Raw genomic sequence first — 144,179 nt, 5'->3', positions numbered from 1 at the left:
CGGTGTCCTGCTGCAAGAACAGCATGCACTTTACACTAATTCCATTTATCACTCAGCTTTGGTGCCTAATTGTAAATAATAGCAATACAACAGAGGCTGGTTGCTTTTAATTGCAAGAGGGCTTAATCACCTCCTAGAGGGAGCTGCATTCCTTCTGTATTTCACAGTCTAATTTAACTCCTTTTGGAATGGGAGAGGAAAGGAGGCATGCCAAGAACCATAATAGCAAAGATGAAATGCCATCCTAAATCAATCTGCACCCTTGTTCCAAATATATTAACCAGCTTTTCATTTAGCTAACATGGAATTTGCATTGTGTCCAATAATGGCTGGAGTGACTAACAGTGTGTGAGAGAGATGGGTGGGGGGAACCATCAATTGTGGAAGCAATTTATATGGCACCCTAATAAAATTGTCCATTGTTTTCACACTGTGTGTGTGTGTGTGTGTGTGTAAACACGAATAAAGTAAAATCCCATTGATACAACTCTGCCCACAATCAGCTTATTAACATAATGATTCCAATGAAAATGTACCACTGAATTATTTGTACATGTTTATGCTGCATATTTCATTTTTATGACATTGGCATCCTATTCTCTCCCCCCCCCATTGGTTTCAGTTTCTGTTACCCATAGAAACAGTTATATCATCTATATCTATCTCTGTCACTATCTCTATTTCTCTTATTTAATTTCATTTATGGATCACTTCCCATGACCCCCCCCCCAAAGAATTTACAATATAATAAAAGCAAACATAAAAACGGTTAAATTAGTTGCACACATGTGTGCGTGCACACACACGTTTGAAATAACAATGGCACACACATGAAGTCAATTCAAATCCAATACAGAAGCCAAATGGGATAAAAGATATCCATTCAGAAGGCTTGTGTTCTCTCTCATCATGACTTCTCCAAACAAAACTACTAACGTGGTTGAGAAGCAGGGAGAGGAGGCAAAGATAAGGGATCTATCTAAACAGAACATGCCTTTCTCCTGCAAGCATACAAGGAGTCAGAGCACACAAGAGTAATGTGGTTTGAAGAAGAGTGATGTGTGTCTGGAGGTGCTCATAGATCCATCTCTGTCATTGGAGTCCAAGTATTTTATCTAGCTGGGGCTGCCTTTTGCCAGTTCAGGCTGATGCAACTTCTGCAGACACTCCTGGAATAGGGTAGCAAAACTAAAGTGGTTCAGGCATTGGTAGCCTCAAGATTGCGTTACCACAATCTGCTGTCCAGAAGCTGCAGCTACTGCAGAAAGAATTTTTACCTTATTTTATGTAAACTTTATGCCATTTGAAAAATAGTTAATTTCTTTACATTCCCAGTCAAACAATTTGGCAATATTCAGGAGAGCACATGTAGGTGGTGGATTCTTTGCTTTTTAAAATGACTACAGTGGCGGCACTCGCAAAACAACCCCCCCCCCAAAAAAAAACCATTGCTAGATATTCTGAAACCTGGGATTCCTGCCAGAATTAAAATGAAGCAGAACCCAAGGGGTATGGAAATGTCAGGACAATAACAGAGCTGAACTGAAGGAAAGCTTTCATCCCTAGTTTTATGGCTGCTTGGGGGCTTTACAATAGGTTTTAAAATGAAGGCACTTTGTTGACCTGCTTCATTTGCCTGCCTTTCTTTGTCAGCTGCATTGCAAGTATTTACCAAGACAGCATCCCATCTCAAAATGCACACCTAAATCTATGCTGCCTAACTTGGGACAGATGGCAACCCAGATTCATTTCATCCGGTAATTTAGTTTTCCTCAAGTCTGGGTTGCTCAAGTTTCTGGAATTTAGTCACAAAGTTCCAGCCCCAACTGCAGACCAATTTACAAAAGAGAGAAGAGACACAAGCAATGGGACGTAACTTAACCACCCGACAAAAGTCTTACAGTTCTGAAGCGGAGGAAGAAAAATAGCTCAGTGACAGTGATTCACATGATGTTCTTCTTTCCAGATTTATTGATAGTGTTCTGAGTTAAGAGCCCCCCGCTGCCGCCATTTCTACCTGATCAGGATCTTTTCTTTCTTAAATAGTGTTGTGCCAACTCCTTTCCCCTCTGTTATTTGTCATCACTTAATGAGAAAGGAAATTACACAGAAAGATTACATTTTAGTGACATTTTCATGGGTCAGGTGCATGGTTTTTCTCAGGCTTACCTGACTTTTGAAGTGGCTAAAGGGGTGTCTGCCAGGGCCTGGGTTTTGTTTCGTTTTCAGTCTTAAGTGCTCAGTGAGTGAAGAATAAGACTCTGAATCTCACGATCGGGGGTTCTAGTCCCACACTGGGGAAGAGATTGCTACACTGCAGGAATTGTGATCCCTACAATTCCATGATTAAAAAGTGGTCACAAGATAAGTTCTACTATCTCGGCAGTGATCTGCACTCTTCAGCCTTACAGGTGCCCACACTTAAATTAAAATTCAGAGGAAGATGTAGGGCAATGAGGTTGGGGTTGCAAAGTGCTGAATAACTGTTTATGGTACAAACAGACCCACACACCCCCTCCAATAATGATGTAAGTTCAAATCCCCATACCCAGAAAAAATATTTTAAAAAGTCAAATGTCTCCTGAAAATGAGCCAGAAAAATGGAAACCTCTTTTACGGGGGGGGGGGGGATATTGAGGAAGTTGGAAAGTAATTTTAGCATACTGCTAACATGAAAAAATGTAAAGGTAAAGGACCCCTGGATGGTTAAGTCCAGTCAAAGGTGACTATGGGATTGCGGCACTCATCTTGCTTTTAGGCCGAGGGAGGCAGCGTTTGTCCACAGGCAGGTTTCCAGGTCATGTGGCCAGCATGACTAAACCGCTACTGGCACACGGAGGACCGAGACGAGTGCCAGAGCACATGGAAACCTGTTTACCTTCCCATCACAGTGGTACTATTCAGCTTGAAAACATGCGTAATTTCTTCCAGGATTTCTTTCTTTGCATGTTAAAAAAAAGTTTCCCTGCTCCGCCCCCCTTTAACTTAAGATTTTATAACTGATTAAGCAGAACCCCCCCCCCCATATATTGAATTTCCAGGTTCCCATACATAGGTATTTCTTGGTGGGCTTCCCAAAAGCATCTGGTTGGCCACTCTGATAACAGGATGCTGGATTAGATGGGCTCTGGAAGGACCCTTCTTATATTCTTATGCTCTGAGAATTGAGGAAAGTTAGTAATCAAAATGGGACCCACCACAAGTGCTTACAGCCAGTGATCAGTTTCAAGTTTGATTTGTACAGTGTCTGATCATGGAGTTTTATCAGACCCATCTAGAAGATTCCCAACCACTTGTTTATCAGCACATGACAACTGACAAACAATGATGAAAGAATCAGGAATTTGCTGCTGAAAACAAACCTGTGTGGGGTTTCCCTTCCTTTGCCCATAAAATGTATTTATGGAAATGTGGTGTGTGACATCACCATGTTGTATTTCTCATTGACAACCAATGGTGTGGAAAAGGGGGCGAGGAAGAAACACTATGAAGTGATGCCAAAACCCATGTTTCCATAACTAAATATTATGGCCACAAATGGAAAAGAAATTGGGTTCAGGGATGCCTGTTTTGAAGACAACCATGATTGTTTTCTCACACCAGGTTCCCAAAATAAAATTTTATTAAACCCACTCTTAGGCCTCGTGTGCATTTTACATTAAAGCAGTATCATGCCACTTAAAAGACCTGTGGCTTCTGATGGAGAAAAGCAAATACCTTTCCTGAAAGCAACTCCTGCAGCCAAGCTTGTCCAAATGTATTGCTCTGCTTTCCTTGGGACCACATCAGCAAGGCCAAGAGTGGGGTCTCGTATGGGAAGCCCAGGACCTCCATACACACTGCACAGACTTGCACCCCAGAGAGGTCACTTCGGTGTTGCTAATGCAGCAAAAACAACCTGGGAGGCAGCAGTTATGAGTTACCAGTCTCAGCAGGCACTGTGATACTTCAGTGGTTTGACTTCACTCCTGGAGGTGCCGACAATATTGCTTTAATTACATAATGCAGATAGGGCCTTAAACACAACCTAAGTATTAAATCTGCATTTTCTTAAGCTCACTGAAGTCCTGGAGCTGGTTCACACACAAGCCCACTGCATATAATTCAAACACATTATGACAGTGCCCCTTTTATTTATGTGTCCATATGTCTGTATGGGTCATTTCAGGTAATGTGCTTAGTGATAGCACATTACTGGAAAAGCAGCCTTTTGTTGGCCCGTCCATTAATCTGCACCTCATTTACAATATTTTAATAACCACTCTGAAACAAATTAATGGGCTGCACTTAGATGGGTAGGAAAAATAATAATAATTAAATGCATCTTTCTGCTGAGTGCTTATGGCTGCAGTCATTTCAAAACTCAAGCTTTGTTGAAATTAGCCAGTGGTTCACTAGATGCTTTGATCATCACATATCCACAGTATCGAGCTATTTAGAGATGAAATTGCCCTTGTGAAAAACTTCAGCCTAAATAGGCTCTCTCTCTCTCTCTCTCTCTCTCTCTCTCTCTCTCTCTCTCTCTGTGTGTGTGTGTGTGTGTGTCTCTGTGTGTGTGTGTGTGTGTGTAGAACATGCCAAAGACTCCTAGACAACTCTTCAGTTATGTGACTTCACCCAAGTAGCATTTTAACATAAGAAAAGCAGATGGCTTACAATACCATGTTTTCATTTCTATGGATTGGGGTGGGGGGAGAAAAGACCAAAGTGTGCATTCCTTTGCTTTAACAAAAATCAATGTCCAAGACGGTTCTGCTTTATTTGTTGTCTCCCCATGAGTTTCTCTGTGTTCCTCCCCCCTATTGTGCCGCTTTCCCCAACACGTAATTTCTGACTCCCCCTCCCCCCCCACAACTCCTAGTGATTTATTTATTTATAAAAGAAACCATCTTTTCTCTCTGTCATTTTAATGCCATTTTTCTTAGGGTGGCTTGTTATGACAGGCTTTCTATTGTTGCATTTATTTTTATTTGTTTTTTTCCTTGCTTTCATTATTCTCCAGATGAGACACTGTGCCAAGTCAAATCCCATTTCTGCTCCCCCCCCCCCCCCTTCTTGCCTTGCTTTGAATAAAAGATGAGCCACTCTGGAACTACTCCAGATTCAGCCGCCGAAGTGCACTGGTCCAGCACATTTCTCTCTTAGTTCTGTGCCAGGATGTTCCAGGTTACTCGCCTACTGCAGTTTTTCCAGGAACTCGGTACATTGCACCATAGGTTGCTTTTCTATTAGGACTGATAAGGTCTGCTGGAGTTCAGACTGTTGAGCTTTGAAATCAAAGCTTAAAACTGTGCAGAGACAAAAGGAGGCTGGTTATATTCAGTAACTGCTGCCAAACACGTGCCACTTTTAAATATCCAGTGATATTTGCGGCCAACTGTTAGGTATTACTATCCCTTTTGTCACTGGACACTAGAACAAAGAGACAGGAGGAAGTTAGCTGAGAAACACATTTTTTATGCTTGAGGAGGAGCAATCCACTAGCAGTGAAAAGGAAAAAAAATAAGTTGTAGCCCTTGTTAGATTCTCCATTAGAGTCAAAGTGGGAGAAACAGAGAGAGAGTGTGGTATGGTTTTCTTTCTTTTTTCACAGAAAAGAATGGTAGGGAATGAAGCAAACCTCCCCAATAGTCTTAATGCCAATTGTGATGGATAGCCTAGGTAAAGCAGAGGTTGATGGTGCACTACAGGCAAAATTCCACCAGAGTGATATAGCTCTCAGTATCCTGAGTCAGAAGGCAGTGGAGGCTGCAGCTTGAGAAGGAAAGGGAAAGGGAAATTCTGAGCCATGTAAAATCTGACCTGAGGGAATTACAGCCAGAAAAGCAGTCTCTGGGCTGGCAGTTAGCTTGAAAGACAGTGGTCATTGCCTTTCAAGGGAATACCGGCACATGAACCTTTAGAAATCTCACACCCGAGGTTCTTCTAGACTATCAGAACAGGGGATCAGAGAACACTCCCCTTTTAACTGGTTTAGGATTCTTCTTCAATAATAATAATGATGATGATGATGATGATGATGATGATGATGATGATGAAGAATTAATTATACCCCGCCCACCTGGCTGGGTTCCCCAGCTACTCTGGGTGACTCCCAACCAAATATTAAAAACACAACACAGCATTAAACATTAGAAACTTAAACCTAAAAAGGGCTGCCTTCAGATATCTTTTAAAAGTAAGATAGTTGCTTATTTCCTTGACATCTGATGGGAGGACGTTCCACAGGGCAGGCGCCACTACCGAGAAGGCCCTCTGTCTGGTTCCCTGCAACTTCGGTTTTTGCAGCGAGGGAACTGCCACTGGGCCTCAGTGTCCGGGCTGAACAATGGGGGTGGAGACGCTCCTTCAGGTATACAGGACCGAGGACATTTAGGGCTTTAAATCTCCTCATGAGAAGATAAATCCCCTTCCTGCTCTCACAGCCAAAACTTGGAAGGATGACCCATATGTTTACTTCAGTATCCCACCCCCCAAATCACTGTGATTAGAGCATATAGGGGAAATAATTCACTATGATTAAAAGCTAGACCTAGCCCTCAAAACAAAATATTCCTGCTCCCACCTCTTCCATTTCCTCTACATCGCCTTCCCCCTCCCTTTTTTTTTTTTTTTGTTTTGCTGTGGACAGTTCCCCAATCAGCTTGCATTTACCTCTATGGAAAAAGTGAAGTGACAAAGCTACTCCCTGGTCTACTATGAGATGCCTTGTTAATGGACTTATGTGAACTGACTTAGTATAATAAAAGACTACCCTGAATCATCCAGATTCAGCTTATTATTTGAGTTATACACACAACTGATGCAAACCCCTACAAATTCTGTCTTCAGCTGGGGTGATGGGTTGTGGAGGTGGGAACTCCGACTGCATCACAGTGTTGGATGGTGGTAAGTAGGAATTTCCAAGAATTCCAGAACTCACATGGTGCAAATCTTGCTAGACTATAGCATTTGAAGAAAATTCAAGTGTGTGATCCCCAAAGTAAAATCTCAGGTGATATATAATAGAATATAAAAGCAAACAAATGTGCACCTTGTGATTCTGCTGATTGTGTAGCTTAGCTGCATGTACTTCTGCAAATAATTCCAGTCCCAAATGATGCCATGAATTATGTTACTAAATACTAATGGCAAATATGGGCACCTCCTGATCGATACCAAGTATCATCTATCAAACAGTGAATATACCAAAGAGAATATATAAAATAACAAGTGGCATATTATGCAGAGATTATCAAATGCTACTGGCTATTAAATATAGACTTTCCTATATTGGAAGTTATCTGTTCAATACCCATGGTCTAATTAGCTATCACATACAATAAGCATTCAACAACATTAAGACAAGGCTACAGTCCTATGCAGGATGAACTAGTTGGGACTCACTTCCAGGTGCATTGCATGTCTCATAGCTGTGAGGCATTTGTGAGCTTTTTTTGCGGAGAAAATCTTGCTGTTCTGCCGTGACCTCCCTGCCAATTTGGATACAGTAACAGAACTGGAGGCCCCTCAACTGTCCTCGGGTCCAGTATTGGACCACTTCGATTGGATACTCCTGGCCGATGTGGACAGATTCCTCCGAGCTGGAAGGCCCACCATTTGCCTCCTGGACCTGTGCTCATCCTGGCTGATTAGAGCATTTCCAGACGAGGTGCGGGCCGCCCTGAGTGGGATCATTAATTTATCCCTCGGCATGGGGACATTCCCAGGGGAGTTGAAGGAAGCAGTGGTGCATCCGCTCTTAAAGAAAACATCATTAGATCCTTTTGATCTATCCATCCATCATTAGATCCTTTTGATCTATCCATTTGATCTGTCCTATACAGGGTCAGGTTTAAGGTGCTGGTTTTGACCATTAAAACCCTATGCGGCGTAGGACCCTTGTACCTATGGGACCGCCTCTCCTGGTATGCCCTGCGGAGGACCTTAAGGTTCATAAATAACAACAGTTTGGAAGTCCCGAACTCCACGGAGGTTAGACTGGCCTCAACCAGGGCCCAGGGCCTTTTCAGCTCTGGCCTCGGCCTGGTAGATCGCCCTACCACAGGAGATCAGGGCCCTGCGGGATTTGACATCTTTCTGCAGGGCCTGCAAGATGGAGCTGTTCCACCTGGCCTTTGGGTTGGACTCAGTCTAAACCTCCCCCCCCCCCATTTATTTATTTATTTATTTATTGTGGAACCCCTTATCTGGGATTTGTATATAAATTTTCCCTCGGCTCTTTTTTGCTGGCCCATGTAAGACCAGCATGGATAGTTGGCCCCAGTGAATATTTGATGTTTTCTCCCCTCATGGCTTTGATCTATAGGCTACCACTAAAACGAGGCTGCATTTTAAGCTGCATTTTAAACTGTATTCTAATTTATATTTTTGTTTTGTTTTGTTTTTAAATGTTTTTACTGTATTTATATTTAGTGTTAGCCGCCCTGAACCCGGTCTTGGCCAGGGAGGATGGAGTATAAATAAAAATTTATTGTTGTTGTTGTTGTTGTTGTTATTTCAAGTAATCATCACTATTCTTTTATATTACAGATTTGGCAGTGTCCAAGATCAACACATTGAATACTCATACACATTTGAGTTGTAGATCCTGATATCTAGCTAATTATTGGCAGATTTCCTACTGTGACTCCTGATAAACTGTGCTGTGCACATCATTAGAGAATATATAATCACCTTTATCTATTGAATACACTAATAGAGTACGCCAACCGATTCAAACCCAGGCTGGGAAGAAGGGAGTCAAGTTTGAAGGTTTAACTCCCTGCAAAAGCCTTGCCAAGCAGCAGATATCAGGAATTGATTTGCTCTGGCTGCAATCCATGAGACTAAGATGTCCCCTAGTACAGTTTGTTATTTAATTAACGAACAAATCTGAATAGTACCTGGACATGCTGGCATGCATCAATTTAAGGATCCTGCATCTCAGTCTGCAGCGAGGGATATAAAATTATATCCCTTAAAGGGCCTTGGGAAAACAGAAGAAGACTTCAGGGAATTACAGTGGTTGAAGGCTAGTGTGATGTGCACCCCAGATCCTATAAGAATTTAGTCAGGTGCTCAGCTCACCAAACCATAAAATCATAGAACTGTGGAGTTGGAAGGGTCCCTGAGTCTGCAATGCAGGAATATGCAGCTGTCCCGTATGTGGATCTAACTTGCATCCATGGTGTTATCAACACCACACTCTAACCAACAATGTAGTGGCTCCCCAATGCCACTGCATGCGCGGGGCACTCCCTGGGTCGTTTCCCGCATGCGGTGGCATTAGGGGAGGTTGTGCTTCTGCCAACCAAATGGCTGGCGGGAGCGCAATTTTATATGTGCACTTTTCCCCAATACCTCTGCTCACAAGAAATAATCTAGGGAGTGCTCCCTGCCCGCAGCTGCATGAGGGGAGAGGCTCAACAACTTTGGGCCATCTCCCCTCATTTTCTTAAAATTGAGTCCCCCAAAAGTGGGGGGGGGTCCTTATACATGGGGGCGCCTTATGGACAGAAAAAGACAGTATGTTGGAAGTTCAATCAGGGTGTGTGCCTGTGAGTTATGTGCAAATTTACTCACAAATGTGAGAGGTTCCTCAGTCAACATATTATTCAATAGGGGGAAGCAGCCCTTTCAGGGTGCTAGGGTCTACAGTTCTCAAGCCACCCAAAGAGTCCCAGGGGCCCCTACAGGCCAGGCAGGGAGTCACAAGTAATAGTTGTTTTCCCCTTACCTATTCACCTATTAAATTAACTCTCCTAAAAAAAAACCCTCTTGGACTTGTACCCCAATCAAATAGCAGCTAAATACATTTAGGAGGGCTTCACCCAAGGTTTCAGGATTCTCAGTAGGGCTGACTTTAGAAAGTGTTTGGAAACTCCAGTTAGTTGAAGATGCAGCAAGCTGAATCTTGCTCGAGTGCGTTTATCAGATCGTGTAAGACCTTTTATGTACCAATTCCAATGGTTTTTAATTTGTTTCTAGGCCCAATTCAAGATGAGAACCAGCACTTGGAACTGGGATGCAGAAGCAAATTGGAAGCTCCTGAATATATTCCAGATTTATCACACTCTTATCAGCTTTTTTCCTCACCCATAATTAACATCAAACCCCATAGAAAATGTAACCTTAAATTCACACAATCATATACAGTGGTACCCCGCAAGACGAATGCCTCGCAAGACGGAAAACCCGCAAGACGAAAGGGTTTTCTGTTTTGGATGCGCTTCGCAAGACGAATTTCCCTATGGGCTTGCATCGCAAGATGAAAGCCCATAGGGAAATGCTGGCGGTCGGGAGCAAAGACTTTCGCCCACAGCCGGCCTTCAGAAGAGGACCTCTTCTGAAGGCCGGCGGGGGGCAAAAGTCTTTGCTCCCCCCCCCCCGCCTGCCTTCCCCCCGCCTGCCCCGGGCGATCTTAAAATGCTGGCGGGCGGGAGCGAAGCGTTCGCTGCCGACCCCCAGCATTTTAAAATCTCCCCGTGTCCCGGGGAGGTTTTAAAATGCTGGGGGTCGGGAGCGAAGCGCTGCCGACCCCCAGCATTTTAAAATCTCCCCGTGTCCCGGGAAGGTTTTAAAATGCTGGGGGTCGGGAGCGAAGCGCTGCCGACCCCCAGCATTTTAAAATCTCCCCGTGTCCCGGGAAGATTTTAAAATGCTGTTCCGAAGCGGGGCGGGGGGCGGGAACACCTTCTGAAGGCGGGCAGGGGGCGAAAGTCTTTGTCCCCCCTGCCTGCCTTCCCAGGGGCTTTTAAATCGCCCCGGACAGCGGAGAAGTCCTCCGCTGTCCGGGGCGATTTTAAAATGCCGCCCGCCAGCATTTTAAGATCGCCCCGGACAGCGGAGAAGTCCTCCGCTGTCCCAGGGTTTTTTAAAATGCTGGGGGTGGGAAGAAAAGCCCTTGTCCCCCCCCCAGCCTTCAGAAGAGGTCCGGGGACAGACTGTCCCCGGACCTGGTCTGAAGGCGGTTTCCCTAGGAACGCATTAATTGATTTTCAATGCATTCCTATGGGAAACCGTGCATCGCAAGACGAAAAAACTGCAAGACGAAGAGACTTGCGGAACGAATTAATTTCGTCTTGCGAGGCACCACTGTATTTCATAATCAAAATTGCATGGGAGGCAATATATTAACGCAAACATTTCCCTTCAATGTCCTTCCTCTATATGCACATGCGCACATATTGTACACACATAGCTCTTTCCCATATCAGGTAAATATGCAGTTGCAGAAGAGCACACATAATTTTTGGTGGGGGAGTGTTCTTGCTTAGACATAAACAGGCACTTGATGTAAGAAGTGGTCCAATGCAGGCATAGGTGCTGGGGCCCAGGGCCCCAGGGTGCCGTGGCTCCCACAACATTTTAAAAGTGAGGGTTGGGCACCCACAAAGTGGCCGAGATCACTTTGTATGTCGTGGGGCAAGCTTGTGCTACGTCATCATCATGCCCCCCGGTGTGCATGCACTACGTCAGCATGCTGGCAGGGCCTGATGACGTAGCATGCACACGCCAGGGGCAGGATGTCATAGTGTGTGCATGTCCCACAGTGTGTTGATATAGCATGCATGCCCCATGGCTTGAGCGCAGTTGCAAGGGACGGAACCAATGAATTCTGTTTATAAATTGATTTCACACAGATTCCTCCTGCATCCCTGTTCTCCAGTAAAGTCTCACTGGATCTCTGCGCTTCCTGAAATGAAAAGGCTCCAAGGGAAGAGATACTTCCCCTGGGTTTTAACTGAAACATAAGCATCCTGGAAGGGTGCAGAGTGCAGACCACCAGAGAGATGATTTTATACAATTAAAGAAAGGATACTTGCAACTACTCCTCAGAAACCTAAAAGGTAAGGAAACTGCAGCAAATCCCTATACACTTCCCATAAGAATTCCATTGCTATTTTCTCTTCTTTCTGATAATTTTCAAATTCATTTTTTTCCTTATTAATTCCTGGAGAAAAGTGTGGGTTAGAGAGTGAGAAAGTGTGTGAGAGAGAGACTGACAGACGGACACAATTTTTCAGCATAGCATTAGCACCATCTCTTTAATGTGGAATGCAGAAGGAGCTCCAAACTGAAAGAGAATGCCATATATCATGGTGAAGGAGCAATGTGGCTTGAACTACCAGTCTCCATACATGCTGTAAAAATTCTTTCTTTCTTTCTTTCTTTCTTTCTTTCTTTCTTTCTTTCTTTCTTTCTTTCTTTCTTGTTCTCCGAAGTTGAACAACTCCTCAAAAGCCAATGGTCAAAAACACATACAGGGACCATTTGTTATTATTCAAACACTGGCAATAAATCACTGAGCTGGAATTTATCACTGCCCATAATGTATCCCCTGGAGACCCTGGTGGATGCAAGACAGCAGCAGAAGCAGAAACTGTTTGCTTGACATTTCTTTCTTCTTATTTTAATAAATAATAGGGTAGTTGACATGCATTGCACTGGTTCTGGAGACATGTGGAAGGATACCAGAAATTACACTTATACTGGCCCATATATAGCACTGGAAAAGCCAACTGCCTCATGTTCGATCATCTAATCTCATCCAGTCTGGGTTGTATCCAATGTAACACTAAATTAAAATCACTTAGTAGTATAATTGTTCCATTAACAGAGTGTAGTTGTGCAAAAGAATGCATAAGCAGGTTGTTGGCTGCTTTTATGCATGGTGCATTCTACAATCTGTTGTGCAGCAAATTTCCACTAGCACAACTATCCACTAGCGTTGGATTCCTCTGTTGCTCTAGTAGTGCAAGAGCCCCTGGGCTGGTGGACAGAGAACATTTAATACAGCCCTCAAAGAGGTCCAAATCATGTTCTCCTTCATCTCTGCTCCCAGGTCCTGTACAAGCTGCTCAATCTCATCTTTAATTCTCTTTATTTCCATGCTTAATGCTAATAGTTATCCCAATTAGAGATTTTCTTTATTTTCTTTATTAAATTTCTACACTGTCCTTCATCTGAAGATCACAGGGCAGTTCACAACATAAAAATACAAAATGAGAACACAAAATACATAATAAAAACAAACCATTAACCTCCCCTCCTACAAATACATTTAAAAGACTGTGGACTGTTTAATAAGCAAAAGCCTGGTTATAGAGAAACAGTTTCACCTGGTGCCTAAAGATATGTAATGAAGATGCCAGGTGAGTCTCCCTGGGGAGAGCATTGCACACATAAGGAGCTGCTAAAGAAAAGGCCTGTTCTCGTGTTGCTGCTCTCTGGACCTCTTGTGGAGGAGGCAAACACAAAAGGCCCCCAGATGATGGTCACAGAGTCCATGTCAGTTCATATGGGGAGAGGCTGTCCTTGAGTTATTGTAGTCCTTTAAGATTTTACAGGTCAAAAGCAGCACTTTGATTTGGGCCAGGAAACTGATTGGCAGCCAGTGCAGTCAAACCAGAATCAGTTTAATATGCTCTAACCACCTATCCCAGGTGAACAACCTGGCCACCGAATTCTACACTAGCTAAAGCTTCCAAACCATCTTCAGAGGCAGCCCCACATATATTGTGCTGTAGTAATCTAACCTAGAGCTTACTAGAGCTTAGACAAGAGAAGTTATAGACTATCCCTGTCTGGATGGGGTGCAGCTGGGTCACCAGATGAATGAATCAATCTGGTTCTAGTCTGCTTCAGTTTTTTGTATGTTCATTTATGTCCTGTTTCTGCATTAATCTGCCTTTAAAAATAAATAAATTGTGTATAAAAGATACTATGTCATCACAAAATATTTATTTTAATAAATACATGCATTTGCTAAATACAGTTTATCCAAAAATATCATTTTATTCCATTTTATTCAATGCATTCCATGCATTTTGAGTTGTTGGGGTTTTTTTGAGCTGGGATTGGAAACACAAAATGCAAAGGATTTTGCAAAGGATAAGTGCATTCTGATCTGTGTGTTAATCCAGAAGATTCAAGTCATGATGCTGGTTCCTTTCAAATTGTGGAATGAATGGATTTATCTTCCATTCCAAATCCCACCCACACTCTTCTACATGACCTTCACTGAATGCCCAGGGCCTTCATCAACCAGCTTTCAGCCCCTTGCCTCCTGTTCTACTCTGGGGCCTTGGGAGGTCATGCAGACTAGTACTGTATTTAGGGAAAATAGTGCCTTCTGGTCTGCTATTCCAGTTAAAAGAGAGCCAGCTGATTGATTGGCTGACTGGTCAAGCCAATTGGAACACCTCAGATCCTGTTCTTGCAGGATCAGTCTAGAATGCAAATATGCTACACACCCTCCTGTTTCTTGTTCCTGACTGCAGCCATTAGGTTGTGACTCTTGCCTGTTGCATTTTCCCACTCCACCAACTCTCTATTTCAGTTTTTAAACTCAGTCTGGCTTTGAAATTGCATCCCCCTCACAGACACACCTGTCAATTTAGATCTCTCTCAATTACTCACTTTTATTGTCCACATCAGTCCATATATATATGAATTTGTGCTCGTCTCCTAATATGCAAATGTTATGAATATTACTTATTTGTGTAGCTGAAGCCATTGCAAAAACAAAACAAAAACAAAAACCAAGATACATAAAACAGAATTGCACAGTTAGAACAATTATTAGGGCCAGGCTTTCAGTCAGACAACAGTTTGCTCCCCTGAATAATGTAACTTATCCCCACAAACTTTTATACTTAAAATTGCCATTCTAAAAGCAAAACAGGCTACTTTTTCAGAAATGTGATAGGACCCATCACCTAATAAAAAATTAATCAGATACCCAATCACTTGCTCAATTGAGAGATTTAAATATTTGAACAAGACCTCGTAGATTGGGCAAACCAGTAAGTAGTGTGGTAGATCTTTAGGCCCCTTGTTTCCACACGGGCAAACTCTTTTTTCACAAGGAATCCAGTGATAGCATCCTTAAATTATTCCAGAATGCATAGACTGGAACCACAGAACCATAAAGGTTTTTCTCCATTCAGCATTTGTGATGCTCGTTACATATTAAGCATGAGGGGCCTGAATTGGCATGCCAAGGGACACATTTGGACAGAAAGGCAGAAGGGTGATCAGTACAAACACCATAATTTAAAATATGAGATTTCATGTGGTGATGCCATCTCAGTGCCTAACGAACTCAGAATGCCCAAAGAGAGACCGCACATGTCAATAACTTCATGATTCCAAGATAGAATCACTCCATTGTTAGACTCAACATCTCCTTGAATGCAGAAAGTGCTAAAATTGGTCCTATCACCTAAAGGCTCCAGAGCACTAGTGTAGTATTTTGGGGTGGGTCTATTTGCTTTCTTACGCTATCTTTTTTTTTAGATGTAACCCATCTTGGGACCTTAAGTTGAAAGGCAGGTAAACAAAAATAATGAGTGAATGACTAATGTCCCATTAGTGCATATATTTATGCTTACACAACAGATCCCCCCCCCCTTCTCTTGTATGTGCCAGGCACCATCCTCAGAACTACTTCAGAGAGTTGGGAGAAGCTCTAGAACATATTTAGGGCCACATAGATATAGGGAAGGGGAAGAACACTGTGCAAGCATAAATCACTGTGCTAAGTAAAAAGCTACTTAGCAGTGTGTTGGAAGAACAATAACAATATAATGGAGTTGCATCCTGCTAAGACCTACTCAAATAGACACATTGAAATTAATGTAACCCAGTTAATCATGTTCTTAAATTTCAGTAGGGCTAACACTGGATACAGCATATCATCCCCAAAATTCTTGCATGGATTTTCACATATTAAGATGTCCCATATGGCACAATCAAGATACTGTATTGTGTGCCCACCAATTCTTCATTTCACCCGAAGAGAGGAGTCATTATTGAGGACCCATGGGGGTCATTATTATGTTGTGACATTTCCAAGAAGAAGGCAGAGGAGATGATCATATATATAGAGAGAGATATTAGCTTTCATAATTGGGGGCAAGTCTCTCAGCTTCTTCTTGTACATTAAAGCTGCAGGCAGGTAGCAAACATTTCTTTTAAAAAAAAATCAAGGCCAAAGCATTTAAGACAAATAATTAAAAATCAATAATGATGGATTTTATGTTCATCTTCCAACCTGTTCTGATGATTTGGAAAACAACACCACCAATAACCAATTCAGGTGCTCGACCACAGTCGCTTGACCTTTCATAAGAATGTCTCTCTCAGAACACTAAGAGAAGACCATTCTTGAAAACAATGGAGAAAATATTCTCTTTTTAATCCCAGCAGTACTGAAACATGGAACCAGCTCAAATTCCTTGGCTTGAAATATCATTGTTTTTTAAACATCACATTCGGTTACATCACTCAGGTGCCGCTATGCTAATTTATTGTGATGAGTCCCAGAAAAACTGTAGCAAGCCAACAAAACTCGTTGAGCTGCGTAGGGAATGACAAGCTTAATGGATGACGATGCAAGGCCAGTTCTCCAAATGCATTGCCCAGTGTGGCCATGAATGGCAAGCTTTTTCTGGAGTCTGAGAAGATCAGAAGGGGTGGGGTGGGGGAGGATTCGGGCCAGCTGGTTATCAGAAAGCCCTCCTGAAATGCGCCAACAATGTACCAACCTCCTCACCACTAGGGATGGGGAAGGGGAGAGAGAATTTGGTTTGGTTAGGGTTTTACTGCAAACCTACCTAACAATGAGATGGAACAGAAGGATTACCAAGCACATTTGAAAGTGACATGGAACAGGAATAGATGGAATTGTGTTTTCCAAATCACACAGTCTCCTTTCCTGGTAGAAGAAGAGTCCCAGTCAAACTGTTGGGATTTGACAGAAGAGAGAAGGAACGTGCAAGTGTGACCTAGTAGACGAAAGAGTGCACTTAGCTCCAGCAACTGAAATTTCACCTCAATGTCTGGGCACATTTAAAAAGGATAGCAAAGAAAACTCCACATCAAGGACACAGATCAAAGAGCAATATAATCCTTAGAACTGCACAGAGGAGACCATTTGCTGTGACCATGAGTACCTCCACAATGGTCATGGATAATATCACTAACTTGTGCTCTAAAACCCTTCTCCTACTCTCCTTTCACTACCATTTCATTCAACAGCTATGTCTTGTCTAACTTATCTATTCCAAAGGAATTACAGTAGTGAATCATTTTGCATTTGAAATAATATAAATAAATAAATAAATAAATAAATAAATAAATAAAGTGCTCTTCCAAAGAAGGCTTATACTTTTAGCTAAGGCTCAACAAATTACTAGTCAATACCCAGTTTCAGTCTAAAGTCATAAATGTTTAATATAAACTTTTAAATGTGTGTGTGGATTTGAATGTGTGTTTGCAAACCATACAGTGCCTGCAGGTTGCCTAAGTGTACCAATGTAACCAGTTGTCAGTAAATTCATGCACCATTCATAAATGTAGCTGATTTTTTCTGACTGCTGTTCATCTGGGCATAAACACATTCAATCTAATGGTTGCTAGCGTTTGATATATTTTATTTTTAGGGTTTCTTTTAAAAGCAATATATCTAATTATGTATAGCATCTATCCACTTTTTAATGAATGTCTTGGTGGAGAGTCAATCTGTCTTAAACTATGCAGCTGCTCTCTCCACTTCCCAAATTCTAATCAGGAAAAAAGAAATTATGTGATAGGTGGGTTTCTTTGGAACTGACATTATGCTGAGGCTGGGAAGGGAAGGGAAGTGACCTGCTCTTGATAGGGTTGCAATCCCTCAGAAGGAGCAGGTACACAGCTTGGGGGTACTTCTGCATCCATTACTGTCACTTCAGGCTCAGGTGGCCTTGGTGGCACCGAGTTTACTATCTACATGAGTGAGGTCATTCAGAGTTTGGGAGCATGTTGTCAGCAATATGCTCTACTTTCCATCCTTTGCATCTTCAGGTGTGGCAGGAGATAAGCAGGGCTGTTGTCTTGCCTCAGTAATGGAATGGATGAGAGTCAACAAACTGAAGCTCAATCCAGATAAGACTGAAGCACTGCTAGTGGGCGGTTCTATAGACTGCTTGCATGGGAGATGGCCTGCTCTTGATGCGGTTTCATGCCCTCTGAAAGAGCAGGTATGTCGCTCAGGGATGCTTCTAGATCCATTGCTGTCACTTATCTGCTTGTCACTCAGGTGGCATTGGTGGCATGGATTGCCTGGTGGCCCAGCCGGGGCCCTTTCTGGATATGGATAGCCACCCATGCTTTGGTAACCTCTAGGTTAGATTACTGCAAAATACTATTTGTGGGGCTGCCTCTGAAGATGGTTTGGAAACTTCAACTGGTGCAGAATTCTGGTGCAGAATTCAGTAGCCAGGTTGATCACTGGGGCTAGATGGTTTGAGTGTATAATGTTAATCCTGCCCTGACTGCACTGGCTGCCAATTAATTTCTGGGCCCAATTCAAAGTACTGGTTTTGATCCACAAAGCCTTAAATGTCTCAGGACCTCAATATCTTAAGGGCTGTCTCTTTCCACGTAAACCTATCTAGACCCTGCTATAATCATGTGAACCTTTTATTTGTGTGCCTCCTCCATTAGAGGCCAAGGAGTTGGCAACACGAGAATATGCTTCTTTCTGTGGTGGCTCCATGCTTTTTCCCAGGCAGGCTATGTCACAATTGGTAAGTAACCAATGAGATTTCCCTACCAAAAGCAGCAAAGCCGATTGACAGTAAGGGCAGTAATCCCTAGCCAATCAGGGATCAAACAGTGAACAAGACATGAGTAAAATACTGTGTAGTTTTGGCCACATGATGATTCAGAGAGCAATGGCATTCTTACAAACAGTACCAAAACCTTTAAGACAGGTGGCCCTTTTCCAGCACTGCTGAAAATGTTTGTGAAAAGCTGTGAAGACTTATGCCCTAGAGATTCAGGTGGGTCCCTGTAATCTTGCCATGCTTTTATCACCAAGCCTGTGATGAATCTAACCTGCCACTGGATGTCACTTTTCCATGACAGTTGAAAGACCACTGACACTGAAGAGAATATTTTAAAGCAAATTTCTGCCATAGAAAAATCTTTCTCTCCCCCCCCCACCCATAGATTAAAAGCGAACCATTTCCCTCCCTCCCTTCTTTTCATGTTCATTGCTTCATAAGCCTGCATTTAAAACCACTTTCACAAAAGAGGAAGCATACTATTGCTCTCTCAGAAGACTTCCTCAGGTACTTCACACAGATTATTCCACTTAGAAAAAGAGGGAGCACAGAAAAGGGCAACAGTGTTTGCCATTACTACATAATGAATACCTTTGCAGTGACTCAATAGGCTGACATGATAAGGAAAGCAGAGATGAGTTCAATTTAGGATTTAACACTTCATTTAACTACAGATACTTGGTAGAATCTCTGAACTGGCCAAGGCTCACAGCTATAGAGAATGCTGCATTATCAGGGCGTGTGGCAGGGTAAGCTTTGGATATGATTGACAACAAGGGGGAAATTTCCTGTAGTGGTATTCAGAAATTCAGTGAGAATTGGTAGCAACACCTTATTTTACCTCCCTTAAAATTTCCATGGATGCTCTGGCAATGCAGTAAGATATTAATAGCAAGCATGGCAAAATGGTTAGGACTACAACTAAACATTATGGTAAGAAACTGGTATAGTATACAAATTTAAATAACAACAGCAACAAACAACACATTCCCTTCTAAGCAACCTTTTTCAGCTCAAATGCTAACAGTGAGCAAAGTGACAAGCAAAAGTGGCCAGAGCAATGAATGCATACCCTCCAAAATTCTTCAGATGAAAATAGGGACATTTCTCACTCCCTGCACCAACTGATCCTCCTTAACCCCCATTTTTTGCCCCCCTCCGCCATGTAAAGCATTTCTATCACCACAGCGCCAATGGGACACAGCACATGTTATGGCTTGGTCTCTCCCACAAATGTGAGACGACTCTGGCTGTTAATTATTTCATATTTTTTTTATAAAATATTTATTGGAATTTTTTAAACAACAAGAATAACATCAAACACATAAGAAACAAAAAAAAGTCAAAGTAAGATTATAAGAAAAAGTAAGAATATAGAAAGAAAATACAGATAAAATAAAAATATTCATAAATCATATTGAAACTTTGGACTTCCTCACATCACCCTTCCCTGCATTCCCAACCATGTAGTTATATGCAGCAATTTGTTACCTTACTTCCATTCTTATTTTATAAATCTCAAATATTCAATTTCAGCTTTAGAATATATTGGTCTTAAATTAAACTGCTTATATTGAACAAAGTATTGCTTCAAATTTCAGCATTACCTTAGACGTCACATATTCTCATATATCTTACAATAATTTTACTGCTGCCATGTTTCTTTCAATCGTGCATTCTCCTAGCATTCATACAATTTGTAGTGTTTTTGTAAGTAATCTTTAAATTTTTTCCAATCCTCTTCCACCGTCTCTTCTCCCAGGTCTCGAATTCTGCCAGTCATTTCAGCCAGTTCCATGTAGTCTATCAGTTGCATCTGCCATTCTTCCAGAGTGGGCAAATCCTGTGTCTTCCAGTGCTTTGCGATGAGTATTCTTGCTGCTGTTGTTGCGTACATAAAGAAAGTTCTATCCCTCTTTAGCACCCCTTGGCCGACAATGCCCAGAAGGAAGGCCTCTGGTTTCTTAAGGAAGGTATACTTAAATACCTTTTTTAATTCATTATAAATCATTTCCCAGAAAGCCTTAACCTTTGGGCACATCCACCAAAGGTGAAAGAATGTTCCTTCAGCTTCTTTACATTTCCAACATTTGTTATCAGGCAGGTGATATATTTTTGCCAGCTTGACTGGGGTCATGTACCACCTATATATCATTTTCATAATGTTTTCTTTCAAGGCATTACATGCCGTGAACCTCACTCCGGTGGTCCACAACTTTTCCCAGTCAGCAAACATAATATTATACCCAATGTCCTGTGCCCATTTTATCATAGCTGATTTGACAGTTTCATCCTGCGTATTCCATTTCATGGCTGTTAATTATTTCAGATTTATTGCTAAAACAACAAACAAGAATGGAGCTCCTCTACTCATCGTCCTCCCCAGAAGATGGAGTTGCCCAGACTGAGCTCCTCCCCCTTCCCCAGCAGGGAAGCCCCCACCTTCTTTTCCGGTATTTTGAGAGCCTACGAGATTTGGGAGAGAATGCTTCCTGCATTCCAACATCTGACTTACTATTGGAGCTCTCACACAGCCGCCTGTCACTCTGGCCCTGTCTTTTGTCTCCCCTTTGTTCAGAGCTCAGATTACAGTGGCTCGCCCACTCTTCTCTGCCTTCCACTGTTAACTGTTCTCTCTCTATGCCTGCTTCTTCTTCTCCTCCTGTCAGCACCTGAGCTTCACTGACAACCAGTGGCGTAGCGTGGGGGGTGCAGGGGGGGCGGCCGCACCGGGCGCAACATCTGGGGTTAGGGCAAATCCACAGGTTAGGGGGCGCAAATCCACGGGTTAGGGGGCGCAAATCCATGGGTTAGGGGGCGCAAATTACTTGCCTTGCCCTGGGTGCTGACAACCCACGCTACACCACTGCTGACAACCCTCCACTTTCCTAAGAAAACCCCTTAATTCCAATTTTATCTTATTCTTTTCTATGGTAGATTTACAAAAAGAGAAACCCACACCAATAAATATTGTAGAAAGGGGGCAAAGTTAGACATGGATGCACAAAGCATTAAAAAAAAAAAAAAGACCACCAAGACAGCTTGTGCTCCATTTTGCTCCACCTATCTTCCCATCATGGGCAGCCCTGCCCACTGCCTGCACCTCAGAGCTGGCACATCACACAAGCCTCTTCAACTCTTGGCGATTCTCCAACAACTGTTGTGAGCTGCCCAAGGGAGGAGGCTGGCAGTGGTGGCTATGGAGAGGCAACAGAAAGGCAATGGGATGCTCTCTGACAGCCACAGCCGCCATCACTCAGGAACCACACTGGCCTATCCTCCTCCTAAAGCTCAGCAGCAGTGCCATGGCAGGAGAAATAGGGACATTCTGGGATCAAATCAGAAGCTGGGATGGCTTTCGCAATTCCAGGACTATCCCTGGAAAATAGGGACACTTGGAGGGTTTGTGAATGTTATTGTTACCTTTGTACAGATTTGTTTCTACATACAAAAACATGGACATTCCTCCAACAACATCTGGAAGGCACCAGTTTGGAGAAGACTGTTGTACACAATGCTGTTGATTGAGAATTCTAATGGAGCTATTGTTTGCTTCTGCCTAAAGGTAGACTGAAAAAATCACTTCCAACTTTTGTGGATCCATCTACAAAAGTGTGTGTGTGTGTGATTTTCTGTCATGAATGAGGGTAGGTAAAAATCAGGGGATTGGAGTGTGGCTGCAATGTTCACTCTTCTTGCTTAGTTCCTGTTTGCACTGACTTGGCCTCTCCTATATTGAACACCACTCACTTAAAGATGCCTATGCCTCATTGACTTCCAGAAAGAGTTGTCCACAGATTTATCCATTGCAGACCTACTCGCAGTGACCCCTGCCCCAAGGAGAAAAGGCTTAGACAATGTTAGGCCCCTCCACATCATATGGCCTGAGCAGTACCTTAGCCTTGGTGTTGAATATACAAATTTCAAACAGACAATTCCAGAGTTGGGGAAGAAATTACCTAGCTTGTTTCCTCATTGCATGTTTCCCTTTACCTATGCTGTTTCATAATAGCTACATTTCCTCCTGTTGCCTCCCCATACTTGCTTAATTTGTTTTATGTTTAACTGGAGCAAATAGGCTGCTTGGACGCAGGGAACACATTGTTACTTCCCTTGAACAGTAGTGTGTTAATTCTGCATGCTGTATAAATAGTAAATAATAACAATAATTCCATCTTATTATTTGGCTCAGGTCCTGCTTAGAGTTTATTATTATAGCCTCTGGATTCTGCAAGCTTAACAAAGAACCAGATCCAGCATGTTTCAAAGATACAGTGTTAGTCATGTAATTATACTTCGGGGCATGCTAAAAAGTATTATGGAGATCAGGAAGAAGCCTAAAATGAGCTTAAATGAGCACAGATTTTGAGGCTTCGCTGCCTGCCTTGTCAGGCAACACATGAGTGCCAGGGAGAGGGTGAACTGCAGGTGAAACTCGTAGAGAGATGGGTGTTATAATAGCTCTGTCTCAATAAGAATGTGCCTGAGATGCTTCTCTGCATTAGTGATGCACTGGCCCATTTGCTGCTTCAAAGGTGGCTCTGCTTTGCCCCCCCAGTTAGAGTCAGTAATGCTTCTGAATTCCAGTTGCTGAAAACCACAGAAAGGAAGAGTGCTTGTATCCTGCTTGCAGGTTTCCCACAGGCATCTGATTGGAAAAAGGCTGCTGAACTCAGAGCCAGCCCACCAAGGAAGCAAGGTGAGGCGACTGCCTTGAGTGGCAGAATCTATAGAGGGCCTGAAATCTAGCCTTCAAGGAATGCATCACCCACTGCTGCTGCTGTGGAGGCCCAGGATGCCTCGGGGACTATCTTCCCCTGTATGTCTTGAAGCACTTTTAGTGAACCAGAAGCATGACTGATAGCTATGAGGAGTTACGACTTCAGTGTAAGGGGCCTAAATCCCTCCCACTGTCTCTGCTACCTTTTAGATGCCTGGTTAAAGTGGTTTTATTTCAGGAGGACTTTGCACCATGGTTTAAGTTTTGTACATGGTTTAAGTTTTATAATATAACTTGTTTGAGACCCAGATGTGGTGAAAAGGGGGTTAGAATTTCTTTAAATTCACAATTTTAAAGAGAAAATTGGATAAGGAGTACCTTGGAGCTGAGCCTTAGCCTATTAAATCTGGTTTCACTTGTTATGTAGGCACTGCACTTTTCTGAAAAGCAAGCAGTTTAAAAATTGGGACAGGCAAAGTTCGTTGCTCACAATATGGATGTTATTTCAGCACACCAATGAGACTGTTGTGTTGCTCTGTTATCTGATTCTATTGCAACAATAATCCATTTTAAACATTGTCACAAGAAAGTAATATATTACACTGACAGCTACATTAAACTACCATGGTTCCTTGTGTGGTGCTCTTGACTTTACAAAACAGTGTTAAGATGTTTTTAAACCAATTTCCAAGATGAAAATAACATGGTGTCAAAATATTTCTTCCCCTCCTAACTGATCAACAGGACTGAAAGCATCATAAGCTTGGAGTTGCTATGACAACTCATCCCAGATGCTGAAAGATTGATCCAAGCTATCCAACAGAGAATGTTCCAATATGAGGAATTATAATTAAAACAACTACTAAACAGTATGCCACCACCTCAATAGGCATTTACAGTACTAATTCTAGACATGACTCTAAGTTTTGCCTGAAGTGAAACTTTGAGACAAAGTCAAAGAGCTGGTATAACATCTGGAAGCTCCCAGTATAACAGGTTCGAGAGTCCATTTACTGGCCACAACTTTCCAGGGTATTCAAACCAAATTTTTCTTGTCACCTGCTGCCAGGGATGGATGTCAATTTCAGTTTCTCTCATTTACTCATTTATTCCAGTTTGAAGTTCAGTTCACCTTAGACAGTATCCAACTTTCTAGTCTTGTCAGCACAAACACGAGCTTCATTAAAATTAGCGGCACCTGTTGCACAACTGAATCCAGAACTGGAGATCAGAATTTCTCTTGCAGACTAACTTGAGGACAAGATAACACAAAATTATGAAGACTTTTCCATGTAAGCTTAGAAAGGTGGGAAAGTATCAATGTTCTGGAACAATGTGAGACCAGAGGTTTCATGGGTACTCTCTTGGGAAGCATGGGAGGAGCATCATTAACTAGTTTCCCATGTGAACCACACAAGGATATAAAGCAGCAACAACAACTGTGTAACGATTTGTTTTATTTATTTCAGAAAATGTATGCACCACTTGATTATAATCAACCACCCCACAAGATGAAACAATTATACCATACAAAAGTTAAAATACTAAAACAGTTTAGAATTCCTACAACTTTGTAAGGGTCATCTAAACATGAATGTTTTTAGCAGGATCTCAAAAGAGTACAGTGAAGCCACCTGCTTGATCTTAAGAGGTAGGGAATTCCAAAGTGCAGTGCTGCCACACTAACCGTGTTCTTATAAATGCAGAATGGGTATTATGTGGCACTTTTAGTAGTGCCAATTCGACCAATCAAAACAGTTACAACCAGGTACTTGAGTCCCTCCACTACACTGGGAGTCAGTAACCTCTGGGCAATCCGAACTAACTATGTCAGACAGCTACTAGAGGATGCAATGAGACCTGCAAAATAAGCCTTGTTTTTCACAGACTGCATTGCCACATGGTATGCACAATTAAATGTTCTTATCAGTGTTTGGTGAGCTTCAGAGCAAGATTTAATGTGACTTACACTCCAGTCTTTGTCTAGTATGTTTCATCATCCGGAGCTCCTCAGAGAATGAAGGAGCTGCTTTGGCTCAAAAAGTGCTGGAGAGGATTGTGCAAAAAAGAAAGAAAGAAAAAAGATTGTACACACACACACACCTTCCTTGCATAGAAGAAGGGATTTTTTTTAAAAAAAAAGAAGAAGAAGAATGAAAGTGTGTTAAATTTGAGTTCACAATTTAAAGATGTTATATAATGACTGATTTAATTTGATTTTAGTAAGCACATGCAAACATTGTATGGACATGATTTCTTTCTTTGGCTCTAGGAGCAGACACGTTTGTGCTAAAGCAGTAGTAGATGTAGGTAGTATATGATTTTCAATAGGTTGCAAATTAAATTTGGGATAAGATTGTAAGATATCAGTAGGCTATCGAACTGAATAATTTTTTTTTTTATGGTATCCCATTTTTAAATATGCAAATTCTAAAAATCAAACCACGGCAAAAGCCCATGCAGAACTAAGGAATGGCTTTTGTCCCCTTATGCTTACAGGAGAAATTAAGATGTTGCTGGCCAGTCTGATCACATGAGTTATCCTCACTTTGTTCTTCCACTTTGTTCCTATCCTTTGATCTCTTAATTTCCCTTTATCCTTTCATCCACACTTCTATAGCAACATTTCCCCACTTATGCTTTTTAATAGGAAGTCCTAATTTTTTTTATTTAAAAAAAAAATTCACACATGTACACACAAAAAGGAACAGAGAGCTCCATTGCCCTCTATCAGTGAATATGTGATCTCATAATTGGAGAGTGAAGGTGACAGGAAAAAGAACCAAGGGCCCCTTCAGGTATTTCCACAATGTGGCCTTTCCTAATCCTAGGTTAGATTACTACAATAGGTTATATGTGGGGTTGCCTCTGAAGATGGTTCACAGACTTCAGCTGGTGCAGAATTTGGAGGCAAGGTTTTTCACTGGGGCAAGGTGGTTTGAACCTATAATGCTAATATTGGCAGGACTGCACTGGCTGCCAGTTAGTTTCCAGGCCCAGTTAAAAGTGTTGGTTTTGACCTATAAAGACTTAAACAACACAGGACCCCAATACCTCAAGGACCACCTCTCCCCATATGAACTGACCTGCAACCTGAAATCATCATGTGAGGCTCTTTTTTACATGCCTCCACAAGAGGAGGAAACATGAGGCAAGTCTTTTCTGCGGTGGCTCTGCATTTTGTGGAATGCTCTCCCCAAGGAGGCTCACCTGTTACCTTTGTTACATATCTTTAGGCACTTGGCAAAAGGATTCCTCTTCTCCCAGACCTTTGGCTGATTAAACAATCTATGGTCTTTCAACATAGGGGTTGGTCATTGTTTTTGTTTGTTACTGTGTTTTGTATGTTTGTGTTTTATTATTGCAAACTGCCCTGTGATCCTCAGATGAAAGGCAGTAATGTGTGTGTGTGTGTGTGTGTGTGTGCATATGTATATATGTGTACATGTATATATGTATAGTGGTACCCCGGTTTCAAACGTAATCTGTTCCAGAAGACCGAGTTCTGAAACATTTGAAAACCGAAAACTCAATACAGAAAACTCAATATGGAAGCTGCGTGACATGTTCGACTTTCGAAGCGTGTTCGAAAACCTATTATTTAAGATTGAACTGGATTAAAAATCACCTCAATGTCCACCACAAAAGGAATTTAATTCACATTCAGGTCACCCAGAAATTATAATTATACTACTTCCACATGTACTTACAGAGATTTGCTTCCAGATATTTTTTTTTAATTAATTCAGTTAATTAGTTTATCTGAAATAGTTCATTTCAAGCACTGGCCACACCCCACCATTGCATTCCTCTGCTCAGTTCAGTTATTCTCAATGTTTTGGAAGCATTACTTCAACAGCAGAGATACCCATTTAGCCTCACCTCTTGATTTTGAATCCTGAGCATATAGGTTTCAGATTGCCTCTGTGACATGCAGAGGGCTGATCAAACAATCTATGGTCTTTTAAATGTGTTTCTGGGAAGAGGTTGTTTGGTGTTGTTCTTGTTATGATATGTATTTTGTCTTTTCATTTTGTGTAAATTTAATACATAAATAAATAGATCCAGAGTGACAGGAATGTGACAGAGGGTGCAAGGCAACAAGGGGTTTTTAATCTCTCAAATACCCACCCCAGTTCTAATCACGAGTTGTATCCATTCTGACTCAGAATGGACCGATTGAAGTGAATGGACATGACTAAATTAGGTCCATTAATTTTAATGGGTCATGCCTGAGTAGGGCTATTGTTGCCGTCAACCTGGGGTGGTGTAACTTAAGCCTGAATTAACCAACTGGTACTGATAAACTGACTTACATATGAGTAATGCAGTAAGTATTTCAACAATTTGCAGATAAAATTGTCAGCGTATACAACTTCTATCGCAAAAGAAAAAGACCCATGATTCAACCTGCTTGTCTTTTCCATCCACTTTAAATGACCAATTTAAGAAAATAAAGTTGAGTAAACAGAAACTCTTCCATGATCATGGGATCCCCTCTCCTACAGACTTCCATTTTCTTAATATGTGCCTTATTTCCTATTGTTCTGCAAAGCCATTATTTAGCATCTATTTTAGGAAAGTCGTAGTTCATGAAGCTCTAGAAAAGAAAGCAGGATGTCGGCGAGTCCTCCCATGTGACTGCAGCTTTCTTATATGACTGTAGCAGTGCAGGAATAAGAGCTTCTTTGCCACCCCATCAAAAGAGATCCATAATGCATCCATATATTGAATTAAACATTTTTTTACCAGCAAGGAAGATGGGGAAATAATCAGTTACTCTATTACATTGTAAGCAAAGGCAGATAAAAATGCAGATTGGATGAGTCAGGAGTTCTGTAATGAGTCATAATGAGATACAGTAGTGCAGGGACAGAGAACCTGTGCACTTCCAGATATTGCTGTTGGCCCTCAGCTCAGATCACCAATGATCTTTGGTCATCCTGAATTGGAATGATGGGAGTTGGTGTCCAACCACATCTAGAAGACAACAGATTCCACCAAACTTGTGAATGATATTAACTAGGACCTTTTGTGTTCTGGAGCACTGCACGGAAGGAAAGGTTCCACATATTGTTTTGTATGAACCAAAGTTTAGTTTCAGGAAGCCATGCTGATCAATAGTCCTGGGCTGAAGGCTGGAAGAGCAGAAAAGATGCTGGCTTAGTGTCTTTGAACGCATGGATCATTCTTTCTATCATACAGTTTTGAGGTAAATGAGCACTATATCTTCTTTTCAAGATTGGTATCTTGACAGTTTCCACTTCTCTGATGGCAGTACCAAAAGAACCCCTGGATGAACGAATTCTGGTTGCTCCCTATTCCAATTAAAAAAGAGAAAAGAGAGAGCATTTATCTCTGTGACCCATCTGAGCCCTGCTGAAACAACACAAAATTATATCAACTCATTATCTCACATGTGTAGGCCATAGCCATATTTGAACCTCAAAGCTTTGTGATTCCATTGCCATGGATATTGGGCAAAGGCCATTCCAAACAATGGCCCAGAAGACAGTAATAACACATTACTGGTGTGTTATTGTTGAACACATTAGTTTTGCTTCATTATTAATAATTTTCTCAGAACCTCTGCAATCCTCCCACAGCTACATTGTTAAACTATGCATTGCAAAAAATAAAATAAAAAAGTGTTTGGTGCAACAGAAAGTAGAATCAGCCAAGTGTGAAATGGATTTGTATTTTTATAGGGCTAATAATGACACATAGCATATAGTTCTCTCTAGCCCAGCATATGGGTTGCTGAGAAACTTGACTTTGATGTCATTGATGAATGGAAACATGGTACCAGTAAGAATTTGAAGCCTAATTGCTGACGGATGGTCAAAAATTTCAGTGTTACTGCAAGATGCATATCAACTCAGAAATTGAATGCAGATGACAAAATGGTCACCCGTCGCACCACTCAAAATCTATTGAGATCTTTTGTCATGTCTGTCATTTGTGTGACCTTCTCAAAGAAGGTTAAAGCAATCAATAGGTTTCAGTATTTATGTGTATGTAGGACACATAAAGCTTACGTGATCTGGATCCTTCAAAGGAAGGCAGACAGACAGACAGTGACTTTGGCACTCTTTTCAAAACTATACATGAACTTTCAGCACTTGTTTCTGGATTTTGTTTGTAAACTTAACTTAAGAAAACTTAGGTGGCCAGGCCAAATGGGCTGTATCCAACATTAGTCTTACTCAGAACAGACCCATTGAAATTAATGGACATGAGGTAACTGATGAGTCTAAAACCCTTGGTGAGTTAGGGACTTAAATTTGAATCCTGATTAAGGCTCTGGTGAATCGAATGGACAAGACCAACAGTGAATCCAACAGTCAAGAAGGCCGTTTCTGCACGTGCTGTAGTGAGGGGTTTTTGCAAATGAGAGGCAGATGGTGCTCGTCAACCTGGGAAGGCAGCCCATCTGGGAGCTCAAACCTCTGCTGCCTTGTGGAATATCTTCTGGAGAATAAAAGGCTAAGGAGTAAACTGTACACAAATTTGAAGTGGAGTCCCTGAGACAGTTGAATGGCACCTTGTATGCCTCCTTTTGGCAACTCCTGCAGCCAAACTGGTGCTAAACGTCTTCCTCTGTTTCTCAGGACTGCCATACACAGGACTGCCCAGGCTTGCACCCCAGGGGAAGTCACTTTGGTGTTCCTAATGCAGCCATTTGACTTCATCCCCACAGGCATACTCCATTGTCTCTGGAAACAGATGGATACAAACAATTTCAATGTGCCTCCTCTATTTTGAAAGAGACTTTTTCAAAGACTTCTGTCACATGGGCTGAATTTTAAAGTCTTATTCCTTTTTCTCTCACACGCTTTAAAATTCTCTCTGCTTTCAGCATTGCAACGTTACACAAAATCTTGAAACTTCATTTGAAGCAGTTTTTCAGGGTCAATGTGCCCAGAGAATTGTGTCATCTTCCATTCCATGTTTGGCCCACTTCATCACTCAAAGTTGGGGTTAGTTAAAACCCAAACGCAATTCATACAAAACACTTAATATTAATGCCGCTACAACCCTCACACTATAAAGAATGTATCCAGGGAACTTTTATTTATTATAACTTCAGTCAGTGCTTTTTTTTCTTAAAAAAAATGTTTAGGGGCACTCTCATTTTCCTACTCATATTTAAATACTGCCCCTCAATGAGGACAAACTTAGATTCACAAAATGTTTAGGGGTATGCGTACCCCTGTGTATCCCAGAAAAAAAGCACTGACTCCAGTTATCCCTGAAATTTATCTGTGCTGGCTAGAACAGGTGGGAATCTGAGGACATATATGGAGGACTGGACATTCCTCAATCATGGGTAGAGCTTTCGCCCATTATGAAATGAATTTAATCAAAGTATCAGACAGTCACCAATTTTGCACATAGTACTGTTCAAAACCAAATGATGACTTGCATGTGTGAAGCAGGATCTCAGATCACCTATATACACAGCACAGCACAGTACAGCACAGCACAGCACAGCACAGAGTCATTCTTCAATTATGACAATTCTCACATTCATAGGTGAGTTACTACTGAGTTGTAATCCACTGGTTGATGTACGTACTTATGCATGTGGATTGGCTCAGAAAACCCCTTTCTGTGCCCTCAGTTCAATCCTGGAGGCTTGTATGGAATAACCAAGAGGTCTGCCCCAGATAGTCTGCTAGATAGTGGCTAGAGGTTAGCCTAATTCAGGCAATTGGAATTTCTGGGGGGCGAGGGACACATGAAAATAGTCATTTGGGTAAACTGAATTGCACAGCAGTAGTGACACATGTGGTGGGGTAGAACTGTGCAGCCCCCATCCTAACAGCAGCACCACTGCTGCTATTCCTAAATGGGGCTGAGGTGGGGTAGTAGCAAGGCTGGGGGCCTGCAGTTCTATAGTGGGGCTACTACCACTACCAATTTGGTGTAGCCTTGCTGCTGCTCTACTCTGTTCCATCTGAATAAGTAGCAGTGATGCCAGTGTTAGGATCAGCTGCTGCTATAGTCACATAGGAGGCGGTGTGTTGCACTGGTTAGAGTGCTCAATTTGGACATGGGAGACATAAGTTCAAATCCTGATTAAGTCATGAAGCGCATCAGGTGCCCTTGGTCCAGTAACTATCTCATGGATTCATTGAGAGGATAGAAAGAGTTGAGAGGGTAAAACCTTTCATTTCCTCACCCCAAGAGCAACTTGTGCTGAATGTCGGGTATATGGGACGTGGGTAGCGCTGTGGTCTAAACCACTGAGCCTCTTGGGGTTGCTGATCAGTAGGTTGGTGGTTCAAATCTGATTGACAGGGTGATCTCCCATTGCTCTGTCCCAGCTCCTGCCAACCTAGCACTTCGAAAGCACGCTAGTGCAAGTAGAAAACTAGGTACTGCTGCAGCAGGAAGGTAAATGGCATTTCTGTGTGCTTTGGCTTCTGTCACGGTGTTCCTTTGCACCAGAAGCGGTTTAGTCATGCTGGCCACATGACCTGGAAACCTGTCTGTGGACAAACACCAGCTCCCTCAGCCTGAAAGTGAGATGAGCGCCACAACCCCATAGTCACCTTTGACTGGACTAAACCATCCAGGGGTCCTTTACCTTTTACCTTTTTATATGAGATATAATTCGCTTGTGTAAATATTAACTTCACTTTACATAGCACAGAAACACAATGCATGTATCACTCTATCCCCCCAATTAAATCAATACTGGAATAAAAACTCGGTACATTATTGTTCCTCTAAATATAATATATAAGAACTGCAAAAAAGGAAGTCATTGTTATAATTGATTTTGTTGATTATCTTTTTATTGATATTTTAATTGTTAATTACTTCAGGGAGGTTCATGGGAAATGATTTATAAATGAAATTAAATGAAATGCAATAAGAAAATAAATAATGGAAGGCACGTGAAATACAAGTAAAGTAGTGATGGGTGAACACGAGTGGATTGCCTAACACACATACACCAATTTCCTTTAGTGTGTTCTGAAGAAACCAAATCACCCCTCTTCTGCTGCATGTAAGCGGGTCTGACTCTGGTCAGTGCCTAGTGGGAGATCACCAGAGAATCACATGTATGGCTGCATTTAGACAACTTTGAGAACATTAGTTAAAATAAAACCCACAATTATTGGCCTCCACTCAGCTACAGATTTGATAGGGGCAGGTGGGGCTTTCCTGTATTATTTCCTTTGGCTGCTGGAATTGGTGGGAGCAGGGAGCAGCCATTCAAAATTCCCCAAATGCCCTTGACTGACACTAGTAAGGTGTGCCTGCCTCTATCATTGTTAACTTTCAGGAAGAATTTGAAAACATTCCTTATTATCTATGCATTTGGTGGCTGAAGAATACTGCTCCTGGCAACCCTGAGATCATTGGGTGGAAGAATGCTTTTAATAGTAATAGCTTTTGGAATGTTTTAAACTATAATTGCTTTTAGATGTTTTCAATTGTAATTGTATTTAGAATGTCCTAATCTGTTTTAGAATGTTTTTGCTTTGTAAATTATGTTTGCAAATTGCATATTTGTTTGCTGCCCTGGGCTCCCTAGGGAGAAAGGGTAGGTAATAATAGTAGTATTAGTAGTAGTAGTAGTAATTATACACCAGGTGAACTGAGAAAATCAAAACGATGACATGCAGACTCAGGAAAGGTATCAGAGGTTCCTACTTGGAATCTGGCCCCAGAAGCTGCCCAAGGGTTTTGGCACTGGTCTTCCCTCTACCTTACCTGGGGGTGTTTATTTATTTATTTATTTATTGAAAAGTTTGGCATTTTATTCAAATGTTCCATTTCCCCCTATTGAATGCACTGTCATATCCAAACAGACAAATGCATTTCTTTTTTCCTAAAAGAATTGCCTTTTTCTATTCTTTTTTTGGCTTGGTGGACATTGCTGGACCAAAGATAATAATCAAACAGGGAGCATAATTCAGTTTGATGAGTTTTCAAGTATGAAAAATAAATGTTTTTGAGCATTGATTCCGGCACATCTTGCCACAATCTTTCCAAGTTTCCCTGATTGATTGACCCTTGGAGCACACATTTATCTGAATGAAGTACTCATGCCATCAAATCAATATACTGTTGTGTTCTTGCATTAAATACTTTCTTTGGATGAGGGATAGAGAAGCAGTGGGTGGGTGAGGGTATGAATCACTGAAACTCCTCTGAAAACAGATGTCACAAATTTACCTCCAGTCTGGATTGTATATAAACAGTGAAATTCCAAGAATAAAATCTTGTTTTATAAGGTTGATGTCAGGACTGAGATACGTTAACTAGCAACTAGATTGAACACATCAGGTGAGAGAGCTTTAGGAGTTGACTCATTTCTCTAGCTAGCAATTCTCTTCATGTGGTAGAAGAGGAAATGCATGCACGCAAAGACCCCAGATTCACACCTTCCTTCTGATAACTTTTTAATGTTGTCAAGACTTGGGTTGAGCACAAAATGGCTTCGAAAAATTCTGCTTGTGAGTGGTGGAATGTGGGGTATTCATAGAGGGGAGAAAAACACCTTCAAAGGGATTTCCCCCTCGAAAAATTGTTTTCTAAGAATGTTGTTTTAGTTCGCATTGGATGAAGGGAGCAATGGGAACTAAGCGAAGAAGACTAAAATGAACAGGGCTTAAGTGCTTTCCTTCCTTCAACAACATTAAAATAATATTGAACAAAAGTATATCCATGGTTGGGTTCAAAATGCATGGATGGGGGATCATTTCTTTGAATATGCTCTGGTAGGGATGAAATGCTTCAACAATTCAGGAGGAGCTTCAAAAAGAAAGAAATAATTCAAAAAATAGTGAGAAATTGTTATTCGTATTAACTTTTTTGGGGGAGGGGAATTCCTGAGATTTGTTGAAGTTCAGACACTTTAAAATTACACCTCTGCAATGTGAGGAGTATCAGATGGACAACAAAAGCAGAGCCCTTATGGCTGCAAAGGGACTTCAAGGTAGGACAGAAATACTCATCATCTGTTACTCAATGGTCTAAAAGTCTTATTGCCCTTTCTACATTTAAAAATATATCCTATAAATTGTGATCCTGTGTGTGTGTGTGTGTGTGTGTGTGTGTGTGTGTAACATATGGACTACTTACATTAATCCATATGTTTACATTTGGATTTATGGTATAAATTAGGTTTGAATGATTATTTTTATTGCTAATGTGAGCTGGCATGTCTTTATTTTTTCTTCTGTTATATATTTAAGATAATTCTTTTCTGAGAAAATTCAGCTCAGCACAAGTTTTAAGAAGAGTTGGCCAGTGTGTTTCCCCCAAATATAAGCCTTGTTGTGTTCAGCACTGACCAATTTATATACTGTGCTCAAAAGGCTCATAATAATTGAAACAGCTTGTTTTTTTCAAGGTAGTGTAATAACATCATGTTAATTTTGACCCCATTAGCACTAAGCTTTCCAGACCCATGCATTCCTAGAGCCAACACAGTCTTGCTGCACCATTCAGATACCAATTCCTGCCCTCTCCTCTCCTCATACACTGCTTTACCTTGTTGCATGGTAGGGCCAGTTTCCTCATTGATTCCTGCTGCTCTTTGCTATCTATTGATCTTTTCCAACCAGCATCTACCTTTTTTGTAAGCAGCCGGTCAGCTTGCTGCTTGTAGCCCTTGATTCAAGGTTCTGTGATCTGTCTCTTCTGTTTGTCTTCTTCCTCCTGACTGCTTCCTTCAATTCAGCTTCTCTGAAGGCCCTGTTGCCTTCACTGATTTGGGAGACAGCCCAATTCCCTCCATACTTTTGGTCCACTTCCTCAGAACTAATAAAAGTGCTTTGAGGATATGCATGAAAGTAACTAGCCAGCATCAAATACAAAGACTATGCCAAACAGCCATGTGGAGCACCAGCTTGGGAGTCTGCTTCGAATTAATACTTTGTCCTTAATTGAAGGTAATTTGGTGGACTGTATGAAAACAAGCATACTTTGCCCAGATGATTGATGGCTGACTTTTGCCCCGCAGAACTCATGTCAATAATAATTTTGCTCAACTCCTGTTGCTAACTGAGATCTGTCTGCTAAAATATACACTATGGGGAATTGATTTACCATGGAACTATTAAAATTGATATACAGATGCTAGCAAGTTAATATGAAGAATTGGTAAGGAGAGGCAAGGTTCAGTGACCTGTTAGATATCAATATAGTCTAAATAATATCATTACAAGGCTACAAAACAGAAAAATTAAAATGAAACAGAAAAGTAAAACATGGCAATCAATCAATGGGAGTGTGAACAAAATCCATCTACAAATCCTTTCTAGAAAATCAGCATAGAGGTTAGGAATATATTCCAGTCTGGCCAACCATTTGGGAGACACATGCCAGTAGTGGACAAGACCAGAGGCAAAAGTGAGCATAGCAAGAGACGTATTTTTACCATTGTGCAGTAGGATAGCTGCTACAATCAACAATCCAGGCAATCGAGAGGCATTATCAGAGTTCAAGACTTCTAGCCAGGCAAGAAGAATAAATATGTATAGCATGGCCAGTTAGGGATGTGGAGAGAATTCTGGTGGCCAGAATTGGAGGGCTTCCTTGGACCCTGTGCCTGAGGTTGCCACTCCTGGTTTTGCAAACAATTCTGGGAATAAGCCATCAGAAGGTTATCCTGTTTAAACAGATGGGAAGTGCATTAGATTGTGCCTCTCACCCCTAACTGTCCCTACAAAAAGGTGGAAGGAATCATGTGACATCAAGTCACTGCCAATCAGTGCAGATCATACACTAGATGGACCATGGGTCTGACTTGGTACAGAGGTGGATTTAGGGAAGCATGACTGGTTCAGCAGCACCGGGCATAGAACCTTGAGGGCGCCACAGGCTGCTCTGCAACTATGACGTACAATGGAAGGCAAGAGGTAGGGAGTGCTGAATTTTGGCTTTGCACAGTGTGCCACTGAAATTTGAAAGCCCAAGGTCCTCCACTGCTCAGTATGAGGCTACTTCCTATGTACCTGTGGCATTAACTGAGTTCCTGTTCCCTAAATTTCATTGTTTTTCTGGAAACAAACTCCTTCCAGCTTTCTATGGATTTGCTTTTAGTCTTGTTGTGGTCTTCATTAAATCCTTGGAGTTTGATTTCTACTTTAAAAACAACAACAAAAACAAACCATACTTAGTTCTGCCCAAGTCTGACCAAAAGGCATCTTCAGGAACCAAGGCTGAACAGTATCGTCCTCTACTAAATATGTAACCAATCATGCTATGCCTCTACATTCTTATTCTTCTCCTTAATATTTTGTTATGACCTTGTCAGAAATAAGCTTATAGAACTTGGAGGAAGAGTCAGGAGTCAGATATATCCTTCCTCCTCCTCCTCCTCCTCCTCCTCTTCTTCTTCCTCTGAAACTTCTCAGGAAATTGCTGGATCATGCTAAAAATCTAGTCTAGCATCCTGTTCTCACAGTGCCTGACCAGCTGCCTGTGGGAAAACCACAAGAAGGGCATGAGTGCAACAACAATGTGCCCAATGATTCCCTTGCAACTGATATATTGCTGAACTCCAACTCCAGTCAGCCCCAGCCAGCATTGCCAATGGTCAGGGATGATGGGGTTTTTAGTTCAACCTCATCTAGAGGGCCAAGCCCTCCCGCCCCCCCCCCCCCCGGGCTAGATAGTTGCTTGAATGGATGGTCTGGTTTGTTTCAGCAAAGTGTATTGCTGGATATGGAAGAAGAAAGGTATACAAAATTTTGCACATGTAAATGTTTTTGCTGGTAGATGGCTAATATAAAAATCATTCTAATACTGAAGAACTCGAAGAAATCATTGCTGATTACTAATTTTTAGAAGTTTTTGGCAGAAGGGTGGATATTTGCATTTATACATTTCTTTAATGCAGGTACAGAAATGACATCTTGTTTTCAAAATTCTAAACTGATGTTTGCCAAAACTTGGAGAGAAGAGTAAAAATAAGTAAAGGGTTATTGTTCATGCTTAGGATTTGCATTGCTACCTAAAAACTTTAAATTGTAAACCTAGCAAAAAAGGGCAGAGGGAAGTTTTACAAAATCACTGTCTTAAAGTGATGCTAATTACTGTAATTACTTTTGATATTTCCTATACACAGAAGCCTTGATTAAAGGTGTCCAGTAATTGTTGAGTTTTCTATTTTTGAGACACTGTTTTGGAAGTCGATGAAATAAATTCTGGGATTTGTTCCAAATGTTGAGTTCTTTGTTCCAGTGGAATCTGGAAGTGTCCAAAGAAGCATCTGAATTTTGTTGCCTGATCATAAGCGGTGAAGATGAGATCCATGCCAGGGACAAGGTTGGGGCCAATGTGTTTTTGGCATTGAAGAAGATACTGTAAGAAACCTGGAGTATGTAAAAGAGCATTGAAAGTACCCTCCCCAGAGATACAAAATGAACTTTTATCAAGATCTGTTGGATCCTTGCTAGCTGAAGATACTTAATGATATTTGATGGCTGGAGGCCATTAGCTGTTAGACACACCATACATCCTTGGACAAGGGCTGAGGTTAGCCTCTTGAGTATAGCTGAAAATAGAGATAAAAGGCAGTCCTATGCCTGCTTACTCAGAACTAAGTCCTGCTGTGTGATTTATTCAATGGGACTTACTTCATAGTCTGTGTGTATTGGATTGCACCTTGAATTTTACAGCTGGTTGGCAAAATTTTGGGACCCCTGAAGATTGAACTGCTATGGGGGCCCCTTCACAACCAACAATGAGGTTTGGGTAACTGCTGCTATCATCTTCAGTGAGGTTGTTCCATGACAGATCCCCACACTTGTACAATGTCTCTGCTACTGACTCTCAAACTTTGGCATTGTTGAAATGTATACAAAAATATAAATAAATGCATTTGAGTTGTGCAACTCATATTGTGTCTAGTAGACCCAATTTTTTAAGTAATGTGGACTAAAGTCACTTCTGGGGCCCTTCCAGATTAGGGGACCTGAAGTTTAAGATTCATTAGTTTCATAGCTCCTCCCCCAGCAAGAAGCAGATTTAAAGGGATGTTACTTCAAAAGTATACTGTTTGCTTTGGGGATAATTTATACTGCTTTAAATACTGGTATCATTGCTTGTGTATGGATCTTTCTGCTTTCAGTTGCTTAACTTGGGCATTACAAACCATCCTGCTGCAAACGAAAGGGAAACTTTCGCAGGTGGGTGTGGCCACCTACATACAATATTCTGATATCATGATGACATCACATGTCTGTTTCAAAGGGTTTGCTGTCAACTGTGCTGATCAGCTGCTAGCTGCTAGGAGTGAGCCCTGCTTTGTACCTTTGGAAGTGTGGTTTGGATAAGGCATTTTGCAATGTCTGAATGTACTGCAAATATACATGTTGCACATAAGTGGAGGCAGACAGTTTAAGCCTGTGGGCTCAATGCTTCTGATACTTCCCTACTCACCTCACTGTCCCCTTGGTCATGAGGTGCTTCACCCTTTGAAATAGAGCTGAAGGAGAAAGTTGGAAGAACGGTGCTTTTTCCATTTCCCTTTCAGCTCTATGTGCTTTTCAAGGCTCAGATTAATTCTACTGGATCAGACTTCTAACCAGATCTCTGGGAAAAGCAAAGTATCTATGTGAAGTTTTTCTCCTGTTCTGACTCCCAGAGGGGTGGCGGGTGGGGAATGATCTGAGGGAGGGGAAGAAATGTGACCAGAGTGGGTAGTGCCCCATAGCACTTGCTTAACAATACAAATGTTTCCACAGGCCTACAAATGTTGACTACCCTTGGCTTGAACATCAAATCCACTGCCCCACATTTTCCATAGCTCAAACTTAGCCCTCTGCTGTTTCCTTAACACCATTCAAAAATCTTAGTCTCTATTGTTTCCCTCAGACACACTTGGGTTGCTCCTTTCCATCTGGTTTTTTTTTTTCTGGGGGGGGGGGGAGGGGAGTTAGGATGAGAGGATGTCCAACTACCTCACCTGGAGATTTACCTGCGATTTCCCTAACAAAACATGTGCCCATTAACTTGATTTATTAACCCTTAAGGAACTTTACACAATCATTATCAACCCATTAACATCTTCTGTCCAAACTCCAGACTCTTTTGCTGCAGCAATCATATAGCAATCTCATAGCATTATTTTAGATACAAGCGCAGGAAGCACAGCTATCTAAAATTGCCAGGTTGTTACTGACTTCTTGTTTCCTAACAACCACCCCCACTCCCCATCCTCCTTTCAAAATGTCATTCAATTTGCAAGCATTGGCCTGTATAAGATGGGCACCTTTATAGGAATCAGGTAGCAGCAGCCTCCAATCTACTGCAGTTCCTTGCAGGTTCCTTGCAGGTTTAGTTTGCCTCTCTGAAATTCCTTTATTTGGCAAGAGCTGTGTGCTGGTGTTCAGACTGAATTCCTCCCTTGCAACTCTTAGGCCTCTGGTTTGAGACATGCTACTGGCTTAAATGTAGGGACGCGGGTGGCGCTGTGGGTAAAAGCCTCAGCGCCTAGGGCTTGTCGATCGAAAGGTCGGCGGTTCGAATCCCTGCGGCGGGGTGCGCTCCCGTTGTTTGGTCCCAGCGCCTGCCAACCTAGCAGTTCAAAAGCACTCCCGGGTGCAAGTAGATAAATAGGGACCGCTTACTAGCGGGAAGGTAAACGGCGTTTCCGTGTGCGGCTCTGGCTCGCCAGAGCAGCGATGTCACGCTGGCCACGTGACCCGGAAGTGTCTCCGGACAGCGCTGGCCCCCGGCCTCTAGAGTGAGATGGGCGCACAACCCTAGAGTCTATCAAGACTGGCCCGTACGGGCAGGGGTACCTTTACCTTTACCTTTACTGGCTTAAATCTGGATAATACTTGGGACGCGGGTGGCGCTGTGGGTAAAACCTCAGCGCCTAGGACTTGCCCATCGTATGGTCGGCGGTTCGAATCCCCACGGCGGGGTGCGCTCCCGTCGTTCGGTCCCAGCGCCTGCCAACCTAGCAGTTCGAAAGCACCCCCGGGTGCAAGTAGATAAATAGGGACCGCTTACTAGCGGGAAGGTAAACGGCGTTTCCGTGGGCGGCTCTGGCTCGCCAGAGCAGCGATGTCACGCTGGCCACGTGACCCGGAAGTGTCTGCGGACAGCGCTGGCTCCCGGCCTATAGAGTGAGATGAGCGCACAACCCTAGAGTCTGGCAAGACTGGCCCGTACGGGCAGGGGTACCTTTACCTTTACCTTTACCTTTACCTTACTGGCTTAAATCTGGATAATACTGAGGAATAAGCCTACTATTAGTCAAAGAGAAGTGGCTGCTTAAGGTAACAGAATTAGTGGTGAGGCGTTGAAAGACAATGATGTAAGCCCTGCACCAAATAAACTACCCTGCTAGCCTGTGAAAGAGGATACCATCTCATTGCTAGTGTTAAGTAAGTCTCAGCTGGTGGTCCTGTTAGTTTCTGTAAAAAGGGGGTAGGATCTCTATTGTCTTTCTCCTCATATCTTGAGCCACTTATCTCCCTGCCCCCCACCCCATAAAAATCAGCCTTGAGGGGCATTTGAGCTCTGCCCAAGTCTACCATCCTGTTTCTTAAAAGTTTTCTTCCTCTGCCAAATATGATTCCTCCCCGCCCTCCTTGGAATTTCCCTACAGGAAAAGAGGATAAAAATGCCAGTTTCAAAGTGCAGTCTCTGCTGACAGGAACCTTGAGCTGCCTCTTAACCCTCATCATTCTTGAATGAGTTGCCATCCCTCATCAGAGGTGCTTTTCAAAACTCAGGGCTTCTCCACACTTACATTTCCTCCATGCTTCCTAGGTACAGTTCATGCTTTGAAGTGCTCCAGAGCATACCCCACAAAAACCCACTCTTTAAAGCTGAACCAGAGCAACTGGCAATTCATCGAAAACCTGAATTGTTGTTTCTTGCACTTCTGCTTTAAAGAGGGGTTTTTCACAGGGATAGCTCTGAGACAAAAAGATTGGTCAGACACGGAGCTTTAAAGTGCATACCGTGCCTGGAAAGAGTGGGGCAGATGTAAGTGTGGATAAGCCCCTTGATGAAAGCTTGAATTGGTGTCACTAAAGGGAGATTGTGCCCCTCTTGAATATATGTTGCACTGTTAAAGCATGGTCATGGTGGCTGGGAGTTCAAAACATCTGGAGGGTACCAGTTTAGGTGCAAACTGGCAAATCTCCCCTCCCCAAGGGTGTCTCTCTCCCCCTTTCCCTCTCTCATTAATAGAAGTCTGAATATTTTCGTCTTCTCTGCATCTAGACAAATTTCCCACTCTAAACACCACTCACTCTTCTTCACAATAAGTTTTTCACACCTTTTTTGGGGTTAATGCTAGTTTCTAACCACCAGAAACCTGAAATGTAAATCACAAATTTGAAAGAAGTTGTCAAGAATATTAGAACCCAGAGCCAGGAACAATATTTTGACAGGCAATCACATTTAGCAAAGGTTGTTCTCCCACGATAGTTCACTGCATTACTTCCAAATTACTTAATGTTCTATTTCAGGAGTTCTATAACTGGATCTGTTGCATATGCTTTGCTTAATGTTTCTGTCTTGAGTGGCGAGCTCATCCAACTTTAGAATGTAAGAGCAGAAGAAAAGCCCTGCAGTATCTAGCTAAGGGCCTCTCTGTTTCAACAGCACATTTCCCACAGTGGCCACCCAGAAAGTGTTGGATCCACACATTTTCCCAAAGGGGACAAATATCTGTACTGCACCACCAACCCCCTGCCCTCCACTGTAACCACCAAGATAAGGAGGTTTGCCCTGCGGGCCCTCAGCAGCCAGGTGTGACTCCAAGCTTGATCTCAATCAGGTGGTCCTGGGAGCAGAATCCTGCCCTCCCAACACTTTGAAAACACTGAGAAGTGGTGTCTCACTCTGCCCTAGGGAATGACATGCAAGGGTGGAGGTGGGGGTAGCAGCAGAGACCCTGATGGGCAGCAATCAGTGGCTGGCCGGCTGGCTGGGAGGCTGATTCAGTCAATACTCTCAGCAGCAAATCTCTGTCTCTACCCCCAGTTCCTTGTAAAGCAGAACCTTACTGTTCTCCCCAACAGGATAGGTCCAGCTCATCCTTGCTCCTCCCAAATCAGGTGGAGGGCCCTCAGGAGCACAACAATTTGTGTGATGTCCCCACCCCCTCATGCATGCCCCACCCACAGCCACAGAGAACACCAGGCCAGTGCTGTAACCTGATCCCCCTGCTTGTCCTCACCTGGCTTGGCTTGGCTTTGCAGGTTGCTCCAATTCCCAAAGCCCGGCAGCCTCCCTATTCCCCACTGCCACCAAGGTGAAGACCAGCTGCAGTGGCTCCCAACACCTGACCTCTGGTCTAAGCTGCAACGACACTGCCACCAGGCAGCCTTTGAGCACTCGTCTCCAGTCCACTGCTAGAGATCAGCACTACCCCAGAGGGTTATGGAAAGATCTGCACACACGTTTACAGCCCCCAGCACTCCAAGAAACTGGAGGAGGATGAGTCCTATGGAAGGGTGAGGTGAGGTTTGCAATAGGAGGAACAGGGCCTTTGGAAGAAATTCCATGGCTGGCAAGGACAAAGTCTTTCTCTCCTTCGTGCCCCATCTCACCACTGCAGCTTCTAGTGGGCTGGGCCTTTCAATGGCCACATGCCTCTGTTTTTCCTCCCCACCTAACCTGCTGTCAGGGTAACATGATCACAAGAAGAGGGCGGATCCTAAAAACACATCTCTCAACTGTCAAAGGCCAAAGTAAAGGTGTGTGTTTTGAGCACATCATAGATGCAGCCCTGTGGTGAAGGCTGACATAGAAAATGCCCTCTCTTGTGCCACTTACAACTAGAGCTTCTGAGGGCACTGGAATTATCAGGAGGGCCCCCTCAACACTCAACACTCAAGAGGATCTGTAGGGAAGGAAGCAGCCATATATATATTTGGGGCCTAAGTCGAGAAAACAAGTAAAATAATAAAACACTAGCATGAGCACCTTGAATTGGGCCTCAAAACAAGCTGGCAAGCAAAACAACCAACCCTTGCTGTAAAACAAGGGTTATGTGAGATCTAAATGGAACTGCAGCCAGTACAGTGGTACCCTGGGTTACAGACACTTCGGGTTACACTTTTTCAGGTTGCGTACCGCGGGAAACCCGGAAGTACCGGAAAGGGTTACTTCCGGGTTTCACTGCTTGTGCATGTGCAGAAGCACCAAATTGCGTCACGCGCATGTGCAGATGTGGCACTGCAAGTTACGAATGCTGCGGGTTGCAGATGTGCCTCCGTCACAGATTACGTCTGCAACCCGAGGTTCCACTGTAATCTCGCTGTTGCGAAATTTCTAAATTAGACTACATTACATTAATCCAGTCTGGAAGTTATTAGAGTACAGAGTCTGTCAAAATATGGCCATTGCTTGCAAAAGGAACTCCTAGCTAGAGAGGCTGCCGTGGCTCCAGTGTCATTTTTGAATCCAGGAGTATTCCCATGGAACCAGTTCCTTCCAGGGGAGTGCAAACCAGTCCAGAGCAGGCCACCTTCGCACACCCTAGATTTGAGAACTTTGGACAAAGAGCACCTCTGTTGTTTTAGGATTCAGCTTCAATTTATTGGTCCACATCCAGACCATCTCTGCCTCTCAGTAGTTGTCTGCTTGTGGGCTACCCAAAGGCACATGGCTGACCAATGTGGTAGCAGAATACTGCACTAAATAGGTCATTCATCAGATCCAGCAAGGACCTTCTTATGAACTTGAGCTTCCTAGGTATAGAGTGATAGTTCCAGCAACCAAGTCTGATACATTTATTCTTACATATAATGAAGTAATGGGGTCTTCCTGTCTTTATTTTTTATTTTTTAATGATCCCGTGGAAGTCACAAGGAGAAAGGAAAATGAGGCTTTGCAGGCAACAAACACCGTAATCTCCCTACTTTAAGCTCCTAGCCATTTTTGTGACACTTCAGCAGCTGTGTTTGCAGTTTCCAAATCATTTCAAAGTATTTTGTAAAGATATTCTAATCTTTGCCAAGACATACTTTTTTTTTACAGATTGGAAGATTGGGAAACTGTAGGGAATAAATTCTTTTTAAAAATACTTCTTCATTCCAAAGAGATTTTGGAGCTGTGCAAAAGGAAATTGAAAGTATTTGATAGTTATTTGTAAAGTATTACATCCAGACTCATGAAAGATTTTAATAGCATGCTACAGTGTAGATAAACTATTTCTTTAGTACAGGTGTTTCTATATAATCTCCCAAGGATTCCTCAACAATCTCAAAAGTAATTGAAAGGATTATGAAAGTATTTCAGTATGACAATGGAAACCAGCTAAAAGCATACATTTGTGAGCAGATAAGGTTCTTTTTTCAACAAACTTATTCCTCTAACAAAGTTTTTTTTTTTTAACTGCTCCATTGCAAACTGCAGCTTGATATGGCGAGAGCACTTATTTCTAAATCAGATATTTACTGGTTATTCATAAAATGTAAAAGAGAAAATGGAAAAGGTTACAAAGTTCAAAGGAAATTACTCCCTGCTTGCAGTTTGACATAGCTATGATCAGTGGAGGCTGGGTGAACAGGGCACTGTTCCACCAACCTCAGTCTGCCCTTAGCCAGCCCCTACCTGCCTCTCTCCTTGCTTACATCTGCTCCAGAGGTTAGCACAGCCTGTCAGTTTCCTCCTCCTCAGTGCTGCCTTTGTAGAATTCGGCAGGGAGAAGGATGAGGACACAATTTGAGTTAGTTGACTCTGCCTGTCATTGGCTCAAGCTCCACCACCTCCTCCTTGTCTTCTGCCCTATTACCAGCTACCAGGGCTTGCCCAAAACATTTATGCAGCTGATGAAAACCAGGGAAGAAGTGGGCAGTGAAGACCTACATCAGAAACAAGGGGGAGTAAAGATCTACACTGGGAACAATAAAATCAACGTTACCCAATGATTGAAGTGGGACTCAAAGGTCACTGCAGGGGGGGCCTCTGAATTATGGGTGGGTACAGACCCCAGAAGACCCCAGAGGGCAGCCCCCACCATTTCCTTCCTGGGGGTGGGAGGAGACCAGCAGACCTTCTATTTGCCAAGAGAGTGCAGTAGAGGTGGCATGGTAGGGAGCTGCTGAGGAGGTGGAAGATCTAGCCTCAAAAGAGTGTGAAACAGCAGCAGCAGGCATTGCATTCCTTTGAGGCTGGATCTGCTGCCTTTCTGGATATCCTGCTACCTGAGGTGGGCACCTCACCTTGCTTCATGGTTGGGCCAGCCCTGCCAGACACCACAGGATAACATACTGTACAGATGAACAGTTGCAAGAAAACTTATTTGGCAGACAGAAGTAATAGTTGGGGCCAGTGAACGTTTAGTGTAGACACAACAGGTATGTTCACCACTCATTGGTTGCAACATCAAGTGGTGGACTTCAATCTTTGTACGGCAAGTCAGATGTATGACAGAACTTTCATCTCACCCCAAACACAGTTTTGTCAATGGATTGAGTTCATATTTCCAGTGATCCTTTTTTAGATGTTAAGGGACCACATCTAGGGGAGGAGGGGAGGAGAACCAAGACTACAAACATTGTCCCAACTACAGTACATGTTCTTCCATAAATATCAGTAGAATCTATACAAATACAAGTGATACATGCATAGCCTCTCTCTCCATGATTGGAACCACTGCAAAAAGCAGGATATCTAATTGCACACATAGACCTATGAATGCACATATAAAGATCTCCCTCTTCTTTGACCCAAAGGAAGGAAGGAGCAGTTAAAGCCTGAGTATCTTGAAAGCCCCAATCCTACTTCTTACAACAAAGGAGGATTGATGAATCTCTTGCTCCTATATTAGGAGGGCCAGGACTCTGCTGATTCTTGGGCTCTCATTTCTGTATATCTAATTCCTGCACAACTTTCATTTCCACTGTTTCTTTATATTCTCCCCCACTCTGTGGAGTGCCAGTTCTGGGTTGCTGATTTTCCTGGCTCACCACTGGGTTATTTTACCCAGAAAGGAAGTGCCTGCTGAAATCCCTGAAATCTGCTATATTGCCTCCTACACTGTGGCAATGATAAGGATGGAACTATTCCTTGGATATGCTGCCACTACTCTTTCAGCTGTCTTTCTCCATAAATTGGAACCAGTGTGGGTCAGTAGGGGTGTAAGAAGGTATAGTTTTCCATTCTACCCTGTTCTCATCACATGCAGCACTGTTTCCATTTTACTATAGTTCCTCTTCCAACAAAAACTACATTATTTCTTTTGTAACTTACATAATTTACATATTTAATCTTCCCCCGTCTTCCGCAGCCCTAATGTGGAGAGGATGAGGCTTGAAGATTGAGAGAAATCATGTGTTTTAAATGGTCATTTCATGTGCTTCAAATATATGGTGTGGATGTGACCAAAGTTGTGTTTAAGAAAGAAAGAAGGTGAGCAAGACTAAGAAGCTGAGAAGTGGGAAGGGAAACAAGTAGGGCTGTGGAACCCACATTCCCTCATGAGGAATCTCCTGAAGACAACATACTACTGATCAGTGTAACTGGAGGAAAAATAGTAAAGGTAAAGGTAAAGGTACCCCTGCCCGTACGGGCCAGTCTTGACAGACTCTGGGGTTGTGCGCCCATCTCACTCTATAGGCCGGGAGCCAGCGCTGTCCGCAGACACTTCCGGGTCACATGGCCAGCGTGACAAGCTGCATCTGGCGAGCCAGAGCAGCACACGGAACGCCGTTTACCTTCCCGCTGGTAAGCGGTCCCTATTTATCTACTTGCACCTGAAGGTGCTTTCGAACTGCTAGGTTGGCAGGCGCTGGGACTGAGCAACGGGAGCGCACCCCACTGCGGGGATTCAAACCTCCGACCTTTCGATCGGCAAGTCCTAGGCGCTGAGGCTTTAACCCACAGCACCACCCGTGTCCCTGGAGGAAAAATAGATGTGACCAAAGACAAAAGTGGGCAGTCCAATAATTGTTGCCCTGGCTCCGTTATGGAAACAGTATTTAGACTCTCAGCAAAATTATTTGCAAAAGCTTTCTTCCAGAATTCACCACAACACACAAACACAGATCAGGTTATAAGGTACACACACCAGTGGTTAAAACAGAGCTCTAAAGTTCTTGGCTAGGCATAAGCTAAGTCATTGCCCCAACACTTGACACTCACTCTGAGCTCCCCTTTTTGAAAAGCCGGGCAGACACACTTAATTGTGTGGGTTTTGTCCCCAAACCAGAGGCCTAGGCAGGCAAGTGAGAACTTCTACAGGTGGGCTGGGTCTGCTTATCCGACCCAAGTCACATCCTATCCCTGGAGACAGAGGCAGGATCAACAGTGTCTGTATAATATTCGGTTCAGGCTCCTATGCCTCTCTGAGGGTGGGAATCGCTTCACTGGCAGGAGACAGAGCAGAGTCTAAGTCAGGCAACACTCCCTTGAGGCTCAAGATGTCCAATGGTACTGAAGCAGGGTTTTCTTCCAACAACCTGATTAGCCTCTCCCAGGATCAGGCACTACACTGTCTTCCCATTCCTCCTGACCCTCTCACCAGTCTGCCAACATGTCTCCAGAGGCCTGACAACAGATGTGCTACTTTTCTTTGTACATTTCAGCCACACATTCCTGCACACTCTTCCCATCTTTCACCCACTTCAAAGAGAGAGTCAAAAATCCCACAGGGTGCTTAAAAGCTTTTGGGCTATTAGGAGCCCTTGGGCATGCCTGAAGTAATACCTTGCACACAATCATAAAAATAAATTAATCCAATAGCTCTTTTTCCGCAACAAAAACTTCACTTGGAGTCCTTGTTCTTTACATTGACTATTATTAAGGCAGGAAATACCTAAACACACACACACACACACACACACACACACACACTCTCTTACAACACTTTTTCATGTTTGGAAGCTGCTCACTACATCAAAGCACATCCTATTTTATCAATCGTAAGCATCTTTGGCAGCAAATTTCTCCAAAAGCGCTCCTTCCCGTAGAACCAAAAGCGAGTTTATTTAATATACAACATTGCAAAATATCATTTTACTTCTGCTATTTGCCCAAAGGCGGTTAATTTCAAATATGAGATTCTGACACAAAATTTACAGCTCATGTATCACAACTTTTATTAAAGTGAGTAAGGGATGATGTCGGGGGATTTAAGAGAGAGAATTAGCAATAACTACTGCCAATTTAGCCCGATTTGGCAGCTTATTGAAAAACCAAATATGAAGTTAGAAAAAGAGAAGTTAATCCAGTTGCACTGGGTGGAGGAGGGATGAAAATATAAAATGTGTACACTGAAGTTTACTAACACTGCTGTGCTGCAGTGTTAAGATGTCTGGATTTTAATGTATTGTTTCTTCCCAAGAATGCAAAAACAATTAAGATAATTACACTGTATAGATAATATTTTCATTACAGCTAAACTGAAGCTGCAATGTGTTCTGCAAGTCTTTTTTAGCAATGCCAGACACACCTCCCCTTCTTTTCTTAATTTTTAGGGTAATCATTGAAAATGGCTTGCTTGTTTATTTAAATTGCCCTCACCCTCAATTGCCCTCAGTGATGTCACCCTGCAACAAAGTATCACAATGTCACCCATTCACTGTGAGATATTCTACTATCTATATATAATAACAATAAACATGAAAGAAATGCAATGTGACATGCTAGTATATTGGTCAAAGAGCCTCAGTTCCATAGCACTACAGGTACTGAAGAGTGAAAGGAACATTAGCGAAAACAGGACAGCACTAGTATTATAATCAGGAAAGCTAGCACAATATTCCCCACATCGGAATGCACCCCAGGATGAGATTATATGTTTGTCATGTGATTGCCTCTCCAGGACATCTAAATGCAAACCCAGTCCAATCCAGCTGAGCAAAGCTGACAGACAATACATGTGATGGGGTATTCACTCTCCCTTTATATAGGTGTGTGTGTGTCAAACAATATGGAAATAAAAAGAAAAACAGAAAAATGATTTAAAAAACAACAACAGAATAGATATGATTTTTCCTCTTCCCCTATGTTCTATAGTCCATACACCTGATAAATTAGAGAGGTTTGGTGGTAACACAAGGGTGTTTGGTGATATATTTGTCTCAGATCATGCATCATATTCTGACATTTTCAAATGATAGATCAATACAGAGAGAGGGGGGGGAGAGGGAGAGGGAGAGGGAGAGGGAGAGAGAGAGAGAGAGAGAGAGACCCTGTAGTATTTTATAAATAATGAGAGGTTAGCAAAAAGTGCAGGCAACAAAGAACAAATCATATTTCTACCTGAGGAATTTTTAAGATCATGCCTCAAATGTGATAAATGTGGCGCATGAGAGTTCTAGTAAAGCTATTAATATGCTGGTTAATATAAAGAGTTTCAGAAATCAGAGTGTTTGTGAACACAAAACAAACTAAAACATCATAAGAAAAGTTCTGCTGCATCAAACCAAGGATCCATCTCATCCAATAGTCTATCTTCAACTCTGGACAGTAAGATGCCCTAAGAAGCATGCAAGCAGGTGATTAAGACAATGGCCTGGCTCAAATTCCAAGTTAAGCTATTCTTAAACCATTATTTATTTAGGTGAAGAGTGGGGAAACTGCTCTAGCCAGTGGGCGGCATTGCTATCTCTCCTATCCCTCTGAGCTGCATTTGGGAAGTAGGTTGTGCCACTCACCTGTCAATCCCCTGACAGCGCAATGGCACCAGGTCATGATCCTTGGGACTTCAACACACCACACAGTGTAAAGATTTCTACAGGTGCTTTGAAGTGCCACCGACCCACATGTTTGAAATCACTATCCATCAACTGATGGATGGTGATTTCTATAGCCTCCAACATTCCTCAGATGAAAATAGGTCATTTCTCACTCTCCCCCAACTGACCGCCCTTAACCCCCTGATCCCCTCCCCAGCATTTCCTATAAGAAGGGTGAGTGCCACCTTAGGACCGGTTTTATTATTATTTATTTACAAAAAGAAAAGGGCACACCAATAAATAATTTTTAGAAAGGGGCAATATTAGATGTGGATGCACAAAGTGTTGTTGCTTTTGTTTTTTAAACAAGACTCCTTGTGCTTCGCACCTCCTTTCTTCCTGCCCCACACCTGACACATACATTGAATCTCATTTTCAATCTTGTTACCTGTTCCAGCTTGTCTAGAGAGATCCTACTGAAGTGGTTCACTATCTGATTAGGTGTTCATCCAGAAAAAATGCATATATAACAGGGAAAGTGTGCATAAAAATGTGTTATATTTGTGAAAATAAATAAAAATGTCCATTGTCATAGGGAGTATAAAAATGTATATTGTGAGGATTTGAACTAAAATTCTGACATATTTTCATGGGGATTTTTTTAAAAAATAAAAATTACAAACCCTGCCAAATTATAGATAGTAAATGAATTTAGAGTTGGAATATTGAGAACCCAAGAGAAACTGAAATTGACACATTCATCTATCTCTTTTCATAATTCCACATTTGGAACACTATACAAAGTTTTGGTAACTGCTCAAAAAACCTTGTACAAAAGCAACGAAAATTATTTTGAGCCAAAACACTTGTCTTATGAAGAAAAACTAAACCATTTTATGCTTCTTTGTGGGGAGGGAATGACTAAGAGTCCATCCACACTTCTGTTTGTAACATGGTTTTTCTTTGGCCCTGCCATTTCCCCCAGGAAAACCCACTCTTTACTGCTGAATCAGAATAAATGTCAATCTGCAGAAAACCTGATTGATGTTTGTTCTGATTCAGCAGTAGACAGCAGGTTTTCCCCGCACCTCTTGTACCAGTGACTTGAATTCATGGGACAAATGAAAGTGTGGATGGACCCTAAGATATATTGGAGCTTTATTAATGGTATGGAAAAATACAATAGAAATTGATTTTTCTCTCTTTGTCTTATAATAGAACTAAAAGAAACTGAATGACCCAAAGAAGCTGATCAGCAGTAGGATGAAACTGACAATAGAAAATGTGAATGTCGGGAAAACTCTGCTATAGAATGTGGTACACAGGCCACTATGTTGGATGTTTCTGTTTGGCTGTTTTAAATTAAATGAATGTATGGTGGACAGGTATACCACAACTAGTCCCAATATCTGCATGGAATCAACATGTGCAGAGTTGATATATATAGTGGTGGAAACATAAAGCAGGGGAGAGCTGGTGACTTCATGCTCTGTCTGTACACTTCCCAGAAACATCTGGCTGACCACTGCTAAAATATTGCGTGAGCACTGTTGGTGTGATATTGGATTAGAGGAGTCATCATCAATGCCTGCTACATAGGGCAGCAGAGGAAGGGCTCTGCTTTGCTTTCGGTTCCCTTCCCTGGAGGGCCTTCCTCGTTGCCTCCAAAAGAGGGAGAAAAATCAATGCCTGCTACATTTGGAGCTGATGGGAGATGTAGTCCAAAACATCTGGAGGGCACTAGGTTGCCAAAGGATAGACTAGAAGTACCCTCACTCAGATCCAGCCGAGCTCTTCCTATGCTCTGATTTTAGCTCTCACCACTATTCTACGTCTAAAAATCATAAATGGTCTTTAAATTTATTGGCTTTTATTGCAACCTCAGATGAGGCTAAGTGCTTTCCAGATATATATCAAAACGAACAGAGACTCTCTTAGGTAAATTAACCTCAATCTCCAGCAATAACTTAAAAACTAACTGTATGACTTTGGGGTTGGTCTGATCTATCTGTTATCTGCCAGCTATAAAAATCACTTAATGAGCCTGCAAAAAGGAAACCTAATGCTTCCCCCCAATTTTGAAAACTTTGTTCAAACTAAAGCAGAGGCTGAATATCCATTCATATGTACGTACAAACCATTGGGGAATCTGGCAATGTTATGACATACTACTTTGTGACTAATTTTAGACAGGTAGTTGTGCTAATCACAGCAAAGCAAACAGAGGCTCATTCCAACAACTTGACCCAAAATGATTATTTTGGGAGGGGCCTTTACATATACTGCCAGATATGAGTAAGGAATGAGTAGGGAATGCTCTGGCACATGTAGAAAGGGTTGGGGTCAGGACCAGGCAAAGCCATTTTGGCACCTGAAGCGGACCTCAAAATGGTTCTCCTCTCCCTGCCAAGGAAGAAAGGGTGAGAGAATATCTATATCAGGAACAGGGGAGCAGGAAAGATCTATATTGGGATCTGCTGCCCCAGTGAATCCTGCCATCAGAGGCAGTTGCCTCACTTTGCCTCATGGGTGGAACTGCCTTGGAATGGACAGGCAGAGTGTTTTAAGCCTCCACTGCCCCCCGAGGGATCTCTTTTTGACATTTCATCAGATCTTGCCCATCCTCCATATGGTATCTCTGTAGAATTAGCTGTTTGCATTTGGTCCTTGAAGAAATGCTAAGTAGCATGGCTTTAGGAAACTGGTTTTTCACTGACTCTGCCCTGATCACTTAAGCATGTTCAGTTCTGAGTGCCTGGCTGGGTGTTTGTGTGTCTATTAGATCCGTTCATCAGCTCTGTGTATACCATGAATAATGAGACAAATCATGGAGATTCAGGTCATGAGTTCACATTGCCAAGTCAGATTGTGCCATTAACAAGGCACCTCAAGGTAGATAAGAAAACTCTTAAGCTTCAGAGTCATTCTGTTGCCTCCATTTTTTAACAACAACAACAACAACAACATCAACAACAACAACAACGAGGTTACATACACAATCTCTCACTTCTTTCTTTTCTTTTCTGATAAACAAAATCCAGTTAACTGGGTAAATGACCAGGGCTCCAGATGGGAGGGAGTGGTGAGGGAGGGTTAGGAAAACCTGCCTTTTTGACAGACAGGTCAAGCTTTCAGTCATAATGAATTGTTTTCTGCAGTCCTTCCAATCAGAGAGATTTGGAGGCAGGGATGTGGAGTTGTTATTTACATGGGTCAGTCATCATTCTTCAAATTATGTCTGTGAGAGCAGGGGATAAGCACAAGAGTTAGACTGTTGGGGTGACCTGCTTCTTTTCTGATTCAACTACCTACCCACCCACCCACCCAAATAACAACCAAACGTTTTAAAACCACAGCTCTCTTTTTTTCTGAAGTGTACTTTCAGGAAGGGGGATGAAGAAAGAATGTGATTTTCTACTTTTATAAATAAATGTAAAATCACTTAGCACAATGGGTCCCTAGATCTGTTATTCTCTAAACTTTGGCAGGTATCTTACCCAGGGACCTATATATATGTTGGAAGCCACCCAGAGTTGCTGGGGCAACACAGATGGGGTATTATTATTAATTATTATTATTATTATTATTATTATTATTATTGATGTCCCTGTTTTCATCAGATAAATGTTAGAGGGTATGACAGAGGCCTTGTTGAGGTTGTTCAGCTGTATAGGCTAAGTTTGAATCTGCAACATTCTACATGCCAAGCACGCCAGTGAACAACACAACATTTTTTAACTAAGTATTTTATATAATGAATAAATTCAGCTGAGTACAGAACAGAACGGAAATTCTGTTGCTCTAGCTTCATGACTTAAAGGGCAGGGAGGTGGGGGAGGTGGGCTGTTTGCACTCTGCTTTGCAAGTCTAAAGATCTATTTCCAGTATTTAGAGGGGCCTCAAACTTGTTTATTTTGTACCATCTACTCTTCCCCACTTAAATGTTTTGAACACATTAATCAGAGTGCATTTCTTTTGCACTCAACCCCGGAAGAAATATTTATTAGGGCCTAAATGGAATATTTTCTCTACAAGATGTCATCTTTATGTATGCATTTGTTTTTATTTTGTACTCCTGGTGTACATTGCATAAAATTCATTCATCTGAAGCTTTTGGACACCCTTTTAAGTTGATGAAAACAGCAGTAGAACTGGGGGAAAGACACATACCAAAGTAGCAAAGCTTTTTTTTTATATAAAAAAAAAGCTTCTGTAAAACCACAATTTAAACTCAATCCAGACCACAGTATATATTACCCATCAAAATTTCATACTCCATAAACAATCACTTCAGCTCCAATATATCTTCTGCCAATGTCCAAGCAAAAGAGCTTGCCATCCAGCATGATCTGAAAGTCAACAATCCATTATTGCTTACTATGACAGAAATGCACTGTGCAGTTAAAGACCCTTCGCTGAAAATATAGCCACCATTTCTTCTTTATTAAATGAAGGTGACTCCAATGTCAAGTGCCTCTATTTGTCGAAAGTGCAGCAGGAGAAAGAAGACAGTCCATTAGGCCAAGACATGTAGAGTTTAAATCATTACTAAAATAAATATGAACTAACAATCTGCCCCTGCTGCTCATTATTCACTGCTGTCTGCATTTCTAGATTTAAATTTGAATCATCAGGATACATATATACATGCATGCCCACACCTACATACACTTTCACTCTCACATACATCATAACTGTCAGGACTCATGCCCATGATTGACTTTCTACCTGGATGTGTTAGACAGCGATTTGTCCAAGAATCTAGGGATCATCCATAACAGCCAAGAAAATCTGCTTTCACAAACTGGTAAAATGGTTCACATTGTGGTTCCTGGTCCACTACAAAAGCTTTCAGGACAGGCTTGTTTGCTAGCATGTAAAATAGGGGACTCTGATCTTGCTGCTCTTTATGCCAGCTACAGACTGTCATTAGCCTTGTCCTCAACTTGACAGAAGAAATATGCTTTGGAATCTATATGTGCAGTATTCTCATACAAAGGGAAGCCATGTGGAGTGAGGTACGAGCCAAACCTGATCGTGATCTTGCCAGCAGCATCACTATCATCACTATAAATCAGTGGCAGGTACTATTATGCATATATTACTTTAACACAAATGGATTCAAATCTGCTTACAAGCAGACATGAAGAGGGAGGGTCGAGTGAACAACCTAATGATAATAGGGGCCACAGCTTTACCGAAGCTTTATGGGTATTGAACTGGTCAGCAAGCTGGATGGGGGAACCATCGGATATGCCTTATAAGAACTGGATATGCAGTATAAACAAGTACTAAACAAACACAAAGGGGGGGGGGAGGAATGCAAAGTAATTCACCAGGGAAGCATTGCATAAAGAGATGAGATAAGGGTCAGCGTTGTTGCCAAATTCAACAATGATGCAAAGCTTGGCAGTATATTTTGGAGTCCAGACAACTGGAATATGCCATGGAATTATCAAAAGGGATAATTTTTTGGATCTCTCATAATGCCAAGCAACAAAGAACAACTCCAGGACCTCTAGAATGTGTCGTGAACTAAATATATCAATTCCACACACCATGGTTTAAGGCCTTTTGTCAAGAGCCTGACAGAACAAATCACTCTCCAAAACAATGCATCAGATATCCTAATGTTATCCACACACAAAAATGTACATCTAGAACAATGTCAGCAAACCTGATTGGCTCATATGCAACAAAGAGGGGAATTCTTGGATCCTATGACTCAGTAAAGAGAGAGGCTATTGGTTCAACTGAGAAGGATAAGCCTCAATATATTGAGGCAAACAAAGAATGCTCCATTTTTTTCAACCTTGGTCTGAACTAATGCTTTGAGATATCATGTAATCCAAAGGAGGCCCTCCCTGGAGCTGTGAAGGAAGAAATCAAGGCCAGGGGGTCGATTGGTGGACAGGCTTCACTACTTGACCAGCTGGAAGCTATCCAACAAGAAACCCATGCTGAGGATTCCTGGGGTCCCCACCCCCTTTAACAACTAACTAACATGAAATTAGGCCACAACTTCCTACAAATCCTCAAACAAATATACTCCCAAGCCTCAGCAAAATGCAAAACTAACAGTATGGACTCTAATAGCAATCCAAAGAGGCATGAAACAACGATGCCCACTGTCTCCCTTCTTATTTATCCTGGCTCTGGAACCCTTAGCAATCCGAATCGGAGCAGCCACAGACATCAAGGGAGTGGAAATAAAAGGCGGAACCTATAAATTGGGGCTCTTTGCAGATGACCTAATGGTCACAACACCAGACCCCATAAGCACAGCAACCTCCCTAATCAGAGAACTCAACACATTTGCAATGGTGTCGGGCCTACAGGTAAATTTTGCAAAGTCAGAAGCTATGTCCTTCAACACCCCTCCTCACACCCAAAAAGAACTCACTAATGTCACCAAAATAAATCTTTGCCACTCCAAGTTCAGATACCTAGGGGTAAAAATAACCAGAAACCTCAATAAATTGTACCTTCACAACTACAAGCCCCTGTGGCAACAAATTAACAGACCTAAAAACATGGAACAACATGAATTTTACTCTCTCAGACAAAATAGCCATGAACAAAATGATCACCCTCCCAAAACTAACCTACCTATTCCAAACCCTCCCAATCTGGATTCCCCCAACCCAACTCTGCAGATGGTAGAGAAAACTACTGTATTTTTTTGCTCTATAAGACTCACTTTTTCCCTCCTAAAAAGTAAGGGGAAATGTGTGTGTGTCCTGTGGAGTGCATGCAGGCTGCGGAGCTATCCCAGAAGCCAGAACTCCTGGCATTACTTAGGTCAGCTCAAAAGTAAGAAGAAACCAACTTTTAGTTAGGTTCTGGTCATGAATGCAGAACACATTCAGGACTATCAACACTATTCATAGTCCGCTCCGTTTCCCTGTTACTCATCAGAGGACACATATGTGGGATTGGGTTCTAGAACCAATCCATATAAAACAACAACAACAACAAGCATTAGTTCAATCCAAGCCTTGAATAGCAAGAAGCATGTGAGATTCATTTATTTAAGGAGAGAGTACAATAAAAGGAAAAAAAGAAAATTTCCTCCACCTGTACATTTTCCCTTAGGGAAACACTCTGGAATGTTTGTGATGTGGGGGGGATCTTTTTACCCATTTTTTGTGTTTGGTGTGTGCATATATATATATATATATATAATTGGAAATTCTTATCATTGTTGTTAAATCTTTTTGCAGGAGAAAGTGCCTTTTATTATTCATTTCATCAGACCAAAGAATCTGCGGGCCTGAACAAGAGCAATCAAAAGGGGAGAGAGGAAATTAAACAAAGTGGTTATGTGTTTGGAGAAGCAGGATGATTGAAATTCCATTATTCTTTTGTGAAGAAATACCGCTGTGTTTGCAAAGCCTTTGGGCTCTCTGGGTTGTGGGGAGGGGGTAGAACTAGAAGAAACTTTGCTAAGGGATCACATATCCCCCAAAGGCTGTTTTGCTACCTGTCTGTTGCAGCTGAGTCCAGAACAAAAGCCCTCTTCATCCAGCTTATTTGTCAGGAATGATATGCACAGCTGGTCTTGAATTTGGAGTTCCTGGAATGGCTGGATAAGGACTTCCTTTCTGTTGCACATGTCAAAGGTGTCAGATGCCAACCTTACAACATACTCTGACTAGCCAATGAGTTTCCTGATGTGATCTAGACTGTAGAGCAGTGTTTCCCAACCTTTTTTGGGCAAAGGCACACTTGTTTGATGAAAAAAATCTTGAGGCACAACACCATTACAGCCCCGTGACGTCAGCGCGCAGCATCACGCCGGGAGGGACACACGAAAGTGTAACTTTCAATTTTTTCCCCTCCCCCTTGCCGGGGAACCTCCAAGCTTTGGGGGTGGGGGGGGAGGAGGCAGCAAAGCGAGAGACTGAGGGACTCCTCCAACAACAAGGGTTGGGGAAGAAGAGAAAGGGCTATTCCGCTCCAGTCACGGGAGGGGAATATGTACTGGCCCAACTGGTGTGCGGTCTTCGGAAAGCGGGGTGCGGGAAGGAAGCCTAGGCTCGGGGTCCACCGACCTCGGCGGAGAAAGGCAACAACCGGAGCCGATGACGAGCCGGCGCGTGCGTGCAGCGGCTGGCCTCGAGCTCGGGAAGCTGCGCACGGCGATGTTGACGCGGGGCGTGCGAGAGCTTGGGGGCGGGGCGGGAGAGAGAGAGAAAGAGTTGGCAGCACCAGGCGCTGTTACTTATTGCGCTGCGGACGCTGCCAGCAACTGCGGTGGTTGTGCGGCGGCCGCCGCCGCAGAACGTCCTCGTCAGTCAGCTGAGCTGCCTGGCGGCGTAGGGAGCCGAGGGGCGGGGCTTCCTTTCTGAAGGAGCTGAGGGTGGGGGTCCTCCGGCGCCTTCGGCGAAACGGCGCCGGCCCAGAGCGCTTCTAGGAGGCTGCCTTTGTGCGCGACGTAAAGCCCTCTTTCCCTCCCTCCAGCCCCGTGTCACATGTAGAAAAGGGGGCTGGATCCAGTGATGCAACTCGGAAAACTGTTAGGGAAGCCAGAGCAGGAAAGTGAGTGGGAGGCGGCGGCGCCGCTTTAACCCACGTTTCCTTTTTGAAAGAGAAACCAGTGTTTCCCAACCTTTTTTGGACTCGCTCGCGGCACACCAGGCAACATCTCGTGGCACACTAGTGTGCCGCGGAACACCGGTTGGGAAACACTGCTGTAGAGTCTGAATGGATAAAATATACCTGCACATCCAGCTTTCTTTACACAGTTCCATAGCTGGAACGTAGTACTTTATCTGCTTCCAGCCACTTGCTTATGTGTGTGTGTTGTAAGTACATCTCTAAACTGTATCATGGGTATGAGGATCATTCTCCTCCCCACCAGCCCAATAGCCCCATTCCCTGAAAAGCAGCTTTTTAGGGGCCACATGCCATTTGCGGGTGGGGCCAGAGCCTAATGTGGGCACAGCTATGGATGTCCCCCCCGCTTTTTTTTTACAGATTTTACTATCACTGCTGATGCCATGACAATCCTCTGTTCTCAACAGAGCCAAGAAACAGCATTACATTTTCTGAAGGGTGACAATGAGTTTTTAAAAGTGACTTTAATGTCTAAGGACATCATAGAATTCTGAACAAAATAGAAACAAAAGCAGAAATTGCCAATGTTCATTTATTCATCCCATGTCCAGAATGGCAATCGATCTAGCGAATACCAATCCATGTTCCCTGCTGTTATTTTCACCCCACAAACAATAAGTAATTGGTGACTCCCCGCTCCCATTTAAATTGTTTTGCCTTTGTGTGGCCTTTACATTGAAATTAATGGTGTGGAAAGAATTATGTGAGTAATTATGTCAAATTTGTGAATTGTGAAAATAAGTCTGCAAAGTGTGTTAAATAGCAGACAGCAAGACAAAGAACATTGAATTTGTCAGTAAAAGAACTGCACCAGATTAAAAAACAACAACAACCAAGCAATTCTAAGGGTTGTGGGTTGTCCTGCATTCGTTTTTCCAGTTATCATGCTAGGACTTATGTTCTAGTTTCCAATATTCCTTTTACACTGCACTATTTCTTGCATTATAGAACTGTAGCTTTTTTATTCATGCTAAATTTCGCTCACATCAGTGGGTGTGGTCTGACACAACAGTGGATGTTATTGGACATGTAACCACTATTTATGCACGTACATGTTTCTGTTTTCCCTATGATTCAGCCATGAAAAGGATGGGAAAGAACTGTATACCAAATGTCATCCATGAAAACCACTGGGACATTACAATGCAAAATGCCTACAATTTTCTGGGTTAATGGGTTGCAAATGGATATTATTATTTTGGGGGGGGGGGAATTAACATGAAAATGAACTCAAGATGTCTACTAGATTATTTTATGTCCTGTGAAGATCACATAAAGTGCAGAATTTTTTTTGTTAAGGAAATATCATTGAAATGGAATAAAGTGCTGTCTTGATGCAGCCTAAGACAGCTAGGAACAGAAATTTCTGCCTTCCTCCATCCTTGTCCACTCACATAATCAAACCACACCTGGAGACTACAGACTGTTCCAAAAAGCTAGCAGTGGATGCCTCCTTCCCTCCCTCCCTCCCTCCCTTCTTCAACTTGCTTTCTTTGTTTCCAGGATTATTATTTTTTTCTTGGTAAACTGCAGTTTGTTGAGATGCATAACAGCATTTCAGAATGGTCAGGCTCTGAAGTTTCTGCTTAGAACTCTGTGTGAAGTGAAAGCTGTTTTTCTGTTTCTAGCCGGAGCTATTCATCAGTGGAAGGAACGTCTTGTAAATAATACAGTTCTTCCTCACCTCTGGTGCACTCCCTTCTCTCTCTCTCCCCTTTCTCCTTGAAAGTGGACCACTTGCAAATAGGCCCTTGGGAAACAAGCTTCACAAAAATTCATCTATAATTCTGTGGTCATATTGTGTTTTTTTATGAGATGCATTCCCCCCTCCCTTTGATTTTCTCAGCAAGTGTCATGCAGACATAATGAGGATGTTGTTGAAAGCTCATTTCTCAAACACATCACTACTATCCCTCCACCCCCTGCAAAAGTCCTGAAACAGCAAGGTTCAGCCTTCACTCACTTTGAACTGTGTTATGCCTCCACATCAATAAACTGGTGCAAAATACATAATGCCCAATCTTGGTTTGTGCAGAAAAATATAAAGTAGTGTCTTTCTTTTTCCTTTTCATCCCACTAAAACGGAGCTTGTAAGAAGTACAGTAACCAAACCCGTGCCAAATAATTCGGCATCTACCAAGGTCATGTCCACAGTCCATCCATGAGGTGGGCTTGGGCAGCAGAATCCTGCAGGGCAGAACACGGCAGTGGTTGGAGGTTGCAGCTTCCCATTTAGCCTCAGGTGGCAAAATGGGGTGGGCTACCCCTGGTTTTGGCTAAGCTAACAGATCCCAGCATGAGACTTATGCAGGTAACCACTGGCTGATTTCTCAAATGCCAAGCTCATTGTAACCTCCAGGAGCGTATTCCACGTACTCCTTTTTGGTGTCTTCAAATGATGCCTTTCCTTTATATTTGGGTAGGGTATAGCTCAGCAGAAGGCCACTTGTTTTGAACGAAGAAGCCTTCAGGTTCAATCCTTGGTACTTCCAGGTAGGGTTGGGAAGGACTCCTGCCTGAAAACTCTGGAGAGTCATTGCTAGTCCCTCTCAGTTTAGACAGTACTGAGCTAGATGGAGCATTGGTCTTCGTGTGGTATTGTCTTATGTTCCTATGATTTTCTCAAACAAGTGGGTAAAATTCAGTCAAATGAGGAAAGACAATGTTGCATTAGGGACTGTTGTTTGAAAGACATTCAACCTAGTTTCTGCCTATGACCTCAAATGGCTCATGGAGGGGACACACACAAAAAGGCTTCAGATGATTATCTGTAGTGTCTGGGTTAGTTCATATGGGTAGAGGTTTTAATTGAGGTATTGCAGTCCTGAGTCATTTAAGGCACTTTGAATTGGGTTTGGAAACCTTGTGGCAGCCAGTGCAGTTACTTCAGGACTCATGAGCCACCTGGCCACTGAATTTTGCATCAGCTGAAGCTTTCAGGCCAGTTCCAGAGGCTGCCCCACATATAATGCATTGCTGTAATCTAACCTAAAGGTTAGAAATGTAGGGAACAGATTAGGCTATCCGTGTCCTGCTAGGGGTGCAGTTAAGCTACCAGCTGAACCTGGTGTGTCACAGTGGCCACCTGAGCCTCAAGCAACAGCAGTCGATCCAGAAGTACCTGCAAACTACATACCTGCTCCTTCCAACTGATCTAGAGAACCATTCACTAATAATGCCTCAATCTTATCTGGATTGAGCTTCAGTTTCTTGGCTCTCATACAGTCCACTACCAAGGCAAGACAACAGTCCAGCACATCCACTGCCACACCTGAAGAGGTAAATGAGAAGTAGAGCTGTGTGTCACCTGCATATCACTGACAACATACTCCAAAACTCTGCATGACCTCACTCAGCAGTTTCATGTAGATATTAAACAGCATGGGAGATAAAATTGAATCCTGAAGAACCCCACATTGAAGGTTCCATGGGGCCAAATAGCACTCTTCATGCATCCCCCTCTGGAAACAGCCATCCAAGTAGGATCAGAACCACCACAAAGTGGTACTACCCACCCACATCTTGGACAGTCACTCCAAAAGGATACCATGGCTGATTGCATCAAAAGCTGTTTAGAGGTATATGAGAATCAACAAAGACACATTTCTCCTGTCTCTTTCTCAACAGAGGTAATCATACTGGGCTACCAAACCAGTTTCTGTGTCAAAACTGGGCCTAAACTGGATCTGAATCTTGGGACTCAGCTAGATTGGTAAAGAAAAGGTGGTTTATATGTGTTGTCTATGTGATATAACATTGTGCCACCAGACGGCGCTGTGGAGTCCTGTTTTTCTCTACCTGTTTTCCCTGTTTAAATTTACAATGTGTTTGACTGAAGCGCTTATTTGATGTGTCTAGATCCAGCCTTGGTTGTTCCTCCAAGAGCACCTGGATCTGTATGCAGCTTACAGAGATATAATGAAGTCCTCAAGGGTGCTTGCAACACTCAAGAACTCCTCACTTCATCCTCCCACAACCCAACTGCCCACTGTAATTATTGCAAGAGGCTGAGAACCTTTGCCCATGTCTTTAAACAAAATCACCACCAGAGCTGGATGGAGGGGTTAGTGGACATTTCAGCTGTTAGAGCTAGATTTCTGAAGCTTATTAGCAAATTGCCCTAAAATGCTTAAAATTCAAGGAACACAGAGACAGAACAATAAGTGCAGAAGCTTCCATATGAGGGGTGAAAGTGACAACACATCAAAACTCAGGTGACCCCGCGCCTCACCAAAAATCCTAGCCCTCTTTTCAATAGGTTTCAAAAAAAAAAAAAAACAACCCAAAATCCCTAGGCAAAATGAAAAGCAAATCCATGTGAAGTTTTACCTGCATTATGTGATTCTGCATAAAGGCTGAAGTAGGATGATTTCACACATTAAAGAATACTGTACATACTCCCCCCCCCCTTTTTTTTTCCTTTTAGCAAGACAGTCTGCTGTGTAATCTCATGGGTGTATTCTACCCCAGCTTTTTACTAACTCTTATTTTTCCTCTAGTCTGTTAATCTGTAAAATGCAACCCAACTCATATTCTCACTCTTCTGTCTAAATTCCTTTCTTCTGTTCTGCTTTCTCACTCATACAGATTCTAACATGGACACACGTGTGAATGCACACACGCAAACACCATATATGTGCTAAACTCCAGCTTGTATCCACAGACATTCCCCACATTGGCAGGAATGTTCACTACAAAAGGCACACAAGAACAGCCCATCACTTTTCTTGTGAGTGAATAGTGTTCTATTCTGTAGAGGGCAGCCTTGTTTCAGAGAGTGAAAGAGAGAATGAGAAAGGGAGAAAGAATACAGAGTGTTCCCCCTCCCCTGTTATCATGTGTGCGGTAGCTCTAATGGCATTTTGTCATGTTAGAGATTGTCACATCTGTGCAATAGCGAATGACTTTCTCTGATGGTGATATTACAATGCGTGGAGCGGACCTGGGAAACAGAACAAAGCACAGCTAGCAAGGGGGAGCTCACTCACTTTTCCTTTTCAAACAGTATTAATGCCTCTCTCTTCCTTTTTGCCTTAACAACTGATCATGAATTTAATTTGCTGCCAAGTACTACATACTTATCTGTAGCCATACTATCCGTCTGCCATTTCTTTATTATTATTATTTCGTTCCATTTTCTTCTTTATTCTTCCTTTGAGGGTTTCTGTCTTCCTGGGATTCAAAGGGGCTGGAGGAATGTTCGGGGGTGGGGGAGCTCAGACTGGGATAAGGTAGGGACACATTGCCTCTTTATTTTTTTACATTAGATGTCCATGCTCTCGAGCTCAAAGATTTCAGAAATAGAGACTTCAAGGGGGATGGAACGATCAAAGGTGTCAGAAAGTGGCACAGCTCCCTACACAAACCAATTCCATTCCACAATGCATGCCACATACAATAAAAATGGGTTATTGTCACTTATGCTACATTGCTGTCGTTGTATTCAATGCAACAGAGCAGAATTGACAGTCACAATGGTGTAGTATCTGGGCAGATGTACACCCTCCCATTTCCCTGGCTCTGCGCACTGGAAGCTATGAAGCCCAGCTGTTTCTGACCTTCCCTGGAGTCCAATATTGATTCTTAGGTCATCCATCTAAAAAGACATGTCTTTATAATGATCTAGAAATTCCTGCCAGATTCCCACATGCATTTTCATTGATGTAACCTGAAATCTATGGTGGGGTAGCCTGATACCCCATTTAGCCTCACAAAAGCATAATAGGAAAACCCTAAAAGGCGCGATCACATGATGGGCAACATGGAATTGCTCCAACCATTACTGCAGCTCTCTTAGCATGACATTGTATACAATGGTGAGCTAATCTAAATGGATACACTGGTCCAAACTCTTATCAGCGGAGGTCCCACTTCATTGGGTTTCAGTAACAATGGTTATGCCTAGAGAAATCGGGTGAGTTGCCGAACGTGAGCACACTTACACTTTCACCAGTTCTTCTGCTGAAAGGGTCCATGCCAAGATAGGGCCAGCAGGTACAATCTTTTTTCATTCAGGGAATGTGCCCTATGTGCAATCTGAGCAAGGATGATGCCCGTGATGAGATCAACGCCAAGAGTTTATTCTTCCTTCCATTTGGCAGCAACTTGTGATAACACTGATTTCTTCATTTGGAAACCAATTAAGGAATAATGCTGTTTAATGATTATATAATAATGCAAGCTGATCTAAAATTGCTGACAACAATCGATTTACCATCCTGCACTGAGATGGCATCAGATTTCCAATTCCCATAATTTTAACCTTTAATATTAATAGCATTCAGGAGATGCAACAGTCTCCTGTCCCAGTTCTGCAGAATAAACCTCCCTCTGAAATGGGAAAGCTTGAGAGAACAGTTGCAACATCAGTGCAGTTTGGCTAATAAATGGAGAACATCTTCCACAACAAGAATTGCTAAGTAACCAGTATTACTGATACATAGGGATGCTGAAGAAATGAGTTTCAATTCACATCTGAAGACAAACCTACCCAGTTCATACTTTCCAAAACAAGTTTTGCAATGCAATTCTCCAGCCATTGTGTACAGAAGTGTACACACACACACACACACACACAGACAAACACAGGCACACATGAGAGTAAAGGGTTCATAAAACTGTATATATAGGTGAAATTAATATTAAAATGCATGATATTGGGGAAATGTGTTTTGTAAAAACACATACAAATATTATATATTACAAGAAATTCACCCTAAAATGCAGATGCATTTTTCTTGAGGACCTTTTTATTTTTTATAAAATACAAACTGATGTGGAAATGCAGAGAGTTGGGATTAAAGTTGAAAAGGTGAGAAACTGAGAGAAAATGAAATAGAGATCCACCCATCCCTGTTTGCATCATTCACCTCTTTTCGCAATACCTCAGATACTATGCTGCTTTCTAGTAAAGTAAATCCACACATTCAGCTGGCTGCCATCATGGGTAAAGCAACAAAATATACAGAAATCTACAACAATATGTACATGTGTGAACCAGACCTTGGAGCAACAAGCTGTCCTTTAGCTGCTGCAAACTAAACAGTGTAAAGTGACCCTGTGTTAATTGGATTACAAACTCCTCAAGTTTTCATCAATGAAACTGCTTTGATTTCTTTCTCCTAGGGATACTTGAGGAATTTAATATTTGCAGATTCCCTTATGAACCAATGCAATCCATGTTAATAGAACAATCCAAATCTCCCTTCCACTGGGCTGTGTGTGAGAGGGGTAGCGGATTAAGTTAGAGATGTCACTCCACTCAGCACTGCTGGCTGAGATTGCTTCCTGCTGGCCACTGGAACATTTTGGTGGGAAGGAGGTCCACCAGTGGTATCCCCTCCAGCAGCACCCAGCAGAAACTCCTGAAAGTCTAAATCATTGTGGAATCCATGGGAACCTCAGGGATTCCTCAAGTATCCCTAGGAGAAAGAAATCATCCATGGTCCAACCATCATTATGAATCTGGGCCTGACAGACCCTACAAGTGTCTCTATTTTCCAGGGACATTCCCAGATTTACAAAAGCCACCCCAGTTTTCTGAGTTAATACAGGAATGCCCTGCTTTTCCTTAGGACATCCCCATTTTCATCAGAGAAATGTTGGAGGGTATGGAGTTATGCCAACCCCGATTTAAGGAGATAAGGAACTATACATCCTTTAGAAGACATCTGAAGGCAGCCCTGTATAGGGAAGTTGGGGGAGGGAGTTTAATGTTTTATTATACCTTTATATATGTTGGAAGCTGCCCAGAGGCAACCCAGCCAGGCAAGGTATAAATAATAGAATTATTGTTGTTATGGAATAGAACACCCTTGTTTCCACTGGAGAAATGTTGGAGGATATGGTCTGAAGGCCAGTCTGAAGCTGGTGCAAGGATCAGGCCTGATTGTCCTCCACACCCCCACCTACCAGTTTGACCTTCCAGGCTGTGGATGCAGCAATGACTATACCACTCCACAATGCCCTGGTGATAGGGTCAGGGAGTGGGAGTTTGGACTACAGCCTTAGTTATCACCTGGCTTTCACACTTCCCAAATCAAAATACATTTGAAATGTATATTTAAATAGTTCTATCTTTAGTAACAAGTCGTGCAATTTATAAAGCCTGATTAAACATATGTGGGAGACAGGAGAAGGAGACACACATCTCATTTTCCTCACCTCCCAACTACCTGACTATACAATCTGTATGTGACCTGGATCTGGGTTGGTTCTGTTACGGATCATCCCAGGTTGGATCAGGGCTTCTCCAAAGAACTGGATCAGGTTCTGACTCAGATCAAGGTGGTATGCACAACCCTAACACAGATGTGCTTCAGACACACTATTTAAGTGTGAATTTCCATGCACACACACACACACACATATATACACACACATACATGGTTGTAGCAACGAGTTAGAACTGATTTATGAGTTGGCACATGCAAACACGGTATAGCTTTGAAAAAAACCAATTTTCTCCCTTGTAGAACAAAGACAGCAGAAACTTTTAAAAAGATGTAAAGGTGGGAGGAATTCACTCAGGAAATATAAAGAAACTATGATTGCGCAGCATTTATTTTCTATCTCAACTCCATTCAGGTCATCCAAGACTCTTGTAAGGTCAGAAACAGATACAGCATTGTACTTCAGATGTTGAAATGAAGATTGCAATCCTGGGTTCCTACTGGGTCAGGCTAACCTCTACTCAAACAAGTCTGAATAAGGCCTAAAGATGTCTTAGTAGTCGCCTCTTCTCTCCTTCTCTTACATTCTTCCAGCTGCAAAATATTGAAAATGGTTTGATACAGGCAGAGGCATACCTAGTGGTTGGCCCAGGGGGTGGGGGAGTGACACAAAAATCACCCCAGAAATTTGTCTGCAGTTATCTGTTTAAGGTAGCGAGTTTAGACAAGAGCTGGAAGCTGAGCGGTTAGAGAAAAGACTCCAGGAGATGAAAACTATGGAATGTGACGGTGCTGTCGCAGTGAGATCAAACATGGAAGAAGCTTCCTGTCCTTCTTGCACAGTGACACAAAGGCAAGGATCCCCCCTCCCCCCCTTCCTCCTTGTCTCACCATTACTTCAGATGCTTCAAGTACTTAGGTCATGTAAAGTGTACTTAGGTCATATAAAGTGTAGTAATTACTAATGTGGCTATTGTGGTACAGTATATTGAAGGCATCTGGTATGCTGAGGACAATGTAGTCATTACCTTCATTACTGCACTAATCTTCCAGGAATGTGAGTCAATCTAAGCATGGTCCAGGACCTCTTCAGGTTGAAGGTGCCCATTTCTGGATTTTTCTGCAACCATTCAAACCTTACCAGAATTAAGGCACTATGAGAATGTTTCTGACGAGTTAGAAATTGCCATTTCAGACCATATTCAAATGTATGCATATTCTATTATTTAGAAACGTTATTGTTTCATATGTTGTGATTTTTCTTGATGCTTCTTGTTTAAATACCTAAGTCCCATATTTCACTCAAGTATCCTCTATACATGGTTCGTGAACCTTACAAAGCTGTTTTCTTTCTTTTGGATCTGACCTTGTGTTGTTTGCCTGCACGCCTTATATTTATATTTACGTATTTGAACAAATGAGGAACATAACAATGCATACAAGCAGCTTAGAGAGAAAACCTATGATTTGCAGAATTGCTATTGAGACCTTGCTGCATGTGACTCAGTTCTCTATGCCTACTACGTGTATTGTGCCATGACCCCATTAATGCCCCATTGCAATCATCTTTATAAAGGGGGGAGATTTGCAGAAAGAATGTCTTGAAATGGGCAACCAAAAAGTTGCCCTAAAATAATCTTGTTCCATGAAGAATACCACTGAATTTTTAATTTTCATGTTTGTGCCTTTTGCTGAACAAAAGGTGTCTCAGTTATTATGAGTGTTTTCTGTTTGCACAAAATTACACTGCCTGACGGTGATCATGGTAACTTCAACATGACTCATGCATAGAAATTTAGAGCCTGCTGGAATGAATAAGGTGTAACTCAGGTTCCAGTCAAAATATGGGTGTGTGGTTTTTTTTAATGTAAATGTCTTAAAATCCTCAGTACCCAATGTTCCAATTTAATGCTAAACATGAATAAGTTCAGTGTGACACATAGGCACTCACTATGGCAACCCCAACAGCGATGTGCTAGAATCCAGTGCAATGATTAGTCCAAACCTTAAATCCACAGCGGTTTTGATATTTGAGTACTTAGCTAGTGCTTTAAAAAAAGAAGCAGTAAAAATGTGACAATTTGTTCTTTGAAAGAAGTACATCTTTTGTAAGGTATTTTCTGTTCTCATTAGGGAGGGAATTCAAATAGGGCAGGGGACCCATACAACTGTTTACCATTCTATTTGACAAAAAGGCAGTAGCTTGAAGGCTTTGAACAATGGTTTTGAATACAAAGAGCTCCAGGTTCAATCCAAGGCCAGTATCAGGAATTAGCATTGTTTGGCACTTACTGAGACGCCGCGTTCTATTAGAGGGCCCACTGCCCAACTGAAGAGGTGCCTCACCTTGTTCCTCCTCCTCCTTCATAGAGAGGATATATTTAAAGCACCACTATGACACCACTTTGAACAGTCATGGCTTTCTCCCCCAAAATCATGGGAACTGTAATTTCAGCAAGGGTGCTTTGAGTTGTTAGGTGACCCCCTTTCCCCTAACTTTTGCATAGCTGGAATGTAGTGTTGGACAAAGGTGAGAGTCACATCCACTCACTTTTGCTACTGGCCCTGCTCATCACAGGAAAGTTGCCATGAAAGTTTGCTACTGGCCCTGCTCATCACCATGAAAGTTGCCTAATGTATATACAGTGGTACCTCTGGATGTGAATGGGATCTGTTCCGGAGCCCCGTTTGCATCCAGAAGCGAATGCAACCCGCGTCTGCGCATGTGCGCGGGTCGCTATTTGCCACTTCCGTGCATGTGTGTGATGTCATTTTGAGCATCTGTGCATGTGTGAGCGACAAAACTCGGAAGGAACGCATTCAGTTACTTCCAGGTTGCTGCGGAGCGCAACCCAAAAATGCTCAACCTGAAGCAACTTTAACCTGTGGTATGACTGTATCAGGTGAAATAAATTTCCCCACACTTGCTCTAGCAGGATTAGATGCCAGCTTGTGCTGGAAACAACTTCAATGCATCCAGCAATCCACTATTCCAGTAGGGACTAAGTCACAGGAAGCTCATGGTTGAGGAAAGCTTGATGTGTGCAGGGGAGGGCTTCCAACTGTCCTACCTAAGGCTCTCCACAGGAACATAAGATGGATCGGGACAGAAGTCCACCTAGTCCAGCATCCTTTTCTCACAGTGGTTGACTTGATGCCCATGGGAAGCCCATAAGCAGAACCTGAGCACAACAGCATTCTTCCCTACTGCCCTTCCAAGTGACTGGTATTCTCCCAGAATGTCATTACGAAGAGGATTTAAGAATGGTGGTCAAGCCAGAGCTCTAATGGTGCCAATTATAACAGCAAAAATAAAAACATTGAAGAGGAATAAGAAGCTATATTGACACACAAAAACACAGACAAACACACGTCTCATAACCCGTAAATAGAGAATCTCAGGGATCCATTTTCACACTGTGCTTATATACTTCAGAGCTAGGTTTGCAGCTATGCCATTTGTCAGTCCTGCCCTTCCTGTACCATCACGCAGTGTCACAATGGGAGCAAGAAAGTGTGTGTGTTAGGGGGAGAGAATAGAGACATACAGACAGTCCAAGTTCAGAAAATCTGACCTTTGGGTTTTGTTCTGCTTGCTTTTGAAAAGGAATACATGAAAGCAGTAACCTTGGCATCCGGCTATTGTTTAGGACTCTGCTCCTATTTATTAAAGGAATGTTCCTATTCAATTCTCTCTGCATGTGAAACAATTAGGATGGTACTAAAGTCCCACTCTTTTGAACATGACTACTTACACAAATCACACTCCTGCTGTATAATTATATATGTCTTTTGTGTTAGATGGTTTGAGTGAATTAGGGCTGAGGGTACACTGAGAAAACAAAAAAACAGCTCTTCATCAATAAATACGATAAAGACATCTGCACATAGGTATTCTTTTCTTGCATATTTGATTATGCTTACAAGGTTAGGGTCTACAAAGGATGTATAAAACTGAAGAAAGCTGGGGAAGGAGAAGAGGGGTTCGGGAACAAGAATGATAATTCTGTGAAATTGGAAGAGACATTTAATTGTATGGGGAAGGATGAGGAACTGTGTAGGCTGGGGATAGGCCCAAAGTGTGGTCTGAAGGCATTTGAGGCCACAAATTCTGAAGCAGAGCGATGAGCACTTGGGAGTCACATGTACACTATATTGGATTCCACATGGAAGAACAGTGAATACAAATGCAAGAAAACATGTATTTCTTCAATATACTTTTAAGTATAGATGTATCTGAGCCTTCAGATCTTCTGAGGAAACCTCAGCTGAAATTCCACATATAGCAGAAGCAGGCAGATATTATTAGTAGGAAATTAGCTAAGACAGAGAAAAAGAAGGAGGATAGTCATGCATGCACAGGGAGGCAGCGTGCATGCATGACTATCACCTGACTCAGTATAATTTCTATGAAGTACTGGAAGTTGTTCCACACAGTTTTAGGTGTTTAAAAAGATGTTTAGGGAAGGTTGAAGCTAAGGGACGGAGCATCTGCTTTGCATCCTAAAGGTCCCAGCACCTCAGAATCCAAGAAATACAGAATTCCTGGCATGTCTAGGTATAGCTGGTAATGCCTCCTATCTGAAGTCACTAAAAGCAGCTGCTTGTCAAGCTATATGGAGAAATGGTCTGACTCAGTATAAGACAGGTCCTTGTGTCGTTGTCGTTGATATAATAAATAATAGCAAATATATGTTGCTATTGTTATTACTGTTAGTTGCCTTCAGTGCTACATGCAGAAAGGTGGAATGTAAAATTAAGCTAATGACAACTGGCTACCAACCTCTTTCTACTTTATTTTACAAGGACTGCTGAGAGTTTGGAAACAAAGAAAGCAGGGAGGCCTAACATGAGCTTGCAATGCAAAGAGAGGCAGTACTGAGAAACAGTTCCTTCCAGCAATATTCTTTGTTCACAATCTTGGTGTCTTCATTACATTTTCTCTCTCTCCATCAAAACACCCCAGATATCACCCATGAAACAGCAATACAGAAAGCAGAGCAAGAATGGAATATATCATTGACAAATTCATGTGCTTGAAAGTGAGGCAATTAGCAATTCATGTTTATAGAAATGTACTCACCAATATGGGGCGCGTGGGGGGAGAGAGAGAGAACTGGAATCATTTCTTATCACAGGAAGGAAAATTCTCTACATTTCAACAGAAAGTGTTGCGTATGTATTAGATCGTAATGGGGCTCAGTTTTATGAACCAGCCTTTTATCCAGTAAATATATTACTTTCTGAAGTAGTTATAATTTATTCTTTGTATATAATTGATTTATGCATGCACTTTAAAATATCTTTTGAAATTCACATTAGAACTCTACTGTAACATAATAAAACTGAACACTTAATTTCAAGTTAATTATTTTCCATTATTCTGCATTAGTAGACAGAGCGAGAACTTGAGCTCCATAACGGAACATAAAAAGTTATTTTGAACTTAAAATAACATGTGATTACTGGTTTAAATATGAGGCATCACTCATGTAAATGAGGAACTAACTAACTGAAAAGGTATTAACATTCTGGATACCGGAAGGCAGTATGCAACCTTATACAAATGTTGAATACCAAGACAATGATTTCACCTTTAATAATGTGGTTTGTGTTGGCTGGTGAAGGTAAAAACAACCACATTTAGTGCTGTGGTTGGGTTAATTAGAAGGCTGGGTAAGCAGGAGTGCTATTTTTAGAGTTTTCTACAGACTGAGCTTCCTGTTGGTGAAAACCTCAAGAAAGGTATGTTCTTGAGGAAGGGCATATTCTCTTGAGTCTAAGGATAACTTACAGAAGAGAGAGGCAGCCAGAAGCCTACTGGCCCATCCCACACCCCAGTACTCACCATCTAGTCCCAGAGTGACCCCTGATCTCAAGGGGGAAGCAACACAATCATTTTATTTTATTTTAAAAATGTATAGTCCATCTTTCTACCAATGATTGGGCCTCAAAATCGAACACATATTTTGAGAAATGGTTTGTTTACTGTGCATTTGAGTACCTTTTAAAATATATGCTAGGAGTTGTTACATTTTGTTTTCCAATATATTTCTTATCCTTTAAAAAAATGGTGTGGTGTGAGCACATTTTTATTCTGAAAGTGTGGCCCAGAAAGGGGGAGGGGGGAGTTTGAGGACTACCACCTTAACCGAATTCTCCCTCAGTTATTTAGCCCACCATTTCTTGACTGGACTTTCCTGCCTGGAATAACAGCCAATCAAAACACACCATCACTTCAGCGCATGACTCTCAACACCATAAAGTAGGCAAAAAGAGGAATGCTGAGGCCAAGCAGGGCCCACCTCCAAATTTCTAACCAGCCACCAAAGCCCATAATGGACTTTCCAGGGGAAGCCGGAGCATGACAAGTTCATCCCCACTCGAATGTGGAATTGAATGGGGAAGCAGTTTTGGTTACTTCTAAGTGACATATAGGGGACGCAGGTGGTGCTGTGGGTTAAACCACAGAGCCTAGGACTTGCCGATCAGAAGGTTGGTGGTTTGAATCCCCGCGACGGGGTGAGCTCCCATTGCTCGGTCCCAGCTCCTGCCAACCTAGCAGTTCGAAAGCACGTCAAAGTGCAAGTAGCTAAATCAGTACCGCTCCAGCAAGAAGGTAAACGACATTTCCGTGCACTGCTCTGGTTCGCCAGAAGCGGCTTAGTCATGCTGGCCAGCTGTACGCCAGCTCCCTCGGCCAATAAAGCAAGATGAGCGCCGCAACCCCAGAGTCGGTCATGACTGGACCTAATGGTCAGGGGTCCCTTTACCTTTTCCTAACTGACATATAGATTCCAGGGTGTTTGACTGCTCTTGTTTCAAAGCATGTACTCCAGAGTCAGGCTTTGAGAATATTTTTTTGCCGCAGAAGAAATGAGAAGAAGCTCAGTGTTTGTTTGTCTGTTTGTTTGTTTGTTTGTTTGTTCGCTTGCTTGCTTGCTCTGTGGCCTGCTTTCGGTATGTGTGAAGCAGGGACCACTTTTCATGAAACAATCCTCATGAACAGAAGAGGATGTCTTTTTTTGAGGGGTGTTGTTTTTTCCTTTCGGTACAGACTCCGATCAGAACCATTTGCATTGCGTTTACAGGACTGGGAAAGGAAGAGCCAAAAAACCTTCATTTGTTTGGCAGCAAGGCAATTAAAAGTTAGCACGAGCACTGGCAGATATTCATGTGTTTTAGTCCCCTCACTGTGACCACGGTATGCAAACAAAGGGTGCTTCATGTCATGCAAACCAGAGGCATTCCACACAGTTAGCCCCTAATCAAATGTACAGATGTTGCAATATTCATAATTGTAATAAAACACATTGCAGCATGTGTGCTCGTGATGACCGATAAAGCATGATGTATATGGTGATGGCTGCCAAATTAGCAAAATTGCCTGCACTTAACCAGCAAAGAAGAAGCACTACAAGTGAAGGGACAGTTGGATTATAATTTAAAATTGGAGGACTAAAATCTGTCCTACAAAGCAAGAGGAAGTTAGGCCTGGAGAGGTGACTCAGCAAGAACAAAAATGTCTGCGGCCCATATTCATTCCCAGGGACTCTGCAAATCTCCATCGTTCCTTCCAATAGTGAACACAATGTTCCATGTTTGTGAGGGTTGCATCTAAAATGGGGCCACTAGGAAAAAAGATGGAATCATAAGCATGCTAGGATGGATCCTGAGTTGAAGAACAAAAACAAGTAAATAAATAGGGAACAAATCTCCTTAACCCCACCTGGCTCAGGTAACATTGATCGTCTGTGAAAGTTGTTCCATTTGGGCAAATGCAGAAGTGCCCCATCAGCCTCCAACTGCCCTCAGTCAGCTCCCATCTGCCTCCTTTTTGCTTACAACCAGAGGTTAGTACTTCCTATCAGCTTCCTCTGTGTTTCCCCCTGTGCAAGTCAGCAAGGGGGAAAGCAAAGGACAAAACTAGAATTAATTGACTCCCACTTTTATTGGTTGTGGCTCGACCTACTGTTGGTGTCCCTGCCTTTCACTCTACCAGTCCCAATCAGCTGCTAAGCATGTTTGAGGTCTCCCAAGATCCTTGGAAAGAAGTATGTAGGTTAGGGGATGGAGATGAAGAAAAGCAGAATGGAGCAGTGAGGAGAATGACTTTTTAGAGTTCACTTAACTTTATGACATCAGGGAAGGAGGCAGGCATGACTGGCTGGGATCTTTAAAAAGAGCACACTCGCTGAGTTTGCAACATTTTGTTGCAAACCACATGGTTGTTGTAGATAAGTTTACTGAAAATTGTTTTTTTAAAAGAACTTTGTTTTATATATTCCACAAACCTAATCTGTGTCTTTTCCAACCGTATCAAGCTTCAGGTGTCACCTCTAGTTCACACATCTGATCCTTGTACCAGGTGTCATGTCCTTTCTGGTGCGAGTCTGTCTCCTTGAATGATACTGCACTCCATCTTTTTGTAGTGCCTTTGCTCTGTATGGGTGCTGTCTTGCCCCAATGGGAAGCTACAGCACAGCAGGCATATGGCTAGCTACGCAGCTTGAATTTTCTAGAATTTTGTTGACTGCCAATGTTTACATGTGAATGCCTCAAAATTGACTGGCCCATCTTTTAGAGCGATACCAAGCAAATTCTGATCATCACATTTAGATGACTGTCAGCAGTCAATGGTATATGTCATATTTACAAAGTTTGCCTGGGATGGTCTGCATTCACTTGTGATTATGGACATGTACTAACTTGAAGACATCCACTCCTAACAGAAGATGAAGAAAGCTATGTTGTATATATGAACTAGTATTTGGAAAAGTACATTCCAGAAACAAAAGATAACCAGGAAGTTAGTGATACAGCAACAACAACCCCTTTTGTGTGCAGATATATTTCATATTCATAGTCGATTCTGTGCAATATCCATTAGGACAACTCTTTTCTATTCACATATGCTTTTATCACTTTTGAATAAGCATCCTTTGCCATAAGTCATTCAAGAGCCAGGTTTTTGTCATTCCCCCCTCCCAACTCTTCAATTTGTCCTTCAGTCATAATCATAATGCTGTCTCTTTGAATAGATCTGGGTGTAAGAGGGCTGAATGCAACTGAATTTTATTTCCAAAATGTGTGCATCAATAATGGAGCCTAATTAAGATATCCATTAAAGTCTAGAATGTTAACTTAACAGGAAAAATTCAGCGTTCTATTACATTTCCCCCCATTAAAACTAATGTAGTTGGTTTTTAACACAAATTCTAATTAGATATCATTATTAACGGCTTTGTTCTCAATATGTCTTTATCCTGTTTATTATTATTACCGCATATGCTATGGAGAAAAGCAATTGGCTTAATACATTTTATTAAATAACATGTTGTTGCTATGTGTTTAGAAAAGAAAAATGGCTTCCTCCTTTCCCTTAATGAGTTATCCATGTTGCAATTTTGAATAATGTCAGGGAAAACAGAGTCAGCGCAACTGGAGCTATTGGAGTTGAGCCACTGCAGTTGTGACTGTGAGAATTAGCCTTCCCAAGAGTAGCTGCATATGAGTGCTGCAGAACTCTTTGACACATGTGTCTTGCAGCATACAACAACAGGCCAGCAAGCCCCAAACTGCAGGCAAGAAACAGGCAGAGGTGCCCAGTGTTGATCGAAGCCGAAACTACTCAACAGGATGCCAGGTAAAATATACATACTTGGTGGATAAGTTTGTTAGAATCATTGGTGGGTGCAAGTCTAGTAGCTGAATGATAGTGTGAGAAGGAAGAGGCCTAAAAGTTACTGGGTTGGTTTGTAGGAGAAGAGGGGTAACCTCCACCACCTCATTTGATTTATCAGATGTTTCTTGCCTTAGATTAATAAACTCGACTGTTTCTGTTTCTTCGAAAAAAATCACTACAGTGGTACCTCGGGTTACATATGCTTCAGGTTACAGACTCCACTAACCCAGAAATAGTGCTTCAGGTTAAGAACTTTGCTTCAGGGTGAGAACAGAAATCGTGCTCCAGCGGTGCAGCAGCAGCAGCAGCAGGAGGCCCCATTAGCTAAAGTGGTGCTTCAGGTTAAGAACAGTTTCAGGTTAAGTACGGACCTCCGGAACGAATTAAGTACTTAACTCGAGGTACCACTGTACTATGCAATCCACCCTTACAGTTCAAGGACACATACATCAGTGGAGGCTAGTCCATGAGGGTGAATAGGGCATGGTCAAACCAGCCTCAGTTTGCTCTCACCCAGCCTCCCCCCCACCTCCCTTTGAACTTGCAAATAGCTCAGAGGGTGTCTTCTTTCAGCAGGAAGAAAAATGGGAAGAAAGCTTGATGGATCCTCCTGTCACTGCCCTACCAATCCGAATGGGCACCAGCCACTACTGGAATGCATTTAATTCTGAGCGATTGTCTTCCCTGCGACTTCCTCCTTGGCTAATTGACATACAGGGTCTATCATGTTCTGGGGACATACAAGCACACACATACATTAAAGAAAGCAGAAGCAATGAAGAACAATCTGCTGGTTTGCTCTCCATGGGCAGAATGTTAGAACACGGTCACTCACTGTCAAAATAAGCTAAACAATGGTCAATGCCAGTGGATTAGAGTTAGAGGCACATTTCTGCATGGCCTGTGTATTAATGACAAATTGTTATTTCATCACTTCTTTATTGTAAGTATGTGGTTCTGTCTTTACTGTAGATTGGTGTGGAGGGGGGAGGCAGGGACATATACATATTTTCCCATTCTTTCCCCTCCAACTTACCAGAAAGATAAAATTAAGGCCCTTATCCAGCCTAAGAAGTGGTGTAAATGATTCAGTAGTAAATTTCTTTCTATCACAGCAATAGATGACCCTGATCTAAACATTTTTTTTGGTTACAGATGTCAGACCAGTGCACTGGGCTCCATCCACTGTGACACTATTGATTCCCTAATGCATATACCTTGTTCAATGATCACACTCAATAATGGACAAAAGACAGATAGGAAAGGTTGCACATAGTAGCAGTTGTGCATCCAACTTTTGTAACCAGATGGCACAAGGCCAGCATCAAAACTCTCTCTCTCTCGCTGTCATAGTAAGGTAAACTAGAAACTTGGTGGACAAAGACATAGCATTTTTTTGTTTTGTTTTACAGAGCAATCCTATACTTGTCTACTGAAAAGCTGGAGGAGGAGAGGACAGACAATAAAGAAAGAGCTATGAGTGCAGGGGATCCTCTTCCCATCCTGTGAATCCCATGGGAAACTGCACCCCCTGCCGCAGTGCTACACCTGGAACTGGGTGTGGAGAGTGCAGCTGAACTGAACACAGCTGTGAGCAACCTGAGGAAGTGTCATCCACTGTGGGCCTGCTCATGAAACCAGATGAATCAATGTGAGAGAATATTGCCGCAAGCAGAGGTGCCCACCAACTTTTGGACTTCAAAAGTTCTGGGGGCAGGTGATCAATGCCTGGGGCTTTATTGTTTTTTTAGCTGCGTAATTGGGTCTTTTACCTCAGTCGTGGACACTGGGGGCCAAGCTGGTAAATTTTCTGGAGATACTGTTTAATTAAGCTGAGCATCCTGGCCTTGGTAAAGTGAGCGGTAGTACTGCGTCCATTCTTGGGGTTCGACAGTGCAAATTGTCCCACTATGCTCATGCTCCAGAAGGCCTGATATGGTAAGCCAGAAACAGGATGTGTCCTTATCGTGTGAGGCCTTTATTAAGCTATACCAGGCATTTCTTTCAGCTCTCTGTCTTTTCCATTGTATTAGTTGTATATACCGGTACTTCCGTCTAAGAGAAACATATGCAGTAAATAAGAGAGGCAACCTGGAGGTCCTATATTTATGGTAAGCTCTCTTCAGGTGTCCCTTTGCCTGTTTGTACTCAGAGTCAAACCAGGTGGCAAATTTCGTTGACCTTTTTGTGGCAGTGTTTTGGATCATGGTTGTTAAGTGTGGTTTCAGCTTTTCTGTCAGTGTCTTGAATAGTTTCATGGCCTCAGCAGCGGAGTTAGCTGATATAATAGCAGTATGGATGTCCTTTAGCTCAGCTGTTTGAAGAAGGTGAGTCAGGGCTGCATTGAGTAGGAGGGACCATTTGATTCTTTTAGCTGCAGATATGGCAAGATTTGCATTATACAAGATATTGCAGTTTTACGATAGAATTGTTGAGGAGTGGACCTGCAAAAACCAGAGTTAAGGGTACGTGGTCACTTTCAATGTCACAGCCCACTCGGAACTCCATGACAAACTTGTATGCAAATCTTGAGATTAGGATATAATCTATGGCACTACCGCCAAACTTTGTGAAGTGGGTGTATTCCCCAAGGCGATCCCCCTCTATATTGCCATTTAATATCAGCAGGTCCCTCCACTTTGCGGCCTGGGCTAAGCAAAGCCCTGGGTAGTTGCATCTAAGATCTTTAGAAAGGCGGGCAGTGCCTGTATCTAAATGGATGTCAGAGTCCAGAAACTGGTTGTAGTGGGTGTATAAACTGTCATCATTTGCACCCATGCATGCATTGAAATCTCCACCGATCATGAGCGGAGCAGCAGGATGGATGGATTTGAGAGACTCTATATAGGACTCTAAATCTGCCCAAATGTCCTTAATTGTAGATTTTGTTTCTGGCAAGGAGGTACTGTATATAGACGTTGACCAACAATAAAGAGGCTCTCCTTAGTTTGAGTAGGGCGGCAATTGCAAGTGAGTTGCAAGTGGTTGAAGCTGTTGTAATGTGGTCTAGCGCTGTGGAGATAAAACAGGCTAGACCCCCGCTGGGCCTTCCTCCCCTCAGGGAGGGGGTGGCAGGCAAAGAATGGCAACTATAGCCATTGAGCGTTATAGGGTCGCTATGCCATGTCTCTTGGAGGAGGAGGATGTCAAATTGCATAAGGTAGGACATTAGGTGTTGGTTATTATATGTGTGCCAGCCTGCTATGTTCCAGGACAGCAACTTTAGACCCCGTTCCCTCTGAGACCTGTTTCTGTCATTTCCACCTTGTCTAGGAGCCCTATTTTGTCTAAAAACACACACTCCCATTTGCTCTATCGGTGGGGGTCAGTTTAGTATAGCTGTAGAGTTCCTCTGTTCTTGGTGGGGGGTGGATAGCTATCTCATTTGGGGACAACCTGAGGTAGCCAAGCCAGAAGCTTGAGGGCTTCGCATCCTGTTGTCCCTTGCCATGTCGTACACCAATGGAGGCTGGGACTGAAGGTCCGCATCTATGCATTTGAATGAGCCTCCGGACATCCTCTTGCCAACTAGACATTTTGGAAAGATGGACCACAAATGTGGACCCTCCTTCGCCCCATTGTGAGCATCCTTCCCAGCCAATCTGTTTCTTAGTGTTTCTAGTCTTTCCAAAATTTCAGCTTGGGCTGAGGACAGCAATGACCAAAATCAGCTTATTAGAGCGTTCTCTTCTGTAGAGAAAATGTCCTTTCACTCGCTCATAGGGTATTGCGAGTCGTATAGGGATGTGCCTTTCCTTTTTGATTTTGGTGACTCTTGTTTATGATGGTCAAGCTGGACCTTTTGAGGTTGGTTTTCCTTTTTAGATGTTTTCTGATCCTCATTTACCATTGGCTTATCACCCTTTGCATCAAAGAGGGAGGTCTTTGGTACCCTGTTTTTGAAGTATCTTAGTATTGCTTTTCTTTCCTTTATGAGTAGGTGTCTTGCTCCATGGATAAGGTTGGCCAGATTTTGATCATGGAAGGTGATCATTGCTCGTACCGAGTGACCATCATAGTATAAATACTCTATAGAAACAATATCAGTTGACTTTACTACACCTGGCAGTATATCATTTAAGATGTTCAAGGAGCTTTATGTGATCTATCCGTGGGAGGAAGCCGTTCAGTTTTGGGTAGTTGGCAAATACAAGTTTTGGGGGAATTAATAACAAGCTCCAGCCTATTTTCTGGCTCAAAACTTGCCGGACCTGTAGTATGTTGCCATTGATATTATGGGTCACCACCTCTCTACTACCCGTGTTGCTAGTTGGTATCCTTCCAGGGCTCTGGGAAGATACTTCCATTGTTATGTTTGTTTCAGAGCTCTGGTTCGAGGTTTCCTTCTCAGATATAGACTGGGGCTTTGCCTTGATTGTTCCTACTTTGCCTTTCTCTTTACTGCCCCATGAGGTGGATTTGTTTAAGCCAGATGTGGAGGGTGATGAGATTAGGTTGTAAAGTTTCTGCCATTGTTCTTTGCAGACACGATGGGTTATCTTTGACTTCCTTAGTGTTTTGATATTTTTTCTTTTGTTGTATGGACAATCAGACAATCAAACAGGTCAAAGCTTTCAAATATTTGGGCCTTATCTTCCAGTCCACGGGTCATGGGGAGCACACAAAAAATGTGCAAAATAAAAAGCATCCCAAAGTGCCAAGACAAGGGTGGCAAACATATACCATCAGCCCTAGAAGTCTTCCAAGCTAAACCCCTAGCACAGCTACTATACGGGGCTCAGATTTGGACTTAGCACTTTCGAACATGTTTCAAAGGCAGATTTTTTCTGTACCGTCATGCGTCCCAAACGCATCATTGAGACTGGAGGCAAGTCTCCCTTCAGTAGAAGTACGGACTTGGCAAAGAACTCTTAACTTCTGGCTCCACCTAAACTCACCCCCCCCCCCCCCGGTTTACTATCCTTAGTACTTCAAGACTCCCATAAAAGTGCCTGGCTTAAAACCATCTATCAAAAATTTTACTCTTGTGGCCTATCCCCACAACACCTACTCACTATGGGCCCTATTAAAGCAAACAGTCTAACTGGTCAACGTCTAAAAGATATCGAGCATCACAACAACCTGGCCACTATAAGGAAATTCTGACCTTGGTATGTTCATTTTCCACCTTTCCACTTTGATTCTCTGGCCCCATATGTGCACAAACTTATTATCCCAAAATACAGACGTGCTTTTACACTTGCAAGACTGGATGTTTTGCCATCTGCGGTACTTGAGGGTCGATTCCAAAAGATCCCACCTGAGAAACGTCTTTGCCCCTGTGGATACGGTAGCACATCCTCCTGTCCTGCACTCTCTACATAGACCTGAGGAACGAGATCACCACCCCACTCGAACTAACCATCCCAGGGCGCTCAACCATTGCCACAATGTCCTTTCTTCTATCAAATGAGCAGATAACAGCAAAGGTTGCTAGGTTCATAGCAGGGGCAATCAGAATAAGGCCCACTAACTGACTGCTGATTCAGGACTTTAAATTGTGCTCTTCTATCAAATTTCCCTTTCTGTGTACACTGTAATGTTTTGTTGTTGCTATGGCCATTGGCTAATGTGAATAAAGTTTTTATCTATCTGCTCATGAAAAGGAAGACTAGAGTAAGTGACTAAGGTGATGTCTGGTGTTTCCAGGAACTCTTCTCATTTTGAGACTTTTTGTAGGTGAGCTAAGAGTTTGTTTGGACCCTGGGTGAGAATTTGGAGGCTGAGAGGAAGGGTGTGTCAGAAGGAAAATCAATTCAAATAATTCAAATAATAAAATTAATAAAATAATCAATCAAAAGAAAGTTTCATTAACATCTGTGAGCCTCACTTCCCAATAAATACATAGGATTTCATCCAAGCTCTCTTTTACTGGGTTGGAAATAATGTGACTGTATCTGTTTATATATATATATATATATATATATATATATATATATATATATATATATGCTTATTGAATATTGAATACTGTATATGAATCTGAAGAATGACAGCAAAAATGCCTAAAGCATCCATAATCCAAGCAACAGGGAACTTGTTTACATATTTTTACATGAAATAAACCAATAAACAACCCTTCAGCCAGGTTGCCAAACAATAATAGCAATAATAAAACTATGTTTCAAAAACACAGCCATAACAACTGAAACTAAAACAAACAAACACCTAAGAACAAAAGAAAAGGCAAACTGCCGACAAACGTATTCCTTTAAAAATACTTGGGCAAACAATCTTCAACTGGCACTGAGAATATTGTAATGCTGATTTCAGCCAAACCGCTATTCCCAAGTCAGGTTGGCACCAGTGAAGAGGGCCTCACCTTCATACAAGCATCGACCACTTTGCCAAGTGACAGAAACTGGAGAAGGGCCAAATATGAAGATCTTTTTATTTTTTAATGCAATTTATTACATTTATAATAACAAAAAAAAATCTTAAACAAAATTTTAAGCCATAATTTTTAGCTCATCTGTATATGCAAACCATAACATCACCAGACCCTTGACTTCCCTTCACTCCCCGTCTGGGTTCCATTGTTTTGTGCTTATTCATGCACATCTATGAAGCCTTATATTCTTGACAGTCCAATTTTAAAACCTTATTCATCTTATTACAAGTGACTTTTAAAAGTTCAACTAATGTAGAAATCTATACACAAAGCTTTAAAAAAAAATGCATTAAACATTTCCCTTAAAATAATAATAATCAAAGTCTTCTTTCTTTCTTGGGTTTAAAATTATCTAATTTGTCCTGCATAGTTCACTAATTTTAATGGTGGCGTAGTGGGTTAAACCACAGAGCCTAGGACTTGCCAATCAGAAGGTTGGCGGTTCGAATCCCTGCAACGGGGTGAACTCCCGTTGCTCAGTCCGTGCTCCTGCCACCCTAGCAGTTCGAAAGCACAAAGTGCAAGTAGATAAAAAGATACCCCTCCGGCAGGAAGGTAAACGGCGTTTACGTGCGCTGCTCTAGTTCGCCAAAAGAGGCTTAGTCATGCTGGCCACATGACCCAGAAGCTGTATGCCAGCTTCCTCGGCCAATAAAGCGAGATGAGCGTCGCAACCCCAGAGTCGGTCACGACTGGACCTAATGGTCAGGGGTCCCTTCACCTTTACCTTTTAGTTCACTAATTTATTTTACCAATCTTCTTTATCTTCTTTGGCGGTGGCTTCTTCCTTCTGTGGGGGTGGGCTGGGCTTGGCCTGGCATCTGTTCTCAAATACAGGGACAAAGTCTTTCACTCTATAAGTCCATCAAGTCCTGTACATATATCAATATCATAGCTTCACCTTTTTTTTTTAACAAAAATCATTTTCAACATTCTCTTCAAGTCTTTATATGTCATTTCCCAGGCCTTTTTAATAACATTACATTGCCACCACATATAGTAGCCTCTCATACCTTTTGCCTCCCTTCCTGTTTCATCTCTATCACAGTCAAAGCCTCCAAATCAATTCACATGAGGTGCTGTTTTTATCTTGGACCACCCTTACGTTCCCTTGCATTTCCCTCAAACCTCGCACCTCTACCTTCCCCACATTCACCTCTTTGAATTATCCCACAGCCTCTGAAAGTAAATTGGTGTTTTTCTGAATTTGAGAAGCTGCCTTATCGACATTTACTGTATTTTTTGCTCTATAAGACTCACTTTTTCCCTTCTAAAAAGTAAGGGGAAATGTGTGTGCATCTTATGGAGCGAATGCAGGCTGCGCAGCTATCCCAGAAGCCAGAACAGCAAGAGGGATTGCTGCTTTCACTGTGCAGCGTTCCCTCTTGCTGTTCTGGCTTCTGAGATTCAGAATATATTTTTTCTTGTTTTCCTCCTCCAAAAACTAGGTGCGTCTTGTGGTCTGGTGCGTCTTATAGAGCGAAAAATACGGTACCTTTATCTGATCAAACAGTTGTCTTTAAAATTCTAAAAGCAAATCATATAATTCGAATTTTATGTTCTCTTGTATTATGGCCTGGCTGGTTTGTTCTAACATTGAGATTTTTCTTCTTCTGCCATTTCTAATTTGGTATGAGGGGGGCCAGTTCTTTCCCCGTTTCCCAGCTTCTTCTATAAAATTTGATTTCAAAACAAAAAGTCCTTTCCCGCCAAGGAAGATGCTATTTTTAGCTTTATCGGTACTTTGTCAAGGCCATTTCACTGGACTCAGTAGAGAAAACCAGTACTTCCAACCTATTCCCTCCCCCCTCCCGCATTACTCACAAATACAAATTTTACAAATTTTAGCAGTTATATATTCAAATCTTTACATCCATTTACATCAAAATAATTTTAATATCTATCAAAAATAAATAAATATTTATTATTAATATTTATTTTGAATCTGATTTAATCCAATATTAGCAATGAATATTATACTCCTCTTCTTTTCGTCTTGATTTTTAACCAGCTGATGCATTTTAATAGAAAACGTCCACAATTATAACTCCATTAGATTAGATGTCTTCAACGCTCTGAAAGAGCCAAAAACTCTTCCCCAAAAGTAAAAAGAAATCCTGTCTTTCTTCCAGAGAAGAAAATTATAGTATTCTTCCATTAAATAACATTGTAATCCTTCTCAGATTTATCCTCCATTTTAAGTCAAGTTCAGTCACGCCATAAGATAAGATCAAGTTCAAATTAAATTCACGTCAAGTTCGTTGTTGTTTTTTAAAATCTTGAGATTAGTATGAACAAAAGCTATGTGAAATCTTTAGTCCTTATTGTTCATTAGTTAACTTAGCTCCCAAAATGAGCTTCATCAACACTTCACTTGTATGGATTTCATCTCCCATTTTTTCTTGTTGGATTAGCCAAATTAATCATTCCTCACCTTTACAATTGGCTGGAATCTTTTAGAAAAGTAGACAACTGTACGGCCGGTTCAGAGACTTCAATTCCATGTTGTTGCCTAATCTGTCGGTTTCCTCCCCCGAAGAATTGGGGTTTTCAAAGCTGCTGTTTGTGGATCACAGGACCCCTCGAGACCTTGGACAACCTCTGAGGCTTTTTGGGGGAGCGCTTCGTCCTGGCGCTACTCCCCAAAGCTCTGTGAAGTTGGGTCTGACAGAGCTGTCAGACCTGCCACTCGTCCGCCATAGCGTGGCTACCCAGAAGTGACTACGTAGTAATCATTGCAAATATGAAGATCTTAATGCATGGGCAGATCTAGAGGAAGGACCTTTTTCAACTAGAAATCACTGGAACTGAGTTCCGGCACCTGTTTTGTGCATTCTGGCACCATGGGGGTTTTATTTCTTTATCTTTCCCCTCATAACCTATGGCAGTAGTTTAAGGTGTGATAACCACTGCATTTTTTAACCCTCATGCCTTATGTATTAAATGCTAATGAGGAGAGCTTGCAGATTATCACTTATAAATCTAGCTGTTCATTAAGGTCATTTGGGGCCAAAAGATTAAACATCTAGCTGCATTGTTCTCTGGAGAAAAATAATAGCAGGAACATGATATAAATATCTGATATTTTTCTTTTCTTCTTTTTTTAATATTCTCATTAAGGCTCCTGCACAAACATCATCAATCAGCACCTAACCACTGAGTTTGAGATTAAAAGTAATACAGGTATTAGGAGAAATTTGAAATTAATGTTTGCTGTGTTACTAAACATCACCACATCAAAATACTTCATTTGTTATGCTCCCATTTCCTTGTAAGAATGAAAGTCATCTCATTATCATGCACAGAGGCATCCAGACACGATAGATGGTAGTTCAACTCTGAACCAGAGGTAATTTCAGGAAAACAACCAATAGGTATAAATGACCAAAATTATAATGATGCTGTCCCTTGTCTTACTTGCAACACCATTTAATCCTTGGCCAGTATAATTATCACTAGTCCTTGTAGCGATGTCATTATTTCATTCTGCACCTAGAAATCTAAGAAGGTCCATCAACACAGAGAAGGAACTATGGCAGCTTATAATTAACACAGCAGAGTTAGTTAACAATGAGTGCAGATTAAGGTGGGGGGGGGCCACTAAAGCGGTGCAGTGTTCAGCTGTCTGTCTGTCTTTTCATCCTTGACGTAGAGAAATGTGCACTATTTCCTCTTAAGCAGCTCCCAAAATGAAGATTTACATAATTAACCAAGCTGACATGTTTTTTGGGGGGAAATGGATCCAGGTATAGCATATCATCTGTCAGATGGAAAGGTTAATTATGGCTGGTCAGAGGCACAGGTGAAACTGCCAAAGCCATCTGTTAGATCATATTTAGCACAATTGATAAAAATGAGGGAAGCCAGGGATAGAAATGCAATTCAGAAAGTGCAACCACTAGATTAGTGGTACCCAAACTTTTTTCAAAGGGCCAGATTTGTTGAAGTGAAGGGCCGTGAGGGCTGACCAAATGGCCAACCAAAGTTGTTAACCTTTTTTTAGGATTGACGTTGTTGAAGTTTAGGATTTTACCCCAGAAAATAAACTGCCATGGGGGCTGGATTAAACCAACTGGTGGGCCTGATTAGGCCCCTGAAACAGACTTTGGACATCCCTGCTGTATGTTTTTCTTTGTCTTACAAAGATGTACTACTTGCTGCCTGCCTCTTGTCATGTTTCTCTGCCTGGCTGGGACAAAAAGAGCATCCCAGAGCCTTGAAACAAGCTGACACCCAATGACCAGTACAAGGTATGGTATGAAATACTTAACTAGGATTATGATGCTGGTTATCCTATAGGCAAGGAATGGGGAGCCTGATGTCCAGCAGAGATTGTTGGGACTCCAACTTCCACCAGCCCCATCCCTGATGTCTATGGATGAAGGGCAAATAATAATAATAATAATAATAATAATAATAATAATAATAATAATAATGGCCGTTTGGTGGGAGGAATAATAAGCTTCATCTTTGGAAGGCCTGGGGTATGTGATCACAGCATTTTGGGGTTGGGCTAGATGACCCTCGGGTCCCTTCCATGATTCTTCACTCTCCTCTCCAATCTTCTAAACTCTGACTGAATAAGCATGATAGATCCCTGAGTTTCTGCCATTGACTCGTGATTCTTCCTGCAAAATGTCTTTTAAGCCCATTAAAGCTGAATGATTAGAGATCCTTTCCTTCCATTGAAGCAAAGGGGTATAATTTCAGTGTATGCGAGGCAGAAGAATCGTAATATTAACTGCCTGTTTAGGGCTCCTAGGCACTTAGTAAGTTTCTTGCAGTTCAGCTCTGAAAATGCTTCCTTGTTTCTTGCTCTCAGCCCCAGCAGCTGATTTTCAGGGGGGAGCCAGGTGCAGTTGAGTAAGGATAAACAATGAAAATGAGGTGTCTGGTCTTGCATAATGTCACCGTTTGGGTACAACTTGAGCTGTTAAACGGTTTAAGGGCTTGTTCTGGGAGTTCAAAAGCATTCAGTGCAATCCAGAGAAGAATTAAGCCTTGCTTGAGTCCACTGAAATAAAAACCTAAAATGGAGCACTTCAGATGGGCAGGATATAAATCATTAATAATAATAATAATAATAATAATAATAATAATAATAATAATAATAAAGGTAAAGGTACCCCTGCCCGTACGGGCCAGTCTTGCCAGACTCTGGGGTTGTGCGCCCATCTCACTCAAGAGGCCGGGGGCCAGCGCTGTCCGGAGACACTTCCGGGTCACGTGGCCAGCGTGACGAAGCTGCTCTGGCGAGCCAGAGCCGCACACGGAAACGCCGTTTACCTTCCCGCTAGTAAGCGGTCCCTATTTATCTACTTGCACCTGGGGGTGCTTTCGAACTGCTAGGTTGGCAGGCGCTGGGACCGAGCAACGGGAGCGCACCCCGCCGCGGGGATTCGAACCGCCGACCTTTCGATCGGCAAGCCCTAGGCGCTGAGGCTTTTACCCACAGCGCCACCCGCGTCCCCGCTAATAATAATAATAGGCTTTCACAAAATGTTCTTTCACCATTTTGTGATCTATAGCTCTCAAATGACTGAGCCCTAAAGGAAAATAAAAGCTTCGTTTGGGCTTCAATGTTTAAATACTCAATGACTTCACACTTCCTGTTTGTCTGCCATGACGATCGGCTGTGTCAATTACACCGGAGCCCTTCCATGCTGGTAATTGAGGATAATATGGGAATAATTATCCCCCCAAACCCTCCCTGGGTTTTGGGGGGGCACTCCACCCAGAGATCGTCGATACCTACTGTCCGTCCAGAAGGAAGAGGGGACAGGGGCCGCTGGATGTAAGTCGCACAGTTGTAGCAACTCTCCAAAGCTGGTGCCGTGAGCAAAGAATGGAATGTCAACACACAGAGCATGTGATCCAGTAGTCACACACTCTGCAGCATGGGAGAGAATGAAACTGCTGATATCCAGCACCCCTCTTTGACTGTAACCCTGTCCAATCTTTTTCCAAAGAGGGCCAGATTTGATGAAGTGAAGAGCAGAGAGGGCCGCCGAAACAGCCAACCCAAGTTGTTTTTTTTAGGGTTGAATTTGTTGAGGGTTTGTTTTTTTAGGATTTTACGCCAGGAAATAAACTGCCACAGGGGCCGGATTAAACTGACCGGTGGGCTGGATTAGGCCCCCAAAACGGACTTTGGACATGCCTGATAAGCGCACAAACAAGATGTGGCGTGTGCACCATTTCATGTTTTACTGGAAAACTTAAGGTCACTGTTAGCTGGTAGGCCTGGCCTTGGGGGGGAAATCCCCCCTTGAATCTGACTTAGGACTTCAGCACTGCCACTACAGAGTAATAGTGTCATCATAATTTCACCATGGCAACCAGCTGCTTCATTTCCACTTACTTGAAAGGCAGGTCATTGAGTATTTATTTTATTTATGTATTTTTGTATGAAATATTTATTACGTTTTCCATAACTGAACACGTGACCACTTTCTTTCCCTAGGAATTGCATCCCTAGCATTGCATCCTCCTCCCAGCCCCTCCCCAAAGCTTACTGTACCCCAAGGCGTTTTGCACTCACCTGAACCCTTGCAGGGAAAGGGGCAGGGCACAATGGGAAGGGGCGTGGTGACCAGGCTGTTTAAACCACACCCCTTTTCCAACAGAAGCGGCAGTATCCAGCATCCCCTTCTCTGCTTCTCTTGAATTCTTTGACTTTATGGGGACAAGCACAATTCCTGGAAAGAGATTGTTGGTAAGACATGGCTCAAAGTAAAGCAATGGGCTGGCACTGAAGCCAGTTAGGCTGCTTTACACTGACATAATGCACACTTTAGAGTGAGTTCCAACAACAGTTTCCCTATTCTCATGAAGAAAAGATGCCCAAAGAGTTCAAATGATGCTTCTCCATAACAGGGTTGCGCATTGTTGGTTACATTTTGACAGCAATAATATGATGATTTACAAAACATAAGAAAAGATCCCTGCCTGATCAGACTAGAGACCAATCTGGTTCAGCATTCTGTTTCAACAACGGCCACCTAGATGCCTATGGGAAGCCCACAAGTTGAGCATGAGCACAATAGTGCTCATTTCAATGCAGCCACTACATATGACTCCTCCATAGTATGTTAAAATTGTTACTAAAATCACCCCCCTTACTGTACCTAAAGCAAATTTGTGGAGGTGACCACAACAGCCCTCGTGATTCTCAGGAACTGATATGCAGAAATATGCCGCCTCTGAACCTGGAGGTAGTATGTATCCATCACTTGACACATCGCTGAGTTCACATGGCATCCACCTGGTTCCCCCTCCCCCCGAGAATCTGGGAGCCATAGTTTGAGTCATTGAGTTTGGTGCTTTTGTAACTAGATTTAGAATGTGTTTTAGTCAAATACAGTAAATGATTGATTGATTGATTGATTGACTGATTGATTGACTGATGAAAAAGTGTTTTTTTCCTGAGATGCTAACTTTCTCTCTGCATGTCATTCCTTGAACAGCTTCCTGTGCAAAGATAAGGCTTTCTTCCATTGCTCTGTTCATTTGTGTATTGGACTAGTGTTGTGTGGAGGGAAATGTAACCACTGGGCTGAAAAATGTCGCCCTCCTGCCCCTTTGGGTTTCCGGTGTGGCCTTCACAGATATTGGCACAACTTTTGTGTGTGTGTGTGTGTGTGTGTGTGTGTGTGTGTTGGCTGCTGAGCTGTGCTCACCATTGTGAGGGCTGAGGGAGTGATGGTGATGCCTCCCCAGCTGCTGCCATTTTCCGTGGGTTGATTGTGATGTGACAAAAACATTTGGCTGCTGAGCGGATATAAATGTGGGCCAAGGCGCAAGCCTCAGCAGTTGCCCTCCCCAGAGAGAAATGGGCAGCTCGGTGGCACTCAGCCCAGGTGGTCTCCTGTCCCATGGCGGCAAGCTGGCAAGTGGAAGGAGGCAATTGCCCGGTGCTGCGATGCTGTGGCCCTGGTGGTCTCCTGCCCTGTGGTAGCAAGCTGACAAGCGAAAGGAGGCAATGGCCTGGCTCTGGGATGATGTGGAGCAAGGAGAAGGCAAGTACAAAGATTACTTGCTGGTGGGATCGCTACTTGAAGGTGACTGACACTCAGCTCTGAAGCTGGTTGATGTCTGGCAATGGACCTGATGAGGCTGCAGCTGGTGGATGGTTGTCGGAAGAATTTGCATTCAGGCTAGTGGATGCCGCGAGGCTACGCTGGCTGAGATGGGTGCAAACTGGTTTGGATGCCTTGTTTGTGAACAGGCAGCCAAACAGAGGAGGAATCTGGGGGGACGCTGTCGGGTGTGGGCCATCCCACTCACCTGTTTGCCTTTGCCTTACAGGGATGTCTGGAGGCGGTGAGGTTTTCCCCAAGTCCAGTCTTAGAACTCATCAAGAGAACCGCAGGACATCCCTATTTACATCGGAGAAGTTAACGTAAAATACTGGCAGTGAGGAATGGACAAGGCCGTGGCCATACTTGAGAGAAGGAGCTTTGAAGGGAGACTGCAGGCGGACATCTGCTGCACTGCAAGTGATGGGGCAGTAGGGAGAGAGAAGAAAATGAGGGAGGCAACATTAGGCCACATTAGGTGCACCATTGGAAGTGCTATGAAAACGCTTTAAACAGGCATGGCTTCCCCTCAGGGATTCTGGGAACTGTAGGTGGTTAAGGGGACGGAGACTTGTTACGGTGTTAAGTATTAGGATTAGGATTAGGGGTAGGATTAGGGGTAGGGGTGGGGGTAGGGTTCCCTTCTTGTAGCTCTAGTTAAGGGCTATGGGTTAGAGTTAGGGTTAGCGTCAGGGGCAGGAGTAGGGTTGGGGTTCCCTTGTTAGGGAACTCTGGGAATTGTAGCTCTAGTTAGGGGGCAGGGTTAGGGTTAGGGTTCCCTTTTTGCCAGGGAACTCTTGGAATTGTAGCTGTAGTTAGGGGGCAGGGTTAGGGTTAGGGTTCCCTTTTTGCCAGGGAACTCTGGGAATTGTAGCTCTAGTTAGGGGGCAGGGTTAGGGTTCCCTTCTTGCCAGGGAACTCTGGGAATTGTAGATCTAGTTAAGGCTCAAGGGTTAGCGTTAGGGTTAGAGTTAGGGTTAGCGTCAGGGGTGGGGGTGGGGGTAGGGGTAGAGGTAGGGTTCCCTTCTTGGCAGGGAACGGGGTCCCCTAACAACTCTTGGCACCCTTTTCCAACTATAGCTCCCAGAGTCTTTGGGGGTGTTTAAGCCATGAGTGTTTAAAGCAGCTTCATAGCGTGTTAAATGGTGTGGATGTGGCCGTGGCCTCCCTCACCCCACTGCCTCTTATTAATGAAGAATCGAAAGGATTTCCCAATTCAAATCTCTCGGAAACAGGAAACAGAAAGAAGACTTTGTATCTCAAGCCATTTTGCCTTACAGGGATGTCTGGAGCCGGTGAGGTTTTCCCCAAGTCCAGTCTTAAAAGTCATCAAGAGAACCGCAGGACGTCCCTATTTACATCAGAGAAGTGAATGTGAAAACCTAGAAGTGTGCAATGGACTAGGCCGTGGCCATACTTGAGAGAAGGAGATTTGAAGGGAGACTGCAGGCGGACATCTGCTGCACTGCAAGGGATGGGGCAGTGGGGAGAGAGAAGAAAATGAGGGAGGGAACATTAGGCCACATTAGGTGCACCACTAAACTGCTATGAAGTCACTTTAAACAGCATGGCTTCCCCTCAGGGATTCTGGGAACTGTAGGTGGTTAAGGGGACGGAGACTTGTTACGGTGCTTAAGTATTAGGATTAGGATTAGGATTAGGGGTAGGGGTAGGGGTAGGGGTAGGGGTAGGGTTCCTTTCTTGCCAGGGAACTCTGGGAATTGTAGCTCTAGTTAAGGGCTATGGGTTAGAGTTAGGGTTAGCATCAGGGGCAGGGATAGGGTTGGGGTTCCCTTGGCAGGGAATTCTGGGAATTGTAGCTCTTGTTAGGGGTCAGGGTTAGGGTTAGGGTTCCCTTTTTTCCAGGGAACTCTGGGAATTGTAGCTCTAGTTAAGGCTTAAGGGTTAGCGTTAGGGTTAGAGTTAGCGTCAGGGCAGGGGTAGGGTTGGGGTTCCCTTTTTGCCAGGGAACTCTGGGAATTGTAGCTGTAGTTAGGGGGCAGGGTTAGGGTTCCCTTCTTGCCAGGGAACTCTGGGAATTGTAGCTCTAGTTAAGGCTTAAGGGTTAGCGTTAGAGTTAGGGTTAGCGTCAGGGGTAGGGGTGGGGGTAGGGGTAGAGGTAGGGTTCCCTTCTTGGCAGGGAACAGGGGGTCCCCTAACAACTCTTGGCACCCTTTTCCAACTATAGCTCCCAGAGTCTTTGGGGGTGTTTAAGCCATGAGTGTTTAAAGCGGCTTCATAGCGCGTTAAATGGTGTGGATGTGGCCCTGGCCTCCCTCACCCCACTGCCTCTTATTAATGAAGAATCAAAAGGATTTCCCAATTCAAATCTCTCGGAAACAGGAAACAGAAAGAAGAAAGACTTTGTATCTCAAGCCATTTTGGCAGGTCTTAACTTGAAATGCCAATAAACATATTTTTATTGTATTGTTGTATAGTGTTGTGATTAACATGGGAAGTAGGGTGGTAAAATACGTTTGTCTTTCTGCATGTGTTTATAGTAGGCATTTTGCACTCACCTGAACCCTTGCAGGGAAAGGGGCAGGGCACAATGGGAAAGGGTGGGGCAACCAGGCTGCTTAAACCACACCCCTTTTCCAACAGAAGCACCATGGGGGGTGGGCCCTTCGAGAGAGAACAACAGAACAGAACACAGAACAAAGAAGACGGAAGTGGCACACAGTTCCTTCTGTTCCCCCTCTTCCAAAGAATGGAATGTCAACACACAAAGCATGTGATCCAGTAGTCCCACACACTCTGCAGCACGGGAGAGAATGAAACTCCGGACATCCACGCCGAAAAGGCTTTTGACAATGTATCCTGGCGTTTTCTTATAAAATGTTTGGAAAAGACAGGGATAGAGGGCACATTCCTTGAAGGAATAAAAGCAATTTACTCACAACAAAGTGTTAAATTAATTATTAATAATAACTTAACAGAACCCTTTGAAATTTCGAAAGGTACAAGGCAGGGGTGCCCTCTGTCACCTCTTCTGTTTATCATGATGTTAGAGATAATTACAAATAAGATAAGGAAAACCCCAGAGATAGGCGGATTAAAAATTGGAGTGAAAGAATACAAATTGAAAGCATATGCTGACGATCTTATGTTGTCTTTGGAGGATCCAAAAGAGAGTGTTAGTAAGGTGTTAGATTTGTTAGAAGAATTTGGAAAATTATCTGGTTTTAAATTAAATAGAACAAAAACTAAAATGATGACTAAAAATGTGAAAGAGGAGGTAAAAAACCATCTTGAATCTCAAACTGGTATTAAAGTAACTAAAAAAGTAAAATACCTTGGAATCTGGTTAACGAATATAAATTTGATGGAAGATAATTACATAACCACATGGAAAGAAATAAGGAAGGACTTAGATACTTGGAATAGAATAAAACTTTCTTGGTCGGGCAGAATGGCGGCGATTAAAATGAGTTTACTACCGAAACTGTTATTCCTATTCCAAAATATACCGATAATCAGGGGAACCTCAGTATTCAAAGATTGGCAGAAAATACTCTCTAAATTTATCTGGCAAGGGAAAAGGCCCAGAATTAGATTCAAATTACTTACAGATCAAAGAGATAGGGGAGGATTCGCAGTTCCAAATTTAAAGTTGTATTACGAAGCCTCGTGTCTTTGTTGGGTCAAAGATTGGATTGTTATTAAAAATAAAGACCTGTTAGATCTAGAAGGATTTAATATAAGATTTGGTTGGCACGCTTACCTATGGCGTAACAAGGGAAAGGTTCATAAAGGTTTTTCTAACCACATTTTTAGAGGACCACTGCTGGAAGTGTGGGAAAGAAACAAAAAATTGTTGGAACAGAAGACCCCTTGGTGGCTATCGCCAATTGATATCCTGACAATAAAAAAAAACAAACATCGAAGGAGAAAGATGGACCTATGAAGACTTGCTAGTAAAAACAGAGACTGGTTGGAGGATTAGGCCTTATGAAGAAATAAAGAACAAATTGACAGGATGGATCCAATTTCACCAAATTAATTCTATATGGACTGAAGATAAAAAGAATGGGATAAGTGAGAAAAAATCTAGATTCCAGATTGAAATATTAGAAAATAAAACAAAACTCCTATCGAAAATGTACAGCCTATTACTTGAATGGGACACCAAGGATGAAGAAGTAAAGGAGGTAATGGTGAGATGGGCAATGGACTTTGGACATAATATAGAGTTTGACAAATGGAAGGCATTATGGAACAAAGGTATGAGATTCTCGGTATGCACAGCACTCAGGGAAAATATGTATAAAATGATGTACAGGTGGTACGTAACGCCCGTAAAATTGGAAAAAATATATAAAACTGGTGATAAATTATGTTGGAAGTGTAAGATCAAGGAGGGCGATTTTTATCATATGTGGTGGTTGTGTGAGCCTATCAAAAAATTCTGGGAATCTATTTACAATGAACTAAAAAAAATCTTTAAATATACCTTTATAAAAAAAACCCGAAGCCTTTTTGCTGGGGATAATTGGAGAGGAAATCAAAAAGGAAGATCAAACACTCTTTCAGTACGCGACAGTGGCTGCTAGAACTCCAATAGCGCAGAATTGGAAGACATCAAAAATCCCAACTATAAACGAGTGGCAATCCAAACTATTTGATTATCTAGAATTGGCAAAAATGACACAGAAAATAAGAAATCAAAAAGACATAAAGTTTAACAAAGAATGGAATAAATTTATGACATACATGGAAACAGAGGTAAAAAATCTAAAAAAATTTTAGGTGTGACATAACACTTGTGATGTAAAGAGTTTTTTGAGGAAAAGAAACTGCAGATAAAAAAATCATATAATATATTCTGAAACCGAGATGAAGGGAAGTCAATTAGTGTTGTGTGTTATTTAGTAAATGTAACCTAATTTGTTGGTATCTTATGTTAGATGCTTTTTCTTTTGTTTTCTTTATTATTATTTCTCTTTTTTATGTATTTCTTTTTTGTATGTATGTGTTATGTATGTTTCTTTCGTTTGTTTTAATGTTTGATGTAGCAAAACGAATTAAAATCAATTAAAAAAAAAAAGAAAGAAAGAAACTCCGGACATCCAGCACCCCCTTCTCTGCTACTCTTGAACTCTTTGACTGTAACCCTGTCCAATCTTTTTTCAAAGAGGGCCAGATTTGATGAAGTGAAGGGCTGTGAGGGCCGCCGAAACAGCCAACCCAAGTTGTTAACCTTTTTTTAGGGTTGAATTTCTTGAGGGTTTGGTTTTTTAGGATTTTACCGCAGGAAATAAACTGTCACAGGGGCCAGATTAAGCTGACCGGGGGGCTGGATTAGGCCCCCCAAATGGACTTTGGACATGCCTGATAAGCGCACAAACAAGATGTAGCGTGTGCACCATTTCATGTTTTACTGGAAAACGTTAGGTGACTGTTAACTGGTAGGCAGGACCTTGGGGGCAAATCCCCCCTTGAATCCGACTTATGACTTCAGCAGTGAGACTACAGAGTGACAGTGTCATCATAATTTCACCATGGCAACCAACTGCTTCATTTCCACTTACTTGAAAGGCAGGTCATTGAGTATTTATTTTATTTATGTATTTTTGTATGAAATATTTATTAAGTTTTCCATAACTGAACACGTGACCACTTTCTTTCCCTAGGAATTGCATCCCTAGCATTGCATCCTCCTCCCAGCCCCTCCCCAAAGCTTGCTGCACCCCAAGGCGTTTTGCACTCACCTGAACCCTTGCAGGGAAAGGGGCAGGGCACAATGGGAAGGGGCGTGGTAACCAGGCTGTTTAAACCACACCCCTTTTCCAACAGAAGCGGCAGTATCCAGCATCCCCTTCTCTGCTCTTGAATTCTTTGACTTTATGGGGACAAGCACAATTCCTGGAAAGAGATTGTTGGTAAGACATGGCTCAAAGTAAAGCAATGGGCTGGCACTGAAGCCAGTTAGGCTGCTTTACACTGACATAATGCACACTTTAGAGTGAGTTCCAACAACAGTATCCCTATTCTCATGAAGAAAAGATGCCCAAAGAGTTCAAATGATGCTTCTCCATAACAGGGTTGCGCCTTGTTGGTTACATTTTGACGGCAATAATATGAAGATTTACAAAAGATAAGAAAAGATCCCTGCCTGATCAGACTAGAGACCGATCTGGTTCAGCATTCTGTTTCAACAACGGCCACCTAGATGCCTATGGGAAGCCCACAAGTTGGGCATGAGCACAATAGTGCTCATTTCAATGCAGCCACTACATATGACTCCTCCACAGTATGTTAAAATTGTTACTAAAATCACCCCCCTTACTGTACCTAAAGCAAATTTGTGGAGGTGACCACAACAGCCCTCGTGATTCTCAGGAACTGATATGCAGAAATATGCCGCCTCTGAACCTGGAGGTAGTATGTATCCATCACTTGACACATCGCTGAGTTCACATGGCATCCACCTGGCTCCCCCTCCCCCCGAGAATCTGGGAGCCATAGTTTGGGTCATTGGGTTTGGTGCTTTTGTAACTGGATTTAGAATGTGTTTTAGTCAAATACAAGAAATGATTGATTGACTGACTGATGAAAAAGTGTTTTTTTCCTGAGATGCTAACTTTCTCTCTGCATGTCATCCCTTGAACAGCTTCCTGTGCAAAGATAAGGCTTTCTTCCATTGCTCTGTTCATTTGTGTATTGGACTAGTGTTGTGTGGAGGGAAATGTAACCACTGGGCTGAAAAATGTCCCCCTCCTGCCCCTTTGGGTTTCCGGTGTGGCCTTCACAGACATTGGCACAACTTGTGTGTGTGTGTGTGTGTGTGTGTGTGTGTGTGTGTGTGTTTTGGCTGCTGAGCTGTGCTCACCATTGTGAGGGCTGAGGGAGTGATGGTGATGCCTCCCCAGCTGCTGCCATTTTCCGTGGGTTGACTGTGATGTGACAAAAACATTTGGCTGCTGAGCGGATATAAATGTGGGCCAAGGCGCAAACCTCAGCAGTTGCCCTCCCCAGAGAGAAATGGGCAGCTCGGTGGCACTCAGCCCAGGTGGTCTCCTGTCCCATGGCGGCAAGCTGGCAAGCGGAAGGAGGCAATTGCCCGGGGCTGGGATGCTGTGGCCCTGGTGGTCTCCTGCCCTGTGGTGGCAAGCTGGCAAGCGGAAGGAGGCAATGGCCTGGCTCTGGGATGATATGGAGCAAGGAGAAGGCAAGTACAAAGATTACTTGCTGGTGGGATCGCTACTTGAAGGTGACTGACACTCAGCTCTGAAGCTGGTTGATGTCTGGCAATGGACCTGATGAGGTTGCAGCTGGTGGATGGTTGTCGGAAGAATTTGCAATCAGGCTAGTGGATGCCGCGAGGCTACGCTGGCTGAGATGGGTGCAAACTGGTTTGGAAGCCTTGTTTGTTAACAGGCAGCCAAACAGAGGAGGTATGTGGGGGGACGCTGTCGGGTGTTGGCCATCCCACTTACCTGTTTGCCTTTGCCTTACAGGGATGTCTGGAGCCGGTGAGGTTTTCCCCAAGTCCAGTCTTAAAAATCATCAAGAGAACCGCAGGACATCCCTATTTACATCGGAGAAGTTAACGTGAAATACTGGCAGTGAGGAATGGACAAGGCCGTGGCCATACTTGAGAGAAGGAGCTTTGAAGGGAGACGGCAGGCGGACATCTGCTGCACTGCAAGTGATGGGGCAGTAGGGAGAGAGAAGAAAATGAGGGAGGCAACATTAGGCCACGTTAGGTGCACCACTGGAAGTGCTATGAATACGCTTTAAACAGGCATGGCTTCCCCTCAGGGATTCTGGGAACTGTAGGTGGTTAAGGGGACGGAGACTTGTTACGGTGTTAAGTATTAGGATTAGGATTAGGGGTAGGATTAGGGGTAGGGTTCCCTTCTTGTAGCTCTAGTTAAGGGTTAAGGGTTAGAGTTAGGGTTAGCGTCAGGGGCAGGGGCAGGGGTAGGGTTGGGGTTCCCATTTTGCCAGGGAACTCTGGGAATTGTAGCTCTAGTTAGGGGGCAGGGTTAGGGTTAGGGTTCCCTTTTTGCCAGGGAACTCTTGGAATTGTGGCTCTAGTTAGGGGGCAGGGTTAGGGTTAGGGTTCCCTTTTTGCCAGGGAACTCTGGGAATTGTAGCTGTAGTTAGGGGGCAGGGTTAGGGTTCCCTTCTTGCCAGGGAACTCTTGGAATTGTAGCTCTAGTTCAGGGTTAAGGGTTAGCGTTAGGGTTAGAGTTAGGGTTAGCGTCAGGGGTGGGGGTAGGGGTAGGGGTAGAAGTAGGGTTCCCTTCTTGGCAGGGAACGGGGTCCCCTAACAACTCTTGGCACCCTTTCCCAACTATAGCTCCCAGAGTCTTTGGGGGTGTTTAAGCCATGCGTGTTTAAAGTGGCTTCATAGCGCATTAAATGGTGTGGATGTGGCCGTGGCCTCCCTCACCCCACTGCCTCTTATTAATGAAGAATCAAAAGGATTTCCCAATTCAAATCTCTCAGAAACAGGAAATAGAAAGAAGAAAGACTTTGTATCTCAAGCCATTTTGCCTTACAGGGATGTCTGGAGCCGGTGAGGTTTTCCCCAAATCCAGTCTTAAAGGTCATCAAGAGAACCGCAGGACATCCCTATTTACATCGGAGAAGTTAACGTGAAATCCTGGCAGTGAGGAATGGACAAGGCCGTAGCCATTCTTGAGAGAAGGAGCTTTGAAGGGAGACGGCAGGCGGACATCTGCTGCACTGCAAGTGATGGGGCAGTGGGGAGAGAGAAGAAAATGAGGGAGGCAACATTAGGCCACATTAGGTGCACCATTGGAAGTGCTATGAATACGCTTTAAACAGGCATGGCTTCCCCTCAGGGATTCTGGGAACTGTAGGTGGTTAAGGGGACGGAGACTTGTTACGGTGTTAAGTATTAGGATTAGGATTAGGATTAGGGGTAGGGGTGGGGGTAGGGTTCCCTTCTTGTAGCTCTAGTTAAGGGTTAAGGGTTAGAGTTAGGGTTAGCGTCAGGGGCAGGGGTAGGGTTGGGGTTCCCTTGTTAGGGAACTCTGGGAATTGTAGCTCTAGTTAGGGGGCAGGGTTAGGGTTCCCTTCTTGCCAGGGAACTCTGGGAATTGTAGCTCTAGTTAAGGCTTAAGGGTTAGCGTTAGGGTTAGAGTTAGGGTTAGTGTTGGGGTAGGGGTAGAGGTAGGGTTCCTTCTTGGCAGGGAACGGGGTCCCCTAACAACTCTTGGCACCCTTTCCCAACTATAGCTCCCAGAGTCTTTGGGGGTGTTTAAGCCATGCGTGTTTAAAGCGGCTTCATAGCGCGTTAAATGGTGTAGATGTGGCCCTGGCCTCCCTCACCCCACTGCCTCTTATTAATGAAGAATCAAAAGGATTTCCCAATTCAAATCTCTTGGAAACAGGAAAGAGAAAGAAGAAAGACTTTGTATCTCAAGCCATTTTGGAAGGTCTTAACTTGAAATGCCAATAAACATATTTTTATTGTATTGTGTTGTATAGTGTTGTGATTAACATGGGAAATAGGGTGGTAAAATACGTTTGTCTTTCTGCATGTGTTTATAGTAGGCATTTTGCATTCACCTGAACCCTTGCAGGGAAAGGGGCAGGGCACAATGGGAAAGGGTGGGGCAACCGGGCTGCTTAAACCACACCCCTTTTCCAATGGAAGCAGCATGGGGGGTGGGCCGTCCGAGAGAGAACAGCAGAACAGAACATAGAACAAAGAAGACGGAAGTGGCGCACAGTTCCTTCTGTTCCCTCTCTTCCAAAGAATGGAATGTCAACACACAAAGCATGTGATCCAGTAGTCCCACACACTCTGCAGCACGGGAGAGAATGAAACTCCAGACATCCAGCACCCCCTTCTCTGCTACTCTTGAACTCTTTGACATTAACCCTTCAGTGGTATCCAAACTTTTTTCAAAGAGGGCCAGATTTGATGAAGTGAAGGGCCATGAGGGCCGACCTAAGTTGTTAACTTTTCTTTAGGATTGAAGTTGATGAGGTTTTTTTAGGATTTTACCCCAGGAAATAAACTGTCACAGGGGCTGGAGTAAACCAACCAGGGGTTAGGCCCCTGAAACAGACTTTGGACATCCCTGCGACTAGATCAAGTATCACTTAGACAAAAAAGTGGCTTCTATACAAATCTGGAAGATTACTCTTTAGCTCCACCCATTTCTGTCTTTGCGGCTACAGTGCTAACTCCACTCACCTGGAAGTGAGCTCCATTGACTTACTTCTGAGTATTCCAGGTTAAGATTGCAGTCTTTGTTCTCTTACTAGCTGTAAACTAAACTTAGAAAACTCAATTAAAAAGGCACAAGATGTTTACTGTTTTAGGTTGAGATTTGGCACTGCCTTGTAGTAATCAAATCATTGATCCATCTAGGATCATCTTGTCTACTTTGACTGGAGGGGCCTCTTTAAAGGCTGAATCATATGTGTCAGTCAACATTCACTATCTAACCCTTTAGCTAAATACAGCTGATACAGTTGGCCTGCAAAGCATTTGTTCTACCTTCAATCCAAGCTGAAAGATTAGGATAGGTTAGAATCACCCCAATGCAAAATCACATTAAAAACAAACTTTTTTTTGGTCTTTTTGTTATCCTATGACCCATAGTAACTGCAACAGGTGTCATCCTTTCAGTCTTTAAAGCACCTGTCACATACGACCTGCAGTTAAACTTCCTCAGAATAATAGACTTGTACAGTTGGAAGGTACTCTGAGGGTCATTTAGTCTGACCTGCTGCAATGCAGGAATATGCATCTGTCCCATAAAGGTAAAGGTAAAGGTACCCCTGCCCGTACAGGCCAGTCTTGCCAGACTCTAGGGTTGTGCGCTCATCTCACTCTATAGGCCGGGAGCCAGCGCTGTCCGCAGACACTTCCGGGTCACGTGGCCAGCGTGACAAGCTGCATCTGGCGAGCCAGAGCCGCACACGGAAACGCCGTTTACCTTCCCGCCGGTAAGCGATCCCTATTTATCTACTTGCACCCGGGGGTGCTTTCGAACTGCTAGGTTGGCAGGCGCTGGGACCGAACGACGGGAGCGCACCCCGCCGCGGGGATTCGAACCGCCGACCTTTCGATCGGCAAGCCCTAGGCGCTGAGGCTTTTACCCACAGCGCCACCCGCGTCCCTGCATCTGTCCCATACAAGGGATCAAACCTGCAACCTTAACATTATGAGCACCACAGTCTAACCAACCGAGCTATCAGACTTTGTAGCCTCTGTCCAACAGTAACCTTTCTCAGAATGGCCACAGAATAATGTTATTTTCATTTCATTTATATATTATTATATTTATATTTCCTCCAAGGATCTCAAGGAAGTGCACATGGTTCTACCTGACAATGTTCATCCTGACAATGGCCTTGTAAGCTGGGTTACACTGAGAGTTGCACTGGTGACTGGCTGAAGATGAGTTTCATAGTTGGGTTCCTAGCATCTCCAGGCAGGGCTAGGAATGGCTCCTGCCTGGAGAGCCACTATCAGTCAGCATAGACCATACAGAGTTGAATTCACCAATGATCCGATTCAGTATAAGGCAGTTTCTCATTTTTTGTATGAAGTGCTAGAGTGCACTGCATTTCTTTTTCTTTTTAAAATATTTTCAGCCCGCTCTGGTCCCAGCTAGAAGAGTTTGGATTTGGATTTGATATCCCGCTTTATCACTACCCGAAGGAGTCTCAAAGTGGCTAGCAATCTCCTTTCCCTTCCTCTCCCACAACAAACACTCTGTGAGGTGAGTGAGGCTGAGAGACTTCAGAGAAGTGTGACTAGCCCAAGGTCACCCAGCAGCTGCATGTGGAGGAGTGGGGAAGCGAACCCGGTTCACCAGATTATGAGTCCACCGCTCTTAACCACTACACCACACTAGCACACTCCCTGCATTGCAGGAGGTGACCCTTGGATCCCTTCCAGCTCTGCTATTCTACAATTCTATGTAGAAATCAGGAGGAAGTCATGATGTAACATAGCGTGGCTGACAGTAGTAAAACTGCTGTTCCTTGTGTCACTGTGGGTAGTGCGAGACAAGTTTTCTAAAGACTAGAAAGAAAGATTAACTAGACAACTTACTGAAGAAAACCACAGCAGTAAAATTGGCCACCTCTTACAGTTATGTAAGTGATATGACAAACGCCCTACTCCTTCCCCCCACAAAAATTCTGCCACCCTTCCATGGAAGCAGCTAGGAAATGCCCCAAAATTATCACAGGGAATGAACAGATACAAGAAAATGTGTGGCTAGTTTTGAGCATAGCACTAAAATTGAAATTTTGCAAGGGATATCTTGTTAAAGACTGCCAAAGATGTTCATAAAAAACTAGTTGCTGCTGCTGTTGTCATTATCATTATTATTATTATCACTACTACTACTACTACTACTATTATCAGCATTTTTCATTAAGTGGTTGCTAAAGTTGCTGGGTCCACTTTTTCACAAAGGAGAGGAAAATGGAAGAAATTCAGCCTCACTTTTTTCATACATTTGCTCAGTGCAATCTAATTCTTAACAGACTGGATCTTTTTGATGAACCCACTCTGGTGCTGAATCGTAGCAATTCCATACAAAAAAAAAAAGCCCCCACTTTATCAGCTTCCCATCATTTGTGCAAAGGTGATATTTTGTCATGGGACATTTCCTCTCAAGCCTTCTTTCACCTCAATTACAGCTTATGTAGCACAATCCAAACTGTTCACATAATAATGGGGCTGCAGAAATGCCATATGACTAAATGATGTGAACTTATTTGAGATAATCCCTTCCGCAGGGATCTTTTTTTTAACCTCTATTTCCTCTGTATCACTTTGGATTTCATCAGTAGTTAATCCCTCCTGAATGACTATTTTCTCCATTGAACCCAAAAGTAGCTATTTCTTTGCAGTTTAGATCCTCCTTGCCATACAATTCTAGTCACAAACATCTGTACATTTCAGCTTTTCTTCCTTTGTGAGGGCCGAAGAAGAAACAATGCACCAGAAATTGTGTGACTTCCAAATCCTTATTAGAATAGGCAGGGTGACTTAAAAGCTGGTAGAAGGAATCTGAACACTTCTCCTGCTCCCATTTATTATTTTTTTTTGTTCCCTGAAATTGCTTCTCCTTGGCCAGGCATTGGGAATCCTGGGCCCTCCAGAATTTGCTTCACTACAACACTGTGACTATTGGCTATGGTATCTGAGGCCTGATGGGAGCTGTAGCACAGCAAGACCTGGAGGACCACGGGCTCTCCATCCCTGTCTTTGGCCTTCTCCTAGTGGGAAGATGGGATAGACAGATCATTCCAGTGCTTTTTGTGATGTTACTCACTAGTACAGAGAACCATCAACACTTTCTTTGTTGCCCATGACACTTTTATCAATACAGTGGTACCTCTGGTTACATACTTAATTCGTTCCAGAGGTCTGTTCTTAACCTGAAACTGTTCTTAACCTGAAGCACCACTTTAGCGAATGGGGCCTCCTGCTGCCGCCATGCCACTGGAGCACGATTTCTGTTCTCATCCTGAAGCAAAGTTCTTAACCTGAGGTAATATTTCTGGGTTAGTAGAGTCTGTAACCTGAAGCATATGTAACCTGAAGCGTATGTAACCCGAGGTACCACTGTATATGGATACTTTCACCTCATTTTTTCCATTCTGTTTCCAATCCATGCCAATTTTGCATTTGCTCATTCGTGTCTGTCCCATTTCATTTCCATTTGGGGCAGACTCGAATGCCAGCTCTGACACAGGGTTTTATCAGGACTTGGAGAATTTTCCAAATGCGTTTACCAAAAATGTTGGGAATCAAGTAAAACTTTTAGTTTCCAGTATGGCCACATCACCATATGTGTCTGAACAAGCTAGGACTGTTTAAAAAGGTAAAGTAAAGTAAAAACTGTGGTGACCAGAATCTATCATTCATTTGATCACATCAGACAAGTTGTTCCCATATACTGGTAGCAAAAGAAAAAAAAGAAAAGAAAAAAAGTTTCTCACTGGAAAAATCAATGGTTGCCTGGGACTACCAAATGTATCCAACCTCAAAATTCAAGGTAACAGGCCACTTGCACTAATATTTCAACCATATATAGTAACACACTAGGATTCGTCCAGTGTGTGAGACCAGCACATGCCCACATGGACAGGGATTCTGACACCCTCTATTGCTTAAGACACAACTTGGTGATCACTGATGCAAAAAACACCTACTCATTTCCAGAACCAGCAGAGTGAAACATTTTGTTCAGAAAAATTAATTTGTAAGGGGCCATTGCTAGACAGCACCCATCCATCACTCTGCAACATATATTAAATGCCTTGGACATAAATGGCAAAGCCAATAAAAACGCTACAACAAAACATTGATGCACTTTAATGCCAGAATGCCTGGAATGTTCATTTGCTTCCACAGCAAGTGAGCACAAGATATAACATTCATTATGTAAACAGAGGCCAAACAAATTACACCTTTTCTTGGGATGTTGTATAAGCTTCAGTTCTGTTTGCCTTTTAATTTTCCTGACTTAGTGGGAGTCTCAGTTGTCTTTCTTAGAGCTATACTTCTTTGGCTATGAATTGGATTGTGTTGTTAAAGAAGATGCTGGTATCTACCCATTGTACTGTCAAGAAGCAATGCACTAGCATTCACAGATACTAGTAATTGCTCTATGATGCAAAGTGGTTTTCAAACAAAACTGTAATAAGAAGGGTAACCAATGGAGTCCAGGATATCTTCAGGCATGTCTTGTCCTACCTATGTTTCCATGTGCAATGGTGTCCTCAGCTTTGGTGCCTGCTGCCCACTGGGGCTGGTAGAGTGGAAGGGATAGTGGCCAAAGGTAGGTAGAGCCAGAACAGGCAGTGCCAACTGATACTAGTTTTGTCTTCATTGCCCTTCCTGTTGAGTTCTACAAAGGCAACATTGAGACTAAGGAGGAAGAACCTGACAGGCAGAGCCATCTCCTGGGTCAATGTTACGTAAGAAGGCAGTGAGATGGGGAAGGCAGGAGGACAACCTGAGGTTGGTTACACAGGCAGGGGCACCAGGCAGGCTTTTGTGATGTTGCCCAAGAATAGTAGAATGAGTGCTGCACTGAAAAAAAATCCTGCACATTTCTTTTATCATCATTCTCCATCAACTAATGAGAACATAAAATGCACCCCAAAGTTATCATATCGGTTTCTTTCTTTTTTTGCAGCAATTTTCATGAGTGAGATGTGGGGGTTTGTGCATTTGTCTTGGTTTTGAGGTTATTGTGTGTTTCATTCTGCAGATCATCTCACCAGCCTGGATTCTGCAGCCTTCCTGGGTGTTCATGCAACAATCAGAGCCCAGAAAATGACATAATGAGCTAACTCCTTTCATGGGACTTTTTCATATCAGGATAGCCACAAAGGGTACAGAGTGCTGCAAAAGTTTAAAATGGGAAGTAAAACTTTGCCCTCTTCAAAATTCTAAAGAAATGCTCAAGTATCCGAAGAATGAAGCAGAAAAATAGTAACCTCTTCTGTAAAGGGGGGGGGGGACTTTTGAGAAACTGGAGAATAGATTTTGGCACCACAGTTATTAGAATGCTCCTCTATAGATGTCCAAGTGTGTCTTTTTCAATCTTCATTTCAGAAGCAGGTTAAGTTCTTCCTTCTCACTTATACTTTCTGAAGTTTTATTGCCTTTCATTGCTATACTGTTGCATTAATTTATTGTTACAGTTCTATATATAACATTGCTTTGAAAATTCACATTGAAAGTTGGATACAAAAACCACTAATAAGTGCATTTATCTGGGACCTAATGCCAGCCATTCGCAAAACTAAATATAAACTAATACATATAATCTTAATGCTAAATACATTCAAATTCAAACTAAAATTAATCAGTCCCAAAACTAATTAATTCAAGTGTAAACTAAAATTCATCAGCAACCCCAAAGAAAAGCCTAATCTCAAGAGAAGGTCCTTGAAAGCAGATAGGTTTTTAAGGCCCTCTTGAATACTTTCAGAGAAGAGGGTGAATGGCATCCACGAACACCATAAGCAGCAATGCATTGCAGAAATGTGGAGCCACCTTATAAAAGGCCTTTACTCAATTCCTGTCAACCTAACTACTCACAAATGCAACCACATGATTAGGGTTTCCTGATTATGTAATTTTAAGGCAGGATGATATGGATGAAGTTAACTACATCATTCACTGCAAATGAACAGCCAGGCAGACATGTACATATAGTTTACAGAAAATAAATCCTATAAGGAAATGAATTGATTTGGAGTGCCATGTAATACATTTCCCCCTCCTGATTTCTGATACCATTTTGGAAAATGATTTCTAGGGGGAAGAATTTTCAAAGGTGCAATAGAAATGCTACACAACAAACCCTTTTGTGTAGTTACTATAGCATCTAAAAATAAACTGCATGGCTCTTAAATAATTAATCAAAGCAAGTCAAGAATTTCACTTAAAAGAAAGCAGGATTGGCTTGAGTCTGATAGAGCTGACATTAGTATCATTGGAGTGATACTCTATTTGAGGCACTGATTATTTATTTTTAAGTCAGAACAATATGTTCCTGATATGTGTAGAGGGAGGTACCCATATCTATTTACAAAGCTTTTTGATGTCAATTGTAATGGGACTCCTCCAATTGATTTGAAACCGGCTGATAGTTTATGAGCTTTCTCAGAGAAATGTTGGAGTCGGGTGGGGGAAAACAGGGACAAGATAATTGATTGGTTGTGTGCCTAAGCATTGTGATCTGGATGGATTCATTCTCTGCAATAAGTAATGGCAAACTTTTGAAACAGTCATAATGAATTCTATCAAACTTGTCAATGCAAGCATGCAATGCATCTCTTCTATGGCTTTCTAGGGAAATCTTACATTCTAGAGTAGCTCATGACAAAACAGCTTTGGACCATCCTTTGTGGGGCTTACAAGCTAAAACATTGTTACATGACTGAGAAGGGAAAACTCCTGTCCTTTTTAGAATAGAATAGAATAGAATAGAATAGAATAGAATAGATTCTTTATTGTCATTACACAAGTGCAACATTGCACAAGTGCAACGAAATTGGATGCCATCCCTTAAAACAACAAAAGCAAAACAACAACAACAACCAAACAAACCACATTCCAGCCACACCCACACCAACACCCATCAAACTCCCAGGTCACACTATCGAGTTACAGCATTCAAAAAGGCCACAGCTCTTGGATAGAAACTGTTTTTCAGTCTATTTGTCTTTGACTTGATGTTTCTATATCTCCTGCCAGAAGGCAGTAGTGCAAACAGACTGTGTCCCGGGTGAGATGAATCCTGCAGGATGTTATTTGCTTTCCTAAGACAACGGGAACCGTACAGTTCTTCCAAAGATGGGAGAGGATGACCAATAATCCTTTGGGCTGTGGTTATGACCTTCTGGAGCACCTTCCTCTCCCTAGCTGTACAACTGGAGAACCAAGCACAAATACAGTATGTAAGAATGCTCTCTATGGAGCCTCGGTAGAAGGACACCAGCAGTCTCTCACTCAGATTGTTCTTCTTTAAAAGTCTGAGGAAATAAATTCTCTGCTGGGCCTTCTTCACCAGAGCAGTGGTATTTGCGCTCCAAGTCATGCCCTGATCGATAGTTACTCCCAAAAACCTGAATTCCGCCACCCTCTCCACCCGTTCCCCGTTGATATACAAGGGCTGAATGTCCGCCTTTTTTTTCCTGTAATCCACCACCAATTCCTTGGTCTTAGCCGTATTAAGAGCCAGATTGTTCTCTCCACACCAAACACAGAGCCGCTCCACCTCGTCCCGATAGGCGGACTCATCCCCTCCTGAAATGAGCCCTACCACCGTAGTGTCATCAGCAAACTTGATGATTTTGTTGCTGGAATAGATGGCTGTACAGTCATACGTATAGAGAGCATAGAGCAGGGGACTCAACACACAACCCTGTGGTGAGCCGGTGTTAAGGCTAAGGGCTGTGGACATATGTGACCCTACTCTAACCCTCTGAGAACGTTCTGACAAAAAATCCAAAACCCAGAGACAGGTGGAGTTGGAGAGTCCAATCGCCTCTAGCTTGGACACCAGTCTATGGGGGAGGATAGTGTTAAAAGCAGAGCTAAAATCCACAAACAGCAGCCTCACATAACTCCCCGGCTGCTCCAGATGGGACAGAGCAGCATGGAGAGTGGTGTTGATAGCGTCTTCTGTGGATCTATTTGCCCTGTATGCAAACTGGTAGTTGTCAAAAGTTGATGGAAGACAGGAAATAATGTGACGGCGCACCAGTTTCTCAAAACACTTCATGATGATTGGAGTCAGTGCAACTGGTCTATAGTCATTCAAACTACTGATTGTGGATTTTTTAGGCAGAGGGACAATAGTTGACGACTTCAGGCAGGGTGGGACAATAAACTGGTGTAAGGACTTATTGAAGATCTTAGTAAAGACCCTCGCCAGCTGATCCGCACAGCCCTTCAACACCTTTCCAGTGATGCCATCAGGTCCAGCCGCCTTCCTCGGATTCGCCATCCTCAATACCTGTCTCACCTCATGTTCCTCTACCGTGAATGAGGGGCCCCTATGGGCTGGTGGCTGTAATACCGGCGTCTCAGGTGGCTCCTTCTCGAAGCGAGCAAAGAAGATTTATAAGGGTACAATAGCCGTTGCAGAGTTGACAGTCCAGAGACATGGATGAAGGTTGTTCTTCTGTTAACTACATCATTTTCTGAAAATGAATGAATTGCTGAGTAAAATAGCAAGGAAGGTATTTGCTAGTCCAGCACCATGGACAGAACTCAGCACTGATAGCGAGCTCTGAACATTCTGTCTCATGGGAATGAATTTCTTAGAACTATAATTTTAGAACCATAATCATCACAAATCTCCAAGCCTCTTGGATGTGAATAGATTCTGCTCTATTACTGATAGCACCGAGTTTCACATTTCCACTGCATTTCACATTACATTTGTGCTGAATTGGGGACATCTGGGAGGAAGTCGTAAGAACAGAAGAAGAATCCAGCTTAACCAGTCAAAAGGCCTATCTAACCCAACATCCTGTTCCCCACAATAAGTGACCAGATTAGAATCCCACAGGCAGGGCAATGGTTCTTTACTAATGTTGCCCCTCTCCCACAACTGGTATTCAGAGGCAAGGAGCCATCATGACTAATAGCCATTAGTCTATTAATTTCTCTAATTGCCTTTGAGGTTCATCTAAGTTGTTGTAGTGCATTTTCTAGTTTAGCTACACACTGTGTGAAAGTGTACCTTGTGCATCTGTAATGTCTCACTAAAGGCTAAAGAAGTTGTGAAAGCATGATTTATATCTTATTTATTTACAGCCTTTGTCATTCTACCTGGCAATAGGTCTCCAAAGCAGCTGACAATAAGTGAAAATGAGTTCCCTTTAAAAAAACAATGATGATATATGAAGGCTCTGAAGAACAGCAATGGAAAATGCCATGCCCCCAGGCTCTAGCTGCTGCTGCTGGTTGTTGTGGTGTGTTTATTTCAAGGGCAGCTCCTCAAATATTCCATAGAGTCCATGATGGGTGGTGGGAACCACTCCAGTTGTTTGCCATTTAGCAATGCAAGACCAACAGTACCAGATGCTTTAGTCAATGGGAGGAGGGGGCATCTCCTCACATTGGCAGCTGGACAATATGCAGATTCTAACTCTTCCTGAAGGTGAGGTGGAAAGGCTGATGAACGATCTGGGGGGGGGACGTTGTTAAATGGGGAGCAGCTAGCACAGTCCATAATTAAAACCTCTGTGTTATTATTGACTACTTGGCTTGCCAGAGCATGTTTTGGTCAGACACTTTATGGAGCGGCACAGTTTCAGAAGTCTCACTGGATTTAGCTAGAGCTGGTGAGTATGCATGTGAGTAGGTGTGATATATAGCTTAATTTGAGCAAGTGATCAGAACGCAGACAAAAATAGATGAGATTTTAAGTCAGTTGAATATCAGTGTAGGCCTTTTAGGAACTGGTGACCCATTTCCAAATAAAAGCTGAGAGGAGTTAGCCAATTACTATGTATAACCCTTAAAAGAGCTCAGAGAAGCATCTATAGAATTTACATGTCTGTCACCAACATTTTTCAGTTTTAAGCAGGAGAAGGAGGCAGTTATTTTTATCACACCCAAAAGTTACTTTTTAATAAACCTACTATGAAAGGAAATCCAGTTCTCTCCCTTTTGTGAAAAGTTTTGTTGCAGAGATTTCATTCACTTGCCACCTAATTGACATATTTCCCTATCCAGACTTTTCTTCATCTTCTTTGAACACCTCCTGTCAAGCCCAGCATAGATACAAAACAAAGCTAATTTGGTTGAATCTCCAATTTGATTCCCTAGTGATTGAAACCATTCTGTCAACAAAATATATTGGGCATATTCAGATTCCTAATGCATGCACATTTTGCAACACAAAGAAAAGAAAAGTTTATTAAAAGATTAAGCATTTTAAATATGACTTTTTAAAAAATAGTGTTTCCTTAAATTATCAACTACATATTTATGCTGCTCTTCTTCCAAGTAGTTCAGGGCAGCTTGTGTGGCATTTCCACTCCTGTAATTTAACTGTGATGTAAGTTAGATGGAGAGCTGGCAAGCATCTTAAGATCAGCCATAGCTGAGCAAGTCTTCCTAGTTCTATTCTGATAGATTGAACATTGCATCACAGCTAAAGCATTGCCCTCTGCCCCCAATTACAAATTGAAGCATGCTTCACTGTTGCACCCACAAAAGTTTGCTTTTAGAGTGTGTAAGAACTACCCATGTGTGAGTCACTCTCCTGGGTGTGCTTCCTCTTAGGTAATACTGTTACATCTTTACATTGTGACTACTTGAGTTATAAAATCAGACCTGGTGAATATACCTTACATTTTTTAAATATATATTCCACTTCTTTTCTATCAGAGAACTCAAGGTGGTATGCATGTGGTTCCTGTCCCAGACACTGACCAGGAGCTTAGCTTCAGGAAGATGTTGGTTTCATGTACCTTCAGACCACACCATGGAACCAGATAAGAATGAGACAAGACAATACAGTGGTACCTTGGGTTACAGACGTTTCAGGTTATAGACACTTCAGGTTACAGACGCCGCTAACCCAGAAATAGTACTTCAGGTTAAGAACTTTGCTTCAGGATGAGAACAGAAATCATGCTCTGGCAGTGCAGTGGCAGTGGGCGGCCCCATTAGCTAAAGTGGTACCTCAGGTTAAGAACAGTTTCAGGTTAAGAACGGACCTCCGGAACGAATTAAGTTCTTAACCCGAGGCACTACTGTATATCTTTCTAGTGCCCCATCCTGCTTCTTGCAATGGCATAGCAAACATCTCTGGAAAGCCCATAAGTAGGCTATGACTACAAACATTGACAGCAATAAACAAATGTCTATGTATGTATCCAACAATGCAATGGAAGGTTGTCCATTGGGGTGAATGGGGCACCATACCATGCATATCATTCTATGGGTAGTCAATATCATCAATACCTACCTTCCAATTTACAACCAGTCTATTTTTTAAAAATAATTTTTTATTAACCGACCAATCAAATCAAATCACATCACATAAATTCCGAATTACAAAGCCAAATTTTAAATTTTTGTTGGGGGGACCCATATTTCAAGTTCCGAGGGGGGAATTCCGATCATCTTCTTGCTGCTGCGTTAATATCCACAAATCTGTCCAAATAATGTTCATACTTCTATCCAGTCTTATCTTGCTGTTTCCACATCTCATCTTGTTCGTATATTTTTCTTTTTTCCTTTATGATCTCTTCTCATAATATCCTTAAGCAGGTAAGCACCAATTATAATCCTGTGTGAATTTTCCGTTCGTCCAATCCTCATATCAAGATGGTTTCCATATATCATCGCTTTCATAAATAACATCACTCTTTCCATCATTAATCTCGCAAATCTGTCGCTCTTAAGCCCCCCCTGAGAAGGCTCACCCACAATATAAAAACAACTCTGTTCCTCCTCCCAGGCTTAAGTCTTCCAACAGAACTTGCCAAAATGGCGACGGTATTTCTTACTGCGTCATTCCAAAGCTCTTATACTTTCCACGATCTTCTTAAAACATGCTTTGGTTAGAAAATTATCTCCACACAGCCTTAAATCCACAGCTTAAGTCATTTAAACGGCATTTCTGACTTGTGACTTGGGGGGGGGGGGATTCTTGGTTAATCACATAGAGAAAAGAAAGGAAAGGTTTTTCCCCTCCCCCATCCAGTCCTTGCCGAACATACCGAGCCTTGGTGTGTCTTCTCATGATTTATTCTTGTTCCTCCAACCCATCTTGTTTATCAGAGATCTCTTCAGTTAGCAGTCTTTACTCCCCCTTCTTCCTTGAAATATTTGCATTCTCTTCCTCCTAATTGTTTCTTTTGAAGTTACTGCAGCTAGGGGCGCGGACCAGAGACAGCGTCCAGGAGCACCGAGATACACAGGAGGGCTTTCTGCCTAGTTCCCCCACCCCCACAAATTTGGGGGTGGTATAGGGCACAGCAGGCAAGGGCAGTCCCCCCCCACAGGCTTGGGGGGGCAGGGAGGCTGTTTACTCCCATCACAGCCTCTTAATTACCTCGTGTGGGTCGGAGAGATGTTATTGTCAGCCATCTTCCGATGCGCCCCTAGTGGCCCCCCTCAATTTACAACCAGTCTAGGGGATGGTACTGCCTGATCATTTCCTCCTTGTTGTTAGTTTCAGTGATGTCGTTGTACTAATCAGCAGGGAGGAAGGTGGAGACAAAATTAAATTGAGTTGGTTTTGTGTCTGCCATTGGCTGTATCCACCTACTGTTGGTTGCTGTGCCTTCTGTCCTTCCAGTCCCAATGGACGCAAGCCACCATTGCAATAATGATAGTCCAGTAAGTCAACAAACTGCTGTACTTTCTCATTCCCCCTCCCTTTATCTGGCTCCCTCTTCTTAATTAAATCTCTCTTTTAAGCTTAATCAAATGATTCGGCAAATTAGTGCAAAGCAGCTGCAGCCACTGATCATCCAGGGGGGAAATGAAGGCGGGAAGCAAAGAGTGACAGTGAAAGTGAAAGATTTCACACAATGAATGGATTTGCTTGTCTTTTAGGAGTTTGCCCGCTGCTGAGTGATTGCAGGTGTCCTGGATTGGGAAAAGAGAATGCTATGCTACAATCATTTTAGCGCACAGCTTGATGCAATGCTGGTCCAGGGTGCCAATGAAGGCATTCTGGTTGTGGGATGAATTTGGACCACCAAGGCACTTGCCCCCATCACTTTATCTGGCAGAGTGGTCCAAAGTTGTACACCAGCAGCTATTGACATACAAGTATATAACCATGTTATGTATTCCATCCTATGCCCTTTTAAAATGTGGGGTTTTGGGGGGGGGATTATTGGGTTGTTGTTTTTATTTTGATTATATATTTTGTGGTTTTGTGTTCAGGTTGTGTTCTGTGAGCCACCCTGAGACCTCCAGGAATAGGGTGGTATATAAATTCAATAAATAATTGTGTTTGTATATTGGAAACTGTCTTGTGATCCTCAGATGAAGGGTGGTATAGAGATGATAATAATAATGATGATGAAGATAATAATAATGATGATGAGAAGAAGAAGAAGAAGAAGAAGAAGAAGAAGAAGAAGAAGAAGAAGAAGAAGAAGAAGAAGAGTGGCTAGAATGATGAATTTGGCTTGATGCTAGGCTTGAATCCTTAACTGGTCATGAAGGTTACTAGGTGAGCTTGGGGCAGCTAATCCCATCATATCATGCTTGATGGGTTATGGGAGTTCAGCAACATCTGGAGGCCTTCAAAATGTCCATCCCTGCTCTAGAGAGCTACCTGCTCTGCTATTATATGCATTGAATGAAGTCTCTTACTAAAATAAATCCTTGCCATAGAATTTTCCCTTCTAAGGGAGTTGTTCTTGCTGTCCTATGGACTACTCCTCTTTCTCTTCCCTGTTCTCAGCCACAACATTTGGGCCAATAAACCCACCAACTGGCTCATTAAATCCTTGAGCTTGGAACCCACACACCACCATGATGAATCAAGCAAGTACTTTTAATTGTCTTATATTCTGAAGTCGTCTAAAAGCAATACTTGCAACTAGTCCTGCCACCACCACCACCCTGCTCACTCCTGTACGAGAAGGATGACAAAGAATCATGCATGTGCATGTTGAAAAAGTCCAGATTTATACTGTAGCTTTCAAATCCTTTCCACTAGAAAAAATAGTTCTTTTAAATTTATGTGAGCTTCCTGGATCTCAAGTCACTGCCTTCTCCATCCTCCACAAAAAAACTCTCAAAAATGCCCTTTCTTTCTTTTTTTGCAAGAGAAGTGTCTGCTGGGTGGATAAATAAAAAAAAATAGGCATTCCAGGTGTTGATGCATCTTACAGCCCAACCCCTTCTCTTTTGATCATGCTTAAACAAAATAAAAATGGATATGAAAATGTGGATTTAAATACGTATTTAATCACAATGTACACTTCTCTTAACATATCTTATCCTTCAGTGTGTATTATTTCACACATTTTGGTACACCTATTGAGCTGAGACATAGATTGCAAAACTCATAAGTGTAAAATCCAAAGGATAATTGCATTACAATCTGAGTATTAGTCTGCATATATGCAAATTAGGTCAGTTCACTTAAAAATTATACTAAAAATGATTCTGTTCCCTGGCATCCCAAGGACTTTATTCTGTCCTGTAAAGTCCCCACTGACTCCAGGAGGTCAAAATTGATCAACTGGAGAAAAGCCTGGTTTATGGTAAACACTCATGCCACCAATATACATTGTGCCAGAATGCAAAACTCACTTGCATCAGTTCACTTTCTTTACCAGCCTTAACTTATTTGAAATTATGCATTCAAAAGGTGAGTAAAATTTGTGTTCTCTGTTTTAACACAAGCTGGCTCCAGGCCACCATTTCTCCTGGAATGAAGCTAGTTCCTTCCTGGTTTCAAAGTTTTTGGCATTCTGCATCCTAGAGAGACAATGAGCAATAAGAGAATTGCAACCATGACTAACAAAAACACTCCCCCCCCTTCCATACCCACAACTATTCCCCACATTATTCACACTTCAGACTATAGGGTTGACTTGGTTGGAGTTTAGTTTGTTTCCTATCTGAAACACACAGTGTCACAGTTGTTGACAGCCAGCTAATCTGGCACAAGATGAAAGAGGGATGTCAATGCGAGAGGAAAAAGAACAAAGTCACACTTGAGTGATAATGTTGACATTGCTACTTCAGACAGGGGCAACTTTTGGTAGAGTCAGCAGGCACATTAAAGCGTTTAATCCACAGCTACCCGCTCCGCTTTACAGCACACTTTGGATGCAAATGCAATTAGTTCTGAACTTTTGAAACACTGAAACTTCCCACATGTAGCAGAAAAACCTCACATTTGGGGTTTGTAGGTTGCTAAAGGGAGACATAGCAGGTGTAGGGAGAAGGAAAGAAAGGAAAACGGTTGGCTCAATTGTACTACTTGTAGGAGTAGAAATAGATGCTTTAATGGAGATAGGTCTACCATTAAAAAAAATGGCAGTTGAGATCTATTCAATGATGCTATCATGTCGTGTGCTTTCCCACACCTCCATACTCAGTCCACATCATTGACTGTAAGTTATATATTATATATAGAGTATCTGAACGTTCACAAGAGAATGTGAATGCACAAATTGTGTTGGGAGGGGCCAAGGTTTAGCCATGCAACCCCCTCACACAAAATTTAAATGTGGAGGAGGGTCACCTGAACCCATAATTGTGAGATACTGGCTAGCTTGGACTACTGCAATGCGCTCTACGTGGGGCTACCTTTGAAGGTGACCCGGAAACTGCAATTAATCCAGAATGTGGCAGCTAGACTGGTGACTGGGAGTGGCCGCCGGGACCACATAACACCGGTTCTGAGAGATCTGCATTGGCTTCCAGTACGTTTCCAAGCACAAATCAAAGTGTTGGTGCTGACCTTTAAAGCCCTAAACGGCCTCGGTCCAGTATACCTGAAGGAGCGTCTCCATCCCCATCGTTCAGCCCGGACACTGAGATCCAGCGCCGAGGGCCTTCTGGCGGTTCCCTCATTGCGAGAAGTAAGGTTATAGGGAACCAGGCAGAGGGCCTTCTCGGTAGTGGCACCTGCCCTGTGGAACGCCCTCCCAGCAGATGTCAAAGCAATAAACAACTATTTTACTTTTAAAAGTCATCTGAAGGCAGCCCTCTTTAGGGAAGTTTTTAATGTTTGATGCTGTACTGTTTTTAATATTCAGTTGGAAGCCGCCCAGAGTGGCTGGGGAAACCCAGCCAGATGGGCGGGGTATAAATAATAAATTATTATTATTATTATTATTATTATTATTATTATTATTATTATTATTATTAGCTTCCCAAGATCATTATATACTCCTGCTCCTGACCTGGGTTGACATAGTGTAGGTGATCCACTTTGAAATTTCCCCTCTGCAATACACACACACACGTGAAATTCTAAACGGTCTTATATATGGTGAACACAAAGAGTGCAGAGTTGACATGCAAGGATGCTGTAGCCAATGCCAATAAGATGCTTATGGAAATAGAAAGACTCCTTAGACAAAACCTAGAACTTGAAGCGTCCTTTTTATTATTGATTGCACTTATAGCAATCTCAGCCTAGAAAATACATGCAGCCCACTTCATATTTTTCCCTCCCAAAGGCTAACAGTTATCCCTCCCATTCTACAGACCCCTGAAAGGCCACACAATGTGTCCATGCTGGACATGTTGCCTAAATCACTCACACTGAGAAATTAGTGTTAAAGTCCGTTCGAAGGTGCACACTTTTCTGTTACTGTCAGCTGGCTGAGCTGGTAGGTGTTCTGAAAAGAGAGAGAACTATTCAACATTTCTCTTCCAACTGCCAAAATTCCTCTTGCCATCCTGAATTCTAACTATGTATTGTCTGTTCAGGCAAGCCTGGGCTACAAAGCTATCTATTCTTCGGGGACTACAGTTATGAAAATGAGCTATGAAGGAGAAGAGAAAGATGTGCCAGGGTAAACAAATGGAAACAGGGAGAGAGCCATAACTCATTCACAGAGCATAGGTTACCCTTGTAGGAGGCCCTAAGTTCAATTCCTGACACCTCCAGTTGAAATAAATAGGATCAACTAGCAGGCAATAGAGAATGGGAAATGCCCTATAAACCTGATGTCAGTCTGAGTAGACCAGCATTTCCCAACCTGGTGCCCTCCACATGTTTTGGACTTCACTTCTCATGATGCCCTGCCAGCATGACCAAAGGTCAGGGAAGATTGGAGTTATTGTTGGACTACAACTCCCATCTTTCCTGACCTTTGGTCTTACTGGCAGGACATCATGAAAATTGAAGTCCAAAACATCAGGAAGGAATTGCATCAAAGAAGGCAGGAGGAATGGACCAATCAGATCAATAAACAGATTTGCAAAAAGGCAGAAACTGCATAGAAAGAACTTCTTGCTTAATGCAGGTCTTCCAATGAAACTTGATGTGGGGAAATACAGAAAAGACAAATGTAATTACTTCTTCATACAGTGCATAGTTTAACTGTGGAATTCACTATGGCAATACGTAGTGATGGCTGCCAATTTAAGCATCATTAAAAGGGAGTTAGGCAAATTCATACAGGATAATCCAATGGGTGATGGCTATGTTACCTTCAATTATCAGACCTGGTATGTCTCTGAATACTAGTTGCTGGAAATCAGGATCAGGGAAGTGTTGTTGCACTTGTGGGCTTGGCATAGGTTGCAGTCTATGTTGATGGAAATAATACAGGAGTTGACAACTATTTCAATGATATTAATATGACTTGTCTTTGAAATACTTTATGATGCTGCTAGATCATAGGTTATTTGCTTCAAGCAGCAGCAGCAGCCATAGAAATGTGTAACCCCAAGGAGTTTTTTAGTGCTTAACTGTGTAAGCACCTTTTATGTCATTTGCAGTTGGGCATTATGGATTCCAAATTATCAAAGGATAGTGTCCCAATAAGGTCATAAAGGTAAAGGTACCCCTGCCCGTACAGGCCAGTCTTGACAGACTCTAGGGTTGTGCGCCCATCTCACTCAAGAGGCCAAGGGCCAGCGCTGTCCAGAGACACTTCCGGGTCACGTGGCCAGTGTGACAAAGCTGGCGAGCCAGCGCAGCACACGGAAACGCCGTTTACCTTCCCGCCACTAAGCGGTCCCTATTTATCTACTTGCACCCGGGGGTGCTTTTGAACTGCTAGGTTGGCAGGCGCTGGGACCAAGCAACGGGAGCGCACCCCGCTGCAGGGATTCGAACCGCCGACCTTTCAATCGGCAAGCCCTAGGCGCTGAGGCTTTTACCCACAGCGCCACCTGCGTCCCTCAATAAGGTCATAGTCCAGCTCTATTCTGTCTTGGTCAGATCCGACCTGCAATACTGTGTCCAGTTCTGGGCACCACAATTTAAGAAGGATATTGACAAGCTGGAACATGTGAAGAGGAAGGTGAACAAGATGTCAAAGGGTCTGGAAGACAACCCTTATGAGGAATGACTGAGGGAGTTGATCATATTTTGTATGGATTAGAGGAGGCAGAGATGAGATATGGCAAATACCTCAAGGGCTGTCACCATGTATAGTCCAGAGGGTTGCATGATTATTTATTTATTTGAGGTGCTTGTAGTCTGCTCTTAAAAAAACTGTCCCCGGGCAGCACACCTCATGGAATTAAAATGGCAATTAAATAAATCTACCCCTCTCCTGTTGGAGTACAACTCTCACTGTAGGGCCATAGGTCCAGTGGATACATAGCTCTTCCCATTATTTTTCAAGCATTTGACCAATGTGCCAAAATAACATCATGTTTCTACCTGGGGAAAGAATAAATAACTACTTCTCAATTTTGTCCTGAGACAGAAAAGAGAACTCTCCCTCCTCCCGCCAACTTGCATACACTTTTGAGCAGTGACCCTGACAGGTTTTCCATGTTTGAAGATTTCATTCTGCCAGTGACATGTCAAATGTGTCAAGTGGCAGAGAATGGCTGCCCCTGGGAACAGATCAGTCTTAAAAAATAACGATAAAGCTTTCCTTTGCTCTATTCAACTCATCTCTGTGTTAGTGCTGAAAGAAATCAAAAACTTAAGCCAAGATACCTGTCTGGCCTTCTACAAAGACTTGGAAATGCAAGGGACTAGCACCCATTATTTTATTGTTTTAAATTTTATTTACTTTACAGATTTATAAACAGCTTTGCAGTAACAAGCTACTGAAACATTGCACAATCAGATAAAATAAGACAAGATAAAAAGATACAGATGCGAGAAGCTAAAAACAAATTATACAATTGTAATTGCATGGTTGGTAATCCATAGAGTGGCCAGGCCACACTTCAGGAAAAGTCTTCTTAACAAAATGTCCTTAGTAGCTTCGTGACTATGAAGATAGTAAGTGTTTTGTATAACTTCAGCTAGGAATTGATTCAAGAGGGTTGGGGACATAACCCACCTCTACAAGATGATTCCAGAGTGGCTGGAGAAACCCTGCCAGATTGGTGGGGTGTAAATAATAATAATAATAATAATAATAATAATAATAATAATAATAAATAGATAAATAGTAAATAGATAAATTTACAAAGGCTAAGACAAAATGTTCCAGAAAAGGATTTTTATGAGAATTTTTTTGGGGGGGATTCCTCAAAAATAATAGAAAATATACCTCCCCCAAATTATTATTATTATTATTATTATTATTATTATTATTATTATTATTATGTGGATAGCATGGAGAATTTCAGGAATAACAGTGTTTATATTTGAATATTGCTGACAGAATTAATGTCCATAGTCCCTACTCCTTCCCCCCATAGCCTATTTTGTCCTGCATCCTTCAGAATATACTAAGAATAGGATCATACAGAATAAGCTGAGCTGAAATTCCTAAAGAAAGAAATTTCTGAGAAATTTCTCCTGCCCACTCTCCTTCAGTGTTGCAATTCATAAATAGGACAGTGAATTTTTGGAGGCTGTTATTGTTCAGACAGCCCTAGAACTGAGCAGTTTTCAGTTTCCATGCCTTGTACTCAAGGGTTATGAAATGGCATGAAAATATTGTGTTTATTTATTTCCTGACATTAACTTCATATGATTCTCCACCATGGAACCCAAGATGGTGGACATTTGGTTGCTAGGCAGTCACTTGTCCAGGCACTGAACAGACTCACCAGGACATATTTTATTTGCTTCTTTTTCTTCCAAGTGCTGGACAGAAAACATAGCTCAGATTCACACAACTAGTTCAAGAATCAGTTCCAGGGTGGGTTTGCTTGGTGGGGGGGAGGGGGTGTAGGTCAACAAGATGTTCTCAGTAAGTCTCCTCTATTAATATTTCATCCTCCTCTTCATCAGCACCACTGCTACCATTGCCTAGTCATTTTCCTCCCCTTCTGGGTCCAATTCACACCTCTCTGCAGGGAAGTTATTGCTCCCCCCCTTTCTTTATTGCTTTCTTAGAGAAGGTGAGTATATAAGCAGCAGCAGCAAATAGGAGGAGGAGCAGGACACAGAGGCTCCAGGGATTGGCAGTATCCCCACTATTGAAGCAGGGGCCTTATGGTGTCCACTCTAGATGCCTACATTTCTCAGAGGAATGCAATATTATTAATTTAACTTGTCGACATAGCATTCATTTCCATTAAACTAAAGGGCCAAAAGCCCTTGCACTCAGTTCCTGTGCATGAAGGGGTTCTTATCCTGTTATCCAGAAGAAATGCAGAAAAATAAGAAGAATTTCGTGGATCAAGCCAAAGGCCAATCTAGTCCAGGACCCTGTTCTCAAAGTGGTCAAACAGGATTCCCAGTAACTATACTGCCTCTGACAGTTGTGGCCTTATCCTCCAGGAATTTGCTCAATCCTCTGTTAAAGCCACCAAAAACAACTTTTGTCTCCCTTTTCCTTCCTTCCTTCCTTCCTTCCTTCCTTCCTTCCTTCCTTCCTTCCTTCCTTCCTTGCAGCCAGTGCATATAATCCCACCATGACTATACAGATCCATAATGCCTAACATTTTTTGATTCACAAATCACAAATACCAGTCCAACTGGTGGCACAAATGGAGCAGATCTTATTATATGTCTTTTTTACTTCAACCAAGAGAAATATGGGAAGGCTGGAAACTACTGTAATTGGAGTTAATTGCGCATTCATTCCCCAAATGATTTTGGCATTCAAATTTTGTTGGGGTAGACCAGGTGGAGAAACTTAGGTCCGGTGCGGGGAGCAAAAGTGTTCATCTGTCTGGCCTTCAAAATTCCACCCAGGCCAATCTCCTCACTGGCCCTGCTTCACGCCCTGAATGTTTTTGCCTAGCTAGAATGTGTCCTTGCACTCTGATATCAACTCTTGCTTGTCTGGAAGGAGGATAGAAAGGAGTGTGTGCAAAAACTAACCTGTTGTACAAAGGTTTACATTAGTTTGCTTTATCTACTTTTGCTTATGGCCATACACATCACTGGCATGTGGCCCTTGGAAGATTATTCAGAGGGCAATGTGGCCCTTGGAGTTCTCCACTCCAGGGTACGCATTGAATACACCAAAGAATTAACAGCCAGCTTCAGTCAGCATCCACAACCCCTTCAAGTAGCATGTACTAGTTTACTTAATTCAACTTTCCATTATTTTTGTTGGTTTTTGTTTTTCACTTTTTGTCATGTTCAGATTCTGGTAGCAATTGGAACTTTGTCCATAAGACTGTTTTCGAAACAGTGGCAGGATTGAGGAAAAAGAAAATAGAAAGAGAATTGGATCTTCTATAATCCCATCTTTTCTTTTCTTTTAGTGAAGCTTTGAGAATATAATATCAGAACCAGAGTTATTTAAAGAACACTCTTAATTTTTTTCATTGGTTTCAGATTTGTGTGCAACCTTTGAAGCTTTTTTATGTTGAGATGGCCTTATACATATTTAAAATATTTAACAGTAATATTTCCTCTCAATAGATATGTCCCGTTTCAGCTCAACATTTTATTTTGGACAGGGTTAATCCTTCCATTAGGCACATTGTGGTGGATTGCCTCAGGTGGCATAATTCAGGGTGCCGTTAAATGGGCAGCAAATTTCCTAACTATGTAGTTTGTCATTTTTATTTTATTTTATTTTTACCCCCATGAGGGGTGCCCTTCAATAATTTTTATGTGTGTGTTTTCTTTTGTTTTGCCTCAGGCAGAAAAATGTCTTGGTCTGCCTCTGGCTTTAGGCAAAAATCAGTGGCAAATGTATTGTCTGGGGATCATATTAGCAGCCATCCTAATAGCCATTTCATTGTGCATCCATGTGTATGGTCAGGCCAGCCTGCTGTTCCCAAGGTGTGAGGGGAAAAGGTGAGATTAACTACCACAGGTGCTAAAAGCAATAAGAGCTCAGACAGTCAACACTTTAGCAATTTGTACCTTCTGAGACATGGTTTGCAACCTTTGTCTGGAGTCAGGAAGGAACGTCAACCTCACTTTTATCTGTGCCATTGTGGCTATATATTGATCTTAAAAATAAACAGATGATATCCCTTAAGTGTTAAAACCCATTCCTTGTAAAGAGAAAGTTAGCATCATTCCAGCTTGGATCAGGGGTATTTTTAAGCTACAATAGGATTGGTTTGGGTTGTTTGTTTGTTTTAAAAAAAGAATAGCCACCATCTTGGTGGGGCTATCAGCAAACTACAGATTTCTTTCAACTTTGAAGCTTTGGAGATGTAATTTATTGCCCATATGCCCTGTGGTGAATAAGTGAACAGGCCTCTTTGCCACTGGTTGACAAAACCTAGTTGGTTTTAAAACAGAGGGAATGTTAATCAGCCTTGAAATCTCACACTTCAGTGGTTCCTTTGTGGAAGGGAAATGGAGCTCCAAAAATTGCTCCCAGGGATGGGGAAAGGTCATAGCTCCATAGTACAGCATCTGCTTTGCATATGGAAGTTCTCATGTTCAGTCTCTGGATTCTTCATGTAAAATTGAGAATTTGTCCTGTCAGAAACCCTGGAAAGCCACTGACAGTAAGTTGATGAAGACATACTGAGCTAGGTAGACCTGAAGCAGTTTAAGGCAGTTGCCTAAATTCTTATGCCTCCGCATTCATTGTTCACCTTTGAATCACCTCTCTAACACAAGGCCCCTGTAGAAAAGTTTCTTCTTCTTCTTCTTCTTCTTCTTCTTCTTCTTCTTCTTCTTCTTCGTCAGTCAATATGTCCCAATCAACATTTGCTAGCTAACTCCATTAAATTAAACATATCTTATTTAAGATACAGTAAAATATATTTAGGACAGGAGCATTGATGGTAAAATAACATCTTATTTCTGTTTCAAAAATGTAACAAGTGGCACAAAGGTATCTGCCAACCCCAGGGGTGTGTTTTGTCCTTTCTGTGCAACCCTCTTCTTTCCCTTGGCACCATCCATACCTGCAGGCAACTCCCACAGTATTCTGCAGATGCTTCAGTGCAACTTGTGAAACCCTATCAAGCTTATATATTGTTGTTAACATTCAGCAGTAATGCAACATAAAAGCAGCACTTCTAGAGTGATTTTTCTGTATTGCTGTGAAATATTTAATTAAGGTGATTTTAAGAAGTTTTGAATGCTGCTCACAGGGTTTTGCAAATATAGAGCAATAGTAAAAGGATCGGAGATAAATTAATCTGTGATGGGTTGCTTGGGAGTGGTACTTTTATCAGCAATTTAAAACAACAGCAACAACTCATGAAACAGATAGGTACCAATTAAGATAAAGAAGTGAAGAAGAAAAAGAAAAGAGCCAATTCTGCAAACAACATTCATCCAGATTCTTTTGTGTTAGCTCAGGAGTACATCCTATTAAGTTCAAATGGTCTTGCTCCCAGGAAAACAAGAGGATTTTAATCTTAGCCTCAGGCAATATTGGTAGAAGACATTTGGTTGTCTGAGGTGAAGGGAAATATGGTGCCCCATATTCCACATACAGATATTAATCAGATTGGCAGTTGAGACTAGGGATTGACAGATCTAGACAACCAAGTGTTGGTAGCTAAATATTTCAAAAGAAAGGGAGTTATTCTTTTTAAAGCAAAAAACAAAAACAAAAAAACAACCCCAACTACACTCGCCTATTCAAAAATCCCAAAGTAAAAGGCAGGAGTTGTTTCGGAAGAGCTTTAACTTTAACTATTTATATAAGCAAGTAATTTAATCCACAGTATTTTCTATTCTTGCATTATCATTTGTTGGGCCTGCAGTTTTGAGGTGGGAAGAGGAAAAAGCAAACTGACAATTGCTTTATTGCAGACTGTTCCAATTACTTAGGCACTTGATGTGAAGCATAAATAGTATGATCATATTAGAAATGTTTCAGGATGTAAATAGCTGTTGACAGATTTCCACCTATGGGATACTGGAAATACGTTTCATCTTGAAGCAGCCAATCATGCCTTGGGAGTCTCCTGTAAATTCCAGCAAAATTGCTTGATGCACTGATTTATTTTCTCAAAGGTTTTTATATAATTTTATTAAACAAATAAACACCAACAACTAAGAAAAAGAAGTCAGTCCAGACTCAAACATTCCATCTGAGCAGGCAGAGAGGTGGTATGCAGGGTTGATACAAACCCACATAGAGATGATTGATTTTCGTATTTTGCAAGGCTGGTGATTTAGATGGGCTGAACAATCCAAATAAGGGGTGGAGATGATCAGAGTAGCAGAATCATATTTACCTGAAGCCCTGCAGGTCTAGCTCCATCCCTGCCTCTCTCCCAGAATGCCCTGTCTTGGAAACCCCAAGCCTGCTGCTGCCAAACAAGATGACTGCTAATAGTAATTTCTCACATCTTGGGATGTGATGAAGCCTCTGCCATCACTGATGCTCTAGTTTGCCAGTAGAGGCTGGCAGAGAGGGTCCAAAACTCCATCCACCACCACCCACCACCATCTATCAACCTTATAGAAGCCTCAGTCAATGTTAGGTGACTTTTATGAAGCAGGAGATGGGCAATGTGATGGCTGTTATATCTGCACATGGAACAAGGTCTTGCTTATTGCAACTAGCCTTTACAGATGGAATGAACCATGGACCATTTAGGGGGTTTCAGTATGGAGCAGGTGTGTGGTGAGGCTGCATAAAGCATGGAATGTTAAAGTAAGCAAAAATGACAGTCAGGATGATGACCAGTTGCCAGAAGAGGGAGACGGTAGAGGAGATTAATTGGGTGCAAACTGGTTTTACTGATTTCTGGCTCTAATTGTGTTCAGCTCAGACTTCAATTTACTGAAAATTTGTTTTCATCGTTCTGCAAATAAACACTCATCTTTTGTTAACCTCATGTAATTGCGAAGGAAGACTTTCCCAATACCTGCACCTTACACCAGAGACTGGGAACTGCTGACCCATGAGTCAGAATTTTCCAACCAATCATTATTTTTTTTGGCCCACCAGCCACATACAGAACTTTGTGGCAATGGCAACTGTGGAGGCATTAACACTAAACACACACACACAAACCCATAGAGTGTTATTGGGTGTGATAGTGGGCTCACAGTAATGGTATTGTAAGGAGTGGTATGGCTGGTGTTGTTGCTACCAGTGATAGCAGTGGTATCAGACGCAGTGAAGGTACAGCAGCAGTGGCAGCATCACTAAAAGTTTTTTAAAAGACACAGATTCTGCCGAGTCTTGGGAAAACTGCCACTTCTGTCTTTGTGAGTGCTTGGGAATCTTCACTGGGGCATTTCCAGAACACTTGGGAATCTCCACCAGAGCACTTCCACAGCACTTGTGGAATATTCGAGGATCATCACAACCCCTTGAGGCAAATCAGAAACAATGTTCCTCCCACATAACCCTTCACTGCTCCCTTTGCCCTGACAGCTTGAAACGCTCATCCAACATCAGATCAACATTATAAACGCTACCTTAAAGGGCGATATTAAATCTTGATGAGCAACTCCATTCATGTAAATGTCGCTGTGGGTGTGACATGGATTGCCTAATTATAAATTCATTTTATTTTCAATTAAATTCATGGCAGTTTATTTCAGTTCATTATGATTGTTGCAAAGCAGCTGGAAAAGCATCATTAAATCAATGTGGGAGTGTGAATTAATTACAATTTACTTTAAGTTATTTGATTCCATTTTGTGCAGTGTATGGCTTCTAAGGTGCATGCCTTGTAAAATGAAGTGTTGGAAAAGGCTCATATAGGAACCTAGGTCAGAGCTTTGGCCCAACTCAGTATTGTCAGCATTGACTGATACCAGCCTTACCTGGGAAAGCTGAGGAATGAACCTGAGATCTTCTGTACGCAAAGCAGTTGCCATACCACTGAACTATGACTCTTCATTAATGTAGTAATTGGCCACAGATTTGCTTAAGTCACAACCAAGAGCAGGAAGCATCTGGGAGCTCATACCTCCTTTGGCATGTGGTGCTTATGCCATTTAATACCACCTACCTGCTGGAAACAAAGATCCTCCCAAAGTCATCACTGCAGAAATATTAAACAGAAAGCACATTCAAGCAAGATATGTTCTACCCTCCTTTCCTTGAAATGTGATTCAGGGTGCTTTTAAAAAATTCTGCTGACACTTTCATCCTGCTTCAGAAAGCCAGCTCAGGGCCACCCAGGAGACCGGCAGACATGCCAGTCAAGTGACCCCAGTTCAAGAAAGAGCCAGAGTTCCCAAGTCTCCAGCCATTGGAGGCCGTCACAGCAATGACACTCTCGCTCCTGGGGCCTTGCCGTTCCAACTGCAATGTATTCCTGTTTGTCTCATTGTCAGGGGCTTCAGAGGGAACCATTCGTCTGACCTGCCATGCAGAGACACAAGAGTTGCAATCTCACCCAACTGTGATTGGAAGTTGATAAAATAACACAAAGGATATTTGAGAGAAACAAGCCACTACCATAGGCAGACACAGACCCCCACCCCCTGGAACATCAAACCAGTTTTGCTATTTCACACACTGCACAATTTATGACCAGAACTAAAGTAAAATTGTTCTAAAACAAACTCTTCATTACATTTTTGCATTGTACACACCCTAGATTACACACCCTAGTACCCTCCAGATATTTTTTAAAAACAATTGTTGCTGTTGCTATTTTCATCATTGCTTGCAAACTTAACAGAGAAAATGAAGGTGGGAAGAATAAAAATAAAGTCAGTAAAATAAAATGAAATTTGAAAAACAAAAAACAAATAATAATACTTGTTGCCACCTGTCTCTCTCAGGAGATAATGCAGGAGTTCACCTTTGGGGTTGGAGCCAAACTCAACCTGTTGGAAGATTATAGTACCTGCTGTGGCTGTAGAGACTGATATGGGAGAGACCCATTTTGTTGCAGCTGGGGCAGATGAAGGCATCCAGATGTGCTGCACAATGACATTTCTTCTCTCTGTGCTCCCTCCCAGCGCATTGTTCTTCTGGACACTGCTGTGGATGCATGACATGACTATCTGTCTCCAGGCACTGCGGTCTTCTGAAAGGGATTTCCGCATGGTGGGGTTGATAATGCCAGCCTTCATTTGAAGACCTCTTTGTAACAATGAGCCAATGAGCCTGGTGCCTGAAGCCCGCTCCCCATATATCATGTCCTTGGGGATCCTGCCATCTTCCATTCTGTGCACATGACCAAGCCAGCATAGACGTTGCTGAGATAGGAGTGTGAACATGCTGAAAATGTGGGCATGGGAAAACACATCTTTGTTTTAGACTCTGTCCTGCCATGCGATGTTGAAATCCTACTGACGCAGCACATGTGGAAGGCGTTAAGGCCTCCATGGCCTCCCCTTGCATTGTTGGGAACAAGGATCCGTGCCACAACACTTGTGTGACTCCAGCATTGTGACCCTCAAGAAGAAGAAGAAGAAGAAGTAGAAGAAGAAGAAGAAGAAGAGGAGGAGGAGGAGGAGTTTTGATTTGATATCCCGCCTTTCACTCCCTTTAAGGAGTCTCAAAGCGGCTAACATTCTCCTTTCCCTTCATCCCCCACAACAAACACTCTGTGAGGTGAGTGAGGCTGAGAGACTTCAAGGAAGTGTGACTGGCCCAAGGTCACCCAGCAGCTGCAAGTGGAGGAGCGGAGACGCGAACCCGGTTCCCCAGATTAGGAGACTACCGCTCTTAACCACTACACCACACTGGCTCTCAGTGAAAAACAAACCCGTATAGTTCCCAACAGATTACCATTGACAGGGACTGTCCTGAGTCATAAATGCAGCTTTAGCAATCAGAGGTCAACAGTCAACATGATTTTCTCAGTGCACCAGCTGCAGGAGAAATGCTGAGCAAAGATGCCCTCTGTACGTTGCCTTCATAGACCTGGCAAAGGTCTTTGAACTTCTAAGCCAAAAAAGGATTATTCACACTGCTGAACAAGATAGGATGCCCACCTAAGCTTCGCAAAATTATTGTGTTCTTCTGCGAGAACCTGTGTGGCACCATCCAGTATGATGGCTGATCAGACACCTTTCCCGTAAAGAGTGGTGTGAAACAGGGCTGTGTTCTTGTCCCAACTCGCTTTGGCATATTCCCCCCCCCCTGTTGCTCTCATATGCCTTCAACTCAACTGAAGACAGTGTGTCCTTCTATTCAGGTTTGTTCAATCTGCACATCTCTGTGCCAAAACAAAAGTGTGGTGGGTCCTTATCCAAGAGATGAATAATACAAATAGTAACACAAAACCACCATGAGTTCACTCCATCAATTTCAAGAGTTTACTGGCAAGAGGAATAGATAGTTAAACCACTCTGGAAAATGTGAGAGAAATTGTGGGGCTCCTAATTACACGCAGCACACTTAACAAGCTACAGTTTCCACAATACTTTTGGGGAAGCCATGACTCTTTCAGTGGTATAATAGTGATTTAAATGCATGGTGTCAGTGTGGAGTTAATATCTATATTAGGCACCCAATGATATTTCATTTCAGTATTTAATATTTGACCACAGACACTTGAGCATATTTGGTAAATTAGGTGCCCCAAATAGTAAAAATCTGTTCTATGGTTTCCACAATGTTGTACCAATAAGAACGTTCTTTAAACATCCAGAAGGCCATGCAAGTATGTAAGGGATGTGAGAAAACCTACGTTGGCTCTGTTCCCCCCTGTCTTGACCTGTGAGCATAGAGATCTGATGGAAGATTAATTTGAACATGGTAATACAGTTGGATCCTGAATACTCTGGCTCACGAATGCTGCATACCTGGAAGTGATTGTTCCGGTTTGCAAACATTCATTCTTTTGGAACCCGAACATCCGATGGGGCTTCCACAGCTTCTGATTGGCTGCAAGAGCGTCCTGCAGCCAATCAGAAGCTGCAATTTGGTTTTTGAATGTTTTGGAAGATGAACGGACTTCCGGAATGGATTCCGTTCGACTTCCAGGGTACAACTGTAATTTTCTTTCACACTCAAAATGCAAAGGACAGGGGAAGAAAGGGCAGGGCTGGTATAGAGGGGGACACTGAGGGTGGGGTTGCACATGTGCTTCCATGCACCCTATCTAGTTTGAGCCCTCATATGTTCTTTTGAATATCTGCAGGTGACTAAGATCCCTTGCCCTACCATTTCAGTATTGAGCAATAAACATTCCTTATTTGCCATTTTCCTAAGAAGAACAAGTTAAAAATACTTCAGCTGATGCTTGTTTTTCCTTTCTTTCTTTTTTGGTACTTCATTTAATGGGCCCACTAATGAATCTCATGGATATAATGAATTAATGAAAAGAAAGGTGGATTAAATTACTACTTTTCTGGCCGTAAGTCATCAATCAAACTGCACTACACAGCCTGAAATTTCATTACAAGGAACTGTTTTGTGAATCAGTTTTACCTCATTCATTTTAATTAAATGAATATTTATATATTCATTTTGCCAAAAAATATATACATATGTCCATAAATCTCTTGCCGTAGAAGATGGCAGTTTATTGAGGACCAAATTGTTACAGCTTTGTTGAACAGGACACTGAAATGGAGTTGATGAAGAATAACTCTTTAAGGATGCATGGATCCCTTTGTATTTGTTTATTCAATTTATTTCAGAATTTATACATTGCCCTTCATTGTCAGACTGATCTCAGGGCATGTCACAATACATTATAAAACTATAGAGAATCAATAATAAAATGTTTACAAAATCTGTAGCATGCAATGTTTTTACTTCCTATTATATTTCTTACCCACCCTTCATTAGAATGTCCCAGGGTGGATTACAGTATATAAAACACTAAGCAATTAAAGCAGCACTAAACAGCAATCCCACCCATAAATATCACCCCAGAAAATGCATTTCAAGAATATCAACATCAGTTTTGTAGCTCTCAAAGGCTTGGGTAAAGACATCCATCTTCAGTAACTGATGAGAGCTGAAAAGAGACAATTACTCTGGGGAGGGAGGTCCACATTTGGGGGCCCACAACTGGGGGGGGGGACCCTCTCATGATCAGTCAAGCCCTTGAATCTCAGTTGATCTGAATCCCCAGGCTTGAGGGGAAGCGTTTTTTGTTTTTGTTGTTTTTATTATGTATTTTGTATTTTTCATCTTGTATTCTTATGTTGTGAACCACCCTAAGATCTGGTACTGATGAAGAGTGGTATACAAATTTAATAAATAATCCCCTAGGTCATTGTTCACAGATGGATTGTCTCTGGGCTTCTCCCTCCTCCTGAGGAGACTCTTCCTCCCAAGGAGACTCCTGCCCATAAAGCATCCTGGAAAAGGAATAAACACTCTTATGCCAGTTCTGGGCCTTCCATAGGCTCCAGTGTGGCCTCCGTTCTTGAGATAGAGGTGATTAGGTGGGAGAATCAGCAAGTGAGGCAAAGTTTGGGATTTAGGTGGAGGGATGACCACAGGCAAGATAAGAGTAAGTCTAGGTACTTTGGGGTGTTTTAGGGCTACAGCAGGTTCTTTGTTGTCCACAGTTTTCTGGGCAACAGGCCCTCATCTTTTCTTCAAAGAGAAAGGAAATCTCCTCTGGGTCCTGGTTAGGGAAGATTGTGACACCAAGGCAGCTTCATATGAGATCCCCAGGTGCAGAAGTGAACAGATCTCCTACATTTGCACCTTCAGTAGCTTTGCCTATTTGAGAGGATTTCAGCAGCTTGTTATGTTATACCTATTGAAATGTCCACTTCTACACAGTTATTAAACCTACATGTGTAGGAGGGTCATTTTAGGTGACAAAACCTTTTTTTCTTTTTTGCAAATTTCTTCAGTATGGGGTCTTAAAAATAGGTTTTTGGAAATGAGGAATTCAAATCTGCTATTATTTTTCATGATTGGATAACATTTAGCTTGGTAAGCCCACATTTGATGAAGAGGCACTTATCTGCTTTCAGAAAACCAAAGAATTTTAATTTTACCTTCTGAAAATTTCAGGTAATGCCAAAAATCCAATATACCCTATTACAGGAGCCCCATTCTTTCCAAAGCTAGCTTCACATGCTCACTAGAATCTATTAGCTTCCCTTCCATCCCAACATAATTGCTTATACACAGAATAAATGCTTCTTAATGCACTTGAATTACAGCTACTGTGCAAGTATAACCAGCTCCATTGTGAGATTAAATACACTCTGATACGGAAAAAGAAAAGAAAAAGAAAGCCATTACTGACAGCTGACTTACGCATCTACTTCAGAAGCCACCACTCAGAAGTCATTTTGGAGAAAGCGACTAGAAACACCTTCAAATGCCATAATGAAGCATTTGATGACACAATGAAAATTAATCCCAGCAGTATTCTGGGATGAGCTGCAGCTCACTCATAAGGCATATGCTTTTCATGGCCCAATAATTTGAATGTCCAGTTCAAGAAGTAGGACGTGTGCTTGAGATCCTGGAGAGAAAGCAGACACAGGACTCTGTCACAGTAGACAGTGTTCTAGATCATGGGTGGAGAACCTTTGACACTCCACCTGTTATTGGACTCCAACTCCCATCAGCCTTAGGGAGCATTGCCAAAGTGGGGACTCTTGGGAGTTCTGGTCCAAGAACATATAGAAAGCCACAGCTTTCCCATTCCTACATGAAGGCAGATTCATGGGTTCATAATAGTTTGTGTCAGATTTTAGAGGAATGGGGAAGGTTAGAAAAGAAGCCTTTGCTACTTTCAATGCAAGTTTTACACACAAATCACCACCACTGTCCTAAGATAGGCCTAAACATGCTTAGCTACTTTCCTGGCCCAACGTAAAGGTCAGGGGTGCCAGCCCAGTAATTCTCAGATCTCACACATTTGAAATGCAAATGTTAAGATATTGATTTTTCACAGGCTGTAAATGTGTAGCCATGAAGTTCAACTAGCCTAAAAATGTGCACCTTAAATATTTATAAATTGCCAGTCTGCTGAATGTGAATGGCTGGCAGACTGAGCATCTAAGCCCAAACTTTCGATTTGGTCTTTTGCATATCTGGAAGTCTGAATTGTCTGCAATGTGACCCTCAAACCCTAGTCAGCAGCTATATTGCCTAGAGGGCCAAACCAGTTGCAAGCATTGAAAATATCTCTCTCTCTCTCTCTCTCTCTCTCTCTCTCTCTCTCTCTCTCCCTCTCTCCCTCTCTCCCTCTCCCTCTCCCTCTCTCTCATACACTTTGCTTGCCCTTGCCCCACTGCAACCTGCTCCAACTACAGTACTCACTTGGAGGAGTGCATTGCAGCTGTTCCTTCTGCCACCACCTTCAACATGAATGGCAGCAGCAATAGCAGGAGAAGTAATAAGGCTAGAGCTGGCTTAATACAGTTTGCCATCTGAAGCAAAGGGCAAAATGGTTCCCTCTCCCCTTATTCCACCTACACAAGCCAGCTGGACTGGAAGCTGAATCTTATTTCAACACTGACAGTAAACCATACTTCTCCATTGAAAGTGAGACAAGCAGGATAGCTTAAGTAGGCACAGAGCAGACCACATGGCCCACACAGATTTGTCCTTCAGCACCTCACTGCCGCCACCTGCCCATCAGCATCTGCCACCTGGGGCAGCTGCCTAATGGTAGAAGACAAGGGTCTTCATGTTTAATCCAAATGTACATTCCACCCCTCCAGAAATAGATAGATTGGGGGGGGGGCATTTTCCCAGCTCTTCAGATGGGAAGCTAATACCCATAATATCACTGATACCTCTCTCAAGTGTTCAGATGAGGGTGGCCTGATGTAAAAGAAGGCAGAGCTCTGACACTTTTAATAGCTGTGCGGCAGAGGGGATTTCAGCAGGGGCTTGCAATACTTCTGAATAATAAAAAGCAGTGAAGGGCAATGATCTAAAGCAGGGGTGGGGAACCATTTTTTATTTTTATTTTTTTGCAAAAGGGTCACATTCCCTCATGGAGAATCTTCTGGGGGCCACATCCCAGTGGTAGGTGAGGCAGAGCAATGGATATGACATCTTTCTACTGTAAGTAAAACCACACAACAGTCAGCAGAAAAACGTAAATTCTCTCTGGAGAGTCATACTCAGCCCCTGTGTTTGAGGTTCCCCTGCCTTATTTAAAGAGGTGGACATACATGGATCCTTCAGAACCTTTGGAAAGGTAGGTCACCTGCTAATAAGTGGTGGCACCCACTTGTCCTTGCAATGCAGCAGGAGGAGGAGTGGTAGGAGGGCAAGATATATGGCTGACCCAGTGTTTGACTTAATGGAATGTGCATCTTTCACACAAATTGCAAAAATGCTGAAAGAAACCAGGCTGGTGCCATAAATTAAGAAACCTACTACAGCTTTTTTTGAAATGTTATTTCCCTTTTCACCCAGAGAAGGTCCGCTAGGCTAAGCAAGGCTTCAAGTTTAACATATAGGAAGGAAACATGCACAGAATGAGAAAAACTCAAAGACCTAATAGGAAACTTGGACGGGAGATGCAGCATGGATAACTGACACTTCAGAAATGTTAGAAGGGGTATTGTGTGATGATAATGAGGTTTGCAGCACTTGAAGGGCTGTTCCTCTGCCTGAATTTTTCATCATCCCCCAAAATGGACAATGTGAAAAGGCAGAGTGACTGTGAATGATAGTTCTGCTGGTTGCAGTGCGACAATTAAATAATTTTGGTACAATAATCAAACTGAAATAAGTAATCAGGGGTAAGAGAAGGAAATGAATTCATAGGAAGCACAACAGTGCTCTGAATAATCTGGCAAACACAGTTATTGATAAGGGGCAGTTATTTTTGATCTACAGTGAAATATAGCACAGCTCTCTGGACATTGTTGAAACCATACAGCCACTCATTTGTACACAATTAATTAGGAGATACCAAACATAAAGAGCTAATGCTGGGGGGGGGGGGAAAGGAGGAGAAAAAGTGCTGGGGCAATTTTGTGGTTCAGTAAAAACCATGATCACCATCCTCCTCCTAATTAATTTCCTCTTGGATGCAAATTCTCAGAGGAATGTTTATGAAAATATTTCCATTCCTTGGAACTGGAAAACTCTCCTTGATTTTCATCTTCTGGCTTAAATCAACACACAGGGTATTGAGCACACTAGCTCTTCCCCAATCACCATTTGGGATGGAGAATATAGTCTGCCTCTAAACCTGAGTTTACCTAATTTGCAGTTTCCAAAACAACACACAAACCCAGAAGTTGTCACCCTTCAAAACTCTCACTTCTCTAAATTTCTCAATGCACTTCTTCAGCAAAGTAATGTGTAGAAACATGCATATAATGAGGTGCAGTATGAATAAATATGCACATTTTAGTGGGGGGCGAGAGAAACCACTCAAAAAAGCAGTATACTACGAAACATAGCTTTGCAAAATGTGTACATTAGGCAAAATTACACTCCTGCATACCAGGAGAAATCTTCACTAGAAAATGTGGGTGAATTTACATGAGGACCTTTTTTAAAATTGCAAACTGGTGTGGGAAAGTGGAGAACTAAAAATGGAAAAATGAGAAATTGAGAGAAATTGACACATCCGTCCATCCATAATTACCTTCTCATCTGTCTCCACAAAAAGGGCAAACATCTACAGCAGGGAGCCTGATCTAATTGTATAGTTTATTTGTATAAATTAGAACTCTGGGAACTAAGCAGGAGACATTTTGTTGGTTGAGGCACACTGGCAGTTGAGTCTTACTTCAACACTAGCAACAGGACATCCTCCTGCATTTCACTTGCATTTTTTTTAAAAAAATATATGGCAACCCTAGCATATAAAGCCCTTAACAACTTGGGGCCAGTTTACCCACAAGATCACCTTACCCCACAAGGGCCCACCCAAGTGCTTCAAATGTCAGATTTGGCACTACTACCAATTACCACATAATACCACACTTGCCAAGAACATTATCGATTAGTGTGGCATCGCCTGCACTTTGGAACATCATTCCTCTTGAGATCAAGTAGGTGACTTCAGTGCACTCTTTTCAGCACCTGCTAAAAACATTGCTTAGAAAGTTGAGGCAATTCTAATGTGTTTTAGTATTTTAACATTTATGTTTTTTAAAGTGTGGTTTTGAATTTTTCATGGTTTTATTGATTTATCTTCTGCTAATTGTTTTGAATCTTTTGTTTTGTTATTAAGCAGCGTATACATTTTGTGAACTAAATAAATAAACAAATAGTGTAAGATCCTAAAAAAATTAAGAGAGGCAATTTTACTTTTTTAATTCCCTCAGTCTTGAAAGCCAGCTCCCAATTTTGCAATACGTTAGTTGTTCCAAATAAATTGGGTGTGTAGGCTTATGGTAATTTAGATGTTGTTGCACTGCAGCTACCTTCAGCTGCAGCCATTGCGCCCAATTCTCAGAAATAGGGATAGGGGTGGGGGGAACTGATATTGTTTGCATTTAATGAGAAACTACCCAATTTACATGTCTCCAACCAATATGCAAACCAAAATACAATTCTATTTTGAAATTTGCATCCAAATATTGCAGTACAATTGCCCAACCATACAATGCATGGGAAAATGAAGTGCAATGGCGGAAAGTATGCATAAAATAGATACATTTGTGAAAATGCCATCAAAAAATCTATATAACAGTAAAAACTACAGGCAAACACATGTATTTTTGAATAAATTCACCCTAAATTGTGGAGGAATTTTCATGAGGATTTAAAAGTTTATTTATCTATTTAGAATATGTGTGTGTGAGCACGCATGCACACACGCACGCACACACGCAAAAATCAAAGCTTTTTAAAAACACATAAAACCATACAATAAAAACCATAAAAGATAATAATTATTAAAACCAGACATCAATTAACTATTGTAGAATGATGCACTCTTAAAGATGCCTGCAAAGGCCTGTTGGAATAGAAAAGTCGCCATGGCGACCTGCCAATCCTATGGTAGCGGATGCCAGCTGTGCAGGTTATTAAGGATAATTTGGGAGTAATTATCCTTGCAAGCCCCCTTGCAGGGTTGGGGGGGAGAGCTTTCTCTTGTGGATCATCCGATTACTGCTTCTCGCTCCAATGGAATGCGGGGGCAGGGACGCAGAGTGCATAGCACTGCACGTATTGGAAACTCCCCAATGCAGTCGCCATGAGCGGAGGTAATTCTGTTTCTTTTAAGATGTATCTGAATTCAGACTTAAGAAACAGACGTGCCTTGGAAGAAGGAAAAAGATAACCTGTGAAATGAATCAGCCACTGAGTGCCAAGGTTTTGATCTGGAGAGGACCCTCGTCATCGTAATTGGAATGCTACATAAGTGAAGGGGAGCCTTTGCTCTTTTTTTTTACATTATTTTTGCTGTGCTATGAATCGGCAAGCCTTCACTGAAAAAGAATCAATTATTAATGGAATGAAATTACTAATGGATTACAACTATATATGGAATGCAAGAGAGATTTAACAAGAACTTATAATTCTCTTTACGGAGTGCTTAAAAGAATAGACTGTGTGAAATACTGTGATGATTTGTAACATTGCCAACAAAAGAGAGCTCTAGTTCTGCTTTATTACGGTTTTTGTGAGATGCCAGCTCGTTTGAAGAAGCAAGGAGATAAACACTGGGAGTTAATCAGAAGTCGTGGCCAGACGCTGGATTGCTTTTGGTTTCAGAGAGGCAAAATGGAGCCGTGGCTTACCTACACATGAGTTTTCGAAGGAGGAGCAATGTTGAAGAAAATTGACTGATTACAACATGAAGGAAAAGAAGAAGGTAAACAAATATTCCACACAGCTACAGGATATAAATTCCATCTGCAAGTTAATGGATTTGGATTTATTAAACACAATTGAAAGTCATCAAATCTGTGGCTGCTAGAACAAAGGATTAAGATCGGAATTGTGGAACTTGGACTAATTAAGAGAATTGGTGCAGGATCAAGGAATAACATGAACTCCTGATAGCTGGAACATGGGAAGTCATCCAAAAATGTTTAATTCAGAACTGTCTAATTGGCTCTTTTGATTGTATTGTGATTTGGCATGATTTGGCATAGTATGAATGTGGCCTCCATTGGATTGTTATTAATGAAAAATTAATAAAAAATAATTTTAAAAAAGCTTTCAGTTGGCATTTAAAGTTGGAAATAATAAGAGAGAAACAGAAAAGCAAAACTGGCACTTTTGTCCATTCCTAGACATGGATACTGCAAGTTGTAGCTTAGCAACATTTAGAGGGTCACAGCTGTTCCAACCCATAATTGTCTGAGTGTGGGCATTGCCCAAATGTGGACATATAGCCAAATGTGGATACAGAAATAGTAATCTACCCATTCTAGCAAATGGGGATTTAAGTAACATAGTATATCTTCCCCATTAGAACTAATTCACTGCATATTGTTAGTTCTACAATATGTATAGCTAACACCTTCCAGCCCACTCTGTGCCTCTAATGAAGTAGGCTTTTGCCTACCAAAGCTCATGAAACAACAGACTAGTTATCCACTAAGCTGCCGTGGGGCTCTCTGTCTATTTGCTGATGCCAACAAGATCGCTCATCTGCTGGATCGAAGCCTTCAGGTTAAATTCAGCATTGATGGAAATGCTGACAATTCCCCCAAGTGTTAGGCACTTTGGCAAACTCATTAGGCTAACAACTTCTTTCATAGTGCAGTAGTACATGGCTGGCCTTTTGCGCTTTTGACACTTTGCTACATCCTCCCATCTCTCAGCCCACAAGCTTGAGCTAGATTGGCAGTTCGCACTCTCTCAGCAAAAGCAGCCACACAAGGGGGAGGGATCCCACATCATTCAACATTTCAGCCTGATATGACACATCCTTCAGACTTGCCGCTAACTCTTGAGCAGGTTCTTTGTCTAATTAGTTTCACAAGTCAAGCTCGTACAATCCTGGTACAAAGTTTCTGCCGTGACTACAATATTCTTTTTTTATAAAGGGGGCCCCTCTGCAGTCGTTTCAGGATGGGTTGAAGATGTTGGGTTGAAAAAAGGGAAATTTCACTCAAACTAACATGAATCAGACTTCAAGATCTTTGGAACAGAGGAACAAAGGGCATTTTTCTAAGAAAATTTCTGAGATTTTTCTTTCTTTTTTCACCACCACTGCCCCGGAATTTTCTCTGAGTTTTCTCTGCCACTTTTTTTGTGGCATATACCATTTTTCCTCCCACAATGCTTTATAAGTGGTGCAAAATGGCAACTGGGATGCAAATACAGTTGTTGCTGTTGCTGAATAACACCCCCCAACCCCCCTAAAGATATATATATATATATATATATATATATTTGTCATTGCTAATGGTGAGCCACAATCCTAATTAATGCCTGGAGAATTTTCCATGCTTCTGTATAAAGTTGGTAAAATGGTCCCTTCAGCTTCTTTGTCCACGCACACAGTGGAGAGTTTCAAAAGGCCATTTTTGTACAATGCTACTTTGCCACTACAACCTGGCTACTATATAGGACTCATTGTTGCCATTCTATACCAGCTGCTATTCCTACACCTGAATCCTCAATCCTCTTGAGTTATGTGTACCTATAGTGATGCTGAACATGTAGGGCATTTGGAACAAATGAAAATAGAACTAACTGAGACATTTGGCTTCATTCTCATCCACTGACAGGATGAGAAGGTGTGATGACACAAAATGTTAACAAACATTCTTAGCAAACAAAGTTAGGAGGTTTGCAGTTCAGATTCTGTAAGAGAATGCAAACCTCAGACAATTCTGAAGGAAGGAAGGAAGGAGCTTTCAAGTGTTTGTTAAAATAAGTCTGAAAATAAGTCCCTTGAGGAAAAGGTCAAGGACCTCAGATGTAACGTGGCAGAAGTAAGGGTGCAGAGTAGTGAAGTACTGTGATACAGAAACCTGGGTGAAGGTTAGGTGAAGAAGGAGGAAGTCTAAAGAAGGGAGCAGCAGAGACAGGGAACCGAGGCAATTTCACATATTGACTTGAATTAACCAGACAAATCTCTGACTACAAGGTTCTAGTTTTCTCTGTAATTCCCCAGATCTGCCCGCTCCATTTTGCCCAAACTGCAAGTGATCATAGACAGTGTCAAAAGCTAAGATTACTTTGGAATGAGGTGACACAATCTATCAACTTAAACTTTACTAATCCCATTTTAGAAGTCAATCCTCCAGCACTAAGAGGTTCTCACAATTAACCCTGTTCTGAAACTTGACCTTCTTTATACCTTTCACAGATTCTGAAGGCCAAAGGCTGAACAGTTAATGCCTGACTTTTCCCCACATATACAGAGGTAGACATTTTTCAAAATTGAAGAGCCAATGTAGTAAGAACCAAAATGTTAACTTTTAAAAATTGAAGTGCATCAGTTTGGACACTGCATTATGACATAGGAGTGGATCCAATGTAAAACTGCAATCCAGAGTCCACTTATGTGGAAGTAAGACCCATTTAATTAAATAGGACTCACTTCTGAATAGTTTTAGAATTGTTCTTTTAGCCATGCTGAAAATAAATGTATGACTGAAATTAATGTGGGACCAAGTCTTGTTCAAACCTGTTGACAGTGCCAGTGCTCTGATGAGGTGAGTGCCTTACATGGCTCCCATGGTGAATAGTCATCATGTAACATTCTGGGGTAGTAATAGCAGCAAGCAATCTCCCTACTAAAGGGACAGTTGTAAGAATACAATCACTTACTGTTGTAGTATCTCAGCATGTTCAGTGTGGTTAGGTAACCTTAGAGCAGGGGAATCCAACCCGGTGCCCTCCAGATGTTGCTGCATGCCAACTTTCAGCCTCAGCAAGCATAGCCAAATTAAGGATAATGAGAGTTGTAGTCCAGCAACATATGGAGGGCACTGTGTTGGCTATCCCTGCCTCAGGATACTGTGGAAATGTTAAAAACTTCTGTTGCATCTACAAGTATGCACTGTGTTTCACATGCATTATCTACTTGTAACTTTTCCAACAAGAAAGACATTTAGAACTTGGAGAAGGTAACATTCTGTTCCTACTGTATAGGGGGAGTCAATATCATGTGAGTACTTGTGCATGCATACAACAGCTTGCTGTTTGGAACAGACTCAGGCAGAGAAAGTTGTAAGTTAGCTGATGTCACTCTCTGGAGATCTGGTGCAGGGTAGTAGAGCTTCTGCCTTGTAGGAGATGGATATTTGTATATGTTGAATAGATGATTCTCAGGGCAACATGTAACAAACATAACCTTTCAGAAGTAACACACACACACTAGCAGTCATCAGTCCTCTGGCTGATGAATGGTATCAGAGCATGTTTTCTTTAGTTACACGGTCCCAGGGCAACTAGTAGTTCTGGGCAGAGTGTTATTTCTTTCAGGGATTGGCAAGGCAAGCTCCAAACAGCTGTTCTTTCTTTACCCAATGAATGGAACCAGGCTGGTTTTCTTTTTGTGGTGATGCTCTTCTTGGCAACTTCCCCATGGCCAGTGGTAGGGACTAGATGCGTTCCACTTCTATATTTAGGAATAAAGCAAAAACGACAAAGGCACATATGCAGTATATGCCTATACTTGTTTGCTCAGAAGTAAGTCTTGCTTTAGTGATTGGAATTCCTCTTCAGTGCTGTCTCCTCTGAATTAACACAAATACAGGTAACCATATCCCTGGAACTTCTCGCCACTTGAAGAAACGGGTGTGAATGTGAGCATGGGAGGTGGGGGTATCACACAGCCACCCAACCATTCTTAGAGATTGTCAGTTTTCCATCCCTTTAAATAAACCCCTAGCTGCCCTTGCAATGTTGCCAGATCACATTCTTCACTGCCCTGCAAGCGAGGGCCCAGGAGGGCTTTAAAAGAGACTGACCTTCACTTTGATGCTGCACCAAGCTCTGCATATCCTTTCATGTGCTTTTACACAGCTGAATGCTAATCACTCCCAGAAATATTCTGGGAGAGCCTTTGAGCACCCCAAAGACGCAATGGAATGGAGACTGCATATTCCCTGCTCCATGTCTGCTCAAACTCATAATGTTGGTTATTAATGACTATCTCCTGGGCATTCTTTTCCCTGACTGAAATATAATGATAAGGCGCCATAGGCACAGAGAGTACAGCAACCTTTCTTCTCAACTAGCTATTCATATGTCACAACACATATCTGGCTCTCGCTGACTACTGAGGTCTTCTTTATTGGGAACAAGGAGTGTCTGATTAAATAAAATGTACATTTATGATTAGGGCTGAGACAAATGTTTTCCAATGAACATTTGCTGGCAGGCAGGGGTGGGGGGCATCAGTTTTTAAAGTGGAATGCAAAGCTTTCCCAAAGGACCTACAAATGGTAGCTGTTTCACCTGATTGCTGGTGTTCACACTCCCAACTGGCAGCTGTGTTTGATAGAGAGAAAGAAACAGAGAGAGGAGAGAGACACACACAAAGATTGGAAATAACAATTATTCTTCCAAGGATAATGATATCACAGACCAAAGAAAATTTGACTATGTCGCAACACAATGAAGCCCACTCAGAGTGAAGGGAATGATTAGTCAGGAAACATTGTCCTCATATTGAGGACTGCCCTGCTCAGTGCCTGAGGGCCCCAATCCTGCCACTCAACTCCTGGCCCAGGGCGGGGCCTGATGGGCTCTGTAAAGGGCTGCTGCTGCTGCTGCTGCTGCTGGGCAGATAGGGCTCCGTTTTGGTTTTGTTTTGTTTAAATTGCTGTTATTTTTTACCTATGTCATTTTAAACTGTGATATTAATGCTGTATTCTTAGTTTTAGATTTTGATTTATGTGAAATCGTTTCCAATTTGGTTGTGTATTTTTTGATGTGGTTTATTTATTGTTTATGACTTTTGTAATTTAGTAAATCTTGTTATGCTGTAAGCCGCCTTGAGCATTGTTTTTTAACTGTGGAAAGAATTAGTTTTGTTTGCCTGCATCGTTGTTGTCCCACAGCCGCAACTCATTATCCACATTGTGAGGCATTGTTGCTATGAGGAAGGAGAAGGCAAAGAGTGATTTGAATTGGGGGGGGGGGATATGCTAAAGTGGCAGGTCATCAGGGCTGCAAAGAGTCTCACAGAGGGGCTGCTTCCTCTGTGTTGGATATGAATGAGTGTGTGAACTACCTGAAGGGGATAGCTTGAATGTATACCAGGAGGGTGCATTCTTTCTGCATTGCTTAAAAAGTGCAAAAAGAGCCTCTCCAAACTGGAGTGTGTACTTCTTTTCATGGAAAGAATATTCACATTTTGGTTCAGCCTAGTGGGGGTTGGAAGGACGCGGGTGGCGCTGTGGGTAAAAGCCTCAGCGCCTAGGGCTTGCCGATCGAAAGGTCGGCGGTTCGAATCCCCGCGGCGGGGTGTGCTCCCGTTGCTCGGTCCCAGCGCCTGCCAACCTAGCAGTTCGAAAGCACCCCCGGGTGCAAGTAGATAAATAGGGACCGCTTACCAGCGGGAAGGTAAACGGCGTTTCCGTGTGCGGCTCTGGCTCGCCAGATGCAGCTTTGTCACGCTGGCCACGTGACCCGGAAGTGTCTCTGGACAGCTCTGGCCCCCGGCCTCTTGAGTGAGATGGGCGCACAACCCTAGAGTCTGTCAAGACTGGCCCGTATGGGCAGGGGTACCTTTACCTTTACCTTAGTGGGGGTTGGTGGGGCCTAGGCCTAGGCCTAGAGGTCTGAGGGGCAATGCCTAAGGTCCCATCCTCATCCCTTGTGAGTATTAAAGGAGGTTGCAACAGACAGAGGATTGCAGGCAGCATAATTTATTCACCATATATCCTTCACCAAAATAAAATTATAGCAATTACCCCAGTCTCATACAGTGAGCTTCATAACTGAGTGAGGTTTTGAACCCAGTTCTCCCAAGCCACAGTCCAACAATCTTACCATTGAACCTGTGCCCTGCAGTAACTCCATAAACCACAATACAATATAATTTGCTCCAGTATAGTTTTATTTATTGGAGTACTTCCAATAACTGATGGTATAGAA

The sequence above is a fragment of the Podarcis muralis genome, chromosome Z (genome assembly GCF_964188315.1).
Source record: "Podarcis muralis chromosome Z, rPodMur119.hap1.1, whole genome shotgun sequence".
NCBI classification, from domain to species: Eukaryota; Metazoa; Chordata; class Lepidosauria; order Squamata; family Lacertidae; genus Podarcis; species Podarcis muralis.
The sequence above is the reverse complement of the archived record's forward strand: the minus strand, read 5'-3'. Positions refer to the sequence as shown.